This window comes from Cervus canadensis, chromosome 16 (genome assembly GCF_019320065.1).
Source record: "Cervus canadensis isolate Bull #8, Minnesota chromosome 16, ASM1932006v1, whole genome shotgun sequence".
NCBI classification, from domain to species: Eukaryota; Metazoa; Chordata; class Mammalia; order Artiodactyla; family Cervidae; genus Cervus; species Cervus canadensis.
In genome coordinates this window covers 22,438,802-22,582,980 of record NC_057401.1, presented here as the reverse complement: position 1 = coordinate 22,582,980, position 144,179 = coordinate 22,438,802, and the positions used below count along the sequence as shown (strand labels likewise).

Here is a 144,179-nt window from a genome sequence, read left to right as displayed (position 1 = left end):
AACCCCAGAAGAAGAACTGAGCAAAGTGGAGATAAGAACTGACGAAGAGTTCAAGGCAATTATCATACAGATGATCAATGAACTCAGGAGAAGAATGAATGAACACAGTGAGAAGTTTAACAAAGTATTACAAGATATAAAAAGAACCAGAGTTGAAGAATAAAATACTGAAGTTGTTTTCTTTAAAATTTAAAAATAGTATTTTTTAACAGCCCAGCAGGAATCAACAGTAGATTAGATGATAAAGAGGAATGGATCAGTGAACTGGGAGACAAAGTAGTGGAACTCACCCAAGTTAAACAAAATACAAGAAAAAAAATTTTAATGAGCATAGTTTAAGAGATCTCTAAGATCACATCAAGCATACTAAAATTTGCATTATAGGGGTCTTAGAAGGAGGCAAGAGACAAAGGAGTAGAAAACTTATCATAAAAAATAATAGCTGAAATAACGTTCCTAATCTGGGAAAGGAAACAGACCTCTAGGACCAAGAAGCACAGAGAGTCCTAAACAAGGTCAAGCCAAAGAGATCTACATCAAGACACACTAAAATTAAAATGGCAAAAATTAAATATAAAGAGAGAATCTTAAAACAAGCAAAGAAAAAGCAATAGTTAAATACAGGGGAATTCCCGTAAGATTATGAGCTTACTTTTTTCTTTTTCCAGTTGCCCTGCACAGCTTGAGGGATTTAACTCCTCAACCAGGGATCAAACCTGTGGCCCCTGCCGTGGAAGCTCAAAGTTCTAATTTCTGGACAACTAGGGAACTTCCAAGACTATGAGCTTACTTTTCAGCAGAAATTTTGCAGGCCAGAGGGAGTGACTCAGTATATTTAAAGTGATGAAGAGAGAGTTGGGGGAATAATGCTCTAACTGGTAAGGTATCATGCAGAGACAAAAGTTTTACAGACAAACAAAAGATGAAAGAGTTTAGCACCAAACTGGCTTTATACCGCCAAACTGGCTTTACATTAAAACATTACAGGGACTTCTCTAAGTGGAAAAGAAAAGACCAAAACTACAAATAAGAAAATTATGAAAGGAAAAAAGAAATCTCAGTGATAAAGGCAGATATATGGTAAAGGTAGATCAACCAAGCACTTATAAAACTAGTAGGAAGGTCAAAAGACAAAAGTAGTAAAATCATATGATCATCTCAGCAGATGCAGAAAAATCTTCTGACAAATTTTTACATTCATTTATGATAAAAAAAAAAGAACTCCACAAAGTGGGTACACATGGAATATATCTCAACATAATAAAGCCCACAGATGACAAACCCATACCTAACATCATTGTTAGTGGTGAAAAGCTGAAAGCATTCCCTCCAAGATCAGGAATAAGACAAGGATGTCCACTCTTGCCACTTTTATTCAACATGGTATTGGAAGTCCTAGCCATGGCAATTAGAGAAGAAAAGGAAATAAAGAAATCCAAATTGGAAAAGAAGAAGTAAAACTTTCACTGTTTGCAGATGACATGGTACTATACACAGAAAATCCTAAAGATATCACCGAAAAACTATTGGAACTAATAAATGAATTCAATAAGGTTGCACAAAACAAAATTAATATACAGAAATTTGTTGCATTTATATACACTAATAACTATCAGAAAGAGAAAATAAGAAAAACAGCCCCATTTACAAATTGCATCAAAAAGAATAAAATACTTAGGACTAAATCTAACCAAGGAGGTAAAAGACATGTACTCAGAAAACTATAAGGCATTTATGAAGAAATTGAATATGATACAAGCAAATGGAAAGATATATTGTGCTCATAGATTAGAAAAATTAGAAAAATATTGTTGAAATGACCATGCTACCCAAGGCAATCTACAGATTCAATGCAATTCCTATCAAAATCCCTACCAGATCTTCCCAGTGCGTCAGGCCCGAGAACTTGTCTCATGCATCCAACCTGAGCTGGTGATCTGTTTCACCCGAGATAATATACATGTTTCAATGCTGTTCTCCCAAAACATCCCACCCTCCCCTTCTCCCACAGAGTCCAAAAGTCTGTTCTGTACATCTGTGTCTCTTTTTCTGTTTTGCATATAGGGTTATCCCAGAGGGATCGGGTAGAGAGGGAGGTGCGAGGGGGGATCAGGATGGGGAATACATGTAAATCCATGGCTGATTCATGTTGATGTATGACAAAAACCACTACAATATTGTAAAGTAATTAGCCTCCAACTAAAAAAAAAAAAAAAAAAGCTTAAGAAATAAAAAAAAAAGCTTAAGAATTAAAAAAAAATCCCTAACAGATTTTTTTTTTTTTTTTTTTAGTTTTTATGACTTTTATTACATCCTTATGAAACAGAATACAAAATTCTGGCAATGACAGCTGGTGTAAAGGAAAATTTCTGTGCTGTATCAGTTCACTTGGTACAGTGGAGTTAAAGTGCTTGGGTGTTTTTTCCCACACTTTGAAACAATTAGAGCTCTTTTTTTTCTGCTTCTTCTTTACACATCTTTACATTGAAGCATTCCAGTGCCCTCTTCTCCCCGTGCCCCAGTCACAGTAATAGTTCTGACCAGTCCTCCAGCCCTCATTGCTGATGTGATGTGGGAAGGAAGTGGTTGTCCCACCTTTGGAGGAAAAAAAAACAAAAAACACTGCTCATAGCTCAGCTTTCCCAAATAAAATGGTCAGGTGCCTGAAGCCATGGTATGTTTCTCTCTATCCGAAGTTCTGTCCTCCTGCCCAGCAGAAACACAGCCTGCACAGGAGATAAGAAAGATGCATTCACAGGTGGGGCTCAGGCTTAGCCAGATCCAAAGCTTCAAGGAAGTGAGGTGCAGGCCACAGAGGTCAGCAGATGGGAGATTGCAGGATGTTACATGTTATTTTCCTTCTCATGAAGCAGCACCATCTTCCCAGCAGGGGTTTCCCAGCCCAAGGGCCACATTCACAGAAAAAGAACAGATTATTATAGAATTTATATGGAAATACAAAAGACTTCAAATGGCAAAATGATCTTGAGAAAGAAGAAGAAAGCTGGAGATATGATACTGGCACACACACACACACAAAAACCAGACATATGGGTCAATGGAACAGAATAGAGAGCCTAGAAATAAATCCATGTTTATATGGTCAATTAATCTACAACAAAGGAAGTAAGACTATACAATGGGAAAAAGACAGCCTCTTCAGCAAGTGGTGTTGGAAAAACGGGACCATTACATGCAAAAGACTCAAACTGGACTTTTTCACATTGAGTACATTGAGTACAAAAATAAGTTCAAATGAATTAAAGACTTAAATGTAAGACCTGAAGTCATAAAACTTCTAGAAGAAAACCAGACACCAGGCTTAGAGAGTTTTTTGGATTTGTCTCTCTAGGCAAGGGAAACAAAAACAAAAATAAGTAAATGGTATAACATCAAACTAAAAAGCTTTTGGCACAGCAAAGGAAAACTATCAACAAAACAAAAAAAGCAGCCTGCTCAGTGGGAAAAGACACTTGCAAAGGACAAATCTGATAACAAATCTATACAAAAAACTAGTAAAACTCAACATCAAAAAAGCAAAGAGTCCAATGAAAAAATGGGCAGAGGGCCTGAATAGACATTTTTTCAAAGACATGCAGAGGGCCAGCAGACATGTGAAAAGATGCTCAACATCTCTAGTCATTACAGGACTGCAGATCAAAACCACAATGAGATACTGCTTCACATCTGTTATCAAAAAGAAAGCAAAGAAGTGTTGATAGGATGTAGAGAAAAGAGAACCCTCACACCCTGTTGGTAGGATTGTAAGTTGGTATAGCTACTAAGGAACAGTATGAAAGTTCCTCAAAAAATTAAAAGTAGAACTATCACATGATTCAGCAATCTCACTTCTGGGTATTTACCCAAAGGAAAAAAAGACACTAATTCTAAAAGATATATGCACCAATGTTCATTGCAGCATTATTAAAAACAGCCAAGATAGAGAAACAACCTGAATGTCCACTAATAGATGAATGATAAAGAAAATGTGGTGTATATACATATATATATATATATATATACACACAATTTTTTTTGTAGAGTTCCAGAGAATACCAAAGAGGGGTAAGAAAGTCTTCTTAGTGAATTCTGAATAGATATAGAGGAAAACAATAGAACAGAAAAGACTAGAGATGTCTTCAAGAAAATTGGAGATACCAAGGGAGCATTTCATGCAAGGATGGGCACTATAAAAGACAGAAATGGTAACGACCAAACATAAACAGAAGAGATTAAGAAGAGGTGGCAAGAATACACACAAGAATACACTATACAAAAAGTTCTTAATGACTCCTATAACCATGATGGTGTGGTCGTTTACCTAGAGCCAGACATTCTGGAGTGTGAAGTCAAGTGGGCCTTAAGAAGCATTACTATGAACAAAGTTAGGTGAGGTGATGGAATTCCAGCTGAGCTATTTCAAATTCTAAAAGATGATGCTGTGAAAGTGCTGCACTCAATATGCCAACAAATTTGGAAAATTCAGCAATGGCCACAGGACTGGAAAAGGTCAGTGTTCATTCCAATCCCAAAGAATGTTCACACCACCGTACAGTTGTGCTTATTTCACATGTTAGCAAGGTAATGCTCAAAATCCTTCAAGCTAGGACTCAGCAGGATATGAACCAAGAAATTCCAGATGTTCAAATTGGATTTAGAAAAGGCAGAGGAACCAAAGATCAAATTGCCAACATTCGTTGAATCATAGAGAAAGCAAGGGAATTCCAGAAAAACACCTACGTCTGCTTCATTAACTATGATACAGCCTTTGAATGTGTGGATCACAACAAAATGTAAAATTCTTAAAGAAATGGGAATGCTAGACCACCTTACCTGCCTCCTGAGAAATCTGTATGCTGGTCAAGAAGCAACAGTTAGAACGGGACATGAAACAACAGACTGGCTCCAAATTGGGAAAGGAGTGCATCAAGGCTGTATATTGTCACCCTGTTTGTTTAACTTATATGCAGAGTACATCATGCAAAATGCTGGGCTGGATGAAGCACAAGCTGAGAGAAATATCAACAACCTCAGATAGGCAGATGATACCATCTAATGCCAGAAAGCAAAGAGGAATTAAAGAACCTCTTGATGAGGGTGAAAGAGAAGATTGAAAAAACTGGCTTAAAGCTTAACATCCATTTGTGTATATTTCTATTTTTGTGCCAGTACCATACTGTCTTGATGACTGTAGCTTTGTAATATAATCTCAAGTAGGAAGGTTTATTCCTTCAGCTCCATTCCTCTTTCTCAAGACTGCTTTGGCTATTTGGGGTCTTCTGTATTTCCATATGAATTGTGAAATTTTTTGTTCTAGTTCTGTGAAAAATGCCATTGGTAATTTAATAGGGATCACATTGAATCTGTAGATTGCATTTGGTAGTATAATCACTTTCATAATATCTTCCTACCCAGGAACATGGACTATCTCTCGATCCTATGTCATCTTTGATTGCTTTCATTGGTGTCTTATAATTTTCTGTATATAGTTCTTTTGTCTCTGAGGGTAGGTTTATTCCTAGATATTTTATTCTTTTTGTTGTAATGGTGAATGGGATTGATTCCTTAATTTCTCTTTCTAATTTTCCACTGTTAGTATATAGGAATGCAAATTATTTCTGTGTATTGATTTTGTATCCTGCGACTTTGCTAAATTCACTGATTAGCACTAGAAATTCTGATAGTATCTTTAGGGTTTTCTATGTATAGTATCAAGTCATCTGCAAACAGTGAGAGCTTGACTTCTTTTCTGATCTGGATTCCTTTTATTTCTTTTTCTTCTCTGATTGCTGTAGCTAGGACTTCAAAAACTATGTTACATAATTGTGGTGAGAGTGGATACCCTTGTCTTGTTCCTGATCTTAGGGGAAATGCTTTCAGTTGTTCATCATTGAGAATAATGTTTGCTGTGGGCTTATCATATATGGCCTTTACTATGTTGAAGTAGGTTCCTTCTATGCCTATTTTTTGAAGAGTTTTAATCATAAATGGGTGCTGAATTTTATCAAAGGCTTTTCCTGCATCTATTATCATATGGTTTTTATCTTTCAATTTGTTAATATGGTGTATCACATTGATTGATTTATGTATATTAAAGAACCCTTGCATCAACTTGATCATGGTGTATGAGCTTTTTAATGTCTTATTGAATTCTGTTAGAATTCTGTTGAGCATTTTTGCATCTATGTTCATCAGTGATATTGGTCTGTAGTTTTATTTTTGTTGTTCTTTTTGTTGTCTTTGTCTGATTTTGGTATCAGGGTGATGGTGGCCTTCTAGAATGGAAGAAGAGAGAAAGCCCAGAAGTAAACCCACACACCTATGGGTACTTTATTTTTGACAAAGGAGGCAAGAATATACAATGGGGCAAAGATAGCCTCTTCAGTAAGTGGTGCTGGGAAAACTGGACAGCTACATGTAAAAGAATGAAATTGGAAACTTCCTAATACCATACACAAAAATAAACTCAAAATGGATTAAAGACCTAAATGTAATTACCAGAAACTATAAAAGTCTTAGAGGAAAACATAGGCAGAACACTCGATGACATAAATCAAAGCAAGATCCTCTATGATCCACCTTCTAGAGTAACGGAAATAGAAACAAAAGTAAACAAGTGGGACCTAATTAAACAAAAAACTTTTGCACAGCAAAGGAAACTATAAGCAAGGTGAAAAGACAATCCTCAGAATAGGAGAATATAATAGCAAATGAAACAACTGACACAAGATTAATTTCTAAAATATACAAGCAGCTCATACAACTCAATACCAGAAAAACAAACAACCCAATCAAAAAGTGGGAAAATGACCTAAATAGACATTCTCCAAAGAAGACATACAGATGGCTAACAAACACATGAAAGGCTACTCAACATCATTCATTATTCAGTTCAGTTCAATTGCTCAGTTGTGTCCAACTCTTGGCAACCCCGTGAACTGCAGCATGCCAGGCCTCCCTCTCCATCACCAACTCCTGGAGTCTACCTAAACCCATGTCCATTGAGTCGGTGATGCCATCCAACCATCTCATCCACTGTCATCCCCCTCTCCTCCTGCTCCCAATCTTTCCCAGCATCAGGGTCTTTTCCTATGAGTCAGCTCTTCGCATCAGGTGTCCAAAGTATTAGAGTTTCAGCTTCAACATCAGTCCTTCCAATGAACACCCAGCACTGATTTCCTTTAGGATGGACTGGTTGGATCTCCTTGCAGTCCAAGGGACTCTCAAGAGTCTTCTCCAACACCACAGTTCAAAAGCATCAATTCTTCGGCACTCAACTTTATAGTCTAACTCTCACATCCATACATGACCACTGTAAAAACCATAGCCTTGACTAGACGGACCTTTGTTGGCAAAGTAATATCTCTGGTTTTTAATATGCTGTCTAGGTTGGTCATAACTTTCCTTCCAAGGAGTAAGTGTCTTTTAATTTCATGACTGCAGTCACCATCTGCAGTGATTTTGGAGCCCCCCCAAAACAAAGTCAGCCACTGTTTCCACTGTTTCCCCATCTATTTACCATGACGTGATGGGACCGGATGCCATGATCTTAGTTTTCTGAATGTTGAGCTTTAAGCCAACTTTTTCACTCTCCTCTTTCACTTTCATCAAGAGGCCTTTTAGTTCTTCTTCACTTTCTGCCATAAGGGTGGTGTAATCTGCATTTCTGAGGTTATTGATGTTTCTCCGAGCAATCTTGATTCCAGCTTGTGCTTTGTCCAGCCCAGTTTCTCATGATGTACTCTGCATATAAGTTAAATAAGCAGAGTGACAATATACAGCCTTGATGTAATCCTTTTCCTATTTGGAACCAGTCTGTTGTTCCATGTCCAGTTCTTACTGTTGCTTCCTGACCTGCATACAGGTTTCTCAAGAGGCAGGTCAGGTGGTCTGGTATTCCCATCTCTTAGAGCCATGCAAATCAAAATTACAATGAGATATCATGTCACACCAGTCAGAATATCTATCATCAAAAAGTCTACAAACAATAAATGCTGGAGAGGGTGTGAAAGAAGGGAACCCTCTTGCCTTGTTGATAGGAATGTAAATTGATACAGCCACTATGGAAGATGGTATGGAGATTCCTTAAAAAACTAGGAATAAAACCACCATATGACCCAGAAATCCCACTCCTAGGCATATACCCCTAGGCAACCAAAACTGAAAAAGACACATGCACCCCAATGTTCATTGCATCACTATTTACAATAGCTAGAACATGGAAACAACCTGGATGTCATCAACAGATGAATGGATAAAGAAGTTGTAGTGCATATACACAATGGAATATTACTCAGTCTTAAAAAGAAACACCTTTGAGTCAGTTATAATGAGATGGATGAACCTAGAGCCTATTATACAGAGTGAAGTAAATCAGAAAGAGAAAGATAGATATTATATACTAATGCATATATATATGGAATCTAGAAAGATGGTACCAATGAATTTATTTGCAAGACAGCAATGGAGAAACAGACATAGAGAACAGATATATGAACATGGGGAGAGGGGAGGAGAGGGTGAGATATATGGAGAGAGTAACATGGAAACTTACATTACCATATGTAAAATGGATAGCCAATAGGAATTTGCTATATGTCTCAGGGAACTCAAACAGGGCCTCTGTATCAACCTGGAAGGGTGGGATGGGGAGGGAGATGGGAGGGAGTTTCAAGAGGCAGGGAACATTTGTACACCTATGGCTGATTCATGTTGATGTTTAACAGAAAACAACAAAATTCTGTAAAGCAATTATCCTTCAATTAAAAAGTAAATAAATTTAAAAAACCTCAACATTCAAAAAACTAAGATCACAGCATCTGGTCCCATCACTTCATGGCAAACACAAGGGGGAAAACTGGAAACCGTGACATTTTATTTTCTTGGGCTCCAAAGTCACTGTAGATGGTGATGGCAGCCATAAAATTAAAAGACACTTGCTCCTTGGAAGAAAAACTATGACAAACCTAGACAGCATATTAAAAAGCAGAGATATCACTTTGCTGACAAATGTCCATATAGTCAAAGCTATTTTTTTCCAGTAGTCATGTATAGATGTGAGAGTTGGACCATAAAGAAGGCTGAGCCCCAAAGAACTGCTGCTTTAGAATTATGGTGCTGTAGAAGACTCTTGAGAATTCCTTAAATTGCAAGGAGATCAAACCAGTCAATCTTAAAGGAAATCAATCCTGAATATTCTCTAGAAGGACTGATGCTAAAGCTGAATCTCCAATACTTTGACCACCTGATGTGAAGAGCTGACTCTTTTGAAAAGATCCCTATGTTGGGAAAGATTGAGGGCAGAAGGATTAGGGAGCGACAGAAGATGAGTTGGTTGGATAGCATCACTGACTCAACAGACATGAGTTTGAGCAAGCTCGGAGATAGTGAAGGACAGGGAAGCCTGGTGTGCTGCAGTCCAAGGGGTCACAAAAAGTTGGATGTGACTTAGAGACTAAACAACAACAAATACATACAATGGAACATTACTCGGCCATTACAAAATGAAAACTTTCCATTTGCCACAACATGGATGGATATAGTGTTGTTATGGTAAGTGAAATAAGTCAGATAAAGACAAATACCATATGATCTCTCTTATATGTGGAATCTAAATAACATAACAAGCAAAACAATGAAAAGACTCAAAGAGAACTGGTGGTTGCCAGAGGGGAGGAGTGTGTTTGAAGGAGATTAAGGGATAAAAATCTCCAGTTATAAAATATATAAACCACAGGGATGTAGTACACAACATAAGCAGTATGACTGATAATATTGTAATAACTTTGCATGGGGAAAGATGGTTACTAGACTTATTGTGGTGATCTTTTCATAACATATGCAAATATCAAATCCCTATGTAGCACACCTGAAACTAACATAATATATAGTACACCAATAGTTTAAAAAAATGAGAAATGAGATCCCAAAAGATAGGGTAGGGAATGGTTTAGGGGGTCTAACATTAGTTAAATTCCAGTTGTTAGATAATAAATGACCTCTGATTATACTTGAACTCAAGATTTGGGTTTTAAAAAATGTATCTATCTATATGTTTTTGTATAAGAAGAACTTTTAGTACAGTAAGAATGAAAAATTATTATATTCTAAACCTTAATTAATAACCCAAGAAAGCCTAAGTGAAGGGAGTATTAAAATTGTACTGGATTGTGTTCATTTCAAATTTGTTAGAAACTTAAAATATAATACTAAGTACAAGCTGCATATTTGAAATGGTGATGTGATTGGCAGTGCTAGAAAATTTAGTTAAAATTAGCCTAATAAAGAAAACAGAACATTTGCTGAAAACCACACAGGAAATGGTGTACTCTGATTGAAGCTTGTCAGTTTATGAGAAAACGGTTGGACTTTCTAAGAAAAAGGTTGGACCCCTTCTTGATTATATTCAAGTTAAGGAGCAAACCAGACTATCCCTTCCACAAAGAGTTCACAGATGTTCTGTTAGATTCTAAAATGTTCTATTAGATTCTGCTAATATCTATTGGCCAGAAATGGGTCGTATTGCCACCTTAGCTGCAAAGAGTCTAGGAAAGCAGTATTATTAATTAAAAGTACTACTTCTCTGAAGGGTGGTGGTGAAATGGAGCTCTATTTTTAAGAAAGAAGGAGAGAAACTATCTGGTAACTGTACTACTGTTTTTAACAATGTTACAAAATGTTTACCATATGTTAGAGTATCTATCAGAATATGTCTGTAGTGTTAATCCAGCTGTTTGAGTGAGCCTAATATGTGCATTCACCGACTCAATGGGCGTGAGTTTGAGTGAACTCCGGGAGTTGGTGATGGACAGGGAGGCCTGGTGTGCTGTGATTCATGTGGTCGCAAAGAGTCGGACAAGACTGAGCGACTGAACTGAACTGAATATGTGCATTAAAGTCAATAAAATTAGTTATAAATTCCCTTAATAAATATTGTTTCTTGGGAAAAAAGAGAATTCTTTTTTTTTTTTTTGCAGATTTGGCCCTTCTCCTTATCAATATCTCATCTATTACTCTGTTCCATTTATTGCTTATTTCAGACCCAACTGTTGTCTAAGACTACCTCGAGGACCATAGTACTGGGGAAAAGAGAGGGCTGAAGAAGTAGAACTCTGAGCCTGGATCTAGCTTGGGCCTAAGCAGATTTTTTCTTTAATGTTTTACATATTAGGTTTCTGTACAAACTTTTATTTGAAAAAAGTGTTCCATTTACTCATTTTTAAAAATCCTGGATTATGGACAGTGCTTTACAAAGAGCAGATTAATAAAAGTTTCCAGAATTGCATGGTCTAATACATTTGATGTTTCTGGGAATCAGGCTCTTGAAAGAGGTGTGTTTAAGGCAACTTGGACACATAGGTTTGAACAGGCTCATTAGTCTTTTCACTGTTGTGTTCATTAATGACCATGGTAGGAAACTATCTGATACCTGTTAGCCAGAGACACTGCATGTACAAGCCAGGGGATGAGGAACCAGGGCAGCAAAGATTACGATCAGGAAACACCGTGGTTTCCTAGGTCAACTACTAAAGAACTGTTTTAGTTAGAATCTTCCTCTGGCTCTGACATGATTATTTTAAAGATTATTTTATTGAAGTATTAGTACATGCAGACTAGTATATATAGTATATATATTATGACTATATTTTAAAGAGACTTTTGCTAAGATCTTAGGTGGCTTAGATTTTCTGTCAATAAATATTTTTTCATCTTTGAAATATTGGCTTATTCCCTTAGTAAAATTATGGAATGTGACTTTTTATATCTTTTTTCCTATCTTTACAGGTATAGAGAAGTTTTTAAAGTTGCTTATGTATTTTTTGGCCTCAAATAAAGTATGTTTTATAGCCATATTGAGTCTTACACAGGATGTGGTTAAAGTCAGTCACTAGAATTAGAAGTTAAAAACAGTGAGGGGTAAGTGTCCCATGTATACAGTATTCATATGGTTAGAAGTAAGAATTCACTTGGTAAGAGATTTTGCAGCCATTGAAATGATATTTACAAAGTTAATGTGGGATCAAGAAATGATACAATCTTTAATGGAAGTGAAGGACGTAATTATATATGATGTAATTATTATTTTTCTTTAAAATATATGTTCAATGTCCCTTGATCCAACAATTCTATTTCCTAAATAGATGTGCAAAGATAAATAGACAAGGATGTTTATTCTATTTTTTACAATATCAAAAAATTGGAAACAAATCTTTATCAGTAGAGATTACATAAAAAATACCATGGTACATCCATTCAAAGGGATACTATATAGTCATTTTTTAAATGGAGTAGATACATATATCTGGACTTTGATATTGTTGTCTGGATAGTGTTTGTGAAAAAAAGCAAATTATAGAACAGAATACGTAGTATAAGTCATTTGTAAAAAATTGTCATTATATATAATAAATGATATGTAGTAGATATATATTAGACACTGTATGTCAATATATTGTATATATTAATTTATGAATTATAGGTCTACATAATGTATATATAGTCTTGATATATACTAGATATTAAAAACTATTGTGGATTGGGATTTTAGGAAATGCTAGTTTCTCCTTTATTTCTTATTTCAATTAATTAATTAATCAGTTTGCCTGTGCTGGGTCTTCGTTGCTGCATGGGCTTTTCTTCCAGTTGCAACGAGTGGGGGCTACTCTCTAGCTGCTGTGTGCGGGCTTCTCATTGCGGTGGCTTCTCTTGTCGTGGAGTGTTGGTTACTAAGTTGCTTGAGCTTTAGTAACTGCAGCACATGACCTCAGTGGTTGCGACTCCCCGGCTCCAGAGCACAGGCTCAGTAGTTGTGGGGCCCAGGCTTGGTTGCTCCATGGCACGTGTGATCTTCCCAGACCAGAGACTGAACCCACACCTCCTGCATTGACAGGTGGATTCCTTACCAGTGAACCATCAGGGAAGCCCTCTCCCTTACTTTTTATGTTAATTGTTTGTAGAAAGTATGATGATTGATAATACAATGTAATGCTATACATATGATTTATAATACAAAATACATATAATTTCTGCATAGAAAAAGATGTTACAATAATTGTTTCTAGTTTGGGAACCATGAAAAGTTTTTTAAATTGTTTTGTGCTCAGGGCTGGTGCACTAGGATGACCCAGAGGGATGGGATGGGGAGGGAGGTGGGAGAGGGGTTCAGGATGGGGAACACATGTAAATCCATGGCTAATTCATATCAATGTAAGGCAAAAACCACTACAGTATTGTAAAGTAATTAGCCTCCAACTAATATAAATAAATGAAAAAAAATTGTTTTGTGCTCTAATAAATTCTGTTCCATGTGAATATGTATACTTTTTCTTCCTTTTTGTTTTTTGGCCGTGCTGGGCAGATTGTGGGATCTTAGTTCCCAGACTAGGGATCAAACTTGTGCCCCCTGCAGTGGAAGTGTGGAGTCTTACCCACTGGACTGCCAGGGAATCCCCTGACCTTTTAATTTTTTAAAAAGGAAGAAAGTAGGGAGGCAGGGAAGGAGTTGTTAGGGATTAGATTAGGTCATTTAAACACCTAAACATCTTCTATCTTCAATTTATTCTCTTTCATCACTGACAATGTTGTGTTTTCAGAATGCAAATGCAAAATGTGCAGTTAGATGGATTAAGCTATTTAAGAAGGCCAAAGTGGCAGGGTTGGGGGGGGGCAGGGTAGGGGTGGTGGTGGTGTGGAGTGGACAGCATCAGGGATAGATACACTGATTGCTTTTGCTGGAGGCTTTCCACCACATGTGTTCTTACCACTGTATTAATCATACAAGCTGCTGACAGTGGAGTTCCTCATAGCAGAGGACACTGCTCCAGGGGCACAAATTCTCCATTTGCTGGTAAGGCAGCATCAATGCATCTGACTCCAAGCTAGAGTCAATTTTAAACAAACAGTGGCTTTAAGTTTTCTAGAGCATTAGAGTCTTGAGACAATAAGTTCTTCAACCATATGACATCAGCTTATTTCTCAGAAGAACTCCCAGCTGAGTTTTTCTCAGAAATGTTGACCATCTGAGGCAAAGATGAAGACACCAGTTCCTCCCCTCAGAAATTCCTTTTCTGGTAAACTCTCTTGCGGGCAGATTTTAATATGCCCAGAGTATGGAGCAGACTTCATATGTCCCAGAATGTGAATTCCATAGGTCATGGTTCATAAACGGACTATGGTACCACTCAGGGAAACTGCAACCGGGATCTCCATTTTTCCAGTACCTGCAGCTCTGCTGACTTCCCCCCTTTCTAAGAAACGAAGGATGGGGGCCAGGGATCAATAAACAGCAGCCAGATCAAAATTCCGAGTCACCAACCAAAACCACAGCAGGTGGGGTTTGCCTCAAAACCAGAAGCACAACCAGATTTATGGCATGGGAGTCACCAAGCAGCAGTGTCGTTTTGCAAGGAGCTTGCTGATGGAAATAATTTCATCGATGGAAAATCATCGCATTGCTTCACTTCTTTGCAGTTGTGTTTTTAATTGACGTGCCCTAAGGCTTTGTGGCAGGACTTGCAGAATGCATAAATAAGGTCATTTCATGACATAAAACCTTTTCAAACGCCAAAAGTCAGAAAGGAAAGAAGATTCAAATGCCACAGAGACAAAAAATGTGTTTTTCTGGGACAAAGCAAAATGAATGATTTAAGTTTGTGGCAAATTTTAGTCTCCTTCCTGCACACACACAGACAATCTTTTTAAAAAATTCTATTCAGCTTGGGTACAAGCACAGGGTGTACCCGGGAAGTTCAAATGTTGATGATCGTTATTAATACCCTTGTTTTCCTCACTTGCTCATTGCCAAGTAAAACAAGGAATTAAGCACAAGCTGCAGCAGCAAGCCGACCCCGAGTATCCTAGATAGGAAAGGCCCCATCAGCTTTTCCGTTTCCTACAGGGCAGGGTTCCTGCTCTTGTAAGGATGGCGCCTTGGAGAAGATTACCAAGTGTGTCGTACTGGCTACTGTCTCATTTCTCCGGGTAAAAGGGTTTCCTACACTTCCCTGGATATGATGGAAACAGAAACAAGTGCTCCCCAGAAGATGGTTCCTTGCTCAGCAGTCAGAATGAAAAGAGATCCTGAAGGATGCTCTTATCTCAGTGGCTGTGTTTTCTCTCTGGAAATGCAACTGCCATCTGGGCCAGGTGTGGTTTTGTGTTGTTTTCTCTGGTGGGAAGGGGGTTGGGGGAGTTGCAGACTTCTCCTATCTTTGTAGACAGTTCACAGTCAGTTTTGAGACTGGAGGCTAAAGCAGAGATGCTGTGCTTCCAGAGGCATGCAGTTTTCAGTTAAAGTGGCCAAAGGAATGTCCCAGCCAGGCGTTTCTACCAACGAGGCAAGCTAAGGGATTCTTTCTACTTTTTGGAACTTCACTGAACTGTGGAAGGAAGAAATGAGTATGGTTTCATTTTTTCCCTCCTTCTTTTTTTAAAAGCTGAAACAGGAGCAGAATTGTAGCTGTCACAGGCTAAGTTGTTTTTTTTTTTTTTTAACAGTACCAAAGTCTTTAAAATCCTTGGAACATTGGTGAGAACTAATGTTTATGTTGGGACCTTTACATTTGTGTGCAAGTTACATGTGCACACTGCCAGCCGCTGCCAGGGGCTCCACATCTGAGGAGAGTGGGGAGAGCGAACCATTCTAGCCATGGTCTGGAATAACTTAAAACTGCAGCGAAAAAGTCTTCAGCTCAACAGTCTGAAAGTGGATGAATCAGAATGAGGTTTGCAGCAAGCCCAAGAATGCCCTTGACATTCAAACCATGCACTCTAGCCTCCCTGACTGCGACATGTAATTCTACTCTTTCTACCCCCGCTGTGGACCGTCTATGCAATGTCAGAATTCAGCTCGTAGGCCTCAAAACCCTGTGAGGATTCTATTTCTTGGAGATAAGCCTAAGACCCAGTTGCAGAGGATAGATTTTCACCCTCTCCCTAACAGAAGCCACCAAATTTTAAAATACATAGAAAAAAGGAGACCATATGACTTGAAACGTTTACTTTAATCAGATTAATGCCAGGATGACTTAGCATTTATCCAGTAATTGGTTCCCAAACTGAAGCTTTTTTTTTTTTTTTTAATGAATCTATGGATCAGTTTACTGGAATGTTCACTAGGTGCTCTTTTGCATTTGTAAAATATTAACTTTTCATAGGGCAGTTGAGCAAATTTACATAAGAGGTGACTCTTGGGAAAGTCAATTGGAGTGTGACTGTAAAGGTCATTACCTGACTTAGAAAAATAGCAAAAGGTGAATCAGCAAGGTCATCTTTCATGTGGGAATTATGGTTGGCTGTCATTGTCAAACTGTAATATTTAGAAAGTGAAAAACATGGCCCTCAATACAAATATTTAAGTGAGCATGTGCCAAATGTTTATTTACCTTATTGGTTGGGGAGCCATCAAGATGGTAAAACTACTTCATAAGAGAATTCAAGAAGCTAAGTATATGTAGTTTAGGAAAGAAAGAATCTAGGAATAAGATTGCCAGACTTTTTTTTTTAAATGGGGATGTAAAATGATGCAACCACTTTGGAAGACAGTTTAGCAGTTTTTCATAAAGCTAAATATACCCTCACCATATGTCGACTGAAAAAAAATGCACAACCTAAAAGCTGAGAGTTATGTTTTATTTGGTGAACATACTGAAAACCTAAAACTTAGGAAACAGCCTCTCAGAGAGCTCTGGAGGACTGTTTCAAAGGAAGGAACCAGGATATAGGTATCTTTGAAAAAACAAACACAGGTAGTCTAACATCAAAAGTTTACTGATAAAGAAAAAACAGACATCTCAAGATAATGAATTTAGTTCTTTTCTGTGTATGGGAAGAATGCAAGAGTCTGGGCTTAATGAAAGTATTCCTTTGATATGTGCCTCAACAAGATAGTTATCAGGGCAAGTATCTTGTTTTTCTCTTTCCTGAATCCCCTCAGGGTGCGCCGTCAAGAGCGGCTACAGTGGCGGATAGCTTGATGTGTGCAACATCATTTGTTTAATGTTTAATGCAGGTACCATTCTTTGTCCACATATATGATTCAGCAGTCGCAGATGAGTTGAGAACTTACGTCCACATAAAAATCTTCATGCAAATATTTATAGAAACTTTATTCATAAATGCTAAAAGCAGGAAGCAACCAAGATATCCCCCAATAGGTAAATGGACAAATGAACTGTGATATATCCATGCAATAGGTATTATTTGGCAATAAAAGAAATGACCTCAAATGACATGGAAGAACCTTGAGATCATAGCACTAAGTGAAATAAGCCAGGCTGGAAATACTACACAGTGTATGATTCCAGCTACATGACATTCTGGAAAAGGTAAAACTGTAGAGACAGTAGATAGATCAGTGGTTGCCAGGGGTTTGGTGGGGGGTTGGTGGTGGTGGTCAGGGTTGAATAGGTGAAGCAGGGGAGATTTTTAGAGAAGCAAAACTTTTCTTTATGAAACTGTAATGGTGGGTATATAACATCATGCATTTGTTAAATCTCATAGAACTGTACAACACAAAGAGTAATAATGTAAACTATAGACTTTAGTTAATAATATATCAACATTGGTTCATCAGTTATAACAAATATTCCACACTAATGCAAAATGTTATGAATAGGAAAAACAATGGAAGTGAGGTGAAGAGGGAAGGACAGTATGTTGAACTGTCTGTATTATCTGTTTAATTTATCCGTGAACCTGAAATTTCTAAGAAAAAACATCTATTTTTTCTTTAAAATTTGTCTAATGCCCTTAGGGTAATAAAACCATAACTTATGAGATTCCTTTTTCTATCCAACAGAAATTATTTATGATTCTACTCTAGAAAAATCATTTGACACAATCTTCTACAAGTTTATGTCTAATTTCACAGAGTGAAGGCCCTTAGCAATAATAAATAATAAGTTCAATAAAAGTGCATTTCTCTGGAGAATTATGTAGTATGTGGGTAGGTCTGTTAGACAATGCCAGTGTGACTCTTAAGGGACAGACATACAGTCATCATTTTGCCTTATTTTCAAAGTTTTGAATATTCTTTCTTAACATTATAACATGTCCTATTTGTTAGAGGAAAAATTTTGCACATTTTTGGTCAATCTTGCAAATAAATTTCCAAATTATGAGTTAGTTAGTAGTCAGGGTCCAGTCAGGAATCAGAACAATTATTTTAACAGAGAGAATTTAATCTAAAGAATTGTTTATCAAGTGCTGAACAAAAAGAGAGCATTAAGATATTACAGAAGTAAGTAACTTCAGGACATGATTATCATGCCTAGGACTGGAGGGACAAAGTATAGAGGCTGGACTATTAAAAGGTGACACCGTGGAGGTGGCACCTGAAGATCGAAGATGCCTTCAGAACTCAGAGGAGGGATCCAGAGGAGTCAGGAGCCAGATTTCCGGGAGGGGATGTGGATGGACCGTATGGCATCCCTGAGTGGGTGCAATGTCTCTGGTGCTAGGAATGCAAACAACTTGTAAACCAGAATCCACTAGAAGGAACTGCCACTGCCAAGATGAAAAGCTGTTTCCAGGGTTATGCTGATAGGAAGAGGAAACAATAAGGAGCCAGTAACTTGTCTGTCCCCTTAGAGCTTCCATTGGCAAAACCAATCAGGGACCCCACTGGCAAGGGAGAATTGTCGTTTGTGTCACCAAGCAGTGAACAAAAGGGTGAGTTTGAGGCTGAGACAATAGTTTAACAAGCAACACACTGCTCTAACTGTGCTCAGTTGTATCCGACTCTTTACAACTCCGTGGACTAGAGACGGACAGGCTCCTCAGTCCATGGGATTTTCCAGGCAAGAATACTGGAGTGGGTTGCCATGCCCTCCTGCAGGAGATCTTCCTGACCCAGGGATCAACTTGTGTCTCCTGTCCCTGCTGCATTGCAGCAGGATTCTTTACTGCTTGATCCATAGGGGAAGTCTTACTCTAACTGGGACACTTGTAATCAATATGACTGTTGTGAAAAAGCTTGAGTTTTGAGGTCAGATGGACTTGATTTTGAATCTTGCTAAAATGTCTACTAGTGTGTTAGTTTGGGCAAATTCTGTATTATATTTCTCTAAGACTTCATTTCCTCATATAAAAGTAGGGACACGAAAACTTATCTCAAGAGGCTTTGTGAGCATGAAGTAAGATCATGTATATAAATTACCTAGTGTAGGGGCAGAATCAGGATTCAGCCCCAGGCAATGGGGATTTCTGAGCCATTCTTAAACTATATATATATATATATATATATATATAGGCTTTCCAAAACTAAATGATAAATAAAAAAATAACAGTTTGGGGGATAGGAGGGAAGCCTGTGTGGTTATGAAAAGGCAGCATAAGGAATTCTTGTGTGATGCAACTGTGTGTGTATGGTGATGCAATTGTGTGTATTTTGACTGTGTGGTGGATATACAAAACTACATAGATGTCACCTTAAACACACATACACATGCTGGAGTCCAAGTAGAACTGGATTGTATCAATATCAGTATCCAGGTTGTTGTATTATAGTTTTAGAACATGTTACCATTGGGGGAAACTGGGCAAAGTGTACACAAGATCTCATTGTATTATTTCTTACAATTTCACATGGACCTACAATTACTTCAATTAAAATTTCAATAAATAATAATAACACAGATTGTCACTGATGCTGAGACCACCTTCTATGATGCCCTTATATTAACTGCAAAATGAGGACAATATCTCCTGGGGGTATATTCATGTTGTACTTAACATTTTAAATGATATTTCTAGGGACATGAGAATGAATAATTTGAGGTTTTGACCCCAATGGATTTAACTTTATTATCATAGGTAAAAGCTACAAAAGGAGATCAAAGTGGAGTTGGTATTGTCAAGAGAATGCTCTTAAATGGAGCTCTTAAGAAAATGTGACTTGGGCAACATCTCAGCTTGGTTGGAATCTGAAGTTTTGACATGAAGTTATCAAAAACACAGGTTAGAAGCTCAGGATACTTATCGGACCTTCATCCTAAAATGCCTTGGCCACCTGATGGAAAGAACTGACTCATTGGAAAAGACCCTGATGCTGGGAAAGATTAAAGGCGGGAGGAGAAGGAGATGATAGAGGATAAGATGGTTGGATGGCATCACCGACTCAATGGACATGAGTTTGAGCAAGCTCCAGGAGTTAGTGATGGACAGGGAAGCCTGGCGTGCTGCAGTCCATGGGGTCACAAAGAGTTGGATACAACTGAGTGACTGAACTGAAGTGACCCTAAAATACCTCTTGACATAAATAACTTATCAGACCCCTACTTTAAATTACCTAGCAATTCCCTAAAGGCAAATATTTTCTTGTCAAAGTTGATCATAATTCTCTCCAGGCAACTTTTAGCAACCTCGTGACTTTTTCTCTTTGTAAGTTCTGATTCTTTCTCTTCCTTGGAACATTCCTTCAGTGTTACCCAAATCTGTGTCTCCCAAGCTGCAATTCCTAAGATCCCAAACAAACTTTTTTCTTATTTGCAGCCTCCTGCATCATTATCATTATCATTACTTGGTTGGCAAATCTATATTACCTTCAAATGATATCTGGGCTCTACACAACTTAGTAAATTGGATACTTTGTAAGATTTGGTACAATATCCCAAAACTTAAATGCAAAACTTGGAGCAACACAAATTGTTTAGTCTCTGTCAAACAATTACTGCAAGTGAAACAACTGAAATGTGTTCCAAATTGCCAAAAAAAATGTTCTTTCTGGTCCAAATCATCCAGAAACTTTACTTAAATTCTCTTCTGTGTTTGGACACAGCCAGTAAACTAAGCTTAGTCATCATTTTGAATGTCAAGATGAAGTGACATTTCAAAGAACTCAACTGGTCCCACAGATAAGAAAGTTTTAAAAAGTATATGTCGAAAAGATCTTGCCAAACAGCTGAAGTAATAAATGAAATCCAGCTGGTTTCCTGCAGAGCTTTATCGTCTCTTTCTGTGGATTCGTTCTTATGCAAGTTGTGGGGAATTTATTTGGTTTGGGCTATTTTCCTGCTGTGTGCTTGTGGTTGAAATAATAAGTTGTTCTGAATCAGTTGCCACTTCTCTAAGGCTCTCCTGTGATTAAAGACATATCTGAATGGATTTCTTTGCTTATGTCAGGCTTACTGACCCAAGAAGTGACTGAGAAAAGTGGTAAATACACAGGGCAGGTTTTAATGGCCAGACAAATACAGAATTATTCTGAGAACTCATTACTTATCTCTACTGTGACAGATGCTGATGTTGTATCTGTCTTTCCTTCAGACTTGGAGCATCTCTCCCAAAACTATAAGTGTCAGAAGTCAAGAAGAGAGAAAAAAATAAAGATAAACCCCTTTCTTTTTGGCTTCATATCACAGTCCCATTCCATCCTGTGTGTGTGTGTGTATGTGTGTGTGTGTGCTCAGTCATGTCTGACTTTATGCCATCCCATGGACTGTAGCCCGTCAGGCTTCTCTGTCCATGAAATTCTCCAGGCAAGAATACTGGAGGGGGTTGCCATTCCCTTCTCCAGGGAATCTTCCCTGGCTCTGGGATTGAACCTGCATCTCCTGCATTGGCAGGTGGATTCTTTACTGCTGAGCTACCAGGGAAGCTGATCTCATTTCACAGTCAACTGCGAATTTATGATGAATCATGCTGCAGGATACCATATAATACTACCACTGAAATATAGTTAATTGCTCAGATTAAAATGGCTTTTCTAAAAAGGGGGGGGAAAAAACCCCACCAAACTCTTTCATTGGATTTATCAAATTAGCAACTTGTTTTGAACTCTAAACAATGGCATACTATTATTGTACTCTGAACAGAGTGGGTGTTCCACAAATCCTTGTTAATTATCAGAGATAAGAAGTGAGAAGAAAGATCTGCACATGAGACTATTCCAGTTGGAATTTGATGAAGACTTGCGGCTTAAACAGAATCCAACCCTCTTCTTTGAAAATATGTTTCTATTATTGCTATCATTTTAATTAAACATATTCTCTCTGTACAGCAAGAGCTATAAATTATATCTCAGATTTTCCCAAGATATCTTACAATTGTGACATGAGGTCAAACCACCGAAAAAGACAATGGAGTGAATTGATGAACAGAGGAGGAAATTGCATGCGTGTCTGGGCTTCTTCCTCTCAGGCTCCCACAAGCTCTACTGAGAAGAGGCTGCCAATGGTGCACAAAGGTTTGCCCTTTGCTGCAAATAACTGTGCTATTCTGAGGACATCAAGGACTCACAAGGCAATGAAGCAGTGTTTTTGTGAGCTGAATTCAGTCATAAGCAATTTAAGATTCCAGCAAGGAAGTTTCTAGTGGATCCTGCAAATCAGGATGAAATCAGTACTAGGTGAATGCTTTTATAGAACGATATGTGCTGAGGGTGGACAGAGAGCAGGAACTCACGATGGCATTTCTGGGTCTGAATCCCACAGAGACAAGCTAGTTTGGCCCAGAGACAAGCTAGTTTGGCCCTGATACAAGCATGCAGATTTCTATTTCTAGTCCACTGTGTCACCAAGGACAGTTGTTAGGAAAGGGAGAAAGGAGGAAGAAATCCACACACAGCCACCACCCCTGGAAAATCGTGTATAAGCCGAGCAGGTGTTTTTATAGTCAAAAGACAGAATGTTAATTAATAATCAGAAAGTTAATGCAAAATTATCTCAATTATCTTTTTTCTGCTACTGGGATCATGGCATTCTAGGCCATGCCAGGATATAAAGCTGGTGGGGACGATTGATGTTATGGTTGTTTTTCTAGTCGGCTCATTTCCTGACGCTCCTATTTTTGCTAATGGTACCATCACCAACTCAATGGACATGAGTTTGAGTAAGCTCCAGGAGTTGGTGATGGACAGGGAAGCCTGGTGTGCTGCAGCCCATGGGGTCGCTAAGAGTTGGACATGATTGAGTGACTGAGCAACTGAACTGAACCTGTCATCCTGCCTAAAACCTCAAAGACTCAGCTTAAACTCCTCCAATAATCACCACGTGTGTGTGTGTGTGTGTGTGTGTGTGTGTGTGTGTTCAGTCATGTCTGAGTCTTTGTGATCCCATGGATTGTAGCCTGCCAGGCTCCTCCTCCATGAAATTTTCCAGGCAAGAATATTGGAGTGGGTTCCATTTCCTACCCCAGGGGATCTTCTTGACCCAGGGATCGAACCTACGTCTCTTGTGTCTCCTGCATTGGCGGGTGGATTCTTTACCACTGTGCCACCTAGGACGCTCCCAGGTGCCACATGTAGTTAACCAATGCAGTCAGTCTATGATTTTTTGCTTCTGGATTGCTCAGACCTCTGACCAGAGTGTGGATTGCTCTGACCTCTCCAGCCAAATGTTATACTCAGTACTGGGTTGTTCTGGATTTTGAAGAACCTTTTTTATCACACTTACATTCTGTTTAAAGCTTCATTGTTTGACACTGTGGCAGAAAATTATGGAATTCAGGCTGTGGTCAGTTACTGATCATCATCCACTGATCTATACATTTTAGAACCTGTTGGGTTCTATATAGTAAACAGTTTCAGTACATGATGCGATTTGACTTTTAGGTGAAAAGTACTGAAATATTGAATATTTTGCAGAGAGGAGTTTAACAGACTGATTTGTACTTTGCTATTCAAAGTGCAGTCCACAGTAGCATTGTTTCATCCAGAGCTTGTCAGGAATGTACACTCTTGGGTACTCCCCTGGCCTCCTTATTAGAATTGGCATGATAACAAGGTTCCCCTCAGAATATGTGTACAGTAAAGGCTGGGAAGCTCTAGGACAACCCTTATCTTGAGATGCAGAATGACTGTACGACAAAATGAAAAGAAAGAGGCAGGGTGCGATAGTAGAAATCATGCTGAAACAGGAACCAGAAGTTGTGTGTTCCATATCTGTCTACCAGTTGGGATCCTGGAAAAAAAAAATCACTTAACCATCCTGGGCCTCACTTTCTGATCTTTCAAGTGGTAATGATATCTCCGTGCTATTTCATGGTGGTTGGGAGGTTTGGGGGAAAATATCAAAGTGGTTTAAAAATCATGTAAGTTTTTAAAAATTTATATATTTTAAAATTACTTTTCTTGGGATCACACAGCTGATTTTAGCTCTCCTGAAATTCTAGTCCAGTTACTACAGAATCTAGAAGGCCCTTGGCACTGCAAGAAGCAGTGCTGGAATAATCTTTTAAGAAAAGAATTTGATAATTCATCTCAAGAGTGTTTAAATGTGTTAAAACCCCCACAACCCTGTTGTTTCTCTACTGGGAAACTAGCTTATGGAAATAATTGAAAACAGATGAAGAATTTTAAGTAATTATGTTCACTACAAATTTACTTATTATAGAAAAAACCCCCTGCAAATCTAAATGTCCAACCATAGGGAATGGTCAAATACACTGTAAGATATCACAGGACAGTATGTCATGAAGCTATTAAAATTTTTGTCTGAAAAGAGTTTTCAAGAATGTGAAAAATGTTTGATATAATATTGAAACAAAAAGGAGGTAGATCATAAAGTTTATAAGTATGATCTCAACTATGTTAAAAAAACATGTGTGTAGGGAAAAGGCTACAAGGAAACAGGAAAATATTAATTGTACTTTTTTCTGAGCTGCAGCATGTTTTGTTCTGCCCTTCATTTTGAGGGACTTCCCTAGTGGCTCAGATAGTAAAGAATACCCCTGCAATTGTGGGAGACTTGGGTTCGATCCCTGAGTTGAGAAGATCTCCTGGAGAAGGGAAAAGGCTACGCACTCCAGTGCTCTGGTCTGGAGAATTCTATGGACAGAGAAGCCTGGCAGGCTACAGCCCGTGTGTCGGAAAGAGTTGGACATGACTGAGTGACTTTCATACTTTCATTTTTTAAGAATGATATTGAGTGATTTTGATCAGTGTACATGGACATGCCTAAAATGGATTAGGAAAAGTGAGTTTCTCTAATGATTTTGCAATGGAAGTGAAGTTTTCTTTTGTTGGTTAGTAACTGTGGCTACGTTTAAAACAACTTTTTCTGTCTTTGTCTCTGTCTCTCTCTCTCTCTTCCTTTCTCTTTGAATAGAGCATGTGTGCACAAGTTTAAAAAATTTGAGCTGGTTCCAGCAGTACAATTAGAGAAACTATATAGCAAATCTCTCTCCTATGCCATCCTTCAAGCCAATTCTCCTCCCCAGATACAACCACTAGTATCAGCTGCTTCTGTTTCCTTCCAGAGCTCATGTACACATTTTTCCCCAAAGTAGTAAACTATAGATTGCTCTGCACCTCTTCTTTTGAAACTTTTTCCTTTAAAAAAAATTTGAACCTTCAGAAGAGTTACAAGACTAGTAAGATGAACTCTTGTATGCCTTCCACCTAGACTCATCAATTAACATTTTGCCACAATTGTATTCTCTTTATATATATGTATATATAATTTTGATTATTTGTTACTGTTATTATTGCTGAACCATTTCAGAGTGAATGACAGACATCTTCATCTCTAAATAGATGTTTGTGTATCTCCTAAGAAGCAGACCACCTGACCTGCCTCTTGAGAAACCTGTATGCATGTCAGGAAGCAACAGTTAGAACTGGACATGGAACAACAGACTTGTTCCAAATAGGGAAAGGAGTACGTCAAGGCTGTATATTGTCACCCTGCTTATTTAACTTATATGCAGAGTACATCATGAGAAATGCTGGGCTGAAGGAAGCACAAGCTGGAATCTAGATTGCCGGGAGAAATATCAATAACCTCAGATATGCAGTTGACACCACCCTTATGGTAGAAAATGAAGAAGAACTAAAGAGCCTCTTGATGAAAGTGAAAGAGGAGAGTGAAAAAGTTGGCTTAAAGCTCAACATTCAGAAAACTAAAATCACGGCATCTGGTCCTATCACTTCATGGCAGATAGATGGGGAAACAGTGTCAGACTTTATTTTTCTGGGCTCCAAAATCACTGCAGATGCTGATTGCAGCCATGAAATCAAAAGATACTTACTCCTTGGAAGGAAAGTTATGACCAACCTAGACAGCATATTAAAAAGCAGAGACATTACTTTGCCATCAAAGGTCCATCTAGTCAAGGCTATGGTTTTTCCAGTGGTCATGTATGGATGTGAGACTTGGACTATAAAGAAAGCTGAGCACCGAAGAATTGATGCTTTTGAACTGTGGTGTTGGAGAAGACTCTTGAGAGTCCCTTGGACTGCAAGGAGATCCAACCAGTCCATCCTGAAGGAGATCAGTCCTGGGTGTTCATTGGAAGGACTGATGTTGAAGCTAAAGCTCCAATACTTTGGCCACCTCATGTGAAGAGCTGACTCATTGGAAAAGACCCTGATGCTGGGAAAGATTGAGGGCAGGAGGAGAAGGGGACAACAGAGGATGAGATGGTTAGATGGCATCATCGACTCAATGGACATGGGTTTGGGTGAACTCCGGGAGTTGGTGATGGACAGGGAGGCCTGGAGTGCTGCGGTTCATGGGGTTGCAGAGTCGGACACAACTGAGCGACTGAACTGAACTGAACTAAGAATAAGGACAATTCAATTGTCCTTTATTATTAGTTTTGACTCTGCCTCCAAACTCATGCATAACCCCAAGCTGGGATTCCCAGGAAGCAGTACTTTTCTAGAAAGCTGTATAGGAAGTCAGTTTTGTTTTCTTTCTTCCCTCCAAATAAGTCTCAGTTATCTCCACAGCTTGTAGCCCAAATGCTTGGGGATCTTATTTGTCCACTCTTAGCAAGTACTTCACCTATCAATTGTTCTTTAATAAGCATTGCTTCCTCTGATGGACTGGGTATATACTAGTCCTTTCATCATTGGTTCTCTGCTTTACTTATTCACTAGAGTCTAGATGGTACCAGTGGATGTATTGGGAAACCATGGATGTCATCCAAGACAGATCTAGATCTATGTTGTCCATGAGGCTAGAGAGCACCATCTATGCTCTTCTGAAGACCCACTCATGTGATATGGGACTCCTCAGATGACAAACTGGTCTACTTGATTTTGTTCTCTGCCTCCAGACCCATCCTGACATTTGTGGAAACCAGGGCAAGAATACAAATGTAGGCCTACATACAATGTTTTCTAAATATTGAAAATTAGAAATCAAGGCAACATACTATACAAAGCATATTTTATCATCCTTCTTTTATAACCATATCTTTGTATTGACCTGGAAGGCTGGCTTCAAGTTTGGCATTATCAGAGTTCTTAGAGTTCCACACCAAAAAAACATGGAAAACCAGCCTCTGATCTGCTTACTATTCTTTGCACCTGTTTCCCAACTCAGGACCCATTCTTGGGATTCTTGCACAAACATGTGCAGACAACTCAATCACCCATCCCTTCCTAGATAAATATCACTTGGCTGTAGATAGTATTTATCTAATTCATAGATAAATACTGCTTGGACTCAAGAAGTGTACACCACCAGCTCAGTGATCTCTGGAGGTCATAGTTAGGGAAGAGGTCTGTGTAGGAAGCAAATACAAGGGCCTATTCCAGTTCCCAGATGCTTAGCACATGGTCTAGAAGTGGGTGAGCTTGGCTCTTTGGATTTCTGGCCCTGTGTGGAGGACGGTGGCCAGAAGAGGACCACAGCTCAGCCCCTAGATCTTGTGGGCCAGGAAATGCCCCTTGACCGGACCTAAGGCAGTGCCATCTGGATCCTTGCCTATCTAGTACCTCATCATGCATTGTGTTGCTGAAGAACTCCCTGAGACTTGACTTTGTGTATATTCTTTGAAAAAATTTTGACAATTTGTTGAGTTTTCCTTGGTGACAAGCTTCTACAAGGACTTTGCATCTTCAGCCTTTTCCAGCAAGATATGTAAAACTATGAAATAATTTATGCTTACTTTCATGTCTGTGTGTTTCAGTAACACATGGATTCATAGATGTTTGTTGTTGTTCTAGATAAATATATTTATTTCCTTTTTCTTATATAAAAGTAACATATGCTTACAGTTAAAAAAAATCCAGACATTTCTTAAAGGTAGAAAGAAGAATGCAAAAAAAAAAAAACAGTTATAATCTTACCATTTAGGAAGAACCACAACTTATATTTTGGTAGATAGCCTTCTAAAATTTTTTCTGTGGATACACACATATGCTTTTTTATGCAAAGATGAGATTATTCTATTCATGCAGTTCAGTGATGGGCTTTTCCTTTTACACTTCAATAAATATAAATTTGCTTCACCATTTGTAATGACTATAGAACATCTACTATATCTGTTTATTCAATAAATATTCATATATATATATATATCTGTCATTGAGCTAGAATCTTCAAATGCAGTCCTAGGTAAGTAAGTCTTTAAAAACACAAACTTACCATAATTCATTAAATTAACCTCCTATAGATGAACAGTAAAGTTCTTCTTTTGCCATTATAAAAAGAGCTATGATAAATATCCTGTACATACATTTTTGTGTCCTTGCCTGAATAGATCCTTAGAATAAATTCCTAAAAGTATTAATTGCTTAATCAAAAATAAATAATATTTTAAATATTGATACAAATGCAGATTGACTTACTTTCAGAGAAGTTGTTGCAGTCAACATCTCATCCACAGAACATACTGCTCCATAATCTTGCCAACACCAGGTATGAGTAATTTAAAAAATTTTTGCCAATCTAGTAGGCAAAAATTAAAATGAGTGTTATTTCTTTCTCTTTTGTAAACTAAAATTTCATATCCTTAACCTTGAGATGTTCATCTTTTTCTTAGCGATTTGTAAAAGCAATTATGTACATTCAGGGAATTGGCATGTATTTTACAAATATGTCTCAATTATTTTTTGTCTGTCTTTGAACATGGTTGTGGTATTTTAGCCATATTGAAGTTATTTTTTTTCCCAAACAGAACTAGCCATAACTTTTAATAGTCATTTTTAATAGTTTTAAGACTTTTAATAGTTTATTGAGTGAGAAGAGTTTGAAGTGATTAGGTTCCAGGACTTTGGGTGCAGAAACACCAATATAAGCATGCAGATCTCCTGTTGAATTTTTGGCAGAGTGAAGTGAAGCCCTCAGGAACACATAAAAGGAACAGTTGAATGACCTGAAATCTTCTTCTTTTGCATGGGGCAGCCGTAGTGTCTGTTGGGTGGGAAATGCAAGCTCAGTGGTTTAAAGAAAAGGTGTGGGAAAAGAGGTAACAACCATTTTGTCTACAAGAAGCCTGAGGAGGAAGATGGGGTGAGAGAGAGAAAGATGTGGTGGCTGTGGTGAGAAGTGGAAATTTGGGGAAAGAGAAAGGGGTTTACAGATAATTTTTAGCAAGTTTGTTGGTATGATAGCCAGTTCTCACAAAACCTGTAGAATACAAACCACATTACTCATCCTACTTTGAAGTTGCGCTTGGACATATTTTTGGATACCAAAGTGGAAGACGGACCCCAAGGCAGCTGTTGGTGAGCACAGTGCCAGCCCAAGGCACCCAATTATGTTTAGGGTCCCTGGTGTGGTCATACTGAGGTTGACTCCCCAACCCTCAGCCCACTGCTACATAATTAATTCAAGTCGCTCATGGTAACTGCTCCCTTACCCGGACTCTGTTAAGGAATTTGTGCCAATGAGATACCAGGGAAGGCTTGCTGGGGCTTTCAGAAAAGAGAAAAAAGTGTTTCTCTTCTTGAAAAGGAACAAGAAAACATGTTGTCCCAGGTTGTGTAGCCTCAAGGGGAATTTGCCTTAGAGAGAAGCTGAACAGGTAATTAGCAGAGAGACAGGGAGAATCTGGGGCCTAAAGACATTGTCAAGCCACTGAACCCATCAACCCTGAAGTCTGCCCACCCTGTCACATGAGGTAATAAATAATCTTCAAACCTATGGGAGTCAATCTCTGTTACTTGCATCTGAAAACATTTTAACTGACATAAAGAGTAAAGTGTGAACAAGCTAGAGCCCTGGCAAACTGCTGAATTCCTGAACAGATTACTAGTCTGGACTCAGAACAGACCAGATGTTTAGATTGGACCTGAACTATTTAGCTCCCAGAACTTGCTGTGTTCTCTTTCCATCTCAGGGTCCTTGCATATGCTCTTTCCTCTTTCTCCTCACTCTGCTTTTTGCGTCCCTGACTTGGGCTCAACTGCAGGCCTCTAGTAGGGAGCAGGGGCTCAGAAAGATTTCCCTGGCCTGTCACATTTGAGTGGTAGTTCCTTCCCTGTACTCCCACAGAGCCGTGTGCTGTATTGAATTGCCTGAATCTCTCAATGAAGGCAGGGATATATCTGTGTTGGTCACAGATTGGATGAAACTTGAAAACAGTACATTAAGCAGAAGAAGGCACGAAAGACCACATGTTGTATGATTTTATTTTCTTTATTTATAAGAAACCTCCAGAACAAGCAAATCCATAAAGGCAGAAAGTAGATTTGCTGTTGCCAGGGGCTGAAGGGAAGGGAAGTGGGGAGTGACTCTTGTTTGATATGAGGTTTCTTTTTGGGGTGATAAGAATGTTCTGGAATTAGATAGTGGTTATGGTGGCAGATATCTGTGAATATACTAAAAACCACTGAATTGTATGCTTTAAAGAGGGGGGAGGGGGGAATTCCCTGGCAGTCCAGTGGTTAGGGCTCCTTGATTTCACTGCAGGCGGCGTGAGTTTGATGTCTGGTTGGGCAACTAAGATCCCGCAGGGCTAAAATAAAGGGCAGGGGGAGGAGGTTATGCTATGTGAATTGTACCTCAGTTAAAAAAAAGAAAGCATCTCCCCACTATTTTCCTGTTTTAGATTATGAAAGCAGCTAAAAGAAGATGAAAAATATATACTCATTTGTTTAGGGAAATACTTAGAACTTTACAATAAAAAATGTCACCCTAATTGTAGTATGCCAGTACTTCATTCCTTTGTGTGTCTGAATAATATTCCATTGCATGCATATATCACATTTTATTTATCCTTTCATCAGTTGATGGGTAGTTGTGTTTCCACTTGGGGGTTATGCTGAATAATGCTGCTATGAACATTAGTGTACACATTGTTTTGTGAACATATGTTTTCAATTCTCATAGGTACACACCTAGAAGTGGAATTGTTGGGTCATATGGTAACTCTCTGTTCAGCTTCTTTGAGGAACTGCCAGGCTGACTTTCAAAGAGGTTGCATTGTTTTCCATTCCCACCAGCAATGTGTGAGGGTTCCAATTGCTCCACATCCTAGTAAAGATCCATCTGAGTAAATTTCGTTTAGGCAAACAGAATGCTGACCTGAAGAAATAGGAATGATACACTTCATACTCACGTAGCTAAAGTGCATGAGTCAAATAATCAGTAATGACCCCACCAATCTGCCTTTTAACATCCAAGAGTTCATGAAGAAAAGGCAAAAGAAAAGCAAATGACTAACTTGGGAATGAATGATTGATGTTATCTGTTAATTTTTTTTTAAAAAAAGCGTACATACTAGCTAAAGAGCCTGCAGTAAACTTGAAAGTTATCCAGCAGTGGCCTTGGCTTAAGCCTAAGCCATCCCCAGCTGGGGTTCAGATGTGTCTGGGCCTGTTTGGTGAACTGAGCTGCCAGAAACTGATTTTTAAGAGGAAGAATAAACTTGGGAGAGAGAACTAATTTAAGGGGAGAGAGACTTACACAGGAAAGCTTGCTAAGCTTTTGTTGGGAGGCACAGTTCCAAAAACATAGGACTCCCCAAACCCTGGTCTTGCCTCCGTGTACCCAGGACTGAGTCCCAGAAGAAAAAGGCCTGTATGTAAAATCTGAAAGCTTTATTTCCATGGTTTGACTTTTTGTGTCCTCTTAAAATTCATATGGAAATCCTAACTCCACCATGTGATGGTACTAGGAGGTGGGGATTTGAGGAGGTGATTAGATCATGAGGTTGGAGCCCATTAGGTCATGAATGGGCTTAGTGCTCTTATAAAAGACACCTCAGAGAGTTTCCTAGCCACCTGTGTCATGTGAGGACACAGCAAGAAGTCAGAAGTCTGTAGTGCTAAAGAGGGCCCTCCCCAGAACCCAACCAGGATGGCACTCTGATCTTGGACTCAAAGCCTCCAGAATTGTGACAAATTTTTGTTGTTTATAAGCCACCTTCCCAGGTGGCACTAGTAGTAAAGAACCCCCTTGCCAAAGCCAGAGATGTTAAGAGACGTGGATTTGATCCCTGGGTTGGGAAGATCCCCTGGAGGAGGGCACGGCAACCTACTCCAGTAGTCTTGCCTGGAGAATCCCATGGACAGAGGAGCCTGGTGGGCTATGGTCCATAGGATGGCAAAGAGTTGGACACCACTGAAGCGACTTAGCACACGTTAGCCATCTAGTCTGTGGTATTTCTGTTACAGCAACCTGAGTGGACTAAGATAATTATTCTCATCAAAAACTTTAAGACCCTGGATGAAAGGTGGTACTGCCTTAGTATTTCATTCATATAGATATATTACATAAAAGGGAGAGGACCTTCTCCCATTTTGTCCCCAAACTTCATGACATCCTGGTGGGGACTAGAGGTGAGGCTAGGAACAGGAGACATATGGATCATCACTATTTGTATTTTCAGAGTACACAGCAATCTGAGCAGTGTGGCCTAGGGAAATACAGGCTAACCGCTATTGAAAAAAAATAAAAAACAGGAAAAATAAGTGGGTAACAGAGGAATGAGCCAAATTTGAAATGAATGGCTAAAAACACATTGTTCTTTTGGGATGACTGGTAATCTTGTAAAATAATAATTTTTCCACCCCAAGAGTCTTTGCTATTGTGATAGCTGATGTAATAAAGCTGTTTAGTGGCCTTTCCCACCATAGGTTGCTGTGTTGTTCTCACATTTGGGAAATTTCCATTGCTTCAGAGTCAAACTTTCCCACAGTTTTCTATCTGTTGACGTCTGAGGTTATAGATGAAAATGTAACTAGCGGTCAATGGCAGGAAAAGTAAGTGGCTGATAGAGTGTGTAATAATAAAAAAATGAAGCAAGTTCAATTTGATCCAAGATGTTGAGTTAACACAAAGCCAGTGCAATAGAACCGGCAAGAGTAGCCACACCCTGGGTTTTCCCATCTCATGAGGGAGGTAAGTGAAACATGTGTTAATGCTGCCTTCTTGACATTAAGGGAATGAGACCTTGTGATCACACCTGTATGTTTCTAGGAGGATGATATACATTAAATTCAGGCCAGTGCTCTGTTTTGAAGATATCATGCATTATCATCAGACTCATTTTCCATCAAAGGACACTTTCTAACTTTTAAGAAAGAGATATTGGGTTGGCCAACAATTTGGTCAAATTTTTCCATAAGATGTTATGGAAAAATCCGAATGAACTTTTTGGCCACTGTACAGCTCTCACTCCATAAAGTTCTTGAACAAGTTTGGGGGAGGAGTGGGGAGGTGTTGTTGGAGTAATACCTGATGAGTCATGATCAGAGAACTTGCATATTCCCTCTGTGTGCGTGGGTCGGGGGTAATAGAGCCCAAGCACCCCTGGGGTTGACTGGGGAGGGGCCATATAGGTCCACAGTCCCCATAAAAAATCAGACAGGCTGAGTTTTGATCTCTTTTAGGTATTGGTTCTTGTCTAAAATGTATATTTGAACGTAGGGAGTTGCTACCAAAGAAAGGGAAAAGAGAGGGTGTGAGAGAGAGAGAGATTGAAAGAAGCCCCTTGCGCAAATGTTATAGTTTCTCAGGAGGGGCCTTCTCCTGGTTGAATCCTGGATATTAATCACAGTCACAGCAAACTCGGTTGCTGTTTTCCTTGCTCACACCGGGAATTCATCTGCTCCTGGCTCCCAGCACAGAGTCTTGGCAATACTCGTCATGGCTGCTTTGTTTCTGAGCTGCTTGGTGGAAACTGAGCAGAGCCCTTGGCTGGAGCCGTCACATCAACCCCTGGCTGACCTTCCAAACTGTACATCTCCACGGAAAGGGGAAGAAGGCTCAGGAGCCCCGGAGAGGAGAGGACTGTCTGGCTGGTCCCGTCCAGAACTGCGGAAGCTCTGCTCAGGACAGCGGAGTTTGCCAGAGTCAAGAAAGAGACACCGGCAATTCCTCTAGGGGTCAGAAAACTTATGGAAATGCCAAAAGATGACAAATCCAGAGGGCTTGGAAATTTGGTCACTTTTGCGCTCAGCTCCCTGACCTTTGGAAATGACGTATCACAGTATTGAGTCCAAAACCAGCTTTGATTGATTTTTGTGTTCATCTCTGCACTCAGGCATTTAAAGACACTGTAGAGAGGTCTCCTGTTTTCCACACATCATAATGGCATAAAACCAGGAGAGGAATAGTGACAGCCAGAAAGAATTACAAATAGAAATAGAAGACAAAAAAAAAAGTGTGTGTGTGTGTGTGTAGGGGTGGGGGGACTTACGGAGACATCTGTGGGCTTAATCAGTAACTTAATCTGACAATGCAAAACTTAACCAGTTCAGAGCAAACACAACCAGTTAGGCCCCTGCCTCTTAAGGAGCCCTTACCCCTTCCTCGGGCTTTTGGGCTCTTGAGCTAGCAACGGGCAGACATGGCAGTTCCTGCTGGCTTGAATCCTCTCTGGCCTCTGGAACAACGGCCAAGCACTTGATCATTCAGCATTCCCCCGTCCTGAGCTTCCAAAGGCTACACGTGGCATTATTGGGAGCTCTTTGTTATTAGTGGGCCTGGAATTGGCCTGCTGCATCCACATCTGGCCCCCAGATGGTAGGATTGACCCAGGTGTGCACTAAGCTGCAGGTTCCCTGTGATTATGGTCAGTCTGCCTGCCTAATCTTTTGCCTGGTCTCTGATTTTTTTTTTATTTGTTTTTTAATTTTTGCATTTAAAAAATTATTTTTAATTGAAGGATAATTACAATATTGTGTTGGTTTCTGTCATGCATCAACATGGATCAGTCGTAGGTATTATACATATGTCCCCTCCCTCTTGAGCCTCCTCAGCTTTTTCACTGGGACAAGATCTTGGTTCCGAGCTAGCTTGGCTGCCATGCCTGCCCTGGCTCCTGCCTGTCTGCTCATGCCATCTTCTCTCACTGCCTCTCCTCAACCCTACAAAAAAGTTGAGGCAACACTACAATGAATAGTTACGTATCTTTCATTTAGATTTACTGTTAGTACTTTGCCACACTTGTTTCTCTTTCTTCATCTTCCCATACACACAGACACACACAATTGTCTTTTTCTTTTGGCAGCACACCAATGGCTTGTGGGATCTTAGTTCCCCAACATCGGATGGAACTCACGCCCCCTGTAGTGGAAGTTCGGAATCTTAACTACTGGACGACCAAGGAAGTCCCACATAATTATCTCGATAATATCTTTTATGGCTATATATTTTTTTCAGTTCAAGATGCAATTAAGGATCACACATTGCATTTAGCTATCATATTTCTTTAATTTTCTTTAGTCTAGAACAACCCTCTTGTTTTTAAAATCTTTCTTTAAAAAAATTTTTTTTTTTGAGTATAGTTGATTTACATTGTGTCAGTTTCAGGTATGCAGCGAAATGAATCATTTACATATAAACATATATCTACTCTTTTTAAGATTCTTTTCCCATATAAGTCAGTACAGCGTGTTGAGAAGAGTTCCCTGTACTATATAGCAAGTTCTTCTTATTTATTTTTTACCTAATAGGGTGTCTTGACTTTGATATTTTTGAAGAGTTCAGGACAATTGTTTTGTTGAATGTCCACAGTCTGGATGGCTGAGTATCTCTTCCTGGTTAGATTTAGTGGGGCCACAAGGTCTTTTTTCCATCCTCTGCATTGCTGCACACGCAGCATTTTTGGCAGTAATACCTTCTAGGTCTGACTGCCTCTTAGGCGTAGGCTGTGCCCACTACATCACTACACAGAAACCGCCTCCCCACCGTCCCCACCAGAGATGTTGCAGCGAGAATGGCTGAGGAGCTAGTGTGCAGGGCAGACCTGGGCTCCCAAGGGCCTGGCAAGGTTGCTGCCACCAGATACCACTCTGACTACTCAGCCCAGTTGGATCGGTTCTAAAGGGAAGCAGCTTGAATCTTCTTTGGCTCCCACTTTCATTTGTCACAGATGAGTTATCGGATATGCTGGGCTCTTACAACTCTGTCATAGCCCAGTGGTACTCAGGCTGAGGAAACAAACGGGGCTGAGATCCCACAGAGGCAACATTTTAGAGGTCCCACAGGTCCAAAGGCTCTGGATCTAAACTTTGATATGTGGACAAAACTTCTGTACCCAAGTGGAAACTCCAGGCTGCTGTGATCAGCTTCAGAGACAAGAAGAACCAGGAGAAGTTGGGACCAGACGTCTGGCTGAGTTCAGGGATTTGGTAGGCTTCCCTTGTAGCTCAGTCAGTAAAGAATCTGCCTGCAGTGCAGGAGACCCGGGTTCGATCCCTGGGTTGGGAAGATCCCCTGGAGAAGGAAATGGCAACCCACTCCAGTATCCTTGCCTGGAAAATCTCATGGACAGAGGAGACTGGTGGGCTGCAGTCCATGGGGTCGCAAAGAGTCGGGCACGACTGAGCGATTAACATAACATAACAATAATATTCTGCCATTAGCAAGGAAACCAAGTTCCTCCTTGGAAAGGAAGCAGGGGTACGTAAGTTCAACAAGTCAAAGCCAAAACCCAAACCCCGAGCTCACATGGATTGGAGGAGACCTGGAACTAGGGGTTTCTCCAAGGCAGGTAACCTTTCCTATTATCCTATGCATCCTATGACTGAGCAACATGCTTGAAGGATGGGAGACACCCAACCTTTGCTATTGAATGAATGGATGAATAACTAAATTTAGATATAATTTCCAAAGAAGCATGGATGAATAACTAAATTTAGATATAATTTCCAAAGAAGCAAAGTCAAGTTCAGTATCCAAGAGTTCAATTTAATTGGGAGGATTTACAGAGGAACTAAAAAGCCTCTTGATGAAAGTGAAAGAGGAGAGTGAAAAAATTGGCTTAAAGCTCAACATTCAGAAAACTAAGATCATTGCATCTGGTCCCATCACTTCATGGGAAATAGATGGGGAAACAGTGGAAACAGTGTCAGACTTTATTTTTCTGGGCTCCAAAATAACTGCAGATGCTGATTGCAGCCATGAAATTAAAAGACACTTACTCCTTGGAAGGAAAGTTATGACCAACCTAGACAGCATATTGAAAAGCAGAGACATTACTTTGTCAAGAAAGGTCCATCTAGTCAAAACTATGGTTTTTCCAGTGGTCATGTATGGATGTGAGAGTTGGACTGTGAAGAAAGCTGAGCACTGAAGAATTGATGCTTTTGAACTGTGGTGTTGGAGAAGACTCTTGAGAGTCCCTTGGACTACAAGGAGATCCAACCAGTCCATCCTAAAGGAGATCAGTCCTGGGTGTTCATTGGAGGGACTGATGCTGAGGCTGAAACTCCAATACTTTGGCCACCTCATGCGAAGAGTTGACTCATTGGGAAAGACCCTGATGCTGGGAGGGATTGGGGGCAGGAGGAGAAGGGGACGACAGAGGATGAGATGGCTGGATGGCATCACTGACTTGTTGGACATGTGTTTGAGTAAACTCCAGGAGTTAGTGATGGACAGGGAGGCCTGGTGTGCTGCGATTCACGGGGTCGTGAAGAGTCGGACACGACTGAGCGACTGAACTGAACTGAAGAGTCGGTATCTGAGGGTATAGACGGGGAGGGATGGCAGAACATAGAATTTTGAGAGACATACATTGAGGGTAACTGAGTTGGAAAATGGAGTTGAGCCATAGTAAGTTGTTGAAATGTGTTATAATTCACCCTCGATTCACCTAACTCCAGATTTTTCTTTTATGATGAGCTCATCGGTGTCCTGGTTTTGTTCAGCTACTGTGTAGCCAGAAACGTGCCTATCCCATCAGGCACATGATCTGCCTCTGAGAAGCTGGGAAGTGGGGCCACAAAGATGATTTTTTCCCCCTTCCCTGCCCTGTTACACGTGGCAGAAACAGAAGGCGAGATGTGGACACACTCATACAATATCCAGGCTTTTCAAACAATATAAAGTGGCATGCAAGCTCACTCTCTAATATCATAAAACTGGGAGGGAAGCCCAGAAGTGGGAACAGAGAAATTCCATGGAAAGAAAGCTCAGGAAGCTCTTAATAAAACATAGCTTAAACATAAAAATTTGGCACTTTATTAAAAAAGGAAAATAGTGAGGGGTCGGTGACTGAGCCATGGACTGCGTTCAGCATCTGGAGAGCTGGAAGCTTCCAACGAGACCTGCTAGACTGATACAGGGGCTCTGGAAGATCCTTTAATGGATGTAAGTGCTGTGTAGGGGAAAAAAAAGACTTGTCAGGTGATTCAGAAGAAAAGTATTTTTAAGTTGAGAAGAGTGCAATTGTATTACCATCACCACATTTAGAGATGAATAAAAAAGGCACAGAGAAAGGAAGTGGGCTGTTACTGGGCCTCCCATAACTACAGTTCAGCTCAACATCCTTATATAGGTTTCTTTTTTGCACACATGCTCCTAGTTTAGGTTTCTAAAATCCATGGTTTTTATTTATAGGTTAAGCACACCCCAATTTTTCTAAATACTGAAGACGATGCTGGCCAGACCTTAATTTGGGTTATCACCATGCCTAGTGTCCCCTCCCTCCTGCTTTCCTGTCTGTGTCCCTTGAGGAACCTAGGTGGCCTCTTCGTTTTCTAAACTTTTGCAACTTTCTTATCCCCTTCTATCCTTTCTTTCTTCTCTCCTTCCTTCTTTCTATCTTTTTTTTTGTTTTGTTTTCGCCAACGTGTCAGTACAGCTGAGCCCTCCTGATCCCTGCTGGCTGCACAGACCCAGCTCCGGCTCCGTCCTTTTACTGGGGAACTGATGTCAGCCAGGTTGGATTACAGCCCGGCAGCCGTTCTGCTGCTAATGAACTGGCATGGAGAACAAAACACTGCAACTCTCCTGGAACAGTTTTGTCATCTATAGTTGGAGCACAGAAAACCTCGGGGTTTGGAAAAGAACAAATGTCACTGGAGTTTGCTTATTTGCCTTTGGGATGTCAAGACCCCCAGTTCACCACACCCTGAAAGTTTATCTGATTACAGAACTCCTGTAAATAACAAAAGGTTAAAGGAAAACCCCACCCTAGTAGCATTTCCCTACTCATTTCCCACCCTCCAGGCCTGGCTGGCAGGCTTGGGTCAGGAAAATTTTTATATTTATAGTCCTGTGAATAAGGGGACCAGACTTGGCCACGTCAAAAGGGCTGAGCGAATCTTGGAAAGCTGGGATTGAAAGAATGCTTCAGGAGCATTAAGGCCAACAGTTTCCTCTGGGTATGAGAAACTGAAGCCAGAGAGGTTGCTGGATGTTGAGGGTTGAATTGTGTCTCCTCAAAGTTCATGTATTGAAGTCCTAACACCCAGGATCTCAGAAAGTGACCTTATTTGCAGATAAAATCTTTACAGACATACAAGTTAAAGTGAGGCAATTGGGGTGCGTATAATCCAATATGAATGGTGTCCTTATAAGGAGGAGAAGTCTGATGTACACAGGGAGAACTCTCTGTGAACATGAAGTCTGCAAGCCAAGGAGAGGGGCAGGGAACAGATCCTCATCTCACAGCTTTCAGAAGGCAACAGCCTGGCCAACACTTTGATTTTTGGATTTCTAGCCTCCAGAACCGCGAGACAAAAACTTTTTGTTCTTTAAGCTCAGTTTGTGTTCCTCTTTTAGAGCAGCCCTAGCAAACTATTGTGTCTGAAATCTCAGTTCGAGAATGGCCACACAGGTTTGGTCTTCTAACTCCCTTGTCTAAGGATTCTTTCATCACATTGCCACCTGGATTAGATACATACTCTCAAAGGACTACATCAGAGAAAACAAGAATAGTTTTCAAGAGGGACAGTTTGTCTAAGAATTTGAGGAGCAATGTCTCTGATTATCCATGCTAGAATCTAGCTGGCAAATCCCTGCTAGAATCTTTATATGTAAATGTGTAAATCATAGGTCACGGTGAAACAATATTTATTTATTCAACCAAAGTGACAATAAGAGGTTTTTAAGGCCTTTCCATTGGTTCTAGTGGTAAAGAACCTGCTTGCCAATGCAGGAGATGTAAGAGACTCAGGTTCGATCCCTGGGTCAGAAAGATCCCCTGGAGAAGGGCACAGCAACCTACTCTGGTATTCTTGCCCGGAGAATCCCATGGACAGAAGAGCCTGGCAGTATACAGTCCATGGGATCACAGAGAGTCGGACACGACTGAATTGACTAAGCATGCATGCATACACAGCAAATACAGATCATTTAGAAGGCAAATGAATTTACAATTTGTTATCAAAAGTAGCTCAGCAGTCCAAGAAAACTTTGTGCTCTTAACAGAGGGAAAGTGAACCAAAATCCAGTCCTGCGCTGGCCCACTCTCAATAACAAAATTTATTTACCTATTTAAGTTTAATCCAATCCCAGGCTGCAATGTACAAAATTATTTTCTCAGGGCTCCCTTTCCACAAAGCTTCCACAATTTTCTGTGTCTATTTTAGTTTATCACTTATTTTTCTGTTCCATTTAGAAAACCAGCTCTAAGACAAAGTCACTCTTTCCCTTTAAGAAAATGTATTTCCATCTCTCATACCTTCTCTTGTTGAAAACACACATCCTACTTACCTTGCATACTGACATGTTTCCTTTATTGTTTCTAGTAGCTTTAATCACATATTACAACTTTAACCATTAAAAACTCTCTAGTGAAAACCAACAAGCAGCAAGTAACTGTAAACTGTTTGTCATACCAACATTTCCTGGTTGGCAAAATAACCTCTAGAAACTTGCATTGTCTGGTAGCAGAGTTTCTTTTCTCAGTGTGATGCCAGACACATGTCTAATAAACCCCGAACATATTTAGTTTTCCTCTTGTAAGAACACAAAAGTAGACCTGTTTAGCAATTAGTGTTCCAGTATTCTACCTTGTTTGAAATCACCTGGCTATCCCATGAATTCTCTTCATTTAATTTAATTTTAGCAAAACTCTAAACTTTCAAATTACCTGAAATCTGGAGAAACTATTTTAGATAGACATATCTAAAACATAATTACTTCTAAAGAAGTCACCTGAAAACTCTTATCTCATTTACCTTTATTTTATCATATGGAAATAACATACCAAGTTATCGTACCAGTGGAAATGGCTGATGCCTTGATGACTGAAACAACCCTTATTTGCTGATATGGCAAGTGACATTCTTTGTCCACAATGAAAAGATTGTCACTGTTCTTAGGTTTTGTCTTTTTAATTTAAAAAATTCTTTAAAAAATAAATAAATAAAATAAAATTTTAAAAAAATGAAATAAAATGTTTAAATGCTCATGCTTTTACAAAATAGGATTGATAGAAGATACTATGTTTTAAATAATATGCTTATTTCCCAGAATTAAAAGCTGCCAATCATTTGCTAGTGTCTCTCTTTTACTGGGCAGGGGGTGAGGGGAGAGTGTCATGAAATCCTAAATTCTGGGAGCCACTGATCACAAGCCCACAAGGGTTCTCTTTCCCTCTGTTAAGAGCACAAAGTTTTCTTGGACTGCTGAGCTACTTTTGATAACAAATTGTAAATTCATTTGCCTTCTGAATGATCTGTATTTGCTGTGTGTGCATTCGTGCTAAGTCAGTTCATTTGTGTCCAACTCTCTGTGATCCCATGGACTGTATACTGCCAGGCTCTTCTGTCCATGGGATTCTCTGGGCAAGAATACCGGAGTGGGTTGCTTTGCCCTTCTCCAGGGGATCTTTCTGACCCAGGGATTGAACCTGAGTCTCTTACATCTGGCAGGTGGGTTCTTTACCACTAGCACCAATGGAAAGGCCTTAAAAACCTTTTATTGTCACTTTAGTTGAATAAATAAATATTGTTTCACAGTGACGTGTGATCCTGTTTAACCAGGTATTTTAAAACCTTTTGATATCTTTGACAAACTTCCTCTAGTAAAATTCTAAATAAAGTTCTTTTGACCTCCAGCTAACTTTGGGATAGTCCAAAGGGCTCCTGAAACATCTCAAGAGACATATTAAATTAACTAGGATTATTTTTGTTAAATTACATGAAAACATTGTCAAATAAGTTGTGATAAAAAAAAACTCTTAGGTTAGATGTCTTTAATATATTACAAAATTTAGAAGGCATTCCTAAAATCTGATATGTCCTGGTATAATGTTATCAGGCATAGTTCTACTTATTACCTTAAAATGTTGTGCGTCATAGAAATATCCAAATTCCTTGTCAATTGCATTGTAATCAAATCTTTAATCATGCAACTTTAAGTCTTGTTGTTTATAATCATTGTTTTATTCTGATGCTTTCATAAAATGGAGATCTTCAAGAAGATTCATAAAAAGGACTTTTTGACAATTATGTTTCTGATAACTTTTTAGATCATACCACTGAACTGAGTAAGAAATTACAAAACTCTAATGGTGGGACTTCTCTGGTGGTGCAGAGGCTAAGACACTGAGCTCTCTATGCTGGGGGCCTGGATTCAATCCCTGGTCAGGGAACTAGACTCCCCATGCTGCAACTAAACGATCCTGCATGCTGCAACTAAGACCCGATGCAGCCAAATAATAAAATAAATAAATATTTTTTAAAAAACTCTAATGGAAAATCTGATGACTTCATCCAGATCAATAGGAACTAATTACTTAGGACTGAATGAACTGATAAATATGGTTTATAATTTTATGACTTTTTTTCTGAAATATACTGACTTTTAATTTTTGTTTCCTAGAAAACCTTTCCTCTTACACAAATTATGACCAACAAAAAAATTGATGAAGTATACCTTTACAAAAAAGATGATTTATCTTTTTATCTCTACCTGATCATTCCAGAACTTGGCTTCTCCAGCTGCCTGCCCTGTGGACTTAATGGCTTATTGTGACCAGGTTATAACTCATTATACTAATCGTTGTTTTAATGTGCTCTTTCTTGTTGTTTTCAAACTATTTATGCCATGTGCCTCTCTCTGCTGCTCTATGACTTTATTAATGTTGCTAGCTGTATTACTTATATCGTGTTTTATAAGATTGTTGCCTCCTGCATTATACAATGTGTAATCAGGTCTCCAATAAAATTAATGATGTCTCAAGACAGTTGATCATATATATAACTCTGCACAGAATAATTGTCATAGTGCAAGTCTAGGTATAAGAGGAAGCAACAAAGGGAAATATTTCTTGGATTATACTAAACTAGTAAGATCCAGAGAATTTTAGGTTGTTAGCACAGAGTGACCCATCGACAGAATTTTCATCTGGTGTAGAAAAAAGACTTCTAGTGCTGTGGGACAAAATTGCTCATGAAATGCCTCCCCAATGTTGTTTGATTTATGACCCAGATGAGGCCTTGTTGTTTGGTTTATGACCAAGGTGAGGCCCTGAGAACAAGAGTATTGCCTTATCAACAATAGGATGTTGCAACTATTATGTCATCAGCCACTGCCGCTGCACCCGGCAGTGTACCCTGAAGGGAGTCAGAATGGAGAAAAGCAAGATACTGGCCCTCGGTAGAGAAGATCGAAGGAATATCACAGGAGTAATTTCACTAAGCCCAGACTCTTACATCTTCTCATACATGCTAAGTCCATCAGTCTTGTCAAGACTCTTTGGGAACCCATGGACAGTAGCCCACCAGGCTCCTCTGTTCATGGAATTTTCCAGGCAAGAATACTGGAGTGGGTTGCCATTTTCTACTTTATCTTCTCATACGTAGTAAAGCACTAACTTCGTTAACTTGAATTGTCTGTTTTAAATTAACAGGAATCGTTTGCTGTTTGACTACCTGTTTTTTGTTTGTTTTGCCAAAGCTCCCGTGCACTCTGACTCCCCTCTCACTCGTCAGCACAGTCCCTCAGAACCGTCTGAGGCTTACGTCCTCAGTCAGCCTGCCCAATAAAACATAATTCTCAGCTTATACGTTGTGCTTTTTTTTCAGTCAACACCATCAAACTACATTTGATAATCCTGAAGTGAAATACTTTTTGAAACAAGGTTATATTTACCATTTCTTCAAGTGGAAAAATCACAACATAATATTTTATTTCTCACTGCTGCCTCTGGTACAGTTACTGGCACTTGAGCCAACCTGTCTGCCGCCCCAGGCTCTTTTAGCAAGCCCAGAACCCCATGACTTCAGCTAGATGATGTCAGATATGACAGGGATTTCGTGACCTGGGATTCACCTCTTCCCTTTATAGCTCCCTTGTCTCTACAAAAACAGAAGAATCTTTGCATCTTTTTAGCGAGTGAAGAATTAAAATTCATTATTGCTAATAGGAAGCTCCTTAAAATGCTTTGTTTGCTAGTATCAGTTCTCAGAAAGATATGTCCTCCCCCACTATGAAAGTGATGTCTTAGTTTGAGTTCTTCCAGAAGCAGATTCTGAGTCACGGATTGGCGTGCAAGAAGGTTTCTGGAAGGTGATCCTGGTTGGGGAAGGGGGATGTAAGACAGTTAGGAAGGGGATCTTGGTAGAGGAAGGGAGATGTGAAACAGAGGAGCAGTTCATAGGGAGGAAGCCTTAACAAATCCTCTGCCACTGGGCAGCTGGGAAGCTCTTGAAAACTGCAGAGTGCCCCTTGGAGTGTTGTAGCACAATTCCCACCTGTCACTTGGTAAGTGATGCTTCTGAGGGCATAAATCGCCCAGCACTTGTCACTTGCCCCATGCCCAAGCCACGTGAGTCTGCAGCCAGAGCAAAATCTTTAGGAAGAGTCACAGAAGTCGCCTGCTTTAAATAGAGCAGAGAATGTGGGTGGGAGACCAAAAGCATCTGCTATCTGCACTTATGTAACCTCTGAACTCTTGATATGAAATCATATCATGGACCCTGCCCTTTGACAGAGAAAGCAAGAAGAACTATGACTCATCTTAGCTGTAAAAGGAAAAAGGAAGGGCCTTCTTCCCCAAACAGCCACATCCTAATTTCCCATGGGTGGCCAGACCACCTTAGATAACTCTTGTCTCAAATCTGTGGGCAAGACCACTGATGCACATCATGATGATAAAATGCATATATCCAAGACACAAATCTTCCACTAATACCATGGGACTTTTACTAACAATGGCCTAGACCAGAGACGGCAAACTGATTACACCTGCATGTCAACCCTGATCCATTATTGGGGGCTACCCAGAGAACTGTGTTGCGAAGAACTCTGAAAGGGTTCGTCACTCAATCATTTCTGACTCTTTGAGACCCCGTGCACTGTAGCCCACCAGGCTCCTCTGTCCATGGAATTCTCCAGGCAAAAATACTGCAGGTATCCAGGCAAAAATACTGGACGTGGGTTTGCCACATCCTTCTCCAGGGGATCTTCCCTACTTAGGGATCGAAGCCAACTCTCCTGCATTGCAGGCAGATTCTTTACTGTCTGAGCCACCTGGGAAGCCCAGAGAATTCTGAAGCATGGAGAGAAAAAGTGGCTTGATCATGGATTAGGACAGCTGGATACCAATATATAAGGGTGCAAAAAAAAAAAAAATTACTGAAAAGCTTCAAAATTCCACATATAATGAGGCAGAGAAAGTTGTATTTTGCAGATCTTTTCAGGAACATTATATATGTACATATGCTACTGAAAGGAATATTTTCATAAGATCCTTGGAGGTTGTGTGTGGGTGAGACACACAATGAAACCCTCAGGAGGCAGTGTGCTCTAGTTAAATCATGAGTAGGAATCGGGTGGGTGGAGACAGTCTACTTTTGTGGGGTTTTTTTTTGGCTGCTTTGTGTCTTAGTGGCAGCACGTGGGCTCCTCTCTAGTTGTGGTGCCTGGGCTTAATTGGTCCACAGCATGTGGAATCTTAGTTCCCCCACCAGGGATCGAACCCATATCTCCTGCATTGGAAGATGAATCCTTAACTGCTTGACCACCAGGGAAGTTCCAAGTATAGATTTTATTGTTGACACAGTAGGCAAAATTACATTTAAAAGTCTTTTAAAATGTCCTAAAATCACTAGTATCTGGGCCCTCAAAAGCTTAAATACTGTACAGCTAAGCCCCCAAATGCATATATGATACAACTGTTCTACTGTAATACAGGATCTCTAACTAGCCTTCCAAGGTGTCCACAGGGGTCAGGTCTGGTAAGCTGAAGGCTTTTATTTTGCTGAGTGATTGTATAACCTGGTGGCTGCCCTTAGCTGCTTTTCTTACACTTCCCACACCTAGTGCTCTGTTCTTCCTCTCATTTTCAATATTCACAAAGTGAATAAGTTAGGTCCCCATCTCACATAGTACAGAAAATTACATTTCAGATAGATTAATGAGCTACATGAAACTGACCACAATTATTTTAAAAACTTAAATGGGGCAGGGGAGGGGCGTGTTTACCTGGTGGTCCAGTGATTACCATTTGGTATTTTCACTGCCATGGCCTGGGTTAAATCTTTGGTCAGGGAACTGAGATTCTTCAAGCCATGTGGCATGACCAAAATAAGAAAAAAAAAAAAAACAAACTTAAATTAAAAGTTTGAAAATATCCAGTGTTGGCAAAGATGTGCTGTCATGGGTACAATTTCCTAAGAGGACTATTTCAATGAAAATTTTTACTTAATTTCTGGTTATCTATTCTGAAAAATACTAAGTAAATACTAAGATACCTATATAAAGTTATTCTTTGCAGTATTGTTTATAATAGTGAAAAAAAAAAACTGGAAATAACCAAGATAGTTCTCAAAGAAATATGGCTAAATAAAGATGCCTCCTTATAGGATGTTACACAACTTTTAAAAAAATGAGGTAAATGTATACACATTGAGAGGGAAATAGTTCTAAGACACATCAAAACTTGCCTGAATTCAATGTCTTCATGTGTAAGATGGGGAACTTGGACTAAAAAAATCTCTTAGATTCCTTCGTTCTATAAAAGGGAAGTACATCATATCACTCAAGAATTTTGTGCTCCCCAAAATAGAACTGTGCCCTGTTCAACTTTTTCCCTTGGAAAATCTAAAATTCACAAAACCAATAACTCCCTCTCTACTTTTTCTCCTTTCTCAAGGTTAAATCTTTCTTTCTCAATTCAGATGATCAAACCATCTCAAAATCTAAACATCAATAATAGAACTCTGAGAGTAAATATGTTCAAACAGATTTACTAAGCGAGGGTTTCATATGCATGGGTTTGCATGGGTTTCACAGATAATACTCTAGAGCTAGGAATTCAGCTGTTCACTCTCTATACCTTCTGTGTGCTGTTGGTGACGTTGATCAACAATGACCTGCTTGGCCAGAAGAGGGCTGTGTTTATATGGGGAGGGGAGGTCTATAAAGATGTCACCAATGACTGGGATGTCCCAGAGAAAATTGGTTCCAGTTAGAGGGGATTCCAAATTTACATGTGTCAGAAACAATCTCCTAGAAACTGATAACATAGAAAGGATTTCATTTTAAACAAGCAGGAAAGATAGCCCAAGGAAGCAGAAGTTTCGTTTCCATTCTGACTAGATTTCCATAACCACTTGAGAACTCAGAGTTCCTTTGTTGCCCGGGTAGGAAATCTGCTTAACCTTTCTGGGCCCCAGCTTCCCCATATGGAAGGCAGGTATGGAACTTCTGACTCATCTTTCAGGATCATCTTGAAGAAAGGTGAATATTAGAAAAGCCTTCTGAAAACAGAAGAGAATACATCAATCACTGACGGAAAACGAGGACATAGAGCATAACAATAAATTATCTACTGCCTAAGAAAGTCCTGGATCCAATATAGACAATCATTTTTGTTCTTATTTACAGCCAGAGAGGCCTCTGAAGTTCATTAGAGTCTGGAATTACTTCATACACTGCGCTGGAAATTTCAAAGGAAAATTTCAAGAAATTTTAAAGGAAACTTCCAAATCCACTAGCTGGTCTGTTCTTCACTAGATGTTAGCTGGAGAATTTACTTTTAAAAATCGGGCTGTATTTTGCACTGGTTGAGCCAAATTCTGCCTCTATCTCTGAGCAGCTCTTGCTGTTGTCAGTGTAGTTCTGTGTGTGGACAGGAGAGAATATGGCCCATTGTCCTTCCAGATGCAAATTATGGTCCTGATTCAACAAAAAACATCTGTCTTCCACACAGGCAAAGAACAGACTGTGAAGCCAGACTGATCTTTTGTGACATGGCACCCCACTCTTGCAGGAATTCACATTGTGGTTGGTGATTAGCTTTAAAAAAAAAAAAGAAAAGAAAAAAGGATTCTGCGAGGCACATAATTTGTAATTTTTCTGTTTTGAGGACTGTGCCAATGCTAAAATCGCAATTCAATTTTACTTAGAATAAACATAGTTTTTTGAAAGAGAGAAAGGATTTTGAAAGAAGAAATTGTTATTGGTCTGACATGGCAGTACAGGACGAAAGTTCATGCTTCATTACGTCATTCTCTCTGGACCTTTGGGAAACCAATACCCAATAAAAAGCAGTCTAAGTAATATAACTGATTTCATAACTTCCTAGTTATGAAATTTCATAACTTTCTAGCTATCAGTAGTCACTGATCATTCTTTCATTGAAGGTATGAATGGCTGAAATTAAGTGTTGGTGGACTACATATAGATCACACTCTTCAAATTAATAAAATACATTTGATCCCTATCTACTTGTAGTAGAATAATACTATAACTTTTATCTTATAGTTCTCCATTCTTTGTGTTCCTACCCCTCTCCCAGCATTTCAGCAGCAGTGAGGTCTTTTGTTTTGTATTGCTCCTAATGTAGAGTCTAAGCAGCTAAAATGCAGAGAAAGAAACTGATTAAATGTCTAGCTTTGAGTTTTAAAAACTTGACTTTGATGATCAAGAGGAAATATGGAAGAGGGTGCCCAAGTCACTGCACCATAGTTAGTAACGAGTACTCTGATTTTTTTTTTTGTTGTTGTTGTTAATAGTAGTTGTTAGAAAATGTTTTCTGTCGTTTTATGACTGTTAGTCATTTATACTTCTTCTTTTGTGAGTTATCTATTTTTATGTTCTTCCCATTTTTGAACTGGAATTTTAGATTTTTCTCCATTATTTACTTCCACATTGATATGTCATTATATGTAGCCAATATTTTCCCAGTTTGATATTTCTTTTTAAATGTAGCTTATGATTTTTTTGATCTGTAGAGTTTAACAATTTATGTAATCAAGTATACAGCTTCTCCCCCCAACCCCCAACCACCATATGATTTCCTCTATGGCTCATAGTTCTTATTCAGTCACAGCTGAGATAAACATTCACTCATACTTTCTTTTGTTTGTTGCTTGATTTGTTACAACAAATTCTTTTTCTAGCAGGTATCTTATTCATTCCATTAACAAGTATCTCTTGAGTGTCCATCTATGTGTGACAAGGTAACACGATAAAAGAATCAACAAAACACCTAGAGAATAACAATAGGCAATTACCAAACAGCAGAGGAGGGATGGGGAAGGAGGTTTGGCTGCTCTTGGTACAGTTTTTTTCCTCTAATTGGAGGATAATTGCTTTACAATATTGTTCTGGTACAGTTTCGAGCCCAGTGAAATTAGTCAGGGTTGAAACCACTGAAACCTTTCTAAACCTTAGCTTTTTTTTTTTCTCAGAAAATTCTCTTGTGTTAACTTGATAAACTAAAACAACTTCTGTTGCAGGCTAGATCTGATTAGTTAAACCATAGAGCACGAACCATGTCCCAGGTACTAGGCAAAAAGTCATCAGAAACAAAGGATCTGAGAGAACTACTTGAGAAGGTCTTAGAGAGAAAACAAACAAAAAAATAACAAAACAACCTTCACCAAGATTTCAAGTCAGGATTCAGAGTGGCAGAGTTGTCTGAGATGATTTAGACTTGGCCTTTGCATAATAAACAATAAAGGAAACAGAACGATCAGTAAATGAGAAAAAAAGGAGAACAATCTTAACTGTAATTGAAGAGGCTCCGAGTGTTTCTTGAGAGTGTTGTCACCCAAATTTAGCCTGACACTGCCTTTGGGCTCAGCCTGTGGTCTGGGTCCAATGGGCAGGAATTAGAACTGCTTTGTGGGAGCACGATTTGCTGCTAGGCCTTGGGCAATGGCCTGACTGGAGGTCCCAGGGCTGACTTGTCCCTGGAAGCTGTCCCAGTTGGGCCTCATTGCTTAATGTTTCAGAGCTGCTGTGCGCTGGACTTTCTATCACATTTCATGCTGTCTCCTCCCATGGCACACCCAGAATCACCCTTGGACATTCAGTTGTAAGAAATTCCTGGAAAACTGACAAGGGAGGGATGGGGAAACTGCAACCTGCTGCTGTGACTTGTAAGTTGGTGAGTCTGCTTGTTAATTTTGTGTCATCTTGGCTAGGCTATGGTATCAGATATTTGGTCAAACACAGTTGGGTGTTTCTGTGAATATTCTTTTAAGATGAGATTAAATCAACAGACTGAATAAAGCAGATCACACTCCATAAGGTGGTGGTGTTGTTCAGTTACTAAGTCATGTCTGACTCTTTATGATCCCATGGACTGTAGCATGACAGTCTTCCCTGTCCTTCATTATCTCCTGGAGTTTGCTCAAACTCATGTCTATTGAGTTGGTGATGCCATCCAACCAAGGTGGATGGGCCTCATGGAATCAGCTGAAGGACTTAAGAAAAAGACTCACATCCCTTGAGGAAGAGGAAATTCTGCCAGCAGACTGCCTTCAGACTGGAGCTGTACAGTCAACTCTTTCCTGGGTCTCTAGCCTGCCAGACTGCCCTGCAGATTTTGGACTTGCCAGCCTCTACAATCATATGAATCAATTCTTTAAGATATCTTCTGACCTATCTGTCTCCTCTTGGTTCTATTTTTCTGAGAACCCTGACTACTATGGTGAGTAAAGAGCTCAATTAACCCTATTTTGGGCTTAGAGTGAGGAAAGAACTGAGGAGTAGTATATCTCCTTTACTTTTTATTTGTATGAGTCAGTGTTGGGTGCTGTTACATCAGACTTTTTGTGACCCCATGGACTGTAGCTTGCCAGGCTCCTCTGTCCATGGAATTCTCCAGGTAAGAATACTGGAGTGGGTTGCCATTTCCTTCTCCAGGGGATCTTCCCAACCCAAGGATCACACCCACATCTTCTGTGTCTCCTGCATTGTAGGCAGATTCTTTATCTCTGAGTCACCTGGTAAGCCCTTTTATTTGTATTGTATACATATTACATAATCATAGTTCATCAAAAGAGTCAGGACTAATGAGAACTAAATAGTCCTGATTTGTATGATGTAATTAAATGCATAAATATTTTGTGTTTCTATGATTTCCAGATGTTTTATCACCCACACTCACCTAAAAACCACTCATCTGACTGTATAAGCAAAACGAGAATTCTTTTCCCAACTTTCTGCCATGCTTTTCTCCTTAAGTTATACAGCCCCTCAGTAGGAGGAGTCTGGCCAAGTCCATCAAGTGGTTTCAGAAATGTAATGATATAATCCCCAAACTGAGCATTTTACAGTATTTCAGTTTCGTAAGGTGCTTTTATATAGTGTTATATATATTCTTCTATATAGTGTTATATATATTCTTCTAAATAACTATATTAATTAGGTTAAAGAGATAATTAATCTAATCACCTCCATTTTGCCAAAGAAGAAACTGAAAACCAAGAAGTATGAACGTGTCATAAAGCCAGTCTATTGAGCGAGACTATGGCAAAGCCAGGATTAGAAACCAGTTCTCCTATGCTTCACGTAACACTTTTTCTTACCACTCAAACATGCATATCATCAGGTACGCAAACTCTCTGCCAGACTAGAGTGCCAACTCTGCATTCTAAAAAGAAAATCTATTGTCAGTGATTTTTGACAATGAGATGAGAGGAAAGGGAAGCCAGGGCAGTGGGAACCATGCTTAGTTAGGACTGAGGATAACTAGAGAGCTGCAAGTTCAGGAAGTAACTGGTGAGTCATTTCCATTTTTCTATAGACTGAATTTCTAAAGTGTAACAAGGGACTCAAGGCTTTTATTCCTCCTTTCTTCTTCAGCATGTCAAAATAATTCAAATGGACCCTACTGTGGAAAGTAGTTCCTAATCACCCAGTCAAAATTAACCACTATCTCTTCTGTGTGGTCATTCACATCATCTATTATAGGACTAATATATATGGCAGAAAGTGAGGAAGAACTAAAGAACCTCTTGATGAGGGTCAAAGAGAAGAGTGAAAAAGTCGGCTTAAAACTAAATATTAAAAAAACTAAGGCCATGGCATCTGGTCCCATCACTTCATGGCAAACAGAAGGGGAAAGTGGAAAAGTGGAAGCAGTGACAGGTTTCATCTTCTTGGGCTCTAAAATCACTACTGATGGTGACAGCAGCGATGAAATTAGAAGACGATTGCTTCTTGGCAGGAAAGCTAGACAGTGTGGTAAAAAAGCAAAGATGTTACTTTGCCGACAAAGTTCAGTACAGTCAAGGCTACAGTTTTTCTGGTAGTTACATGTGGTTCTGAGAACTGGACCATAAAGTAGGCAGAGTGCAGAAGAACTGATTCTTTCGAACTGTGGTATTGGAGAAAACTCTTCCTGTCCAAGGGGATCAAACTGGTTAATCTTAAATGAAAAACAAAACAAAACAAAACATATATTGTTACACCAAAAATAAATAAATAAATAAATAAAGGAAATCAACCCTGAATACTCATTGGAAGGACTGATGCTGAAGCTGAAGCTCCAATACTTTGGCCGCCTGATGCTAACAAACAACTCATTGAAAAAGACCCTGATGCTGGGAAAGGTTGAAGGCAGAAGGAGGGCAACAGAGGATGAGATAGTTGGAGGGCATCACTGATGCAATGGACATGAACTTGAGCAAACTCCATAAGATGGTAAGGGACAGGGAATCCTGGCATGCTACAGTCAGTGGGGTTGTGAAGAGTCGGATACAACTTGGCAACTGAACAACAATAATATGAGACATGTATGTGTACCTAACTAGACTCCAACTGTCTTGAGGGCAAGACTGGGTCTTTCTCTGCACACTCATTCAACTGAGATTACAGGCCTTTCTTCTATTTCAGACAATGTGCCAGAAACAGTGGATACAAAGGTGAACTTACTTATCTGGATGGTGAAATATAAATGGCCAGTAATTACAATACAACATGATAAATGCTTCAATAAAAGTATGTGTACAGGATCCCAGCATCCATCTGTTTATGGCAGTGCACATATGTCAATCCCAATCTCCCAATTCATCCCATCCCTGCCCTGTGCCCACACATCTGCCCATTCTCTACATCTGTGTTGCTACTGCTGCCTGAGGACAGGTTCACCTGTACCATTTTTTTAGATTCCATATATATGGGTTGATATATGATGTTCATTTTTCTGACTAACTTCATTATAACACAACATTCTAAAGCAACTATACTCCAATTTAAAAAAAAATGTGCCAAGTGGAAAGTGCAGAAAAGGGGGCACCTAATCTATTTGGAAGGAAAGTTATGATCTAGATAGCATATTGAAAAGCAGAGACATTACTTTGCCAACAAAGGTCCGTCTGGTCAAGGCTATGGTTTTTCCAGTGGTCATGTATGGATGTGAGAGTTGGACTGTGAAGAAAGCTGAGCGCCGAAAAATTGATGCTTTTGAACTGTGGTGTTTGAGAAGACTCTTGAGAGTCCCTCGGACTGCAAGGAGATCCAACCAGTCCATTCCCAAGGAGATCAGTCCTGGGTGTTCATTGGAAGGACTGATGCTGAAGCTGAAACTCCAATACTTTGGCCACCTCATGCGAAGAGTTGACTTATTGGAAAAGACCCTGATGCTGGGAGGGGTTGGGGGCAGGAGGAGAAGGGGACGACAGAGGATGAGATGGCTGGACGGCATCACTGACTCAATGGACATGAGTTTGAGTAAACTCCAGGAGTTGGTGATGGACAGGGAGGCCTGGCGTGCTGCGATTCATGGTGTTGCAGAGTCAGACATGACTGAGCAACTGAACTGAACTGAATCTATTTGGGAGTTAAAAAGGGTGATTTCCAAGCGATGTCCTGTAAAATAAAAATCTGTGAAGTGTTCAAAAGAAATAGGGCATGTCAGGCCCAAGGCACAGAATGTACAAAAGCAGATGAAATAAGAGAGCATGACCAGTGAGAGAATTAGTAGCTTTGTATGAAGTGGTGTGAAGTTGGAAAGGTAGGAAGACTGTAATAAAAAGGACCTTCATTACCAAGCTACATTTCTACTTGATTCTCTAGGTTGGTCCTTCCCAAACTGCAGACCACAGACTGGTTTCAAAATTGGTAATGTAGACTATATAAGTCTAAAAGATGTGTGAGTGTGTGTGTGTGTGCAGGCAGTGGGGGGGTGTTGTTTGTAGATGCTTTAATAATATATTCAAATTTATATATGAGGTATTAGAGGTTATCATAGCTTTTCATATTAATCAATAAATACTAAAGGGACTTCCCTGGTGGGCCAGTGGTTGGGAACCTGGCTTGCAATGCAGGGAACGCAATGCGGGTTTGGTCCCTCGTTGGGGAACTAAGATCCCACATACTGCAGAGCAACCAAGCCCTGGCACACTAGAGAGACGGTGTGCCACAACAAAAGATCTTGCACAATGCAACAAAGATCCCACGTGCTGCAACAAAGATCCCATGTGCTGCAAGCAAGACCTGATGCAGCCCAATAAAAAACTAAAGTTAAAAAATTCTAAAAACTGAACTACTATTATGTGAGGGTCCAAAGGGTTTTGTTATTAATATCAAAATGGATCCTTAAAGTCATGATAAGTCAGTGAAAAGATATCCTTTTAAGAAAAAAAAAAAACTTTCTTTTTTTTCATAATACATGATACATTTAAAAGCTTTAGAAAATACACATAAACAAAACAGGAAGAAACACCCAGTAGTCCTAGTACTTGGAGGTACCTAATTCATATTTGTTATATAGACATCCAAAAATGTACACAAATGTTTTAGATTCTATACATATTTAATTGTAATCGCTTCACTTATATTTATAAACATGTTGACACATTGCATACGTGCATTTGCATTATCATTAAAATAGATACATAGTATTCTATTGATGGGTATTCCATAATTTTTCTCCTATTGTTGGATGTTTAGGTTGTTTCTAATTTTTCCATTACAAACAGTAAAGAGATGAATATCTCTGTGTTTATTCTCCAGTTAGGATACACAACTGGAAGGGAGTCAAAGTATAGCAGCATTTTGAGGATTAGATGAATGTTGTCAAATTACCTTCAGAAAATCTGCACCTAATTTTACACCTACCACTTGTGTATGAGTGTTCATTCTCATACCTTTGTCATGACATAATAATAATAAAAATAAAACAACAATAGTTAATATTATCTTAGTATTTGACAAATAGAAAATATTTTAAGCTACTTTTCTACTACCACTGTTGAACTTTAACAAAAAAAAAAACAAAAACTGCTTCAAGGGATAACTTACATTTCATAAAATTCAACCAATACAAGTTTACAATTCACTGATTTTTAGTAATTATACAATTGTGCAACTATTACCACAATCCTCTTCTAAAACATTTCTATAGCCCTAGAAAATCTCTTCCCCATGGCCATTTAGGGCTTCCCTGGTGGCTGAGTGGTAAAGAATTTGCCTTCCAGTACAGGAGATGTGGGTTTGATCCCTGGATTGGGAAGATCCCCTGGAGAAGGAAATGGCAACCCACTCCAGCATTCTTGCCTGGGATATCCCATGGACAGAGGAGCATGGTGGGGCCACAGTCCATGGGGTCGCAAAAGAGTTGGATATGACTTAGTGAATAAACCATCACCACTATATAGCCGCTTCTAGAGAACCCCTGCTCCCACCCCCAGTCTTAGGCAACTATGATTTTGCCTTCTGTTCCTATAAATTTGCTCTTACTAGACATGTCATATAAATGGAACCATACAATATGTAGTCTTTTGCATCTGGCTTTTTTCACTTTCATGGTTTTGAGGTTTATCCATTAGCACAGATCAATGTTTCGACCCTGAACTTTTTTCTTTTCATGTTTACTTGTAGTTATTCTTCTGAGTCGTCTGTTACAAAGGCCCTTGCCCATTTTTCTATGGGGACACTGAAGGTTTTTGCAGAAGAGGGACATAATCAGGGTCATGTTACATAAAGAGAATTCTGGCAGCACTGGGAAGGATGTCTCTATATTTGCATTTCCAAATCTGGGACAATCAATAGGCTTACTGCATTGAATAAGGCTTTATCATCTACAATAAAGAAGTATAATATGAGCTACAAAAAAGAACTATAAAACTATAAAAGTTTATTTGAATAGTTTCCTTAAAGAGTGTCATAAATTTCTAATTTAGTCTCTAAAAAAATGTTTCAAGTTAATTCTTCAAAGTTGATTTTACTTTATTGTAGTAGAAACAGTTCCTTTGTAGAACAAAGTGAAGGGTAAATAAATGTTGCCTTACCCTAGTGTTGCTCTTGGTAGCCTGTTTTCTGCATCAAGAGCCCTTAAATGTTTCTCATCTCTAAGATTCATCAACAATTAAGTCCACAATTTGACAAACAAACATTATCTTTGAACTCTATGATTTCTGTAAAGTTAGAAGGAACACTCCTCCCCCATTCTCCCCCACTCTTGTAAAACCCTCCCTCAAGTAAAAGCTCCCTGATCTAAAAAAGAAAAATGTCCCATTGTGATTCCAAATTAACCATTACTGAATTTGTACCCAATGCTATTTTGCTATATCCAATTAGACCCTCCCAGAAGCAAAGGTTCAGATCTGATAAAAGTTGTAATTCCTAAAGGTAACAGAGACACTCAAAACTTGACATATCAGAGCACTAAAGCTTTTCTTCATTCCATCTCCTTCAGTCTTCGAAATCCCATCTTCAGAGCTGTCTGAGGATGATTTACCTTAAAGCTAAAAAAGTTAAAGCAAGGGATCCTCATTTGTATGGGGTTCTCTGTAGTTTTTATGTTTTTCCTTAAGAGGTAACAACATATTATATAACCTTCAGGCCCCACAAAATCTGGATTTGCTCTATAACCAACAACCTCTATCCCCCATTCCAAAGGTTCTTTGTAAATTGGTCCTTTACTTCATGGGTTGAGTGTAGATATATTCCCACAAGCCTCTTCTGTGATTTGTAAAAGATATTCTTTTAGAAAGTTTGTCATGCAAATCATAAAGTAACAACATACATGATTAGAAACTCATCACTTCAGCAGGTCATGCACGTTTATTCTATGGTCCCTTCCAGTTTTTGTCCACAAAGTCCGCATGTTTACATGTCCACATGCCTACATAGTTCACTTCACAGAGTCACATTTATTGCACCACTGTTCTATATTCATCTCTTCCAAATGTGTATGATGTGGCTATGTCACAGTCTTCACCAGAAAGAGGGCAGCAGAAAAGGATCACAGCCTGGTACTTCATGGCACTGAGAAAAAAGGACCAGCTGCCACAGTTCAGACAGTGGGCAAGGATGCTGACTGTCAGGGCCACATTCGGCTTGTCACCACTGGATGCTCCATGCCTAGCAGGGCCCGGCATCCGGTTAGTATGTAAATATCGACCAAGGGACTAATTCTGAATCTGACTGATTCAATTTTGTTGATTTTTGGGGGGGTGGGGGTGGGTACGGGGGGTAATATAACTCCCAAGTAGAAACAAAAAACTTTTAAAAATAGCAATTACTGTTTTTCATTAAAGTGGAATCTGCATCACTAATTCACTGATTAATTAAACAAGTATATAAAGTATCTGTTGGGAACAAACACAACTGGATTACTTAGAATATCATCAGAGACCCAAAGGAGGAAAATTTTGCATAGTGTGCTCTTTCTAATCCCTATCCTAATCCTGTACTTTATGGCCTGAGATGAAAGAAGAGAAAGGAGAAAATTTTAATCTTTTAAAAAGACATAGCCTTATTTTATCTTTGCAGAAGAGTTGAGAAATAATGAAAAAAAAATTGGGAACAAAAGGAATTTTAACTTAAAGAAAACAGAGCTCTTTATTGCCTTTAATGGCTCGGTAAGATTATGCCAGAAACTGGGCTACCCTTATCTGAAGTGCCACATGCATTGTGAAATGCTCTTAGAGGGAGAAGTCATAACAGTTTATTGTTCGAAAAGGACCATTTTAGGTTTTGGTTAACAACAAGCAGCATATCACTTTTTCTAAGATCTAGAACATGAAGGAGGGGGCTATGTGGCCTGTTGTGAGACAAGCTCATCGGTCACTTGGATGACCTGATGACACTCACAGAGTCACTTGAGAAGTTTGACCCAGCAAAAGATGGACTCCTTCTGTCCTGGGGTCAGTGCTAGTAGGCAATAGCATTTCCCGGCAAAATTCAATTAAACAAAATCCCAGAGTTGTTTTTCGTCAAAATAATTTTGATTTAATTTCTTCTTTAATATAAAAGGACAACAAATTACATTTCAGAGAATACTGTTTAGGTTATGAGTTTCCCGTCAGAGCTATTTTGCAATACATGTTTATATAATCAGAAGTCAAGTCTGCAGTCGACTGTGAAACTGGGGCCAGCCAGGCTACATTGTGTGCGTTCCACTTTGGACAACAAACTCATGTACCATTCTATTGTTTAGGTATCAGTGAGGTTTGGATTTTGTTTTGGACATTTGAATTGGGATGAGAAAATGAACCAGCAGCAGCAGCAGCAGCAGCAGATTCTAAAATGCAATAGAGGATTGGAAGAATCAATATTGTCAAAATGACTATACTATCCAAAGCAATCTATAGATTCAATGCAATCCCTATCAAGCTACCAACGGTTTTTCACAGAACTAGAACAAATAATTTCACAGTTTGTATGGAAATACAAAAAACCTCGAGTAGCCAAAGTAATCTTGAGAAAGAAGAATGGAAATGGAGGAGTCAACCTGCCTGACTTCAGACTATACTACAAAGCCACAGTCATCAAGACAGTATGGTACTGGCACAAAGACAGAAATATAGATCAATGGAACAGAATAGAAAGCCCAGAGATAAATCCACGAACCTATGGACACCTTATCTTTGACAAAGGAGGCAAGGATATACAATGGAAAAAAGACAACCTCTTTAACAAGGGGTGCTGGGAAAACTGGTCAACCACTTGTAAAAGAATGAAACTAGAACACTTTCTAACACCATACACAAAAATAAACTCAAAATGGATTAAAGATCTAAATGTAAGACCAGAAACTATAAAACTCCTAGAGGAGAACATAGGCAAAACACTCTCCGACATAAATCACAGCAGGATCCTCTATGACCCACCTCCCAGAATATTGGAAATAAAAGCAAAAATAAACAAATGGGACCTAATGAAACTTAAAAGCTTTTGCACAACAAAGGAAACTGTAAGCAAGGTGAAAAGACAGCCCTCAGGTTGGGAGAAAATAATAGCAAACGAAGCAAAAGACAAAGGATTAATCTCAAAAATATACAAGCAACTCCTGCAGCTTTTCAATTCCAGAAAAATAAATGACCCAATCAAAAAATGGGCCAAAGAACTAAACAGACATTTTTCCAAAGAAGACATACAGATGGCTAACAAACACATGAAAAGATGCTCAACATCACTCATTATCAGAGAAATGCAAATCAAAACCACAATGAGGTACCATTATACACCAGTCGGGATGGTTGCTATCCAAAAGTCTACAAGCAATAAACGCTGGAGAGGGTGTGGAGAAAAGGGAACCCTCTTACACTGCTGGTGGGAATGCAAACTAGTACAGCCGTTATGGAGAACAGTGTGGAGATTTCTTAAAAAAACTGGGAATAGAACTGCCATGTGACCCAGCAATCCCACTTCTGGGCATACACACTGAGGAAACCAGATCTGAAAGAGACACGTGCACCCCAATGTTCATCGCAGCACTGTTAATAATAGCCAGGACATGGAAGCAACCTAGATGCCCATCAGCAAAAGAATGGATAAGGAAGCTGTGGTACATATACACCATGGAATATTACTCAGCCATTAAAAAGAATTCATTTGAATCACTTCTAATGAGATGGATGAAACTGGAGCCCCTTATACAGAGTGAAGTAAGCCAGAAAGATAAAGACCAATACAGTATACTAACGCATATACATGGAATTTAGAAAGACGGTAACGATAACCCTATATGCAAGACAGAAAAAGAGACACAGATGTACAGAACAGACTTTTGGACTCTGTGGGAGAAGGCGAGGGTGGGATGTTTTGAGAACAGCATTGAAACATGTCTATTATCTAGGGTGAAACAGATCATCAGCCCAGGTTGGATGCATGAGACAAGTGCTCGGGCCTGGTACACTGGGAAGACCCAGAGGGATCGGGTGGAGAGGGAGGTGGGAGGGGGGATCGGGATGGGGAACACATGTAAATCCATGGCTGATTCATGTCAATGTATGACAAAAACCACTACAATATTGTAAAGTAATTAGCCTCCAACTAATAAAAATAAATGGAAAAAAAATAAAATGCAATAGGTCAGTGCTTTGTAAAGAGAACAAGCAACATCAATATTTCCTGCTCTAATCAATGGGCCCAAACATTTGACATTTTGAATACTGATATTTAAATAAGTCAAGTTTTTGGAGAGAAAATTTTATATAATCTTTCTGTTCGTATTGCCCAGTGTATTACTGATTATTTCCCCTATTGATCAATTGTATTGTGCTGTCCAAGATTCACAGAAGTGAACAAGGCAGTGTGAAAACACAAAGAGAACAATAAATAGCACACAGAGCAGTTAAACCTCTCTTATTTAGAGGCAATTTGCCAAAAGCAATTACACTTTACAAGATCCCACTTGACGGTGAATGCATCAAAGATCTAAAATCTTGGACAGTTATCCTTGCAGCTTTACCACTCAGCTTCCTTACCTGCCCTCCCTGAGGATCCCAACTGGAAGGGATCTGTTTCTCTTGGTCTGACGGTACCCTGTGTCACAGTTAACTGTAGGGATAGCTCCTTTACTAGACTACAAGTTCCTTTAGGATATGAATGATGTCTTATACATATTTGCCTCCTCCAAAGTACTGAACGTTGCAGTGCTGAGGTTCAGGGCAGGCTGCCCCAAGATATGGCACAGTGGTATACTGATTATTCTGAAATGAAGTTACTTGAGAAACAGCTGGTAGAAAAAAAAGATATAAAAAACACTCATTTCCTCCTTCTTCATGAAAGCAAGAAGTAAATCTCAAGGTAAAGGAATCCTCCCTATACCAGGAGGTTAGAAAATATCCTTATCATCAGAGTTAGGGAATTCAAGGCTTAAACAGTTACCTAAACAAACCTGTTACTTCCTCATTAGTTTGCTATCCTAGCATACATTAAATCTTCACCAATTTCTTTCCTTGTCTAAAAATGATATATAAAGAACTTGCTTTGATCATTTGGGCAATCTTATTTCTATGAGAATTCCACACATGTGAATTAAATTGTTTTGTTTTTTTCTCCTGTTAATCTGTCTTGGGTCAATCTAATTATTAGATCAGCCAAAAGAACTAAGAAGGGTGCGGGGAAATTTCCCCTTCCCTGACAGTGTTATTCAATTATTTGTGGAGTAAGTCAAAATATAGATTAAAAAATTCTCCTAATAAACTTCAAGTAGAACCAAAAACTCTTCTGCCTCTCCATTTAGAGTTTGCATTGTATTTGCAAAGTATAAAAAAATAAAGTGATTATTTCCCTCTAAAACAGTCCCTTTTGTGGGTAAGTTTATTCTTTCCTCCACTGCATTTTTTGGGTGTGAAGATGAAACAGGTTTTGGATGAATACCCACAGATGTCAGATGTCAAAGCATATTTCTTTGTTTTTTCTGGCTTAGTATTAGGATACTACATATTCATCCAGAGCCTTTCCAAGGAAGAGCTCTCCAAACAAGCTATTTTAAATTTTAAAATGTCCTTGATCATGTGTTAACTAAGCTAAATTCAAAACTAAAATAAATCACATCAGAGCAAAAAGTAAAAGAAATTTAATTAGAAAATTCAAAGAGATGACAGTAGAAGAAGTCTAAAATTCACTGTAGAATGATTGGAATGGGACCTTATCTCATCATTCTAATGTGCGAGCCAGGACACACAGACTTGCACAAAGAGTGTTCCAACCAAGCTATCACTAGGCCAAAGGAGCTGGCTCTGTGAAGAAAAACCTAAGGAGGCAGTCACTCAGCATAAATCTAACATAGGATTTTGGAAGTTCTAAATTAGCAAATCTCTCAAAGAAAACAAAAAGCAAATATCCACATTGGTTTTTAGTTTAATAAATAATATATTCATTTTCATATTCACTTTATTAAATGGGAAAAACATATCAAATCATTTTTTCTATGTGTTAAAACATTACAGTGTTTTAACATCATTGAAAAAAGGCAATGCAACTTTGTCTCTCATGTTTTTAAAGACAAGGGAGGAAACTTGGGATAAACAGGGATCCCTCAAGGTCTGGCTTTTGATTCCTGTCTCCCAACTGAACAAAACTCTCAAGTCACAAAGATGCATAGGCACAAAGACACACTTTCTCCCATCTTATACTCCTGTTCTGAGAGAGGTTAACACAAAGATCCAGATATTTAACACAGATTTTTCTAATTACTTAAAATCTACCAGCAGTTTTTGCTAAAAACAAACAAAAACTTTAGCGAGACTGTCTCATTCAATAAACACAACTAAGTTCAAGAGGCTATTAGTGCATATTAAGGTTTATAGAGATGAAATGACATAACTTCCAAGACTGACTTTAGAAAGTTTCAGTGGAAAAGAAAAACTGGGGGATAGATGAGCAATGGCAAAGTCTTATAATTATTGTACTAAATGTAGGGGATGAGTATATGAGGAATTTGTCATTTTTTTTTCCTACTTTTGTGTATGTTGGAGAATTTTCATAAACAGACTTTTTAAAAAAGAGCTTAGGTAATATGTGGTGTATTAATGGCTCAGATGGTAAGGAATCTGCCTGCAATGCAGGAGACACAGGTTCGACATCTGAGTCAGGAAGTTTCCTTGGAGAAGGAAATGGCTACCCACTCCAGTATTCTTGCCAGGAGAATCCCATGGAGATTGGAGCCTGGCAGGCTATAGACCATGGGGTTGCAGAGTCAGACACTACTGAATGACTAATGTTTAGGCAATATAGGTCATCATTATAGGTATGGGTCTGTGGACTAGACAGAAACCTCTGCAGAAAGAAAGAATGGCTGGTCTTGAATCTGCGGCTCTTTACCAGGTATAAAAAACCATTTCACCTGTTTTTCTCATAGGAAGGAAATAACAAATTTATGTACTATTTTGGAATTGTGTATTAACACAAAACTGTTTAACGTGACCATAAAATAAGAGAAATCTACCTTTTCCAGCTGAACGTAGAGGTTTCATTACATGGAAGACATGGATTTGGATTTTGGTTTAACTTTTAGTTTGAAAGGAAAAGAGGAGAGTTTTAATTAGAAGAATTTAGATTCCCTAATACTTTTCTCAGATCCAAGTAGTTTTTCTTATGGGGATTTAACCTCTACCCTGTCAATTACTTCCATGGTGGCTCAGGTGGTAAAGAATCTGCTGGCAGTGCAGGAGACCCAGGTTCGATCCCTGGGTCAGGAAGATCCCCTGAAGAAGGGAATGGCAACCCACTCCAGTATTCTTGCCTGGAGAATTCCAAAGACAGAGGAGCCTGGCAGGCTACAGTCCACGGGGTTGCAAAGAGTCAGGCACAACTGAGCACCTAACAATTTCACATTGCCAATTACAGAAGTAAGCTGTGTGTGGCGGGGTGGTCTCCTTCTGGAGGTCATACTTTAAACAGAAGTAATCCTTTCCTGTGTTGAAGAAATCATTTTCACCCCCTGCAAAGAATATACTTTTAAGGAGGTCTCACTCCGTCTTGTTTCTCTCTATTCCCTTAACACCTTATACATCTCTCTCTTCCACGCTTCCTATACTCCTCCTCATTGGTCTAGTCATCACATCCTATGCAATCCTCAGGGATCCAAAAAGCAAAAGAGCCCCCTGGGTCTTGGAGGGCAACCATACTTGTTCCTATGCAAACTGGGGCTGGGGAACTAGAACTGGATCAGAAACAAAGAGGAGTCAGACTGCAACAAACTCTCCTAGTTCCTTTATTTTGTAAAAGTTTCACAACCATGGGATCTGTATTGACATTGTAGAATTTTTTTCCTGTTTTTAAAACAGATATTAAGGACTCACATAAGAATTCTCTCTACTAACACTGACGTCATGGACACTTTTTTAAAATGAGGTATTTGGTTTACTGTCCAAAACAGTAAAGGTTTGGGCAAACTGCAGAAATGATCTAGCAAGTAATAAAATGAAACTGAATCACTGAAACATAAAATAGAAATGGGATCTGGCAATACAGTTGCTGTGACACCCTGAGAATCTACTGTAGCCAAAATGAACCTACCCACCTTACATCTCTACAAGTAAAACCTAGCATGATTTTTCCTAGAGGCATATGTTTCCACTTGGAAAAAGACAGTGAGAATCAAGAGATGAGTGAACATGAGAACGGTAAAGAGATTAAGACCACTCTTACTGCCCTTTTCCCCACTCTAATAATAATTACTTACTAATGGACCCTTATTTCCTTGTTATCAAATGACCTTAGGAAAACATTTATAGTCATGGCAAGAATAGCATTTACAAGTGAATTTATGTGGGACTGTTGTCAAAGTTTAAAATACCATGAAAGATGTTGAGAAGGCAGTTGACTATGTCACATAAAAAACTGAACAATCAGGTTAGCCAGGCCCAAAATAATGATGAAAACGTGAAAGATTAATTTAGGCCACGTGAGACGGTCTGCTTGGTGGAGGGAAATTATATAGATGAGAGATGGGTATAAGAATACAAAGGCCAGGCCACATGCTGCTCCTGAATACCTGCAGAATAAAAAAGTTTTTAGGTTAATATTCATTCTGCATTTTTCTGATTTACAATTATGGTAAATATAGGATAATTTAAATCATCCTCAATCGGATGTTATAATAAAATTATTTTTGATTCAGTTTTTGTTGACATAAAGCATCTGAGTTTAAAACCTATTTTACTTGCTAAGTTAATATAAAATACTATTTCCTGTTCATCTTTATAGCATCTGCTTGACAGAGTTTTTTATTTCTCTCTCAAGTCTCCGTAGTTCCTCTGTATCTCAGTGATTATGGCTACTTCCTCAGAAACATCTGGAGATAGGCTTCCTATCTTTGATCTTTTATAAACTAATTATAAATTCTGAGTTGTTGAAGGACTGTAAGCATCTGCTTAAGACTGAGAACAGATGAGTGCCTTGTTGGTATTCAGCGTAATTATCATTAACAAAAATACCTAAACACATGACTGAGGAACCTACACTTACTTCTCTCCTTCCCTATCCTCAATTTCCTTGTAAACAGCTTAAAAGGAACTTGTAAATCCATTATATCTCAAAAGTGTCAGGCTAAAGGTCTCCTCTTTTGTCTTTTGCTATTTTTATAGGAAAGGGTCTTCAAAAAAAGTACCTCAGTCCTGCCTTCTACAAGGCTGAGGAAGAAAAATCGGATCATTCTAAATTTCAGTTTTCCATGAGCATCTGAGGTCACAACTTTAATCCCAATCTACTCAACCTATCACAATGTATTTGGAGAATGGATATTAAGGAAAGAGCCATCTGGGATCTAAACTTTCTGACTACAATTGACACTGAAATATGTTCTTGAGGAGAAATGGATTAAGAAAGTTAGGACATAGCCTTGACATATTAGAGACCTTCCAGGTCCCCCAAGAAGTTATATGTTATATATTAAAAATAACTTTATTTTGGATAAAGAGAAAGAAATACATTGGAAGATTTTGAGAAAAAGAGAAGGGGAAAGGTACCTAAGGCTAAGGAAAATGGTGCTTCTAGAGTAAGGAATAAGCAAAAGTGGAAGATAAAGATCCCCTTAACTGATACCAGTGAACTGTACTTGAATGTTATCAATTTTAAATACTCACTGGAATTTTAAACAACTATATCAAGACAACAACAATAAGAAAGCATAAAAATAAAGACCAATATGTAAAGGGGCAAAGTTCCCTTACAGGCAGTACCTTATGATTCCTCCTATGTTTGGGTAGAAACAGGCCATGATCACTCCAGCTCCCACAATGAACAGATTAAAAATCAACACGTGGAAAATGCTAAAAGTTGAGAAGACAGTTTGGAGAAAGAAAAAAATATAAAAACAGGCAAATTATAACAATTAATGTGAGAATGAAATTCATTACTATTATCTCTAAAATGAGAATGTCTTAAACTTGACAATAAAATTACAGCATAAATAGAAGGTAACAGGAGTACTCAATACTGGTGGTGGGACAGTGACATTCGCCCTTTCCTGCAATTATATAACCAAGCTAAATTCTGTAGGAGCAAACTGTTAGTGTATATCAGGGTTCACATTCTTTGATCTGTAATTCCATTTGGGTGGAATATCAAAAGAAAATTAAAAAACTATTAACATAAAGGTATTTGTAAAAAGAACTGATGCTTTTGAACTGTAAAAAGAATTGATGCTTTTGAACCATAGTGTTGGAGAAGATTCTTAAGAGTCCCTTGGACTGCAAAGAGATCAAACCAGTCACTCCTAAAGGAAATCAGTCCTGAATATTCATTAGAAGGACTGATGCTGAAGCTGAAGCACCAATACTTTGGCCGCTTGATGCGAAGAACTGACTCATTGGAAAAGACCCTGATGCTGGGAAAGACTGAAGGCGGGAGGAGAAGGGGACGACAGAGGATGAGATGGTTGGATGCATCACCAACTTGATGGACATGAATTTGAGCAAGTTCTGGGAGTTGGTGATGGTCAGGGAAGCCTGGCGTGTTGCAGTCCATGGGGTCTCAAAGAGTTGGACATGACTGAGCGACTGAACTGAACTGATTTGTACAAAGACAGCAGCATCCTAGATATATGGCAGGGTAACAATTTACTTGATGGAAGACATTTTAAAATATTAAAAATAAATATTCACTGTTACCTAGATGGTAAAAATCTATCTAGGCTAGTTAGATTTTTGAGGAAAAAGCTAGTTAGATTTTTACTACACAAGAACATCTTAAAACGTTAGAAAAAATATCAGAAGGAAATACACTAAAAGGAAGCAGTGATTGTGTTACAATTTGGGATTTGGGGTAGTTTTTCTTCATTTCTACACCTGATAAATTTCATATGTTTTATAGTATTCCTTTGTAAAGTATTATTTTACTTTTATAATTAGAAAAATAAATTTTATCAAGGGAAAGGCAAAATGGGCAGGTTTTTATTTTTCAGATTTAGTCACGTAAAGCTATTCAGTATTTACCATGAACAGAATATCAGCTAAGTAAATTGAACTAGATGTTAACAATTCAAGGCTTGGGAAATCAATTTTGGGACAGAAATAATCATATGGTAGATGGAATGTGATGCTTGAGAAATAACTCCATTTCCTCCCAAAATGATCCTTAAAAGTCAAAGTTACATATCAAAGCAATATTTTGAGCTGAAGTTATCAGAGGTTAATTAATCCCTGGGAAAGATTACAGAAAGAATTAAAAATAAGGAAAATTATTTATACAAATAAATGGTTAGTCATCTTTCTTGACAAATTACAAAGATATTCAGGCTTCCAGATCTTACTATTTATCTAAAAACTCCAACCTTAAAATTGCTTCAGAGGTTTGAGACATTGGCTGGGCCTCTGTTATTTCTGTATTGTAAAAGGAAACAATTTTGTGTATTTTTCCAAAGCAGTGGTTCTCAAAGTGTAACCGCGAACCTCAGGAAGTTTCCAATTCCCTTCCAGGAAGCTCTGAGGTAAAAATTATTTTCCAGTCAGACAAAACATTACTTGCTTTGCAAAAGCAATGGTGGGTCACCTGCAGCCCCCTTAGATTGGACAGAGGTAGCTGCAACGATCCCTGTATTCTATACTGTGTTCTTTACTGAATTCTCTCAAAAAAAAAAGTTTTATTAAAAATTGTCCTTGATAAAAGACTGAAAATTATTAGTTTTATTAAACCTCATATTTCGGTGTTGTTTTTTGTTTGTTTTTGGATGTGCTGGGTCTGCATCTGACTCGCGGGCTCTTCATTGCAGTGCATGAGCTCTCTCCAGTTGTGGCGCAAAATCTCATACTTTGTTTTGTTGTTTTTTTTTTTTAATTGAAGAAATATTTATTGAACCGCTTGCTAGATATTATTCTAGGGGTGGGAATACAATGATGAATAAGAACTCTAACTCCCAATTATTTGGCAATTTAAAACTTACTTAACATTTCATAAGGAAAAGTAGATAAGTAAATAACAGTTTCAACAGTGTAGTATATTGTAGTACAGAGGTGAACATAAGATTCTTTGGGCATAGAACTGGATAAGAACATTTCTAGAGCTGAACAATGAAAGAATTACAATGCCGTCAGCTGTGAAATCTAAATAATAATAGATTAATAAGGCAGACAACTCAACAGAAAATTGGGTAGATGACTTGAACTTGTTCACAGAAGAGGATATCTGAACTGCCAACAAATATATGAAAAGGTGCTTAACTTCAATAACCGTTGAAACCACAATGTGATTCATTTGTATACCCCTCCCTTCAGAATGTCTAAAATAAAAATGGATGTAGACAAACAGAACTCTTATATACTGCTGATGAGATTATGAATTGGTATGGTCACTGCAGGAAATGATTAGGCTGGTAAAATCTCATACTTTGAACAAACATCTTTTAAATACTCTGTATGATCAAATAGTAAGTATATAATAAAGCACATCTGCTGCATACTGAAGTACAGTGGCTGTCTTGAGGAAAAGCACTTGAGCAACTGAACTGGGGGACAACTGTGCTGTTTTTTCCAAAGACTATTTTTAATTGAAAGACAGACAAACTATGGTTCTTTAGATTTGGGTATGTGACAGACATTTTCTTGAAAATAAATGATATGATCTTATCATTTCAAGAGAAACAACTGGTAGTTTGTGTTGCCAAGCATAACATTTGAGCTTTCAAGTAAAAATTAGAATTTGGAGAGCTGGTATTTGCCACCATGAGAGCTGGACAGTATTCCAATATCTAAGACTTCTATAATGCAACTGGTGGTGATAATAGCAAAAGTGGGTTTTGATAATATATAATGAAATGGGTCAAGGGATATCTATAGAATTCAGTGAACCAATATTTTCCAAATGACTAAACCTAATGTTATAAAATCATACATGGGTAGAAGATCCAAATTGTAAGACAGACCAATGGCTTTTAATGTAACTGAGTTTCAGATTCAACTAACTTTTATAAAACTACCACCTGTCAAGGTTTGGCACAGTATCAAAGAAAAATATCCACAATGATCTGGAAAGGCTATTAAAAGTACTTCCTTCTTGCTCCAACTATGTGTCCATGGAAGGGTGTATCTTCTTCATATATTTAAACAAAAATTACATATTACAAGAGAATGAATGTAGAAAATAGGATAGTCCAATGATCTACTAGCAAATCAGACATTGAAGAGTTTTGAAATGTAAAAGAAAATTTTTTGGAAATTGTTAGTTTTCAAAATATAATTTATGTTAACAAGTAATGGTTTTATTACTGCTTTTTAAATAAATTAATAAACATTTTAAAAGTTTGGTTCTAATTTTTCATGTTAAATATTGATGGATATAACCCACATAAACTAAAGTTCCCTGGGGGTCCTTAAATAAACCTTAAGAGTGTTAAGGGGTCCTGAGATCAAAAAGTATGTTCCAAAGTATGCAGTGTGTAGGGTACTTGCAACTGTAGGATAAATGATAATGTGTTCTTGATGGTAGGGGAAGAAATGTAATGTGAATGCAAGAGGGAAATTCCAGACTTTTTCCAAGAAGAGAAAACATTCTAACAGCCAACATTATGCAAAATAACGGCAGAACACAGGAAAAATGCATTTACCTACAATTTTTTTTCATCTATGACTTAAGCTGTATTTATTATTTTGGTGAACGTAAATACAGCAGGGCGTATAAACACAATAGGATTCTTACATTTACTGAAATCCAGTGTGAGGACTGTAGCTGCTGCTGTGGTCAGGGCTAGAGGCTTGGTAACTCTTGATGTTCGCTTTTAAAAATTTTCTGTTTTTAAAACTACATACTTATAACCAATTATTTGTTAAATGAGGGGAAAGACTGCATTACTTCACTTCAAATAAACTGGTTAAGACCACTTGTTTAGTTGGTTACAGCACATGTAACTTTTTTCAAATTTTATCCCAAAGCTTTCTTCATTTAAGATAATTTATTCCCAATAAAATAGGTTAGGACTAGGTACTTTTTACTAGAATAATCTATAATAAAACTTAATGTAAGAGTGGGCGTTAACCAGGGGCCCACAAGGAAGTTTCAGTAAACGAAAACTTCTCTTGGATGAGGGTGACTAGCTTTGAACAGATTTTTCAAGAGGACTCAAACTCTTCCATCACCAATAAGAGATTAAAAATTACAGCCAATCGTGACAGAAGTAAATTATAATTTAAACTTGCTATGTATCTCACCTTCAATCCTAAACCATTATTGTTTATATAAAACTGCATGAATGGTAATAAATATACAAGTAAATACCAATAACCAAAACTAAATGAGTTGTTTCTCATTAGCCATACATTACTAACACAGGTACTACATACTACTAACTTCCTAGCAAAGAGTAGATAAATATCAACTAAATCACAAGATAAGTATAGCTGATATCAGAGCTAAAATATCTACACGGGCAGGAATTAACTTTAAATCATTCTGGACAAGGAAGCGGCTTCTATTTTTAAAGTTCTTCTGGGAAAAGAACACCAAAGGTCTATCCTTAGTAACCATTTTCATCAGGCAAAGTTTCATAGCAAAAGGATCAGTCACATTTTAAACTGACCTGTTTGCACAGTCATTTGTTGCTTGGCACATCTTGCTGGTCAAGAGAAGAGCCCTTACCTAGGATAAATGTCACCGAAGACATGACCCAATAGCTGAACACGAGCCAAGTAGCCTAGGAGTGGATACACAGTCATCATCTGGAACAGCAGGAATATCCTTGCAATGAAGGACAGGATGTCACTGCTAGGGAAGTTGTCTAAAAAATTCTAATCCAAGAAAGATAATAACGTTACAAATAAAATTCAGTAAGTACAAATTTATAAAATGGAATTTTCTGCTTATTTTGAACACAGGTGCCACTCAAATTGTGTGGTTTTGTGGGATGGCGCCCGTTCACAAACTATTTGCTAACTATTACTCTTCAATAGCTAAGTACAGAAATTAAAAGTAAGTATTTAGAAACTTAAAGAAATTTGACATTGGCACATTTTTATTTTACAAAAACGTCAATCTGCAATTGATTTGACATTGAAACAACAACAAAGAAGACATTATTTACCACTGATAGCTTGAGAAGTACTGCTCTGTAAGTAAATGAGGTATAATTGTTTCAATAAATTTAAATAGCTAATTCAATGCTATTTCATTCTCAATAATTCTCTTACTTTTTCTCCTCTGATGCACTGTAGCACTTTTAAAGATTATAGAATAAGGTGAGAGTATATCTATTACCAACTATCACTATTATCTATAATCTATCAATAAAAGAAAAGAAAAGAAATTTTTTCTACTTCCTTTCATGATTCTGTTCTCCATTTTCATTTGGCATCTAAGAAAAAGAAAGCCAATCACTCAGATTTTTTTTTTCCTTTCAAATACAAATACCACAGATATTCTTATTCCCAAGGGAGTGGGCTTTATATGGGATTGTTCATATCAGGGGAATTTTCAGCAAACATTTGGCTGCCAAAGAACTTTTGGAATCAAGGAAATCAAGAGAGCATTTCAAACTATCAAAAGAACAACAAGTCAAACCTATTTATCTTGAAAAGATGAGAACATTATTATCACTATTATGCTGAAATAACTTTTATAATTCATAGGTAATAAATCATATTTTGTACTCCACTACACTTTTTTAGAGGAATTTCTTCTGACTTGAATGAAAATCACCCGTGAATGCTACTTTCTGTGAGAACTTTGTCTTCAGTTATATAAAACTAGAGATTATGCTATTTCCAGGTTTACGATGGGTCAAATCAAATAATAAACATTATTTATGGCAGCCTTTTAGTAAAAGAATGTTTCTTTTATTCTTTCTGTCTCTTCCTCTGTTTTTTTAAGAAATAGTCTTTCTTTGCTTTTATGCTTGCCACCTAGTACCAAAATGAGTGTTAAATCTATTATCAGGGACTGATGAATTAAGAAACCAGTTTATTCAGGACATTTCCAGATCTGGACTTTAGAAAATCAGGGAACTGAATATAGTCTCTGTGAGGGTTTATAAATTCAAGACTGCTACTAGCATAAGTATCCACACACAGAGAAATATGAAGCAAATAACAGGAATCATTTATTTGAGTACCACAGGTGTCAGCATACAGAAGGTTTCTGAGAGTCCTTCTAAAATCTATGGAGTATCTGTTGTGATATTTAATGGAAGAGGAAGCTGAAGCTCACAAAGAATGGGGAAGGTGCCTGAATTCCCACATGGATGGTAAACAGAAGAGACTGGATTCAAACCCAGGCCTGTCTGGTATTATACATTGCTAGTGTATCACACTGTTTGCCTTGCAGATATGAAGGTGTAAACAATCACACAGAGAGGGAACACGGTGCCTTACCTGCTCTATACAATCTTTGGATAATGGTGGTGAAGGAAATGAAGCAAAAACCAGGACTCCAATATAGAGATAAGTTAATGTCACCAGCATATAAGCAATAGACAAATCCCTCACCTGTAAAGAGAGAATAAAACTCCCACAATGATGAATAAATTTTTAGTAAGTATGTCTGAATAGGCTAAATAATAAGACTAACAAATAAATATAATATTTATCTTTTTGCTCTCTCTGTGTAAATATATATCTTCTAGGTATCCAGGTTGTTCAGAGACATTTGTTAAAACAAAAGTCACATACAACTAGTCTGACAACTTTTTAAAAACCATCTGGAGTATGTAGACTAAGTTACCTGTTGGCAGGCTTAGAAAGTTAACATAAGTGGTGGTTTATCATGATTGAAATTTGGACTTAATTTTGAAATGCAATTTATTTACCAAATTATAAAATATTTAACTAAAATAATAAAGCTAAAGGACAATAAGAAATCAAGAATGGGCTGCTTTCTGTATGACCTATGGAATTAAAAACTTTTTTTTTCTTTTAGTGAATTAACTTCATAGATCATCAAAGCATGCCTAGCCCAAAAGAGACTGGTATATATTAAAATATATTTAATAAAGTACGAAAGCTAGTTAAAAAGCAGACAGTAAGCAGGTATTAACGGCAAGCTTAATAAACCTAAACAGTAAACAAAAGGAAATCAAAAGGCAGCTGTTCAAACAGCTGCACCATGTTATGATTGGAGCCAGTAAACAAATGCAGAACATTAAATAAAGTGGATTGCTTTCGTCCACTGCTGTTCCCACCCTCCCAACCATCCCCGTGCAAAGTAAAAAGCTCCAAGATATTTAATGGAGCCAGCTGTCAGATCCAAAAAGAACAGATCCCACAGCTCATAAATCTGGTCTCCATCACCACAAAAGTTATGGCCAAACAATTCAGCACAACTAAATTATGGCAATAAGCCTATTCATTTTTCATTTTAAACACAAATTACTTTGAAAGCTAAAAAAACAGATAAGAAAAAAAATTATATACAATTTTGCTTTAGTTTGATACCACAGTAAGAAAACTGGACATGTATTAGGGAACGTTTCTGATTTTGGGGAAGACGTTTCTCCTTAAATGGGCTAAAGCAATAGTAGAGAGTTCTAAACTTAAATGTTGATAAATTCACTTCAAAAGCAAGTAAACAAACCAACTATGAGAAACCCAAAAGTCAAGTCTAAGTTGACAATCAGCTTGAAAACAAAACAGGGATTTCAATCCCTAAATTAGATGGTAGAGGCTTCCCTGATGGCTCAGATGGCAAAGAATGTGCCTACAACACGGGAGATTTGGGTTCGATCCCTGGGTTGGGAAGATCCCCTAGAGAAAAGAATGGCTACCTAGTCCAGTATTCTTGCCTGAAGAATCCCACGGACAAAGGAGCCTGGCATGCTACAGACCATGAGGTTGTAAAGAGCCAGACACGACTCGGTGACTAGTGCTTTCACTAACACTTTCATAAGGCTATGGAACTACAGGAACCTGGACTATGGAGACTGCTTCCAGCATTTTAAGAGTTTCTAACCGTGTAGGGGTGAACAAGGGGAGGCCGAAAAACCTCCAGAGAAGTTTCAAAGTCTCTTCTCTAGTTCTTGAAGCTCTAGGGCCCATCCCAGGCTAGACTTCAGTCACCCTTTGAGTTGCCTGATGGTCTTGTGAGGTATGAACAGAAATGGACCAGGCAATCCCCATATTCATAACAATGGGTAGGTGTCTCACAGAGTGATGTTTGAAAGTCATTCCACCCTTAGCTTACTCAATATTACTCAAGAACAAAGAAGTTTTGCAAAACACAAAATCTTGGAAGGCCAAAATGGTTGTGTCAGAGAGCTATGTATCCATATAGAGGGACAGCTACCATTTCATGGATAGTCTTTAGCCTGTATACCACCTGATCAGCATATTATTTTGGGCAGGCTTTCTGCAAAGATGTATACCTTAGCAAACTGGGGAAAATCTGACTATGATAAAAAGGCGAAGATGCAAGGGCTTCCTGATGAGAGAGTTTCCCCCTTCTGCTTCCCTGTTCTTATAGCACTGCATACACATCTGAAATATGGCATCTCCTACCCTATATTGTAATCATCATTAATTTTTATTATAAAGGAATCTATATTTATGATATGAGGATATCAACTGGAAAGAAAATATTCTTTCACACCCCAAAGTAGTCAAAGTTAATAGTTCTTCTATTATGTTGGTCTTTAAATTTTTCTACATCCAAGTTGGTCCATACTAATAGACTATGACATCCCTGAGACAAGGACTGTGTCTTCATCTTTATATCCCCAATGCGTGCACACGTGCAAAGCCACTTCAGTTGAGTCTGACTCTGTGTGATCCTATGGACTGCAGCCTGCCAGGCTCCTCTGTCTGGGGGATTCTCCAGGCAAGAATACTGGACTGGATTCCCATGCCCTCTTCCAGGGGCTCTTCCCGACCTAGGGATCAAACCTGCATCTCTTATTGCCCTAACAGGTAGGTTCTTTGCCACTAGCGCCACCTGGGAAGCCCTATATCCCCAATACCCAGGACAATGCCTGGCACACGGCAGGAACTCAGTAAATGTAGATAAAAATAATCATGTTGTCTACAATTATTAAGTGCTTCTAGGTACTAGGCTCTGTACAAAACACAGTACATAATCTCTATATTTAAAGTAGGTATTATCCTTTTCTTCATTTTATAGAGAAATAAATTAGTGCAGAGAGGTTACAACACTTGTTCATGGTTACAACGTGAATAGTTGATGAAGTCAATATTCAAACCAAAGACTTTTCGGCTCCAAACTGCATGCCCTTAGCTACTACAATGGAGAGTTAACCAGTTTAATAATACATTTGTGTCACAGTTAATAAACAATAGTAAAGAAAACAGTGAAAGAGAGGTACCAAGTAATGAGTAACAAAAGATAACAATAAAATACACATACAGATGCAAGAGAAATAACAATGATTAGAAAAGTTCTATTTCTCAGTAGTTTAAATGTACATTCAGTAGAACTATGTCAAGAGTTGTAAAGTAACTGTTTTCATCTGAAAATACTCTAATGAACAGAAATGATGTTTTAATATAAAAGCAGCTGAGGTTTAGCATGATCCTGGGAAACATGCCACCTATGAATAGCATGCACACATGTGGTCTTTGAACCCAAGCCGTCACTGTTCTAGGCCTGGAGATATGGCCTCTTAAGAGCCTCTTTAATGGAAAACGGCAGAAAAAAACCATCTTTTAGAAAATGAGGCTCAAAGTAAAAAATATATTTAAAAATCAGCACAAGTGACCATAAGAACTGGTAAATGTGTCAAGAACCCTGTACATTAATAAAGTAACTTACTCTGCCTCACAAATAAGCAGCAGCTGGCAGGGCTGGCAGTACAGAAGTAATGACAGGAAGGATGCCAAGTGGGGCACAGTGGGCCTGGGAGCACATTCTGTTTCTCAAAAATGGTTTATAATCTTTCTGTTCCACATACTTTTCATAGTGACTATCCAGTGGAACATTTACTGAAAAAGAGACAGGCCTACCCCAAACATTTACATAAACACTACTGCAGACATATATAGTTGAGTAAACTACAAAGATTCATAAGAAGAAAAAAGTAAATAACAAATTAAGTTATGAGCACCTCAAATAGTTTTTAAAGAAGTAAGCAGGGAACAAAACTAAATAAAGATAGGCAAAACAAAACAAGCATGGTATAGCTTCTGATTCAAACATGATGAGGAAATAGGAAGAGGGTGGTCCACAGACTCAGGATGGTTATATAGCAAATGTATTCTGATGATGAGGAATGAGTTGGATGATCTTCAACTCTACAACTTTCTCTGGGGTAAGGTATGTCTTACTAAGGAACAGAAACTATATCTCATTTAGTTACATTGGAAGATACCTCTAACACCTCACCGAGGGAGAATTACTCCAACCAGCCACAATATAAAATCTCTGGAGAAGGGGTGTGCGGACTAGATCAGAGGCACAAAGGAAAATAATCTAAAAGGGAAGGACCAGTTCAGATGCCAATCAAGACTCTGGGAGTCACTAGAAAAAAAACTGCTTGAGGTGAAGTTTTCTAAGGTGCTAAGATTTTCTGCAGTTGATTCCAGATGAAGATCTGTAAGTGATTCATTGACTTATACAGTCCTTCCTGCATTGGCAGGTGGATTCTTTATCACTGCACCACCTAGCAAGCTCCCAGTTACTACTTTATGCATGTTCAAACCCTGTGGTAACCTAAATTTGAACCATGTTGTTAGGGGGAACGGATATAATCTAACTAAGCCACAGTAACTGAAATTCATGCATATGGGAACTGTGCAAAGAGAAGTCTGCCTGTAACTTAAACAACTGTTGTAAGACTGTTTTATAGTAAGACAAACTAATTATGAGCACAATAAAAATATGCATGAGTGTTTAGGATAAAACATGAGATTCCACTGAAATTGTTTTCTTCACCCCCAGACTCTCAGGTGTACCAGGTGTTCTCTCTCATTAAGGGGACTTTGGTGGTGAAGTTTGAGAAACACAGCCTTATGGATAGAATGACCCAAAACATGAGAATCCAACTTCACAAAATTGGTTTCTGTGGTACTTGGTTTAAATTAGCATTAGAGATCAGTTGAGTAGGATAGAAAGGTTACCTGGCTGAAACCAAAGTATACACTGTTAACTACATACACTATTCCTGTGATGATAAAAAAGATATCTTCCACATATCTCTAAACTTCCTAAAATTTGTGATTGGCAGCTTAGTTCAAGTGGCAAGGAGTCAGGAAATTTGTGAAGAAGGAGAGAGGGATTTAAAAGTAAAAGCCATAAAGTATATTCTCAATTTTTCCTTTATACTCCAAAGTTCCAAATGTTCATTTAGGATAGTAAGATTTTCTTCCCATTCCCTCCAAAGATTTAAAACTGTTTATGACAGAAGTACAATAAGATTAAACATTTCCAAAATAAAAACTGTATCTAAAGTGTGAGGGTAACAGAAAAAGGAAAAAACTATAAAAATACATTTGCCTAGGAAAAGTTATAGAATATGGTAAGAGAACTTAATCCTTAAGTTTTCCAAAAGTCAAAGCAAAAATAGAAACAAGAATAGTTATATGACCCTTATTATCAAATAATGAGTTCATTAAGGAAATGTTTTCCTAGCCTTTAACAGAGAAAATTTTCTCTCTAGTCTTTGCATAAAGGATGCTGAGCAATTTAACAAAGAATATCTCAATTACAGTTCTTATAAAACAATGAAGCAACATTATACACATGGCTTTCTTGTATTACCATGAACCCTTGATAAAAGCCACTTTTAATATTAAAATCTAGTACAGTGATGAGAGAAGACAGAAAGAAAGAACTGATGTGGTTGAATTACTTATTTTTCAGAGAGTCTAACTTATCAATATCATACAAAGAAATTTTGGAGAAGACTTAATATGTTCTCATTGCAAGACAAATTTAAAGGCACTAGAAAAAACACGAAGGATATTCTTTCCTGTTAGCAGAAAGATCCACAGTTGCAAAGGGTCAGACATGACTGAGTGACTAACACTTTCACTTTTCAATAACTGTATAGACTCCTATTAGAATTTCATCATGATTTTTGTTTATATGGTTAGAAGCTATCAAGCTGAATTAAAATTTTACAAACAAGGCCACAGGTAACTGGTTAAATTCTGCTTTCTTTGGGTTTAGTTTGCTCTTTTCTCCCCCAGTGTCTTAAGGTAGAAGGTTAGGTTATTGATTTGAGATTTTTTTTAAATGTAGGTGTTTACTGCCATAAATTTCTCTCTAAGCATAGTTTTACTGCATCCCATATATTTTGATATGTTTTATCTTCATTTTCAGTAATCTCAAAGTACTTCCCTAATTTTTCTTGTAATTTTTTTCCTTGAGTTCATTAGTTACTTAAGAGTATGTTGTTTAGTTTCCACATATTTGTCAATTTCTCAGATTTCTTTCTGGTACTGACTTCTAATTTCATTGTGGTCAAAGAACATACTTGGTATGATTTCAGTCCTTTCAAGTGTATTGTGACTCATTCTTTGACTCGGCGTATGGTTGATCTTGGTAAATGTTTCATGTGTTTTTGAAAAGAACGTGAATTCTGCTGTTGTTTAAGACTTTGTAAATGCCAGGCAGGCTGATAGTGTTTTTCATGCTTTCGATATCTTTACTTACTTTCCACTTGCTCCATCAATTATTAAGGGAGGGTTGATGAAATCACTAATTATTAACATAATTGTGGATTTCTCTACTTCTTACAATTTAGACAGTTGCTGTTTCCTTTACTTGGAAGCTCTGTTACTGGGAGCATACATTATGTCTTCTTGATGAACTGGTCCTTAAAGATCATCATATAATGTTCCTCTTTATCTTTGGCAATACTCCTTGTTCTGAAGTCTGCTTTGTCTGATATTAAAATAGCCTCTCCATCTCTCTTACGCTTAGTGTCTGCATGATCTCTTTATATGTAAAGTAAGTTTCTTGTAGACAGTATATAATTAGGTTTTGTTTTTAATCAAACTGACAATCTCTTTTAATTGTAGTATTTAGGCCATTTTTAATGTAAGTATCAACATAACTGGATTTGAATCTATTATATTTCTACTTGTTTTCTACCCAGTAGTCATTTATGGCTGTGAGAGCCAGACCACAAAAAAAGCTGAGTGCTGAAGAAGTGACTCTTTCAAATTGTGGTGCTGGAGAAGACTCTTGAGAGACTCTTGGATTGCAAGGAGATCAAACCAGTCAATCCTAAAGGAAATCAACCCTGAATATTAATTGGAAGGACTGATGTGAAACTGAAGCTCTGATACTTTGGCCACCTGATGCAAACAGCTGACTCATTGGGAAAGACCCTGATACTAGGAAAGATTGAAGACAACAGAAGATGGCGGCAGAGGATGAGTTGATTAGATAGCATCATAACTCAACGGACATGAATTTGAGCAAACTCCGGGAGATAGAGAAGGATAGGGGAGTCTGGCATGCTGCAGTCCATGGGGTTGCAAAGAGTCAGACACGACTTAGTAACTGAACAACAACTCTCTTACACTTAATGTCTGCATGGTATATCTTTATATTTAAAGTAAGTTTCTTGTAGACAGTACATAGTTTTTTTTCTTTTTAGTCAGACTGACAATCTCTTTTAATTGTAGTATTTAGACCATTTTAAATGTAATTATTAATATGACTGAGTTTGAATCTATTATCTTTCTATTTGTTTTCTATCTGTACCATATATTCTTTGTTTCCTTTTTCCTGTTTTCTTTTACGTCACTTGGGTATTTTTAAAGATCTCACGGCTACTGGCTATCAGCTATACATCTTTTCTTTTTCCTTTTTTAAGTGACTGCTCTAGAGCAAAATATTACGGCCCATGGATGAAATATGGCCAACTGTCTGTTTTTGTAAATACAATTTTCTTGCAACACAGGCACTACCCATTTACTTACATATTGTTTATAGTTACTTTTCATGCCACAATAGTAGAGTTGGGTAGTTGCAAACCCATGGCCCATAAGGTTTAAGATATTTACCACCCGAAACTTTACAGAAGTTTGCTGACCACTGTTTTGTGGTTTACATTTAAAAGTTAAGGTTTAGTAACAAAAGTCAATTTCTCAGGTAATTACTCACATTGTTTTCTTGGTTCTTGTTGTTCTTCAAGAGTGTGATAATACAATTATGAATAAAGAAAGCAAGGGTAAGCACCCCAGTCAGTTGTGGAAACTGAAATCTTATCTCTAGGAGAAAAAGAGAGAGGAAAAAACATGCATTAAAGCTGACAACTGGAAAATGAGTACTAGTAGCCGAATAAAATGTCTTTATAAAGTTCTTCAAGGCTAACATTATACTTGAACAAATACTTGAAAAGGGAAAGAAGAGGAATCAAGAAATCATGCCTGTGGGGATGTTTTATTATTATTATCATTTTTGGCCATGCTTCGCAGCATGTGGGATCGAACCCATGCCCGCTGTGTTGGAAGCACGGAGTCGAAACCAGTGGACCACCAGGAAAGTCCATGTGAGGGTACTTTATATTAGTTATTTCTGTTTGAGGTTATACAACTAGTATGTTGCAGAGCAAGATGAAATTCAGGGTCTGAATGAAAAATGGGTAGAAGACCTCAATATACATTTTTCAGAAAGATACACAGATAGTCAAAAGGTACATGAAAAAATGATCTACACTGCTGATCATCAGAGAAATTCAAATTAAAACCAAATGAGATACTACCTTGCATCTCATACAAAATGGCTATCATCAAAACAGAACTACCATATTGACCCAGTAATTCCACTACTGGGTATTTATCTGGAGAAAATGAAAACACTACTTTGAAAAGATAATGCATTCCAGTGTTCATAGCAGTTACTCTATGAGGTGTTTCAACAATACAGGTTAAAAAAAAAAAGCCCTATTGAGACAGACATCAACAGAGGGATACCTTCTAACAAGAAAAAGAATGATCAACAGCATTATACTTACATAATTATAACAAAGCTCCAATATTTGAGAAGATGATAAAATTATCATTTACACATGATAGGCTTACCTCAAGAAATAAGAAAAATCTCAAATAAACAATCTAATTTTGTACCTAAAGAAACTAGAAAAAGAACAAATAAATCCCAAAGTTAAAAGGAAGAGAAATAACAAAGGTCAGCAAGAAATAAATGAAATAGGGACTAAAGAGATAATAGAAAAGATCAACAAAACTAAGAGCTGGCTTTTTTTTGAAAGATAAAATAGATAAAACTTCAGCTAGATTAACCAAGAAAAAAAAGAAAGGATTCATATAAATGAAAGAGAAGATGCCAAAACTGATACAACAGAAATGCAAAAGATCATAAGACACTACATGAACAATCATACACCAAGACACCAACAAACTGGACAATCTAGAAGAAATGAATAAATTCCTAAAAACATGCAAACTACCAAGACTGAATCATGAAAAAACAGAAAATTTGAACAGACCAGAGATTGAACCAACAATTAAAACCCTCTCAACAGACAAAAGTCTAAGACCAGATAGCTTCACTGTGAATTCTACCAATCAAGAATTAATACCATCCTTCTCAAGCTCTTCCAAAAAATAAAAGAGAAAGATACTTTCAAACTCATTTTACAAAGCCAGAATTACCCTGATACCAAAGCTAGACAAAGATACTACAAAAAAAGAAAATTACAGGCCAATGTCCCTGATGAACACAGATACAAAAATTCTCAATATTAGCAATCCAAGTTAAACAATTCATTAAAAGGATTACACACTATTATCAAGTGAGATTTATTCCAGGGATGCAAGTATGGTTCAACATGTACAAATCAATCAGTGTGATACACCACATTAACAAATTGAAGAATAAGAATCATATGATCATTTCAATAGATGCAGAAAAAGCATTTTACAATAAGTTTAAGTCACTCAGTCACACCCAACTCTTTGTGATCCGATAGACTGTAGCCTCCCAGGCTCCTCTGTCCATGAGATTCTCCAGGCAAGACTACTGGAGTGGGTTGCCATTTCCTTCTCCCAGGCTCCTGTAGGGGAAATTAAAATTGGATGCCACAAGTCCAAGGGAGCCTCCTGGGCATGTTCATTATCAGAATGTTCCTCTCCTTTGTAAAGCACTTCTGACTGTTTAATTGTGAACCATTCAGGGGCCATTGTCCTTCTGATCTTAACGTATCTAATATGCACCCCAAAGATCTTTCCCCTGGTACACATGAAATAATTCCCATTTTTATAAGCTTTATTAACACCAAAACACAAAAGATGCAGACAAATTCCAAGAAAAACGGCACAGATTTCAGCATTGATGAATATAGATGAACTGATTCCCTGATAGGGTAAATAAATTTACCCTATAAAACAAATTTACCCTATAAAATAAATTTACCCTATATAACAAATGAACTCATTCCAACTAGGCTACCCACCCCCTCAAGAACTAGCTCCCAAATGAACCAGTTCCAACTGGACCAGTTCCCAAATCAGGTAAATAAATGTACCCTACAAATGAGCTAATTTCAACTAGGGTGGGCCTGCCCCACGAGAACTAGTTCTAAATGAATCAGTTCAGAGTAGAATCCAACAACACCTCTCCTCTGCAAATGGGTACCCAACCAAATTGGCTTGTCCTATAAAGGAAAAGCCCAGATTGATTGGAAAAAAATGTTCCCAGTGTGCACACTGGAGGGACTTACCCTCCAAAATCGAGCCTGAACACCAATTTATGATATTAATTCTCAAATAACTGGGTATGGAGGGAAAGTACCTCAACATAATAAAGGCCATATATAGGAAAAACCCAGAACGAATGTCATATTCAATGACGATAAACTGAAAACTTTTCCTCCAAGAACAGGAACAACACAAGGATGCCTACCTACTCTTGCCATTTTTATCCAACACAATATTGAAAGTCTTAGTCAGAGCAAGAAAAGAAATAAAAGGCATCAAAATTGGAAAGGAAGAAATGAAACTGACTCCGTCTGTCAAGGATATAATACTATATACAGAAAACTCTAAGAATGCCACCAAAAAACTTTTAGAACCAATACATAAAATCAGAAAACTTGGGGAGCACTATTTCAACATACAAAATCTGTTGTGTTTCTATACACTAATAACAAACTATCAGAAAAAGAAATTAAGAAAACAATCCCATTTATAGTAGCATCAAAAAGAATAAAATACCAAGGAAAAATTTAACCAAGGAGTTCAAAGACCTATGAACTAAAATCTGTAAGACATGATGAAAGAAACTTAAGACACAAATAAATGGAAAGTGACTCCAAGTTCATGAATTGGAAGAATCAATATTGTTAAAATGTCCATACTACTCAAAACAATCTACACATTCAATGCAATCTCCATCAAAATTTCAATGACATTTTCCACAGAAATAGAACAAACATTCCTGAAATGTGTATAGAAACATAAAAGACTCCAAACAGCCAAAGTGATCTTGGGAAAGAAGCATGAAGCTGGTGGCATCACACTTCCTGGTTTTCAACTTTATTACAAGATATAGTAATCAAAACAGCATGGTATTGACAAAGAACAGACACGTAGATCAGTGGAACAGAGAGCTCAGAAATAAATCCACACATATACAGTTAATTAATTTATGACAAAGAAGTCAAGAATATACAATGGGGAAAGAACAGTCTCTTAAATAAATGGTGTTGGAAAAACTGGGAGACACATGCAAAAGAATGAAACTGGGCCCCCCTATCTTAAACCATATACAAAGATCAACTCTAAATGGATTAAAAACTTGAAGGTAAGACCTGAAACCATAAAATCCCTAGAAGAAAACATGGGCAGGAGGGTAAGCTCCTTGATATTGATCTTGGCAGTGATTTTTTTTATTTGACACCAAAAGCAAAGGCAACAAAAACAAAAATAAACAAATGGAGTCACATCAACCTAACAAGCTTCTGTACAGCAAAGTAATCCATTGATGAAATGAACAGGCAACCTACAAAATGGGAGAAAGTGTTTGCAAATCATGTATTGGATAAACAACTAATAATCAAACTATATAAATAACTCATATAACTCAATAGCAAGAAAATAAACAATCCAATTAAAAACATGGGCAGAGGACTAAATACAGATATAACCAACTATAGTCAGTCAAAAAACAGACAAAATTAATCTTTGGGGTTAAAAGTTAGAACAGTGGTTATCTCTGCAGGGCAATACCAACTGGTAGGGAGAATGAGACGGACTTCTGCGGTGTTATTCATAGTAATTTCTGGTTTTAAACAGGGTGCTGGTTATCTGGTTTGTTCAGTTTGTGAAAATTAATAAAGTTGTACACTTAGGAACTATGCACTTTTATTATAAATGCATGCTATACTTTAATAAAAAGTTCAAAAGCAAAAACAACAAAAAATGTGGGCTATATACATACTATTTAAAGTACATGTGGTTAGAAAATTATGTTTTTCTGGTTACAGATTAACACAATGCTGCTATCAAATGGCAAATCACTCCATAATCCTTGAAAATCAGTGTCTGAGTCTCTTTTTGAAGTCAGTTTCAAAGCATTTAACAGCTTTTCATTTTAAAAATGTAATCTTAATTGCAGTCTTGCTGTTGCTGCTGCTGCTGCTGCTAAGTCGCTTCAGTCATGTGTGCGACCCCACAGACGGCAGCCCACCAGGCTCCGCCGTCCCTGGGATTCTCCAGGCAAGAACACTGGAGTGGGTTGCCATTTCCTTCTCCAATGCATGAAAGTGAAAAGTGAAAGTGAAGTCGCTCAGTCGTGTCTGGCTCTTAGCAACCCCATGGACTGCAGCCTACCAGGCTCCTCTATCCATGGGGTTTTCCAAATTGTAGTCTTAAATGTATACTAATTGTTAAAAGTTAAATAGTATCACAAGGTTGCTAACAAAAACCAGTTTCATATCTTTCACATCTCCCATCCTGAATCCTGTTTCCCAGAGGCAACTAATTATAACTCTTGTAACTATTTAGCATATCTTAAATTTATAATCTATTTTTAAGTAATATGCTTATATTCCTTTTGCTTTACTTTAAAATGTTAGACATGATCCATTAATTTTCCACCAGAAGGCTTTAGGACTTTTATATCACTATCACCCTTCACTTCCCATGTCCTATACCCCTAATAGAATCATAATTCTGATTTTGTAAAATCAAAGTTTTCATTTTTATGATTATTATCTATTATTCATAGTTAAGCCATGGAATCTATTACTATTATTACATTCTTCTTTCTTATATAAAATACTTATGCTGTTTTATTGGAAGTAATAGTTGACTTTTTTCCTTTTTGGTTGCCTAATTTTCTAGTTAAAGCTAATTCTTCCCTAAACTCTCCAAAAGAATGGAAGAACTCCACTCTATCTATATAACACATCAAATAACCTTTTGCATTTTATGATTTTTGTCTTTGAAAAAATGCCTCTTGGAGCCATCTGTCTACCTGCTGTAATCTGGGCTGGCTGCTCCCTAGGCCTGCTGCACAGCTGTTTCCTAGGATTTCCCTTCACCATCATTCTGAGAATTTCTTGATATTCTACTTCTTTTTGGTGAAGCACATTTTGCAGTATTGTCCTGAGAAAGAGTGCATGGAAGGTAAAATTTTGTGAGACTTTCCGAAAATACCTTTATTATATACTCTAACAGTTGGATGACAGTATGGTGGGCTTTAGGATTTTAGGTCAAAATAATTTATTCTGAGACCTTTGTTGACCTTCTATTGTCTTTTTCTTTCAGAGCTGTTGTTAAAAAGTCTGATACTATTCTGATTCCAGATCTTTTGTACAGGCTTGTTCTTAGTCCCTGAAAGCTCTTTTCTTTATCCCTGGTGTTGTGAAATTTCATAATGATATGCTTTGGTGTGGGTCTTATTCACAATGTTTTGGGCCCTTATGTCTACAAACACATGTTCTTCAGTTCTGAGGAAATTTCTTACATAATTTCTTTGATAACATATAAAGCTAGGTGATTATAGATGACATTATTTAGGGAATAAAGGTAGAGAGAAGCGGGGTTTGTGTCTAAACTGTGGATGACTATCATTTAGAAGTCAGAGATAAGAAAAGGAACAGTTATGTAGAAGAATCAAGAGAATAGGGTTTTAGAAGTTAAGCAAATAAAGTGTTTTAAGATGGAAGACGTGGCCAAATGTGCCCCATGTTGCTTATAGGTTGAGTAAGAAGAGGTATGGGATTTGGTCATGGGGTTTGGAAAGATGAAGTCATTGGTCATCAGTCTTGGAGTGACTGGAGCAAAAGCCTAACCAAAGTGAGGCAAAATGGAAGAAGTGGAGACAGCACAGACAACTCATACAAAGTTTTTCTTTAAAAGGAAATAACAGTTACAGGGAATGGGGTCATACGAGTTTTTGTTTTTAGACTGGGAAACATGTTTGTATACTAGTAGGAATAGTTTAGTAGGAAAAATCTGATAATGCATGATTAAAAAAGAAAAGATAACTGCAAAAAGTAAAGTCCCCGAGTAGGCAGGAAAGGATAGAATGAAATACATTAGCAAGTTTTTCTTGTTATTTTTCCAATTATCTGGGAAGAAGGGTGATGGGATATACTTACTGAACTGAAAAGTGAATTTTTAGAAACAAGAGTACATAAAGGTTCAATTAGACTCAGAAGTTTATGAGAATTTCTTCACCAGGACAGTAAAGATTCACACCCTCCAAGTTTTCTTGTTTTTAATTAGCCTTTACTAAGAAAGATTTATGACATATTTTCTTTATTGAAAAATTATTCAATCACAGTAAGTCTCAGAGCCATAAATATTTATAAAAACTCCTTTCAGTCTTCATGATTCTCCTTTCACATCATTTAGAAATGAAGCAAAGTGAAATAAATGGCTTGATAACTACTTAAACATGTTTCTCTTTTCCATCTTCTAAATAACTATTAATACTCTCCCTTTCTTTCATATTTATCTCTAATGTTCTATCATTAGCAGGAACTTTAATCACTAAGTCTAAATATAAATCATTATGAAACTACTTTTAGAAAATAGACTATTTTTATTAATCAGTGGAAAAAGTAGCTTAAAGTTGCCATTTTTATCACTATTCAATTTTAAATACAATCTGTGAGAGAAGGATGCCTTTCAAGCCCCAGTGCTTCCTTTATCCTGAATTTAAACTGACTTTTTATTCTTTGTGGGCGTCTAATAGAAATTTAAAAAATTAAAGTTGATGCAGCCAGATGAACTAAAAATAAGTAACCATGGTAACACAAACAATGACTTCCAACGATCACCAACTCAGTACACCTGGAAAACTCAAGAATGTTGTAATAAATGAAACAAAGACAACTATAATTGTAGGCTGTAGAGACAAACCTGAGAAATTGAATAAAGACTTGAAATCTACATTGCCAGAATCAACAGTTGAAGAATGGAAGGAAACCAGTCTTTCTAAATCAACAACAGGATTTTGTACTACTTTCTTTCTCCTTATTAGTTCTTAAGGTACAAGCATAATAGCCACTTCTATTTTCTAGTCTGTCTCCTCATTTAGCATTATCCATTCATTGCTTTGGACTTCCCTGGTAGCTCAGCTGACAAAGAACCTGCCTGCAATGAAGGTGACCCCAGTTCGATTCCTAGGTTGGGAAGATTCCGTGGAGAAGGGTTAAGCTACCCACTCCAGTATTCTTGGGCTTCCCCGGTGGCTCAGATGGTAAAAAATCCTGCCTGCAATTCGGGGCACCTGGGTTTGATCCCCTGGTTGGAAAGATGCCCTTCTGTCATGTTCAAAATACTCTAAATTTGGGTGAAACAAAAAATTGCTATGGGGGGAAAAAAGGAGGAAAAAAACACTTAATAATCACCATCTTAATTAGTCTGAAAAACATCAACATTAAAAGAAAAAACCCATAAGGGGAACAATGATAATTACCAGCATTTAGTTCAGTTCAGTGACTCAGTCACGTCCGACTCTTTGCGAGCCCATGGAATACAATACACCAGGCTTCCCTGTCCATCACCAACTTCTGGAGCTTGCTCAAACTCATGTCAGTCGAGTCGGTGATGCCATGCAACCACCTCATCCTTTGTCATCCCTTTCTCCTCCTGCCTTCAATCTCTCCCAGGATCAAGGCCTTTTCAGATGAGTCAGCTCATCACATCAGGTGGCCAAAGTACTGGAGCTTCAGCTTCAGCATCAGTCCTTCCAATGAATATTCAGGTTTGAGTTCCTTCAGGATGGACTGGTTGGATCTCCTTGCAGTCCAAGGGACTCTCAAGAGTCTTCTCCAACACCACAGTTCAAAAGCATCAATTCTTCAGCACACAGCTTTCTTTATGGTCCAACACTCACATCCATACATGACCACTGGAAAAACCATAGCCTTGACTAGATGGTCCTTTGTTGGCAAAGTAATGTCTCTGCTATTTAATATGCTGTCTAGGTTGGTCATGGCTTTTCTTCCAAGGAGCAAGTGTCTTTTGATTTCATGGCTGCAATCACCATCTGCAGTGATTTTGGAGCCCCCAAAATAAAATCTGTCACTGTTTCCATTGTTTCCCCATCTATTTGCCATGAAGTGATGGGACTGGATTCCATGATCTTAGTTTTCTGAATGTTGAGTTTTAAGCCAACTTTTTCACTCTTCTCTTTCACCTTCATCAAGAGGCTCTTTAGTTCCTCTTTGCTTTCTGCCATGAGGGTGATGTTATCTGCGTATCTGAGGTTATTAATATTTCTTCCGGCAATCTTGATTCCAGCTTGTGCTTATCCAGCCCAGCATTTTGCATGATGTACTCTACATATAAGTTAAATAAGCAGAGTGATAATACATAGCCTTGACATATTCCTTTCCCAATATGAAACTAGTCCATTGTACCATGTCCAGTTCTAACTGTTGTTTCTTGACCTGCATACAGATTTCTCAGGAGGCAGGTCAGGGGGCCTGGTATTCCCATCTCTTGAAGAATTTTCCACAGTCTGTTGTGATCTAAGGAGTCAAAGGCTTTGGTGTAGTCAATAAAGCAGAAGTAAATGCTTTCTGGAACTCTCTTGCTTTTTTGATGATCCAGCGAATGTTGGCCATTTCATTTCTGGCTCCTCTGCCCTTTCTAAAATCAGCTTGAACATCTGGAAGCTCTCGGTTCACATGCTGTTGAAGCCTGGCTTGGAGAATTTTGAGCATTACTTTGCTAGCATGTGAGATGAGTGCAATTGTGTGGTAGTTTGAGCATCCTTTGGCATTGCCTTCCTTTGGGATCGGAATGAAAACTGACCTTTTCCAGTCCTGTGGCCACTGCTGAGTTTTCCAAATGTGCTGGCATATTGAGTGCAGCACTTTCACAGCATCATCTTTTAGGATTTGAAACAGTTCAACTAGAATTCCATCACCTCCACTAGCTTTGTTCCTAGTGATGCTCCCCAAGGCCCACTTGACTTCATATTCCAGGATGTCTGGCTCTAGGTGAGTGATCACACCATTGTGATTATCTGGGTCATTAAGACCTTTTTTATATTTTTGTACAGTTCTTCTGTGCATTCTTGCCACCTCTTCTTAATATCCTCTGCTTCTGTTAGGTCCATACTGTTTCTGTCCTTTATTGTGCCCATCTTTGCATAAAATGTTCCCTTGGTATCTCTAATTTTCCTGAAGAGATCTCCAGTGTTCCCATTCTTTGTTTTCCTATATTTCTTTGCATTGAATCACTGAGGAAGGCTTTCTTATTTCTTCTTGCTACTCTTTGGAACTCTGCATTCAGATGGGTATATCTTTCCTTTTCCCCTTTGCTTTTAGCGTCTCTTCTTTTCTCAGCTACTTGTAAGGCCTCTTCAGCTAACCATTTTGCATTTTTGCATTTCTTTTTCATGGGGATGGTCTTGGTCACCAAGTTCTTCAGGTACTGTGTCTATCAGATCTAATTCCTTGAATTTATTTGTCACTTTCACTGTATAATCATAAGGGATTTGATTTTAGGTCATGCCTGAATGGGCTTGGGATTTTCCCTACTTTCTTCAATTTAACTCTGAATTTTGCAATAAGGAGTTCATTATCTGAGCCACAGTCTGCTCCTGGTCTTGTTTTTGCTGACTGTATAGAGCTTCTCCATCTTCGGCTGCAAAGAATATAATCTGATTTCGGTAATGACCATCTGGTGATGTCCATTTGTAGAATTGTCTCTTGTGTTGTTGGAAGAGAGTGTCTGCTATGACCAGTGAGTTCTCTTGGCAAAACTCTGTTAGCCTTTGCCCTGCTTCATTTTGTATTCCAAGGCCAAACTTGCCTGTTATTCCAGGTATCTCCTGACTTCCTACTTTTGCATTTCAGTCCCCTATGATAAAGAGGACATCCTTTTTTGGTGTTAGTTCTGGAAGGTCTTGTAGGTCTTCATAGAACCATTCAACTTCAGCTTCTTCAGCATTAGTGGTTGAGGCATAGACTTGGATTACTATGATATTAAATTGTTTACCTTGGAATTGAACAGAGATCATTCTGTCATTTTGAGATGGCACCCAAGTACTGCATTTTGGACTCTTTTGTTGACCATGAGGGCTACTCCATTTCTTCTAAGGGATTCTTGCCCACAATAGTAGATATAATGGTCATCTGAGTTAAATTCTCCCATTCCGGTCCATTTTAGTTCACTGATTCCTAAAATGTTGATGTTCACTCTTGCCATCTCCTGTTTGACCACTTCTAATCCACCTGATTCATGGACCTAACATTCTGGGTTCCCATGTTATATTGTTCTTTACAGCATCAGACTTTACTTCCATCCGTAGTCACATCCACAACTGGGTGTTGTTTTTGCTTTGGCTCCGTCTCTTCATTCTTTCTGGAGTTATTTCTCCACTGATCTCCAGTAGCATATTGGGCACCTACTGACCTGGAGAGTTCATCTTTCAGCGTCGTATCTTTTTGCCTTTTCATACTGTTCATGGGGTTCTCAAGGCAAGAATACTGAAGTGGTTTGCCATTCCCTTCTCCAGTGGACCACTTTTGTCAGAACTCTCCACCATGACCCATCCATCTTGGGTGGCCCTACAAGGCATGGCTCATAGTTTCATTGAGTTAGACAAGGCTGGGGTCCATGTGATCAGTTTGGTTAGTTTTCTGTGACTGTGGTTTTCATTCGGTCTGCCCTCTGATAAAAAAGGATAAGACACTTATGGAAGCTTCCTGATGGGAGAGACTGACTGTGGGGGAAACTGGGTCTTATTCTAATGGGTGGGGCCATGCTCAGGAAATCTTTAATCCAATTTTCTGCTGATGGATGGGGCTGTGTTCCATCTCTGTTGTTTTGCCTGACACTCAAAGGCAAGTCTCACTCAGTCTCTTGTGGGCACAATGCTCCTTTCTCCTGGTCCTGGTGTTCACAAGGTTTTGTTTGTGCCCTCCAAGAATCTGTTTCCCCAGCCCTGTGGAAGTTCTGTAATCAAATCCCACTGTCTCCAAAGTCAAATTGCCTGGGGGTTCTGAGTCCCTTTGCCGGATCCCCAAGTTGAGAAATCTGTTGTGGGTCCTAGAACTTTCTTAACACTGTGGGAATTTCTTTGGTATAATCATTCTGCAACTAGATGGAGGAATAGAAGAATGTGTACTCATCTCTTGCGAGAACTCCAAAATTGTAACTTGCTGCTGGACAACTGTTCACAGGAGAATGTTGGATCTCACCAAAAAAAGATGTCCCATGTCCAAGGGCAAAGGAAAAGTCCTAACAAAATGGCAGAAGGGGAGAAATCGCATTTAGAATCAAACCCCCCTACCCACCAGAGATGCTCGGAAGGCTCAAACAAAACCGTGCGCACCAGGACCCAGAGGTCCCACAGAGACTGAGCCAGACCTGCCTTTGAGTGTTTGAGTGTCTCCTGTGGAGGTACAAGTCAGCAGTGGCCTGCCCCGGGGACAGGGGCTCTGCCTGCAGCAGACCTGGGTCACGTGGCATTACCTACCATAGAACCACCAAGCAGATGACCTACAATTACTAGTATTATCCATATATATTTATTACTTACTATGTTCTAAGTCTCTAAAATTCTAGGGTTATGCCTTCTCAGAGATGTCTAGAGAATGAGTTATTGATTTTTCAATTGCATTGTGACTTTGAACTCCCAAGTAGAAATGACAAAGGGTCCTGGTTATCCCCAACTGCAAGAAAACCATAGTAATTTCAACTGTATTCCTGGTTTTAGCTTAACAGCATTAATAAAAAGTGCTCATCATAAAAACTATGATTATTTGTTTTATAGTAACAATAGCTAAGAATAGTTAACTAAAGATCACATTACTGTAATTTATTAATTCTTTACTTGGCTGAAATAGCTCACCTGGGACAAAAAATTCTGTTGGTGTAAACCAATGAAACTCCAAATGAAATCCCAAGCGAATAGCCTTCCAAGTGACGAGAAAAATCAAGTAGAGAACAGACACTGTGCCTGCAAGGAAAAATTCAGAAACCATTAATCATCTTTGTTTTACAGACTATTTATTTATTTATTTATTTTTACAGACTATTTAAAAATCAAATTTTGTTTCTACACTTTCAGCAAAGTTTGGAAAATTAGCATTAGTATTTATGCGCAGGTGAGATCTAAAGAACAGAAACAAACCCCGGAAGATATCAGAAAACAAAGCACAAAACTATGTAGTAGGCCTAAGAAGTTATGAGCTGAATTTAGGTTCTGATACATGCAGAGAGTTTATTATAAGATTGTAAGGTTACTTAGGAAAAAACAAAACACAAAACTGACTTTTTTCTAATTTGTCTGTGCAGCATGTGGGATCTTCATTCCCCAACCAGGGGTAGAACCTGCACTCCCCGAATTAGAAGCACGAAGTCTTAACCACTGGACCCCTGGGAAGTCCCTGACTCTTATTCTCCATATTAAAAGTTAGAGACAGCCAACAAGTTGGGAAAATCTGTCAAAATATTTAGTGTAAGACAGTAGAAAGTAAAGAAAGAAAAGTAGTAAATGTGGATCATAAACTTATTTGAGAAAGGCAATAAGTCAAATAGTCCATGAACAACCTGATCTAGTATCTAGATGAAGTTTTGGTTGTTTAGTACTACTTGCTCCATGGAAAGATTTCAGATTTCATTCACTGTGTGTACACTGAACACTTACTTTATGTAGGGTAAAGTGGGCATTCAGAATTTCAGGATTTTTTAGTAGTCTGGAAGTTAGAGGATTTAAGGAATTAAGTCCAGTCACTATTGAGCAGAGTCAAGAGATCCATGATGGTATTTAGAGGAATTAGGTTCTGATTTCTCTAAAGAAGTTATATGTAGTTTTAAAAGGGAAAGTGACAAGAGAAAGGACAAAACCAAAATATCTTAAGGAGGTAGAGAAGAATTTAACCTGGTTAGAAGCCTAGTGATTGTTTTGCCCGATTGAGCAAGTTCTTCTGTAAATTCACAAGCTAACTTTTAAAGATCTGTTCCATAGGAAAGTTGGCCAGCAAATCAGGAAACCACAAATGAGCTCTATAAGCTCTACTGTGGGTTTGGAGGTTAGCTGATTCAGAAAGGATGCATACAAGAGGTTGAAGCTTATATAACCACCACTCTTCATTTTCTGTGTGTGTCTGTTGTAGTCTCATGGTGAATTCTGCTATGAAGCTAAGGTATAGAGAAATATCCTTACCTCCTTCTTTGGTCTTTTGAAAAAAAACCCAAAAGTCATCTCTTTGATGTAATCTAATTTTTTCATACTCTAGTCTGCCTACCAAGAGACCATATCTACAGGGAAAAGGTGAAATCCTATTATCTATTTGAGTTATCAGTTCTTTATGAATGATACCCTTGTCTTTAGTTAACCAGACCTGAGCTTTCATACAGGGTCCTTTTCTGAAATTTCTTCAGTGATTTCAGAAATTTCTGAAAAACAGGTCTCACAAAAAGAAGTCTGTTCCTTTAAAGAGGCAATAGTGTTGAAAAGAAAGAAAAAGCACTGAGGAACAGAGCAAAAACAGAATAAGCCTAAGGCCCTTCAGTTAGATAACAATATTCCAGGTTCAAAGTCAAGGGATAATTCTGTGCTTATACTCTTAAATAGAAACTGTAGGGAAAAAATATTCCATAATTTCCCTTAGTAAGTTCTAATATTTCCAAACTTTAGAACTGAGAAGTTCTATAATATTCACTTTGGATTTCTCCTGCTGAAATCTTAGTCTACTGCCACTAGTTGTAGAGGAAATGAGGAATAGTTGTTCAGTAAGGATCGAATGGAAAACCCAGTAACTCATCTTAAACAGGGACTTGGGCTTGAGATGGCCATCTCTATTTTTTTCTGTGCCAAACTTCATCAAGAAAAGCAAAAAGTAGGGCAATATTGCGTGAACAAATTGAACACAGATGAACAGGCCTGGAAGGTGACTGTTTTGCTGGTCAGACCATATTCCCACAGAATCCAGCATGTATTATACCATACAGAGGCTCTATAACACAGTGCCTTGGCTTACCTAGGATGTTAAATTTTGAAAAAAATGAAGGAGATTTGAAATTAAGCAGTGGCAGAAGGAGCCCTATGAGGTAAAAGGGCACTGTCTTGGACTTATTCCACCACTTTTCAAACTGCTGGAGTCCCGAGTCACTGGCATAGAAAATCATGGAGCCGTTGTCAGGATGGCCACCGCTCCCGGCACTTGGACAAATCACTGTAACAAGGAAGCAACAGATCAGAGGAGGCAACAAAGAAGAACAATGAGACTTACACTTGCTCTACCAACCTTAAGTTTTACCATGAATATTAGGTTTCTCCTTTTGGGGGCAAAAAAATAGAGGGTTATGTTTAGATATATGTGGAGCCTTTTCAATTTTTTTTTTTATTATTTAACTTTGAAGTATAATTGATTTATAATGTTGTGTTAGTTTCAGGTATATAGCATAGTGATTCAGATATTATTTTTCAGACTCTTTTCCACTATAGGTTATTATAAGATATTGAATATACTTTCCTGCGCTATATAGGAGGTCCTTGTGGTTTATCTATTTTGTACGTAGTTATATCAGAAAACTTTTACCTATAAATAATTAAAGGTGGAATGTTAGAAAATTTTGAGGTATAGCCTTGATTTCTACTTTCTACTGGAAACTATAAAATTATTCTACCAATTATCCTTCTGTCCCACTACCAGAGAGAAAATATTGGGTTGGATGATATTTGATCTTATTATTACAATCATATAAGACACATCATTCAAGGTAATTGTTCATTTTGCTAATAACCCACACAAAGTCCAGAGAACAGGCTTCTTCTAACAATAAGCAAAATCGATGGGTTTGGAATAAAAAGCAGACACCATTGAAACATTGCCATGGTACTGCCAAAATCTAATAATTGCTTATAATTTAAGAATCTTGAATACCAGCAATCCAGAGTAACTGTCCTGGATGTTTCTCAGGCCTTAGAGCAGCTGAAAGCCCAGATGTTATCCAGAGAACTGGGAAGTGAATGAACTGTATTTTTCCTAACACTGATCTACAAGTGGCAGTTTCTTCTGTTTGCAGAGAGAATACAAATCATTCTCACTGTGCTTCTAAGTTCATAATAGTACTTTTGCTAATAATCAGCTCTTTGTAAAGAATGTTTAATGCTGTAAAAAAATGCTGAGCAACAATTTTATTCTCTATCTGTTATTTGGCATGCCACAAAGCCAAATAGTTTTCTTAGTCAGCACTTTTAACCTGTATTTTTTTCCTTCTATGCTTTGGACAAAAGCAAGTTAACTTGAATTTTTCCTGTGCTAATAACTAGAGTGGTAAAGAACATAGGTTATGGAAGTAAACTGATTGAATAAAGAATCTTCACTCTGTCACTCAACACACAAAGTCACTAAATTTTCTATGCTTTGGGAAGCCCAAGAATGTGGAATGGGTAGCCTATCCCTTTTCTGGGGGATTGTCCCAATTCATGAATTGAACCAGGGTCTCCTGTACTATAGGCAGATTCTTTATCAGCTGAGCTACCAGGGAAGCCCTATAGAAAATGAAGAGAACAGTACTACCTTATGAAGGTGCTGTAAAACATTCAGAACAATGCTTGCACACAGTGAGTATCCAGTAAATGTCTGCTGTCATTTCTAATACTTACTGAAATGGATTGCTTGATACTCTGTTCAATACTTTGTTTAAAATAAACCAAAAAATCAAGAAGTGATACTATCAACATATCACTATGCAAAGTAAACTGACTTTGCTGATAATGCTCTCCAAATTATTAGTGCAATTGTAATATTCATGAACTCAACAATGAACTGACTCTCTACTCAAGGAATCCTGCTAGATAGTAATACACTAGTTTCATCAATTGATATCAGAGTAGCTATAGTAAATGAATTTCTATTTTAAAACCAGTATGTTTCTTGGGCTTTTGAAAATTCTGAGGTAAGGAACAGGGTTCAAGAGGTATGTGTTTAAATTATATGAATATATTTTCAGTATAATTAATGAAAAGTATGTGTGTGTGTATGTGCATTCACAGAAATAATGCTGGTACTTCACTCATTTTCTAGTGTTAACAAATGACAGATTAATTAATTTAATTAAGGGGTAAAGTAAGACACTGAACAGCAAACACTGGAATGTACACTTCACAAGAGAAACTCTTGTCTGTCCATTATATCCCAGAGCCTAGAACAGTTTCTGACACATAACAGATTTAATAAATATGCATTGAGTGAATTGTCCTCTTAGTGATCAATGTGTACCTCCATCAAAATATCAATTCAGTATCTCTAAAACCTAAACACATAAAAGCTTTAGGTGATGTTAGTTATGCTGTTACTCAGGTTATATTAGCTTTTCTATCCATTTTTCCTATGACTGCCATACTGGATAAACACAGACTACAAACATTTATTATTTTTTAATTATTTTTTAATTCTCTTTATTTATTTAATGTATTTATTTGGCCACACTAGGTCTTAGTTGCAGCATATGGGATCTTAGTTCCCTGCCCAGGGATCAAACCCAGGCCCCCTGCACAGGGAACATGGAGTCTTAGCCACTGGACCACCAGGAAAGTCCCCAAATGTTTATTTTTAATAAATTAATTAAAATAAACTTTCTAAGAAATTGATTTTTTTGGGGGGGGGTACAAATCTTCAATTTATTTTTCCATGTTTCCTAGCCTTGGATCATTAGGAAATTTAGGACACACATTTATATATCTTAAATATTACTAACTAAAGTGATAAATGTTTAAAACTAAATTAATAAACTGAGAACAAAGGTTCCAGACTTCTAAAACAATCAGCAGTGATAGAGGTACTTGAAAATATTTATTGATCATAAGCAAATATGGATACGGTCGATGTGAGCTATAACTGTGAACTGTATAACATGAACTAAATATTGTTTAGCTTACATTAACACAAACTTTTGTGGAACTGTTCTTTTTTTAACCTTTACTGGTTATCAACAATTTAACAGTGGCTTAGTTAACCTAAAGATAATGATTTTATGCTGGTCATTTACCTAAAATAAAGTTATAGATTCTACCTTATATCTTTTTTGAAAAAAGGTGATGAATAAAGAAACAAGGCAAACTTTCAACTTCAAACTACTTACCAGGGTTGCTGTCGTTGGTACTCGGTATAGGGTCTGTGTCATTAATGTGATGAATAAAATCTAAAAATTATGAGGAAAGCATAATTTAATACTCAGTGGAAGATGTTAAATCAATCACCCTCTAAATTTTCTTTATCTATAAAAATCTTTTAAGATCTACTCTGTGGTAATATTATTTAGTACCCTGAACAAAGACTACTTCATTATTAACATAACTTCACCTTCTTCAGCTTTCTCTGCTGTATAGGAACGACATCATTGGTGTCACAGTCTCATGGTGGAAAATTTTTATGAGTGAAGATTTTAAAAACAAAACAAAACAAAAAAACCACCCAGAAGGCTGAAGTTAAAAGTCCTGGAATAAAGATAATGTGCACAATTTCTTATCCTACACTCACACTGATTTATATAAGTATAGTTATATCTTATAAAGTTCTAAAACCTGCAAAAGGTGGAAAGCCACTACTCAAGACACTTGAATTTATCTGAAAAAATCACTTAAAGTTTTGACAAAATATAGAACAGCTTTTATAAAGTGAAAGCTATATAGTAATTATTGATCACAGGTCCCACTAAGTTTTACTAAAAGTAGCAGCAAAATAAAAAGCTAATGTAGATACCTGGCATTCATATCATTGTATAGTAAATGAGAGAATGGGTAAAAAATATGTTTTTTATTTGCCTGAGGGAATTTACTTTATTCTGTTTGATGTTAGCCTTTCATAACCTTAGTAAGCATTAATGAAAGTGATGTAAAACTTAAATAAGATGACAGAAAAAGCTAGATTAGATTTTAAGGTCATAAAGTAAGTTATATATGTGAATTATTCATCTCCACTATATGCTTCTCAAGACAGAATAAAAGAAGTAATCTATGCTCTAGGTTTTTATAATGTCTCCACGGGTTATTAGTGATTCAAGAAAGGAAGTTATGGATCTTTACATAATTACATAATTCTTGATGCCAAAGATTTACATAAGGCAAGTAAAAACCCTGACACACCAAGTATACTAGGTTGAATAGAATTCTACCCAAATCCATGTCCACCAGGAAACATAGAATGGACCTTATCTGGAAACAGAGTCTGTGCAGACATCATCAAGCTAAGGTTAGGTTGTACTGGGTTAGGGTACACCCTAAATTCAGTGATGGGTGTCTTTAACAAGAACAGGAGATTTCTGGATATAGAGACACTGGGGGAAGATGGCCATATGAAGGCAGAGGATGAAACTGGAGAAATATTACTAAAGTTAAGGAATGCCAAGCACTGCTAGCGGTTGATCACCAGAAACTAGGAAGAAAAAGGAAGAGTTCTTCCCTAAAGGCTTCAGAGGAAGGAGAGGGCCCTATAGACACTTTGATTTCAGGCTTCTAGTTTCTATGACTGTGAGAGAACAAATTTCTCTGATTCTAAGCCAATTATGGTCATCTCTTGTTGTTATTTCCTTGCCAAGGAAATCAAGAAACACCTGGAGTAACAGGCAAATATGGCCTTGGAGTACAGAATGAAGCAGGACAAAGGATAATAGAGTTTTGCCACGAGAACACACTGGTCATAGCAAACACCCTCTTCCAACAACACGAGAAGACTCCACACATGGACATCACCAGATGGCCAATACTGAAATCAGATTGATTATATTCTCTGCAGCCAAACATGGAGAAGCTCTATACAGTCAGCAAAAACAAGACCAGGAGCTGACTGAGGCTCAGATCATGAACTCCTTATTGTCAAATTCAGACTTAAATTGAAGAAAGTAGGGAAAACCACTAGACCATTCAGGTGTGAGCTAAATCAAATTCCTTACAATAATACAGTAGAAGTGAGAAATAGATTTAAGGGACTCGATCTGATAGACAGAGTGCGTGATGAACTATGGACAGTGGTTTGTGACATTGTACAGGAGACAGGGATCAAGACCATCCCAAGAAAAAGAAATGCAAAGCAGCAAAATGGTTAGCTGAGGAGGCCTTACAAATAGCCATGAAAAGAAGAGAAGCAAAAAGCAAAGGAGAAAAGGAAAGATATACCCATTTGAATGGAGAGTTCCAAAGACTAGCAAGGAGAGATAAGAAAGCCTTCCTCAGTGATCAGTGCAAAGAAATAGAGGAAAACAATAGAATGGGAAAGTCTAGAGATCTCTTCAATAAAATTAGAGATACCAAGGGGACATTTCATGCAAAGATGGGCACAATAAAGGCCAGAAATGGTATGGACCTAACAGAAGCAGAGGATATTAAGAAGAGGTGGCAAGAATACACAGAAGAACTGTACCAAAAAGATCTTCACGACTCAGATAATTATGATGGTGTGATCACTCACCTAGAACCAGAGAATGTGAAGTCAAGTGGGCTTTAGGAAGCATCACTATGAACAAAGCTAGTGGAGATGATGGAATTCCAGTTGAGCTATTTAAAATCCTAACAGATGATGCTGTGAAAGTGCTGCACTCAATATGCCAGTAAATTTGGAAAACTCAGCAGTGGCCACAGGACTGGAAAAGGTCAGTTTTCATTCCGATCCCAAAGGAAGGCAATGCCAAAGGATGCTCAAACTACCACACAATTGCACTCATCTCACATGCTAGCAAAGTAATGCTCAAAATTCTCCAAGCCAGGCTTCAGCAATACGTGAACCAGATGTTCAAGCTGGGTTTAGAAAAAGCAGAGGAAACGAGATCAAATTGCCAACATTTGCTGGATCACCGAAAAAGCAAGAGAGTTCCAGAAAAACATCTATTTCTGCTTTATTGACTATGCCAAAACCTTTGACTGTGTGGATCACAATAAACTGTGGAAAAGTCTTCAAGAGATGGGAATACCAGACCACCTGACCTGCCTCTTGAGAAATCTGTATGCAGGTCAGGAAGCAACAATTAGAACTGGACATGGAACAACAGACTGGTTCCAAATAGGAAAAGGAGTACATCAAGCCTGTATATTGTCACCCTGCTTATTTAACTTATATGCAGAGTACATTGTGATAAAAGCTGGGCTGGATGAAGCACAAGCTGGAATTAAGATTGCTGGGAGAAATATCAATAACCTCAGATAGGCAGATGACACCATCTTTATGGCAAAAAATGAAGAAGAACTAAAGAGCCTCTTGATGAAAGTGAAAGAGGAGAGTGAAAAAGTTGGCTTAAAGCTCAACATTCAGAAAACTAAGATCATGGCATCTCGTCCCATCACTTCATGGCAAATAGATGGGGAAACAGTGGAAACAGTGAGAGACTTTATTTTGGCGGGCTCCAAAATTACTGCAGATGGTGATTGCAGCCATGAAATTAAAAGATGCTTACTCCTTGGAAGGAAGGCCATGACCAACCTAGACAACATATTAAATAGCAGGGTTGTAAACCTGCTTTATCTTTTAGGATTATTCCTAAATGCATCTTCTTTATAAACTTGACTTGCTGTCTCAGCAAGATAAATTATATTAAATAAATAAGAATCAAAAAAAAAAAAAAATAGCAGAGACATCATTTTGCCAACAAAGGTCCATCTAGTCAAGTTTATGGTTTTTCCAGTGGTCATGTATGGATGTGAGAGTTGGGCTATAAAGAAAGCTGAGTGCCGAAGAATTGATGCTTTTGAACTTCTGACGACTCTTGATAGTTTCTTGGACTGCAAGGAGATCCAACCAGTCCATCCTAAAGGAGATCAGTCTTGAGTATTTATTGGAAGGACTGATGTTGAAGCTGAAACTCCAATACTTTGGCCACCTGATGCGAAGAGCTGACTCATTTGAAAAGACCTTGATGCTGGGAAAGATTGAAGGCAGGAGAAGGGGACGACAGAGGATGAGATGGTTGGATGGCATCGCTGACTCAATGGACATGAGTTTGAGTAAACTCTGGGAGTTGGTGATGAACTGGGAGGCTTGGTGTGCTGCAGTCCATGGGGTTGCAAACAGTCGGACACGACTGAGCAACTGAACTGAACTGAACTGAAAACTGAACTGAAGCCATGTGTGACTCTTTTGTAACATAATGGACTGTAGGCCGCCAGCTTCCACTGTCCATAGGCATTGTCCAAGCAAGAGTACTGGAGTGGCTTGCCATGCCCTACTCCAGCGTATGTTCCTGACCCAAGGATTGAACTCATATCTCTTATGTCTCCTGCATTGGCAGATAGGTTCTTTACCACTAGTGTCACCTGGGAAGTCCTATATATGTTTGAATGTATATACTAAATATAAATGTATGCATATATACATGAATCATTCAAAAAATAATAACTACTTAGGATGAAGTTTTCACATTCATGAATGACACAACTATCTAAATAGAAAATCCAAAGTGAATCTACAAAATTATAAGCAATAAGAATTCAACACATTTGTAAGATTCAAGATAAATATTAAAAAATGAACTAGGTTCTCTTATAATGGCAACAAACAATCTGAAAGTTTTATAATTAAAAAACATATCACTACTCTGGGAAGATGGAAATGTTTCATGAAGGAGGTGTGATTTAATGGATGTATCCATTTGTCAAAATTATATGGCCAAGATGTGTATATTTTAATGAATGCAAATTCCATATAAAAAAGAGAATTGTATTTATTATGATAAAATAATAGTATATATACTATTATATATAATAACTATATTAGTGAACTAATATAGTTATTATATATAATAGTGAGGTGAAGAGTGAGTACAGGTTGAGATCATGTTTTCTAAATGGATATCATTACTTAAGCAGGAAAAAAATTCATTCCTAGGAGATGCAAACAATGCTTAAAACATCTTTTGGAAATTAGAAATATTTTATGTTAATTAGAGAATCTGAAGGAATATATTCACCCAAAAATAAGGTTTTGGAAATTAACATACATTTTATATTTGTGATCAACATAGAAACCATAGAAAACAAATTGAATCAAACATATCTCCTAGAATCACAAATATTACTTTTTATGTCATTAATTCCAAGTCCAGAATTTAAGACTGAAACCAAAACAGTATAGTAGTTATTTGAAAATAATTATGCTAAAGCATATGATATGGATACTTACTAAAAATAAATTTTCCAGTATTAAAAAGAAAATTGGACATCAGCACCCAATACACTATCATTGCTCCAATGAGAGATACCAAGGAGAAAAGGAGACTTGACCACTGCCCAAAGGAGCCAAAATAGTATCTGCAGACATCTGGATATTCCCAGGTAGTGGTATCCACTGATGCTAGATAAAATACAAAAGGGGAGAATAAAATTAGATGTCAATTATATACTCCATATTCATAATTTGTGTTCTCTAAATTGACTCAAAATATTTAGCAAAAGATTATGGGTATTTCACCACCAGGTATTAGACCATCCTATGAAATCACAGTAATTAAAACATTAGATACAGCAGATTAACACAACATTGTAAATCAACTATATGTCAATAAAAAAACAAAACAAAGCAAGAAGTTATAGCACAAACATATAAAAAGAAGTATAGGCCAATGAAATAGTAATAATCTGAGAAGTGGCGGTGGCGGTGGTTCAGTCACTAAGTCGTGTCTGACTCCCGCGACCCCTTGGACAGAGGAGCCTGGCAGGCTACAGTCCACGGGATTCTCCAGCCAAGAACCATTTCCTTCTCCAGGGGATCTTCCCAACCCAGGAACTGAACCCAGATCTGCATCATAGACAGATTCTGAGAAGTAGATTAGGGTAACTAGTAACAGCAAGTGATAAACCAAGGCTAGAAAAAAAATCATCAATAAGGGATAGAAGACAATATCCAATATTTGGCATACTTAATATGGAGAAATGTTTTCTTGAGTCATACTTTATATAACATGCCAATTAAAATTTCAGACAATGAGGGAAGTGGGGAAGGGCAATAGTGGAGTGAAAGATTAAGAGGAATGAATTATTATGTATAAAATAAGCTACAAGGATCTACTGTATAACATGAGGAATATGGAAAATATTTTATAATAACTATAAATGGAATATAATCTTTAAAAATTGTGAATCACTGTATTGTACACCTGTAACATTTAATATTGTACATTGACTATACTTCAATTAATAATTTCAGAAAATTGTTAAAGAATTTAAGAAACAACTGAAAATTTAATGACAATATAAAAATAGAAACTGAAAGATTGTCCTTTTCTATCAACTGAAGAAATAGAAACTACAATGGCAAAGATAGCCAGATATAAACAAACTGATATGATACAAAAGCCATTTCAAATAATGAATATGAGAGAAACTGACAAGACATAATAAAGGGTTAACTGCCTACTTCATATAAAGAATTTAGGAGATCTATAAGAGCACCAAGGGGCTTATGGATAAATGGGAAAGGGATATGATGAAATAATACAATTAAGAAAAACATACCACTGCTTAGTAGAGACAAAAAAACTGGAGGCAGAGCCTGGTTTGTTGATTCTCATTTGCTGAGACTGACTGAAATAATGTACATCTATTTAGGTCCTAAACTACTTTAAAACAATCTAAAAAGGTATATCCCTGGTCTAGAACTTATAGAAATGAGTGGACATGCTGGTACAACTTTGAGAATTGCTTATAAAGGACACATTGCTCACATTTTCATATGTACAATTTTCACTTTTAGGAGATGCCAATATATCTAGATCTCTTGGTAGGGATAGGTCAGAACGAGTCACAATTAACTGGTAAGAATCATAAAATTCTCAATTTAGTTCTGGCAAACATCTTATTTTTAAAATACGACTTTTAAATTATTCTTCTGAGGAAATTAGCACCGAAGTAAATGTATTCTGCAAAGAACTAGCCTCTCAGAATTTCAAAGGAAGCCACTAAATTTATTAACATATCCGCTCTGCCAAATGCTATGAATTACAAGAAATAAACCTTTAGGCAGAAAGTAGTTAACACACTTGTGAAATGTGTGTTATCACACATCAGTGATCCACCTCAACATCAGTTCTTATTAATATCCACATCATTCATTTATTTTTACAATGATAAATTCTTACATATCATAGATCTTGATTTCACTACTCTGTAGCAGCAGTAAAGTGTTAGAAGGCCCATCAGCATGATGACACACATTCCAGTAGTAAACCCAGCCTGTTTAAAAAAATAAAAATATACAACAACATATAGCATGTCAGAATAAATTAATATGCAACCATATTAAGTTACCCTAAACAATTATCATAAAAATTTGACAGCTAATGTAAAACTAAATAATCTATTTCTTTAATAATTTTATGTAGACTTATTAAAACTTATTGTAAAACTTACAATACAAAGAGAAAAAAATTCTAATACAAAGTGTTCTGAAAATTATATTACCTGTTTTATGCCCCAAGGAATACTTAGTATAGATGTTCCCAGCATGGTATTCCAAATCATAAAACTGAAAGCAGAGTAATAGTAGTAAAACATAAAGTTTGACTCTTCAAATATTTTAATTAAGACAAAAATTAAAATAATCAGTAATTTTTATTTACACATAATTTAAGTTATGCTCCAAAAAGTAGTTTAACTCACATGGTTACTAAACTGGTGTTTTTACCATATCCTTCAGTGTAACTTTGAAGTTTATAAGCAGAACCCAACGGGCTATACACATAGCACTCTTCTGGACCTGGAACTACATGATCTGGGGCAATCTGGTTAAAAAAAAAGTAAGGAAATGTTAGAACCAGTAAATGTTCAACACAGGATATTTTCTATACAATAAAGTACCTGAATATAGACACATTTCCAACTATCAGGAACAAATAAACAGTGTGTATCCCTGATTAAAACATAAAAATTACTTTTTAAATATAGTAAGATCTAAAGGAGTAAGAGTTTAAATACTATAAATAATAAACTGTTCATCCTAAATGAGAATGAATTCTTAGAATATGCAATCGTCAAAATATTTTTCTCTTTACTTTTAAGAGACAGGAGGAAGAAGAGCCACAAAGACTGAAATTAAGAATTCTAGATGGAAGGGAATGGGCTTTAAGTGAGAATTTTAAGAATCAAGTGGTCATTGAATTCCTATGTGAATGTGGTTTTAGCAAAGAGGCAGGTTGGGAACTCAAACTATAAGAAATTGAGGAGTCAAAAGAAGGGAAAGAAAAGAATAAAAAAATATAGACTATTCTTTTAAACGCTTTGGTAGTAGAAGAAAAAGGTAAGCTAAAGTGGCTTAAGGTAAAGGCAAGACAAAGATTTTTAAAGACAGGAGATGTAAATAGTAGGGATGGAACCAATAGAGACAGGTTGAAGACACACAGGAAAAGAACGATTAAATATGTATATATTTCTTATACACATAACACTCACTTGACCCCGATATATTTCTTTCTACCTCCCTATTCTGGGGGGAAAAAAAATACAGTTTCCTGATGGAATTCTGACCATCTCACTGAGAATTGTCCTTTGAGAATATGTAGCCCTTACAAATAATATTAAAGATATAAGAAATGACTGGTATAAAGCAAGAATCTTTTGTATCAGTACTTACTACATAAATCTACATCTTTGTGCTAGGTACAATGCTAAGTTTAGTGTTCAAGAAAAAAATAATATAGGCTCCTAACTTCAAGAAGTTTAATTCCAGTTAGAAAATATATAAAACAATTATACAAGGCTATAAGAATAAAAATTAAGTGTTCAATTCTGGAACACAGAAATGACAACAATAATAACAACAATAATGGGGACTGGAATAGTTGGGAAAGACCTCAAGAAAGTGACAGAATATTAGGCCTCAGTAGGTAGACAGGATACGAACTGGTGCAAAAAGAAAGAATATCAAATCCTTCTCTTTTTATGCATATAATTTTTGGTGCCTTGTGGGAAAAGAATGTCTTGAATGCCATGCCTGTGGCTTTGTAAACAATTATTTCTTAGAGCTACAAAAGCATATATAGAAATAAATAGGTCTGCTGCTTTCTCTTTACCCTCAGTCCTCTAGGGTCCGAGTTCTGCTGTCTTCTACTATGGAGTAGAAGAAAAAAGGGGCAGGACCATGTCTGTATCAGGCAGGAGATAAACTATGGTATCTACCAGAGCAAGTTCAGAAAAAGTGAAAATCTAAAGTTATCAGGGATAGGATTAAAAAGCTAGAGGATAAGAAATTATTAGGAGATACAGAAAAACTGGGAGATTGGATCCCACACTCTGTCAGTGGGTCTAGGACAGTGCTTTTCAAACTTGAATATTTTTGTGATTCACACAGAGAATTTGTTAAAATACAGATTTTGATTCAGTAGATCTGGACTAAGGGCTGAGAGTCTGCCTTTTTAACAAGCTCTCAGTGATGCTGGCCTGTGCAGGCCACACATTTATTAGCAAGCATCTAGGAGATGCTGGCAGTCAAATGATTTACTACCCTTCTCCAATTTAGAATAAAAATATTAAGGTAAGTGGGGAAATTTTCAGAAATAAAAAGTTATAACTCTCCAAAGACCTAACACTTATGGTTTCATATTTCTCTTCCTTTAAAAATCTTTTAAGAAAAATAATTTTGGGATTCTCAGAAAATGAGCATGGTGTATACACACAATCATTAAAAATGGTCATATCATATTCACTTTAGATCACTGTTTATATACTTTGATTAACTAGACGCAACTCACTGTCAGTTAACAAAAGGGATTCAACTTGGTGTACAATGCTGACAATTTCCAGGCAAACAACATACACTCAGACTTAGACTGGCTCAGCTGGTATCTCTGAAGTTTGCTTCTGAGAATACAGCCTCTAGGAGGTCTGAACTAGGCCTGGAGATACTGGATTACTTCTACTCCCCAGAGAGCTTAGATAATTCTGATACAGCGCGAAGACTTTACCATAACTGCTGACGCAAAGACCTAGAGTAAGAAAAAGTGAAAAAATTGGGGGAAACAAATGATCCCACCCAGACTATTTTGAAAGTCCCTACTTTGACTATGCAAAAGGATATCTTAGGAATTCACAAGGCCTAATATGAGATATCTGTGTTCAAGTGACTAGCCCAGTTCTCGCCCCTTGTAAACATCTAGAATGTTGACTTCCCTTTTCCCTTTTTATTATTACCTATAAAAATCATTTTTTTCTCAGAATGTTTCATTCTTCTTTAAACTTTCAAATTTCTGAACATCTCATATGTGGTAATTCTTATAAGCATGAAATTTCTTATATAGTTTTGAACCTAAGATAATAATACAGATTTAATAAGAAGATCTAGCCTTCAATCTGATTTTTTATAGTCTCTTTCTATGGGCAGTTTTTACATTTTTTTTTTTCAGTTTTTACATTTTAAATGATTCAAAAACAAAAGCAGAAAAGAATATGCAACAGTAGGTGGACTGCAAAGCTTAAAATCTTTAGTATCTGCTCTTTGACTTGTTTTTAATCTATAATATATATATTTTATATATATATATATGTATAAGTTTCAGTTTCTCATTTCTGTAGAAAATTCCTCAAAACATTTTTCCCTTATAGCTACAAACTTAAAAATTGAATAGACTAAGCAGAACTTATTATTTATTTTATTAATCAATGACCTAAACTACTTCAACAGTTCATCCTTCTCAAAGATTTTAGGATTATGGATTAGCAGAATTCAATCTAACAAATCTCTAGGCTGTTGTAAACATAAAAAGATTGTTTCAAATTTCTCTATGCCAGGCTAATAAGAATGAACTAGTCTGAGATGTAAGATGTATTAATTAGTATCTTTGACTTTCCATGATGCCATCCCTGGAATATGGCCAGCAAAAAGTTCAACCACTGGGAGTTGCCCTGGCTTATGTGCACTGTTCATTTCAACTTAACCTTAGACAATCAGCAATGCTCTGCCCCTTACCAGTGCCTTGTCTGCAGGAGCGGTGAGCCGGCTGTAGTAATGAATCCTCTTGTTCATGGCAGAGGCATGGTCGCTAACCCTCTGAATGACATCATTCACACTGACGATGTTTGTGGGCTCTATATAGAAAGGCCTAGAGAAGGGAATATACACTTGACAAAGAACGTTCAGGCAGAAATTCTGGAAGTCAGCCATTGAAGAAAATGACTTCTTGTCCTCCATTAGAAATGGGATGTACCAAGGCAAGGCATTCACTTCTCACTTTTGGTGGGAAAAGAAAATGTCACAAAAGAAGTATTATCCAATCTACAGAATAAAGCTTTAGTTTCATAAAGTTCTTACTTTAAACACACTTATTTAAACTTAAGGAATTTAGCAACAGAGAAGGCATAACAGAAAGAGCTTCAATCAGTTATCAAAAAGAAACATAGCAGCTGTCAGTTTTCAACAATGAAACTTAGGCACAGCTTTGAATATTCTCTGAAAAATATTTGGCATCGGATCAGAGAGATTACAGACAAAAACATTCCTCTGTTAAAGAGTCTCTACTACTTTATGGGCCAAAATTACTTCCTATGATAAACACAATTCCTATTTCTTGGTTCATGCACTAAGGATTAGTGATCTCAACCATCTCCCTTATGAAACTTATCCAAAGTACTATCAAATGGAACATTAAGACACTAGACATATTTTGTCTCATCCTACTTTTCTTAGATTTCAGTAACATACCATTACATTACTATTTATATGTAATGCTTTCTTCTCATAACTGTGTCCCAATCAACCATAGATGCTTGTTTTCAATCATCATGTTCAATCATTAACCCATTCAGTTCCTTACTGAAACTCCCTCCATTCACTTTCTTTCCAGCAATAAACTACTTTAAATGGAAAGATCTGCAGGGGTGCATGAAGTGACTGTATTCCTCAGATCTGCTGAAGTTACAAATGAACTGTCTCCCAAACTGTATGTCATTTGCTATTTCACATTGTACACAGATCCAAAATAATAAAGGGGAAAACAAGCCAAGAGATTTATCACTAGTTCCCTGTAAGTCTTCTACATTTATAGTTCTGAAATAAGCTTAAAATTTCTTAAAGTATGGTAACCATTTTTGGAGACACTGTTAATCTAATCTTGCGGGAAGCACTTGAAAAACCAAGTGACTGGAATTTTAGTTTATGCAATTTTTCCAAATAACTCTGTAATATTAGAGAAGGTAAATTTAGCTTAGTCTCTCTAGTTGGCATACAGTATCTTTGAGTCTTTTGTTTATTATTTACTCTTTACCATAGCACCTAAATGTGGTGGGTACTTTCTAGTTCAATTAAAAAAATATCTAAGAGCATTCCCTAGAGCAAATAAGTAGGTATAGAGATCAATATGCCATATTATCTATAGTAAGCACATACTTGCTAAATGAAATCAGTGATGTCACTAAATCTCAAGGGGATACACTGAAAACATGAGTCAGAGGCCAAATAAACTATCCCTATTTATAAACTTGGTAGCCTGAGATAATTACCACTCTTTTGAAGGCATTAGCTGTTCTAAATAATTTACATCTCTACTGTAGCACTCAGTAGTACTATTAAAAAAGCAATATAAAAATATATATGTCTGGGGGACAGTGAGGGGTCACATTCTACAGGACATTCCCTTCTTCTTTTGTAAGAATGACATCCCACAAAATTAAAAAACAAACTACAGCTTTAATGCCAACATAAAGTAGAGCTTTAAGCTAATCAATGATAACTAATAGAGACTAACAAGTATGACATTGATAGAAAGAGATGAGGATATTCTACTCGTAGCTTATTACTCTGAAAATTCAATGGTATTAATATTTAATATCAAGCACTAAGTTGGCGCGAAGGCCTGTTGAAAAGCAGTCCAGGAAGTGTTCCAATTTCCTGGCTCCTGGCCTCTTACAGAAGTGTTAACTGTACCAGTTTAGTTGGCTTGGGTACTCAGAGAGCAGAATAACTCTGAAAGTTTTTCTTTTTCAACAGTTCTCATCAAGATGCTGAGTGCCTGTTCAAACAAACATTTTGGAATCTTTTCAATGCAGATTCTCTTTAAAAACATACAACTCAGCATATTTTAATTGAATTATTAGAAACATATGCTAAAGCTTCATCTGAGAAAGCAAAAATTTTGAATTATATTTCTAAATTGAACTTTTGTTGGAATTGAAAACACTTTTAAAATTGAAACTATACAGAGAATATTCAGAATAAAACATTTTTGAAACTTTTTCTTTTGAACAGTTTCACATGAATGCTCCCTATCAATGGTACTTCTCATTTGAAATGCAGCTCAACTGTGTCACACTGAAAAGAAATTGTAATATTTCATGCACAAGTTATGTTTATCTCACCTTAAAAATATTTGTGGTCATGCTACAGAAAAAAATTGCTTTTAACATTCAGCAAAATTTTAAAAATATTTAAAAATATTTTAAAATGTGACTCAAAACCCTGTATTTTCATTTAATAAACAAAGAAACCTTATTTCTACCTAACACATTTTCTAGGTTCCACTCCTTAAATTCCTTAAAAATTTTTGGCTTTTAAATCTGTCTCCACCCTTCTACTGACCAGTTACGCTTCTCTGAAATTTACTAACAATTCCATGACTCTTAAGAAGGTTCATTCTCAAAATGAAGACTCTTGATTTAAAACTACTTCTTTATTCACATCTCTAAGGAAGATGAAACTCTCAAACACCTACCAAATTGGAACTGTTTGTTAGAAAATGAAAAGAGAATCAAGTATTCACAAAAATCTCATGCAAATAAATATTCAAAATAATGAACCCACTGTACTTGTTTCTACCTGTTTGGTAAAACACTATGTCTGCTGGGCAGCTTTTCAATAAAGAAGACAGAAAAGAAGTTAATCAAGCCATTGTACCAGATATTTACTGCTACAAGAAAAATATTGGTAATTTCTGGCTTGCTGACACATTTCTTGCTTCCTCTGAGGCCTAAATAACATTCTCTTTCACAAAAACCCTGCTCTATGCTCCAACTTTACTCAATGTCTCCTATTAGGGAAATTAAAATGGAGGAAGTCTTGTTCAGACTTCAGAAGCAGGACAGCAGGCCTGTGACCTGCTTCTGACCTGCCGGGGTACTGCCCGGATTCCATACCTGCCTGCAAGCACAGCAAGTCAGGCAGTACCTTAGATAAGAGAGCAGGTTTCGAAATTTTTGAGCCCCTGGAGGTCTGGCCAACACCCTTGGGTCTAGCAAAATTCTGTGACTCACGAGGTGAAACAAACAGCATTGTAAACGTTAAAAAAAAAAGTCAGAGCTGCATTTTTGTGTCTGGAATTATAAGTGGGAGCCCTTGAAACTGCAATCTGAAGTCTCACTCGTGGTTGGACGCACTGCCTGGGACCCTTTCCCACTGGGACTCCAGATTGCTGTTAATGAGGGACTTCCCAGCACTGTTTAAGTCTGCAGGTTGGCTGGCCTAATTTGGGGCTGTATATGCTGTTACTTTTCTCTATTGTTTCTATTTCTCTTCTTTTAATGACTGTATGTTGAAATTAAGTCAAATAATTCTCTATTAACTATAGAAATTGTTGTGTGTGATGAGTGGTTTCTTTGTTAACAAATCCTTTGAACCAAGGAAAGTAAAATTTTTGGCAAAACATCTCCAAAGGTTGAGCCTATATAAGCTCTTCTCTTTTTATTAGGGTTAATTACTTTATTGGTTCTCTAGTTTATGAAATATTGTTTAAGTGCCAACAAAGTATTAAGCACTGTGTTAAATATTAAATGATCAGCAGGACATAGAACCTCAAGGATCATAGTCCACTGGAGAAGACAGGCAAGTAAGCAATTTCAGTTCAGAGAGAAAAATAGAAAAAGAGAGAAGGTGATTATGAGCAATAATAGGAGCAAGAAGGTTGTGCGATGTTGGGTACGTGCAGAATACATAGAAGGGGAAACTAAATCATGTCTGGCAGACCACAAGAAAACTATTGTTGAGGTGAATCTGAAAAGATACCAAGGAGTTAATCAAGGATGAGGAAAAGAAAAAAAACTGTGCTTTAAAGAATGGAAAAGTATGCAGAAAGAACCCAGAAAGGGAGCAGGATAAATGTTTTAAAACTACAAGTACTAAGAAGAGGAGTAGTAAGAGATGAGGGAAACCTCATCAGGGTTAGTACCTGGAGGACTTCACATGCCAATAGACATAATCCTAAAGGGACAAATTCTCAGTCTTTTTAGTTGATTCCTTCTCAAACCCCCAATCCTTAAATGTCAGGGTAATCCAGAGTTTAATCCATTTTCTCTTCTCTATCTACACTCAGTCTCTTGGTGGACTCATTTAGTTCCATAACTTTAAATATAAAATGTGCATGCTGATGGCACTGCAACTATTATCTCCAGCCTGAACTCCCGATTCACGTATCGTAACTGCTCCCTGCTACCCCTCCCCACCCCATCTCTCGGATTTGTATCCCACACTAACCCCAGCACCTTCCTCACCATTCCTGACATACTGAAAGCATGTATCCACTTTAGGACCTTCGCTATTACTTTAAACAAAGGCTCTGAAGGCCTTTCTCCTAAATATCTTCATGGCTTGCTTCTTTACTTCTTTCAAGTCCTTCCTCAAGGTCCCCTTTCTCAATGAGACATTTGGTTATCCTTGTCACCATACCTAAAATTTCAACCTCTCTTCTCCATCCCTGTCATTTCTTATACACCATCTCTGCTTTTCTGCCTTACATTTTCTCTCTAGCATTTATACTATCTAGCATAATATGTACTTTTTATTTACTACTGATTACCTCTAAAAAATAAAAGCTTCACAAGAACAGGGATTTTTGTCAATTTGGTCACTACTCTATTCCCAGGGCCTAGAACAGTACCTGGCATATCATAGGAGCCCAATAAAATACAGTGAATAAATGCATTTTGAAATCACTTTAGAAATATAGAAGTTGGAAAAAATACTACAAAGATTTCCCATACTTTACGCAGGTTAACCCCCAGTGATGACATCTTATATAACCACAGTATGATCATCAAAACCTATATTGCTTTTATAATCAGGAAAAAAGTTAATAAAAAATCATGAAGATAACGTTTTTAACTTTTCTTTAGTTTTAAAATTTTTAAAATAAATACCTGGGGGAGAAATGATGGAGGGAATAATCAAAGTATCAAAAACTATAAAAAATGTGAAGCAGCAACCTAAAAGAAAATCAATTTAGTATGGTATCCTCAAGCAAATTAAAGACTTTTCAGGGTTAGAGAATGATTGTGTCAAATACTACTGCTAAGTCAAATGAGATGAGGACTAGTCTATGAAATGACCACTGGTAACCTGCATGTGAGCAGTTGTGGCAGAGTAGTTAGAGCAAAATCCTGAATGAACTGGGCTCAAGAGAAAAATTTGGTATGGTGAGTACAAATAATCCTTGCAAGGAGTTTTCTGTAAAGAGAAATGAGAGCAATGAAGTGGTAGCTGAAGAGGTAAGTGTAAATACTATAGGGAAATGCTTTAAAAGCATAAAAAATATAAAAATCACCTATAATCCCACAACTGGCTATCATTAATAACATTTTACCAACTTCAATCTCATGGAAAAAATATAATGACACAGCATTATATGTTCATCAGAATGGTGAAAATTTAACAATCTCACAATATCAAATACTAGTAGGAGGTAGAACAATGGAAACTCTGCTGGGCATATATGCTGGTATAACCCCTGTGGAAGATAGTCTGGCACTATCTAGTGAAGTTGAATATACATATACACTACTACCCATCATATTTACTCCCAGGGATATATCCTAGAAGAGTTCTCGTATACGTATACCAGGAGACACATACAATAACGTTATTCTTTGTAAAAGTCCCACAATGGGAATATCCCAAATGTTCAAAAGTAGAATGAATAAATAAACTGCAGACAGCTACAGAATAAAATGCTAGAAAGCACTGGCAATGAAAGTAGTTATGTACCACTGGGATGAAAACTGTAACTCAGCAAAAGTCACAGAAGAATATACACCGCAGGATCCCATTTACATGAGATGCAAAAACAGGTAAAACTGAATTCAGTATTTAGGGATGCATAGATAATAAATAATAAAGAAAAGCAGGAAAATGATCACACAAATGTCATGAGAGTGATTACCTATAGGAAGACAGAGGGATGTGTTTGGTGAAGGACGCACACCTTCAAAATAGCTTCAAAAGAGCTGCAGTGCAGCTAATTTCTAGACTTCGCTGTTGGATGGGTGTGGGCTTTATGAATTTTTAAATTGTACATATGTACCATACACTCTTTTGTATACTGTATATAACATATGATAAAAAGAACTTTAAAAACAGATCTTAAAGTAACATATTCTTTCAAAATTCAGTAGTGAGATCAAGAGGGACCCAAAAATTCTTGTGTACTACACAGAAATTTGCTGGCAAAATATCTTAAATATTTGTTAAACTTAAGTATGAATTAGCTACCTTTTTCCTGTAACAAGACAATTGTTCCAAATTTGTTGACCTCTTATATGATGACTTGTGGCTGTCAACAGTATGCTACATAGGTACCCAGAAGGTATCCAAAACTAAAATAACTCCCCACATACCTAATCTGTCTCCCTTCAAAGTAAAGATATTGTAACAATGACTGACAAAGAAGTTGCTTTTTGAAAATTAATTTATTGCCATTCTGAGTGACATTTGGGATTCTGGTTCCCTGACCAGGGATCAAACCTGTGTACCCTGTATTGAAAGCTTGGAGTTTTAACCACTGGTCTGTCAGGGAAGTCCCTGAAAAAGCAGTTGCTTTTTAAAAAACTCACATTATACAGAAACTATTCTGATAATGGATGTTTAAAAATGTTTCCATTGTTACATGATTTTATTGTTGAAAATAATGTCTGTCACCAATAAAACTCAAAACTGCAATTTTATAGACATGGATTAAAATTTTTTTAATGTTTAAGAACTTCCAAAGAATGTAAATGGTCTTTGAACATGTTATTAACCACACACAAAAATCAAAGTAAAAATTGTAATAATGAAGCAAATGACAACACCAGTATCTACGTATTTATTTTATAGAATACTAAATATTAATACTAATATCTTCACTAAAAAGTATTCAGAGTATAAAATGGTTAAAAGTCAGTGACATTAAACATTCAATTTATTTCAAACATGAAAATTTACATTTTGCATAAAAAGTATAAAAAACATTGTTAAGTTGTAATTCCAATGTAAATTATTAGATCTGAGTGTATCTAATGATTCTTTCTCCTTTGTATCCTTCTCATCAGAGTACTTTCCAAATGGATACCCCTGAAGTATTTAGCTCCCCTCCAATGGTGCTTTCAGACCAGTGAGGTAGCTCCTCCATTCTGGCCAAGGAGCTACTGGCTTATAACAGTTTTGATTTTAATTCCAGTTAACCTGAGAAGGATGATTCTGTTAATTTCTCCCTCCCCTCAGGAAAGAGATTAGTTGCTTTCTGAAGGCTCTCTCTAAATCAGTGTGGTTTTGTTTTGTTTTGTTTTTTTTTGACGGAGAGGAGAGGTGGGAGGATAGACTGGAGAGAGAACCAAGAAAGGTGAACAACGCTACCGGTTGTTTCCAAGTTAACAGTATTAAACCAATAAAAATAGGAGTATTTGGGGCTTTAAAAATATTAATAACAAGGAATACCAGAATACACAAAACTAGCACAGCAGTCACTAAATGTGATTGAGTCATATTGGGAAGGATAAAAATTTACCAGACAAATTTCAATAAAAACTACCATATGTTGTAGGATGAGCAGAAATGAATTTCAAATTATCTTGAATTACTATTGTGGCAGTGTGATAAGATTTTCAAAAATAATAAAGCATATTCTATTGTTATGGTTAATATTATAAAGTAAAAATAAAAGTTTTAATGTACTGTTAAATAAAATTTAAAGTTAATTCTACTGGGATTCCCTGATAGCTCAGTTGGTAAAGAATCTGCCTGCAATGCAGGAGACCCCGGTTTGATTCCTGGGTTGAAAAGATCCACTGGAGAAGGGAGAGGCTACCCACTCCAGTATCTTGGGCTTCTCTTGTGGCTCAGCTGGTAAAGAATCCACCTGCAATGCAGAAGAGCTGAGTTCGATCCCTGGGTTGGGAAGATCCCCTGGAGAAGGGAAAGGCTACCCACTCAGTATTCTGGCCTGGAGAATTCCATGGACTGTATATTCATGGGGTCACAAAGAGTCAGATACAACTGAGTGAGTTTCACTTCTTCAAAGTTAATTCTATCAAGATCATTACATAATTTTTAAATTTCTATTTTTGTGTTTTATAATATACATAATACAGAAGTACACATACAAAAAAAATAAAATGAAACAAAAAGAAAAAAAAGAAGTACATATACACACATATAAATATACACAGTTCCAATTTTTCAGCTTATTATTTTTTTTAAGTGATAAGGATGATATGATGAAAAAAGTAAATGCTGATAAACACCTGGCTGAAGGTTATGAGTTCTTTATTTTAAAATTCTAGGCTGTTACTTAGCCACAAGTAAAATCTCCCTTAATGACACATGGACAAAGAACTTGACCTGAATATTAATTCTCAGGACTATACAGTTTAATTAAATGCAGATGCTGCTAAGAATGAATTTACAAATTCTTTCAGTGCAATTCATGCTTTCAAATTTTGGTTTTCAGAAACCCATAAATTGTTTTAATTCAACTATGCTAAAAACAAACAATCTCTTCTTTCATGGCTACAAAATTATCAGTAACATAAATGTAAGGTTTTTTTTGTTTGTTTTGATTTTAGTATCAGCACTGGAATGAGGCCAAAAGAATTCTATAAATAAATGGTAGGAGCTTTCAACAAAGTTAAGATGCTAGAAGTACCTGTAAGTATATACAAACCTAACAGTTTTTTAGTTTTTCTCTAGGTTGATATAAAACAGTAACACCACCACCACCACCCCATCCTATTTTCTACCTAGAAAAAGCAGTTCCAACACCGTGAGTGACATTCTACAAAGTAAGATTAGGAATGTGGGAAAAATTCCCAAGAGGGCACACTCTCCAAGCAGTTCTTCCTTTCACTCATTTTATAAGAATGCCAAAATAAGTTACAAATTGTCTCAATGTCTTTAACTGCAATAAAGTAGGAGTATTATTAATTTTTTGAAGAAAAGAATTTGTCTTAATTATAAATTATAACTAAGATATACTTAATTATATAGTTATAATTATTTATATTAATTATAAATAAGTAATAATATAAATTATAGACATTGTAGGCTTCAACCCTCAATGTCACACCCATTATTACTCTCCTTCTTACACAAATCTACCAAAAGAATTTCTGAAAGAGAAATGAAATTTCTAGTTTCAAAGCCTAATTACTCCCCATTAAAAAAGAAAAAAAGCAGGGGAAAAGAAAATTGCCAAGCCAGCATTTTAACTAACATTTCCTCAAAAGCTGGAAATGTAATGAAATACTTCAGTAAGTATATATATTGAGATAAGTCTTATTATTGATATATACTTATGATTCTTCAGATGAACATTAGAATTGCTTTCTTCATTACCTTGTTACCTAGAAATTGAAAACACAAAAAATTCATCTACTCTTTAAACAGATTACCAGAGAAAAAGAGCCTTGCTCTTATTCCTCTCCCATAACTTAAGAAAGGAATACTAAGGAGATCAAACCAGTCAATCCTAAAAGAAATCAACCCTGAATATTCATTGGAAGGACTGATGCTAAAGTTCCAATACTTTGACCACCTGGTACAAAGAGACGACTCATTGGAAAAGACCCTGATGCTGGGAAAGATTGAAGGCAGAGGAGAAGAAGGCGACAGAGGATGAGATGGTTGGAAGGCATCACCGACTCAATGGACATGAATTTAAACAAACTCCAGGACATAGTGAAGGACAGGGAAGCCTGGTGTACACAGTTCATGGTGTCCCAAAGAGTCAGACACAACTTAGCAAATGAACAAAAACAACAACAATTTATCAAGCTTTAGAAATCTTTATCATGACCCTCAAGAAAGGTAAATGGGGGACTTCCCTGGGGATCCAGTGGCTAAGGACTGCACGCTCCCAATGCAGGGGGTTTGATCTCTGATCAGGGAACTACATGTGTGGGATCCCACACACCTGCAACTACAAGTTTGGATGCCACAACTGAAGATCTTGCATGATTCAACTAAAACCTGGTGGAGCCAAATGAGATTTAAAAAAAAAAAAAGGTAAAGCAGCTAAGAGAACTTCTGCTTTGCCACTAGAAAGACACTAGCAACAAATGGTCTACACAAATCAGCCTTCAACCCAAATGGCAAACACTGAACCTGACCAGAATCCACTGTTGGTTGTATGCCATGTTACTTAGCAAACCACTCCCAAAATAACCAAACAGTCTGACAAAGGCAACAGTCCAACATGAAATCTGCTGCCAACTGGCTCTTATCAACTAATTTTATATACAGGAAAGTTTTATAAACAATTTAGTGAAAAAGAAACAGTGCTAGAAAGGGGATTCTGACACAGGAACTTCCACACATAGATGGCAGGAGTACAAAGTCGCACAACTGTTCTAGATAACAATTTGGCTATATAGTAATATATAAAAAAAACCTTAATTGTGCTTTACATCCTTTTATTCTAATAATTATACTTTTGAGACTCTACTAGAAGAAATCAAAATATGGTATAAATATGGCATATAGAAAGCTGCTAATTAAAGCATTATTTAAAATAATTAAAATTGTGAACAGCTTAATAGTTAAACACTGTTAAATTATGATATATTTAAATAATATGCATTTATATAAAATGATATTTAGAAGTAAGTCTTAATATGGAAAAATGATCATAGCTTTTTGGGGCATTTCAATGATCCTTAAGGATAATTTTTATTGTAAAACTTTTTACAATTCCTTGAAACCTGGTACTTTCTCCTTATCATTCTTAGCCTCAGTCATAATCCCTAGAATTTATGGCAGCTAAACCCTTAGGTGACCTTGCCAAAGAACTCTAGATTTGCTGCAGAGGCCTGAGGTTCAGGGAGAGGCTGGAGACTCTTTTATTATCCAAAAGGCTCTTTTGATTAGAACAACTATTAGAAACAACTGTGAGGGTGGAGAGAAATTAAGGTGAGTGGACCTTATTTTTTTTTAACTTCTCCAGAAGCAAGGCAAGAAGTACCCTAGGGGTCAGAAGTACCAGTCCCTACAGTTGCTTACACCTAAGTCCAGTCCCTCCTTGCAGACCAGAGGTTGGTAGTTACAGTCAGATAGGACAAGTCTGGCCCATGGTCTGTTTTTATCAATAAAGTTTCATCAGAACACAGCAAGGCCCATGCAGTTACGTGTTGTCTATGGCTGTTTTCATTCCACAATGGCAAAACTGAGTGCATGTGCCCACAAACCCTAAAATATTTACTATCTGGCCCCTTACAGAAAAAAAGTTTGCTGACCTCTGCACTTGACCACTGAAAGTTCTTAAAGAAACGCCTGCACAGAAACCTCCAAAGCACCTATCCATTAGTACCACAGATGACCTCATTCTACTCTTTGCTGAACTTAGCCAGACCCTATAGCATAGTTATTTGCTGGGATATGATCCCATGGGTTCTTGGTATTGCTGGATCAGGATGGGTTAAATCAGTACTTTTTTCTCATTAAAAATGAGTACTGAGTTGAAAAAACATACATATGTGTGTGTGTACATATACATATATGTGTATATACATATATATACATGTATATAAATACATACTAAATATTTATAACCTCTCTTATACTTTTGCTGAGTGTCTATCTCCTTCCCCAGAGTGTCTAGCACCAAAAGGAGCTTAGCGAATGTTTATTGACAAAAGGAAGGGATAGAAGAACAAAAGAAAGGGAGGAAGGAAATAGCAAGGGACAGAAGCAGAGAAGGAGAAAAAACAGGCAGACAACTAAGGAATATTTTGCAGAAGTAACAACAGCATGTAATAAAAATTTAAATTGAAAAAGTTAAAAAAATTAAAACTGTATATAGTATATGATCTCATTAAAAAATCATAGAAAAGGATAGGAGAAAATATACTAAAATGCTTTAACGACACTTGCCTCTGTGTGATGGGAATATGTTTCTTTATGCTTTTGTCTTTTTCCAGAACCTTCTCTATACAAGAACAAAACAAGATCTACCCTTAGAGAAAAAAGATAAATTTATCATCCTACAGAAGTACAGTTGATTTAAACACTGTTTGTAAGAAAATGGGTTTTCCATTTTGTATATACTATTTTTATCCTAAATTATGGGAATGCTATATTTTCTGGATAAGCTTTTTTTTAATAAAAGTAGTACACTGTTTATATTGAGGATAATACAGATACCACATAATAAAATAAAAATCACCCATTAGAAATAATCAGTTAATATTCTAGTATATTTTCAGGTAAGCAGAGACCCACATACATACACTCTGCACTCAGGTGCGCAGAAACATGAAATTAGTTTTACTTGCTTTTAAACTTTATATAAAGTGTAATCACACAATATGTGTTTTTCTGTTTAGCTTCTTTTGCCAACATTATCTTTCTGAGGTTCATCCGTATTCTTGTTTGCAGCTGTAGATTGATCATTTTCATAAATGTTTAATATTCCATTACATGAAAATATGATTTATTTAACTGTAGCTGGTTGGTGGGTATCCAGGTTGTTTCCAGTTTGCCACCCTTATGAATAACTTATAATCTATATTTTTGTACATGTCTCTTGGTGAAATGTTTCCATTGGTTACAAATAGTGTATACTAAATGCTAGCAGACAATTACAACTCTCTTGCAAAGTGATCATACTAATTCAGACTCACTCTAGTACTGCATAATCACTCTTATTGTTCTACATCCTTGCCTTGATTTGTTTTCATCATTGACTGATTTCTTACTTTAGGTTACTGTTTTCTGTGTTTCGGTCCCAGATTTTCCATCTGGGCCCTTTTTTTAATTCAGCAAACATTTTCTATGAGTTTGGTTCTGTTTTATATTTTTAGCCAGTGCCAAAATTCTCAATCTTATTTCAGTTTCCTTGAACATATTAAACATAGTCTTTAAAAGTTTGTTTCTTATAACTCCATCATCTGGATCATCTGTCAGCCCTTATTGTGTATTAAGTCTCTAATTTTTAATCATGTTGGTTTATCTTCTCTGCCTAGCTATGTTTAAGTACCTGGCATTGTACTTAATGGAATTCTAGTATACAGAAAATAGTATAAGTAAGTTGAAGCCTTAGAATAATATTATTTTCTTTAGAAAGGATGTACATTTGCTTTGGGGAGCCAATTTAAGACACTTAGCCAACCTAGATTACCTTAATTCAATTTTAGGAACTGAGATGAGTTAAACTTGAGCTATAGTCTCTGAAAGAAGACCATTTTATTTCCAGTTCATTCATATTTCTAGGCTTTTCAACTTGAAGTTTGCACGGGGCCTGCTTACTTTTAGTGAGCACTGAATTCCAATTTTTCTCCCTGTAGCCTTGTAAAGCTGTCAAAAGCTCTGTCAATTTAATAGCTTCTCAGCCAATAAACTTACACTAGAATTGGCAGATACTCTTGAGGAAATGCTGCACTTCCCTTTCTTGGTGCCCTCCTTCTTCAAGATCTAGATTCTACTGTTCTTGTCTTATCAGTTCTCCTATGTCTGTAGGCACATTAAAAAAATTGCAGGGGCGGGTAAGTTTTTCTAGTTATTCTCAGCAGTTGGTTGGTCCAAATTCCTTAGTCTGCCCTTGTCATAAGCAAAAATTTCCCTTGCCTTCTTAATTAAAAAAAAGTAATAGATTAACAAGACTTCCGTGGCAGTGTGTCTAGTAGGTCTAGTACCTAAGACTCCATATTTCCATTGCAGGGAGCAAGGGTTCGATTCCTGGCTGGGAACTAAGATCCCACATGCTGCATGGCATGGCCAAAGAATTTAAAAAATAAATAAAATAAAAATACTTTATTAAAAATGATAGATTATTAAAATATTAATTCACATACCGTAAAATTTACCCATTTAAATGTGTGATTCAATAGTTTTTGGAACATTCATGGAGTTCTCCCTCAAGCACCAAAAGCAATTTTTTGTTTTTTGGCTATGCCATGTAGAATGTGGGATCTTAGTTCTCCCATTAGGGGCACCACTTGTGCCCCTGCAGTGGAAGTGTAGAGTCTTACCCACTGGACTGCCAGGGAAGTCCCATCATAATCAACTTTAGAACTTTTCATCACTCCAAAAAGAAATCTTAGGTTCCATTATTTCCTCTTGCCAGCATCTGCAACCATTAATCTGCTTTCTGTCTCTATTGTCTTTACCTAATTTAGATAGTTCATATAAATTGAATCATATATGTCTTTTTTTGTGTGGCCTCTTTTACATAACATGTTTTCAAGGTTCATACATATTGTAGCATATATTGACACTTTAATCCTTTTTTATGGTCAAATAATAATATGTTGTATGGATATACCACATTTGGTTTATATATATATCCACTGATGGATATTTGGATTGCTTCCACTTTTGGCTATTATAAATGTTATGGACATTTCTTTATATTTGTTTGGACATATGTTTCAATTCTCTTGAGTATATACCTAGGTGTAGAATTGTTAAGTCAAATGATAATCCTATATTTAACATTTCTAGGAATTATCACACTGTTTTCAAAAGTGGCTATACCAGTTGCAAAAGAAGTCATGGGTATGAAACGAATAGTATGGGAAACAAAGGCAGTGTAGTATCTTTGTATGGTGACAAATCATAACTAAGCTTACTGAAGTGATCATTTTAAAATGCACAGAAATGTCAAATCACTATGCTGTATAAGAGGAACGAACTGTGTTACAGGTCAATTATACTTCAAAAACAAACAAATTCATAGAAATAAAGACTGAATAGAAATAAAGACTCTACCAGAGGCAGGGTAGAGGTGAGGAATGGAAGAAGACAGGCAGTGAAAACGTATAAACTTTCAGTTACAAAATAAATAAGTATGAGGAATATAATGGACAACATGATAAATACAGTTAATACTGCTGTATGTTATATATGAAAGTTGTTAAGAGAGTAAATCCTAAGAGTTTTCATTATAAGGAAAAATATTTTTTTCTGTTTCTAAATTTTTGTATCTACATGAGATGATGGATGTATACTAAACTTATTGTGATAATCATTTCATGATGTAAGTCAAATCATTATGGTGTACAGCTTAAACTTATAAAGTGCTGGATGTCAATTATATCTCAATAAAACTGGAAGGAATAATGAGTGGCTATATCATGTTTCATTTCCACTAGCAATGTTTAAGGATCATGCCCTCTTTTCAAGCAATTATTTTTAACACTGAAATTTACTAGCCTTAATAAAACAGACCAATTATGCCTCAATAATGCTGAAATAAAACAGAAAATATTTATAAAAATAATTCTCTAACTATAATAAGTGAAGTGAAGTTGCTCAGTTGTGTCCAACTCTTTTCGACCTCATGGACTGTAGCCTACCAGGCTTCTCCGTCCATGGGATTTTTCAGGCAAGAGTACTGGAGTGGGGTGCCATTTCCTTCTCCAGGGGATCTTCCCGACCCAGGGATCGAAACCAGGTCTCCCACATTGTAGGCAGACGCTTTACCCTCTGAGCCAACTATAATAAAAGAGAAACAAAATGAAAGTAACATACTAAAGTAACAACAATTTTAATATATAAGAGCTAGGGCATAACAACACTCAAAGACAGGATGAAGACCAACAGCTACATCAATTTATAATGAATAAGCCAGGATTTAAGAGAAGATTAGAAGCCATTCTGTGGAAGAAGTATAATAAAAAAAAAAAATCAGAGGCATTGGTAGATATAAAAACTAGTGTTAGAATAAATAAGTCAGATATGAATTTGATAAAAGAGAAATAACCTTAATTGAAGTAGTGATACATGCCAAGTTAAATTATAAGCTAACTGAAATAGAAAAAATGAGGAAGTGTGATGTTGTTGCAAATTAATCAAACTTTTAAAAATAAGTATAGCACCAAAGTAATTTTCTATGTCACTTTATAGAAAAGTATTTCTTAGCTTGAAATGTTGAGGCATTCACTTATCTCTTAAAATTTAAAAGCCCTTAGAAACTACAATTGGGGAGAAAGGAATACAGAACAGATTACAAGATGAAATCTTAAAACAAGAAGCCATAGGAAAATTATACAGTAGACTTGGAGACAATTTGAGACTAAGACTAAAGCATAACAGGCAGGCCAAAGATATATAATCTCAGTATGTTACTTTTATATCAATTCCTTATCTTTGGGCTACAGTCATCCATTAGGCTTTTGACAAGATCCCTAAATTTCATGTGCCTCCAATTAAAAATATTTGATTTTGTCTGTTTGTTAAAAGGAGTTTTAATTTTCTTTAATAAGAAAATTGAATGGGTTTGCAATGGGTTTCATTGTTTTTGCAGTAATGATATAATTACTTATGAAAGGAAAATCCAAATGGAGTTGGTATTTTTGAGAGTTTTCTGAAAGGGAGCCAGGAAGCCATTAAGGAAGTATGAGTTATACATGTCTCAGCCTGGATGGAGTCTGACCTTTTGACCTGATAAGCAAGTTATTTAGAACATATGCCAGAAACTCAAGATACTTATCAGATCCTTACCCGAAAATAACCAGGTCCTATTTACTTCTAGGACCCCTATCCTAAAACAACTCGTGATTCCTTAAGGATGAATAACAATTTTTTCCAGACAATTTTTAACAATTTCATGGTTTTCTGTTTTTATAATAAGCCCTTGATTCTTTTCCTCAGAACACGCTTTCAGGATTACCCAAATCTGTGTCTCCTGAATTATAATTTTAAGACACCCCCCCACCATAAACTCTTTTCTTATTTGCAGCCCACTGCACTTTTTTGGGGGGCGGGGTTGATACACTAAAATCCTTTTTAACTATATGCTTGGAGGTGTTATAACACTAAGTAGAACTGAGTAGACAGAGAAAAATGCTAGGCCAACTCTTCATACCCTTTCCTCCCAACAAAACACACTTGATTGACTGGCCCTGATGAGCACCAGTCACACTCCATTATTAGGCTCCCTCTTTCTTCAGATTCGTCCAAATAATGTTAATGAGGGAGGAAGATAGGGAAGAAAATAAAGAACTAGTTTGCAGGTAAGGGAAGAAATAGTAAAATCAGATAGGACAGACAGATCTAGGGAAAGAAATGGAAGCACCTCAGGAAAGCAGATATAAATGCAAAAGGATAGTTAAGCAACAAAGACATCTGGAAAGACTGGCAGAAGTAAAAGAACCTATGAACCGGAGAGAATAAAAAGGTTCCAATGAAACTTGAAATAAGATCCCATTCTAACAAAGTCCATAGTTATCGATTTAAAGCATCTCGAAATCCATGGCATTTAGCAAAAAGAGCTCCACTGGAAAAAAATAATGGTGGAAAGTAGGGAGAAGAGAGGTGAGAGAAGACGACTAAAGAGGGAGAGAAAGAAGAGAGGCAAGAAGAAGGGAAAAAGGAGGAAGGAGAGGGAAGGGAACAAAAGATATAATACACAATCAGAAAATTGGTCCTCAGCTCCAGGGCACTGATACATGGTCAAGGGCCCTGGTCCTGCCTATTTAACATGGATGGCAAGTTCCTCAAAATTCAATTACACAGCTCTGGAAACCAACTCTCCTGGAACTACTTTTCTACTTTTTCTAGAAACTACTTTTCTAGATCTGTATAAATCCCCAACTATGAAACAACGCGAGCCTCAATAATCAAATAATCACTTCCGATCACTGTTGTTGGCCTAGGACACTTTAATAAACTCTTCACTTTGTTATGTGCTTGCTCGCTCTTGCTCACTTGCTCGTTCTCTCTCAGACCACAGATAACAAAAAGAGTCAATTCAGGCTGCTATCTAGTGACAGTATTAATGACAGATGAAAGTGAGAGAGACCACTTTGCACATGGGCAAACAAACAGACACTTTAAAGAAATAGGGGTCATAAGCATGCTTGGTATCTTTGACGGGCACCCAGAATACTGCCTATTTTAAATATCTACCTCTACCGTACTGGCTTACCAGAGTACTTGAAATGTTATTAGAAAAATCTAATCCTTAGGTTAGGCTTTTATATTTCTAGAATTCTCCTTATTAAAATACAAATAGTCATGAAAAAGTAATAGACTAGGTCTTTGACACATCAGCTTGCTTGCCATCATAACATTAAACAGACAACAGAACTGGCACCAACCGGATAGATAAGCATTAGTGAATAAGGGGAGGAAGAAAAAGTATAATTTACAAAGTACTGTCTAGAGGGAACTTTTGAGTGAATTCCTTGAGAAAAACTGGCACACAGAGATGAGTAAGAAAGCCCTAGGTCCTGGGAGAAGTGGAAGAGGAAACAGAGTTTGAGAAAACTGAAAAAGGGAAGTTCAAATCCCAATTTGGTTTCAGGCTGGCTGGGAGGGTCAACTCCCAAAGGTTATAATCCCAGAGCAGCAGCAGAGCATGAAGCAATCCTGAATACCAGCTCTAATATCTGGTTACCAGAAAGTCTGGGAAAAGCAGGAAAACAAACTCTAAGGCCAGTGATTGCCAAAGACATATATCAAGCACAGTATAGGAGATTTCTAAACCTTTCTGTCACCCTACCCACATTCTTCACCCCAAATCAGATGAAAAACTAATAGGGGAGGGGAGGGGAGGCATGCAGAGAGAAATGTGGATTTGTGTAATTTGTAAAAGTTCTCCAAATGATCCAGATGCTTGTGACATGTATGGTTCCTCTACAGTGACAAGGTCCTTCATCTACCTAAGTCTAATTAGACCCCCAGTCCACCAAAATGATAAGCAGGTCCAACACGCTTTCAGTCCCAAGCATTTCTTAAAATTTTTATATTTGAACTGGAACATGATTTTGATTGCCACCTAGTGGAAGAGACAGAGTCAACCACAAATTAAACTAAGAATAAGCAATCTAAAAGTATCAAATGTTATTTTTTGTATTCTAACAGTTGAAGACAGTTTCCCAAAGTGTGGCTATATGAAAGATGATTTTAGGTAGCACAAGGATAAATGCTATTTTAACTCCTTTGTATTTACTGCAATGTATACTAGAAAAAAGTATAAATGATACTTCATCATTTCACAAATATGTGAAGATAAGGCTATATTAACACTAATTTTCTCAAAGTTAATAAATTGAAAAATACAGTGTATCTGAGATTTATGTACATAAAATGAAATAACCCAAATTTTAGTGGAAATAACAATATTTTAAGATATTCCTGTTTTTTTCCCCTCATCAAATAAGTTCCTGAAATTATTTCACATGAAAATTAGCACTCACTACTGCTAAAGTCCTATAAAAATTTGCTTTTCTTAAGACATGCTTACCTAGACAGTTATCCTATGATTGAAAATAGTTGATTCCCTCTTATTTTGACAAATTTCATTATAGAAAATATACTTCCATTTAATCTAAATGGTTAAATACTCAGAGAACTGTTTGAACTCCTGCCAACCTATTGCAGTGGAATGCACTTTAATGACCTATGTTCTATTGTCACAGTGATCAATTATTTATCATAGAATTTAGAGGTTTCAAGAAAGTTCTGAGCATTTAATCAGCATTCATTAGTCCTTCTATTCACTGATACTAAACATACAAGTGAAAATTACAAGATTCATTTATTATCTTCTCTGATGGCCACTTTAAATGACAATGATACATTTCTCATGTGATAAACTTCATACTGCTCAAGCTGCTAAAAAAGACTAAAAATAAGTATCTGGAAAATGGAAGCGGGATTATCAAGAACAGTTTAAATCAATCCTCTTTCATCTCCTGGATTGGAAACTGCTTAGAGCCTTAACAAAATCAGAATTTTTTGGCCATCGTAACATTAAACAGACAACAAGCTTGTCCACAAATAGGATAGATAAGCAATAGTGAATAAGGGGAGGAAGAAAAAGTATAATTTACAAAGCATTGTCTAACAGAGGGAATTTTTGAGTGAATTCCCTGAGAAAAACTGGCACACAGAGATGAGTAAGAAAGCCCTAGGTCCTGGGAGAAATGGAAGAGGAAACAGAGAAAACTGAAAAACAGAAGTTCAAGGAATAGGTGGGGTTCTTGAATAGTTGGGTATTTACCTAACAGTAACTGCCACATGTCCCACCTCAAGCACTGTTTCTTTCTGAGGAGACAACACTCTGACAGTTTCCTATTTACTCCCCTGGACTCATTTATATATATATTTGCATTATATATAACTTTTTCATGTCTTTACCCAAACAGCAGTATGCTATATACACTGATTGCTCTGCACTTCACATTTTTTCATTTAACAAAATAAGTTGAAGACTTGTTCCATTTTGATATGTAATAAAGTCACTACTTTCTTTTTAATGGGTGAAAAATATTCCATTGTATCAAGGTGCCATAATTTATCCAGTCCTATAAGAAGACATTTTTGTTGTTTTCAACCTTTTGCTATTATTAAAAAACAGTGCATCAAACAACTTTGTACATATACTACTTGACACTGCAAATTAATATTTAGAAGTGAAACTGCTGGGCCATGTAAACTTTGGCATTGGTTGATGGCATTTTTTTTGGTGAGGGGCAGATCACATTAATTTTGTGGGGTTAAAATTTAAAGAGCATGACACTGTATTTTAGAGTCTTCTAGACTGAGAACAGAATATCCCTTTTTGTTACATGTAATATCTTATTAACTCTAGCATACACATTTAGTCCTTTCTAAAATATGGATGCATCTAATAATAATCCAGGACATCTTTTAATCACTGTCAGCCAGGTGGCAGTCATGAAGATAACTGCTCTTGGTGGCGTGACAGGTCATCTGTGGTCATTTCAATGATCAAACCATTTAGAGATCATTTAAGGAAGAAATCAGAGAAGGCAATGGCAACCCACTCCAGTACTCTCGCCTGGAAAATCCCATGGACAGAGGAGCGTGGTAGGCTGCAGTCCATGGGGTCACAAAGAGTCAGACACGACTGAGTGACTTCACTTTCACTTTTCACTTTCATGCACTGGAGAAGGAAATGGCAACCCACTCCAGCATTCTTGCCTGCCTGGAGAATCCCAGGGATGGGGGACCCTGGTGGGCTGCCGTCTATGGGGTTGCACAAAGTCGGACACGACTGAAGCCACTTAGCAGCAGCAGCAGTAAGGAAGAAATATGAGCCATAGTGTTGTTAGAAAGCTTTTTGTGACACCTTCTGGTAAGATCCGGAAAGTGCAAGCATCAAAACTAAAAAGTGCCAGTGATTTGGAAGAAAATTCTTTCAAGAAATACTATACTATCAATACTCTTAATGGTAATAAGGACAATTTTGTGTGAGCAGGAAAAAATAATGATTTTTGATGACTGCAAGTCAAAAAGTGAATCAGAAGAATCAGACTGTATGTGAAGAATCAGATTTGTAATATTTTAACCAATATATTTTGTTTATATTTTCGATTTTATAATCACACTAGAATTCTAGTAAGTACAAAAATAAAATTCTAAGTTCTAAGAAATTGTTGCATCAGAGGTATGGGCAGCAGTTTATGTTAGTTTTATATTTAAAAAAAAAGAACAACCAAAACTAGTACACCTTTTAATCAGCCGCTCAGATTTGAATAAACACTGTGCTGTTATTTTAGTATTTTAGAGTTTCTCTCATACAGATTTTGCACATTCTTAAGGCTATTCCTATGTATCTTATCTTTTCCTCCATTATATTTTCTTATTAGAATGCTATTGATTCTTGCCTATTTTGTAAACAACCACCTTACTGAATTGTTTTTTTATAAATTGTTATTATAAATTGCATTTATAATAATTTTTCAGTGGATTCTTTTGGATTTTCAAGGTAAGGAATGAAATAAATTTTAAACTCTAATTATCTTCAACTACCTGCTGGAATTTAAACTCAGAGAAGGTAAGGATCATGAATTATTTTCACTGTTCTATTCCCAGCACTTCCCATACTTGTGCTCAGCTGCCCAGTCGTGTCCAACTCTTCGCAACCCCATGGACTGTAGCCGGTCAGGATCCTCTGTCCATGGGATTCTCCAGGCAAGAATGCTTGAGTGGGTTGCCATTTCCTCCTCCAGGAGATCTTCCCGACCCAGGGATCGAACCTACATCTCCTACATTGGCAGGTGGATTCTTTAATACTGAGCCACCAGGGAAGCCTGACTTCATGTAATACGTTGCACAGATCAGACAATCAATAAGTATTTGTTACATGAGTCACATGCATATTACTTCATAAAACTTACCTCAGCCATCCCTGACAGAGATAACGGAGTTTAGTCTAAAAAGTCAAATACAAGTGAGAAAATGTATTCATATATATTCCCTTTTATATACAAACATACAGATCCTGTAAGAAATTAGATATTTTATAATAAAATCTCTATATATTTGGTTATAATGAGTTCTATTTTAATAACTAAAAGTCTTAATTTTGAAATAAATGTTTTATTTTGAACACTTACCTTTTAGATCTTATATCTGATGAATCAAACTGGATATTCATAGGTCCAGGATTTATTTCATGATCTCCCTCAGGGATGAGAAGATGCCTAGAATCACTATCCATATTTGCCATTTTCCTCAGACTCTAGGCACTAAAGAAGTCAGTCCTGTAATAAATCAGAAAAGAGAAATAATATAAAGTTTAATATAAGAATTATTTCACTACTGATAGGTAATACATTTGCATGTATAAGAAATAAAAAAACACAGGAATTTGAATATATCTTAATGAGATATGCCTAAAATACTCATATTATCAGAAACTTGCTAAGTTGAAAAGGAGTTACTACTTATTTTTCAGCTTAATAAAAAAAGAAGCAAGGCAATCCATTTCCAGTAATAAAACAGATTAGACTATCTGGGCTCATTTTCCGGCAGAAAACAACTGAAAATACTGGGTAAAATATAAAAAAATTTTTTTTGAAAATAGTAAGGAAAAGCAGGCCATTTGTAGGTGAATTTAAGGAACACAGAAAGTAAGTAGCTAGAACAAGTTGGTTCCATTCTGAAGGTATTCGCTGTGCCAGGAGAAACTGTGCTGGGGTTTTCAACATGTTTTGGAATAGCAGGGAAATAAAAGACAAACCCCAAAATTCATCCAAAGGAAGGAATGAGTGTAGTAAGAAATCACCCCCACCCCTACTTTCAATACAGTTGTGACTACAGAGCGCTTCACCATCAGATTAGGAGTTAACAGGAAGTAATTCCAAAGAAAGGTAATGCCAAAGAATGCTCAAAGTACTGAACAATTGCACTCAACTCACACGTTTGCAAAGTAATGCTCAAAATTCTCCAAGCCAGGCTTCAACAATATGTGAACCATAAACTTCCAGATATTCAAGCTGGTTTTAGAAAAGGCAGAGGAACCAGAGATCAAATTGCCAACATTCACTGGATTATCGAAAAAGCAAGAGAGTTCCAGAAAAACATATATTTCTGCTTTATTGACTACACCAAAGCCTTTGACTGTGTGGATCACAATAAACTGTGGAAAAGTCTTCAAGAGATGAGAATACCAGACCACCTGACCTGTCTCCTGAGAAACCTATATGCAGGTCAGGAAGCAACAGTTAGAACTGGACATGGAACAACAGACTGGTTCCAAATAGGAAAAGGAGTACATCAAGCCTGTATACTGTCACCCTGCTTATTTAACTTCTATTCAGAGTACATCATGAGAAACGCTGGGCTGGATGAAGCACAAGCTGGAATAAAGATTGCCGGGAGAAATATAAAAAACCTAAGATATGCAGATGACACCACCCTTATGGCAGAAAGTGAAGAAGAAATGAAGAGCCTCTTGATGAAAGTGAAAGAGGAGAGTAAAAAAGTTGGCTTAAAGCTCAACATTCAGAAAACTAAGATCATGGCATCTTGGTCCCATCACTCACGGCAAATAGATGGGGAAACAGTGAAAACAGTAGCTGACTTTATTTTCTTGGGCTCCAAAATCACTGCAGACGGTGACTGCAGTCATGAAATTAAAAGATGCTTACTCCTTGGAAGGAAAGTTACGACCAACCTAGATAGCATATTACAAAGCAGAGACATTACTTTGCCAACAAAGGTCCATCTAGTCAAGGCTATGGTTTTTCCAGTGGTCATGTATGGATGTGAGAGTTGGACTATAAAGAAAGCTGAGTGCTGAAGAATTGATGCTTTTGAACTGTGATGTTGCAGAAGACTCTTGAGAGTCCCTTGGACTGCAAGGAGATCCAACCAGTCCATCCTAAAGGAGATCAGTCCTGAGTGTTCATTAGAAGGACTGATGTTGAAGCTGAAACTCCAATATTTTGGCCACCTGATGCGACGAGCTAACTCATTTGAAAAGACCCTGATGCTGGGAAAGATTGAAGGCAGGAGGAGAAGGGGACGACAGAGGATGAGATGGTTGGATGGCATCACTGACTCAATGGACATGTGTTTGAGTAAACTCCAGGAGTTGGTGATGGACAGGGAGGCCTGGCATGCTGCAGTCCATGGTGTTGCAAAGAGTCGGACACAACTGAGTGACTGAACTGAACTGAAAAGTGCCTCACTCCATCACAAGAGAATTGCAAACAAGTTTTCTTGACACTGACCACAGCCTGTGTGTGTGTTTGTATGTTTCTGTGTGTGTGTCTGTGTAGAGGGAAATGTTATACACTACAAACTGCACCTCATAGATTTGCAAGGTGATCAAAGAACACTTAAAGCTATGAACATAATTTCAGGTTACTTGCTTGGTAGAGCTTATAGGTAACTGGCTGAAGCAAATGTAAATCTTTTCTTTGAGGATCCAGAAAACACTGATCCTAGGCCTCAAAAAAGGCTTGCAAACAATTTTTCAAGAACAATGAACAGTACACTGTCAACAATAAACCAACATATAAACAAACAAAATGCTATTAGTGAGAACCAGAAGAAATAGCAGAAATAGCTTCACAAAGGCTTCAACCACATTCTTATTATCAGAATAAGATTATAAAACAATTATGCTTCCTACCTTTAAACAAATAAAGGAAAAAGTGGATATTTTCAAAAAGTAAAAGCATGTTTGTAAAGGACTAGAGTGAACACTTAGGCCCAGATAAATAACAACAAAGAAAAAAAATAATAAAACAAAACATAATAGCCAAAATTTAAAACTCAATGGATGTATTTAAAAGCTGAAGAGAGGATGCTGGCAACATGGTAGAATAAAAAGCTCCCTTTATCTTTTCCTTTCAAAGGACGACCAGTAACACATCTATAACACAACAGAAGTGCCTCCACCCAGCACACTAGGATGCTGGAGAATTCCACACATCTGTACATCTAAGAGTGAGCAGACTAGATAGGATATTTAGAAGAGGGGGAAACTGAGGGAGGGAGAGACCGAGGGAAGGGTGATGGTGGTGCCTGTAGTCCTAGCCCTCCAGCTGAGCCGCTGAGACTGCAGCCCCGAAAGACTGGATAGCAGCAGGGAGGTGGGCACACGACTCCTGCCTCAGCAGCCGCCAGGAACACAGAGGCCAAGACGGAGAACCTTACGACACTTCACCCAGCATAGGTGCCTCTCTCTTCTCCCTCCCCCTGCAATGCCAGAGCCTGTAATTCAGGAGATCCTGGATCTGAGGTAACGGAGCACCATCCTGGCTATAGCAGAAGGCAAGGCACCAACAACCCTGGAGGCACAAGAAGCGGTACTGAGTGCCCAGGGTAACACTGCCGACAGAGGTGATGGAGGGTGGAGAGCGAAAAAGATAACTACAGGTAGTTCAGTTAAGAGAAGCCAAAAGATCGTGCACCACTTACTGGAAAACAGAAGAAAGGCCTCTAACTTCTAATCTATTGAATCTGTTATAATGAAGCAAAAAGGTGTTTGCCACTTGAAATTTGTCTGTGGAGAAACATCTCATTAGGCACCGTGAACCACAGTAACACTGCTGCTGCTGCTGCTGCTAAGTCGCTTCAGTCGTGTCTGACTCTGTGTGAACCCACAGACGGCAGCCCACCAGGCGCCACCGTCCCCGGGATTCTCCAGGCAAGAACAGTGCAGTGGGTTGCCATTTCCTTCTCCAATGCATGAAAGTGAAAAGTGAAAGTGAAGTCGCTCAGTCATGTCTGACTCTTCGCGACCCCATGGACTGCAGCCTACCAGGCTCCTCTGTCCGTGGGATTTTCCAGGCAAGGGTACTGGAGTGGGTTGCCATTGCCTTCTCCGAACACTGCACTACAAAATGACAATTCTCCAAAAACTAAATGTAAAGTAATGAAATATTGTGACCTAATTGAAACAGATTTAAAATATTTGTCATGAAGAAACTCAACAAACTACAAGAAAACTCAGAAAGGCAGATTCAATGAGCTCAGGAATAAAATTAATGAACAGAAGTAATACTTTAACAAAGTGATTTAAACTCTAAAATAGAACTAACTGAAAATTCTAGAGCTGAAGAATTCAATAAATGAAATGAAGAATGAATTACAAAGCAATGGAAATAGAGCTGACTGGATAAAAGACAGAATTGGCAAGCTTGAAGATAGAAATCTAGAAATAATACCAGTAGGAGAGGAGTAGAAATAAGATATTTTTTTAAATCAGAAAATTCTACAAGAGCTGACTGACTCTTTAAGGAAGGACAACATTAGGACATTGGGTATCCCAGAAAAGAGAGAAGGGGACAGAGTTTATTTAAAGAAATAATAGCTGAGAATTTCCCAAGCCTGTGGTAAGAACTGGATATACAAGTCTATGAAGCTAGGAGAACACCTAATTGCCTCAATGCAAAAAGATCTTCTCTAAGACACATCATATTAAAACTGTCAAAAGGGGTTTCCCTAGTGGCTCAGTGGTAAAGGACCGGTCTGCCGATGCACAGACATCCCTGATCCAGGAAGATCCTACATGCCAAAGAGCTACTAAGCCCATGCACCACAACTATTGAGACTGTGCTCTAAATCCTGGGAGCCACAACTACTGAAGCCCACGTGCCCAGGCATGCATGCCACAGTGATGAGAAGCCCTTGTACCACAACTAGAGAGCAGTTCATGCTCGCTGCAGCTAGAGAAAGCCCATACAGCAATGAAAACCCAATAAAGCCATAAAAAATAACAACAAAAAACTGTCAGAAGTGAATCATGAAGAAAAAATTTTAAAGGTAGCTAAGGGAAAAAGGATAACAACCTATAATGGAAACTCCATTACAGACAGAAAATCCTACACTGCCACCAGATGTCATTGATGAATTCAGTAAAGTTGCAGTATACAAAATTAATATACAGAAATCTGTTGTTAATTCTACACACTAATAATGAATTACTCAAAAGAGAAATTAAGAAAATAAGTCCATGTACCACTGCATCAAAAAAGAATAAAAAACCTAGAAATGAACTTATCTAAGGAGGCAAAAGATCTGTACTTGGAAAAATACAAGACACCGATGAAAGGAATTGAAAATGACACAAATAGATGAAAAGATATACCATGTTCATGGGTTAGAATTAATACTGCTAAAATGACCATACTACCCAAGGCAATCTACAGATTCAGTGCAATCACTACTAAAATACCAAGGGCCTTTCTCACAGAACTATAGAAAAATAATTTTAAAATTTGTATGGAAATACAAAAGACCCTGAATAGCTAAAATAATCTTGAGAAAGAGAACAAAGTTAAAAGAATAATATTCTTTGACTTCAGACTATGCTACAAAGCTACAAAAACAAATAATAATAAAAATCAAAACTATGACATAGGCACAAAAACAGACAAACAGATCAATTAAACAGGATAGAAAGCACAGAAATAAACCTATGCACTAATAGTCAATTAATCTATGACAAAGGAGGCAGGAATATACAGTGGAGAAGAGAATTTTTTTCAAAAAGTGGTGCTCAGAAAACTGGACAACTACATGTAAAAGAATGAAATTAGAACATTTTCTCACACCAAATACAAAAATAAACTCAACATGATTAAAGACCTAATATAAGACTGGAAACCATAAAACTCTTAGAGGAAAACATAAGCAGAACATGCTAACATAAATCACAGCAGTATTTTTTTTATCTGTATGCTAAAGCAAGGAGAAGGGGATGACAGAGGACAAGACAGCTGGATGGTATCACTGAATCAATGGACATGAGTTTGAGTAAACTCCGGGAGATGGTGAAGGACAGGGAAGCCTGGCGTGCTGCAGTCCATGGGGTCACAAAGAGTTGGACGTGGCTGAGCAACTGAACAACAAATGCTAAAGCAAAGGAAATAAAAGCAAAAATAAATATGACCTATTCAGACTTAAAAGCTTTTGCAGAACACGAAGGAAACCAGTGACAAAACAGACAGCATATTAAATGGGAGAAAATATTTGCTAATGGTATGACTGATAAGGGGTCCTGCATTGGCAGGTGGATTCTTAACCACTGAGCCACCAGGGAAACTCTAGATATTTCCTTAGTAAGTAAGTAGGTGGTAGTCACTCAATCATATCTGACTCTTTGTGACCCCGTGGACTATAGCTCACCAGGCTCCTCTGTCCATGGAATTCTCCAGGCAAGAATACTGGAGTGGGTAGCCATTCTCTTCTCCACGGGACCATCCTAATCCAGGGATTGAACCTGGGTCTCTTATGTTGAAGGCAGATTCTTTACTATCTGAGCTACCAGGGGAACCCTAGGCATTTCCTTACTATATCTGACTCTTTGTGATCCCATGGACATATCTTACTCTTTGTGATCCCATGGACATATCTGACTCTCTGTGACCCCATGTATTATAGCTCACCAGGTTCCTCTGCCCATGGAATTCTCCAGGCAAGAATACTAGAGTAGGTAGCCATTTTCTTCTCCAGGGGATCATCCCAATCCAGGATCCAACCTGAGTCTCCTGTGTTGCAGGCAGAATATTTACCATCTGAGTCACCAGGGAAGCCCTAGGTATTTGCTTAGACAGCAATAATCCTTCTAGCAGCAGTGAAACAGAGGAAAAAGTCAATAACCAAGTCACAGTAGGGAAAAAAGTTACCTGCTTAAACAATGGTGGCAATACATGGTTACACTTACATGGTTCTGACTTACTTTGCTAACCAATGCTCTCCATTGTATTGGTTCCTAAACTAAACTAGGATGTGGCTGAATTTACAAATAGGATTCTTTTAACTCCCAGAGATGATACTTTCACTGATTGTTGAATGTTAGGAAACCAGAAAAGAGGAAAATCTAGAAAGGTTCTTAAATTTCAGTCAGCCTTAATAAAAAGTAGTAATCCGGGTTGAGGAAAATATGAAGGATATTCAGGAACTGACATAAAAGTTCCAGTTGAATCACAAACATCTATTTTTTTTTCCTGAGCAAACCTGAAATTTGCATTGTCAAATTAGCCTTTTATTCCAAACAAGTAGAAAACTGATATTTCAGTGATTTAAAATAAATCATGAATGAGTTCAAAGTTCAAATCCAAAGTTCCCAGTGCCTTTCAGAGATTTAATAATATTCAAATAAATATGAAGAATTGTAAGAAAATGGATAATTTTCAGTTGCCTCAACTTTAAATTCCCCCAGAAAGCTGTCTCAAAGGAAATTTAACATCTTTTTTGAAAGTCTTGATGAGAACTATAAGATATCTTAAAATCTGATGAATTAGGTTGAGAGGTGAACTGGAGTTTCATAGCTAATATTACAGGATAGTGCTATCAATGATTGACTAAACTGTTAAATATTCCAAAGCATTATTTTTGTCATAGACTAACACTAATACAGGAAACTAAATACACAAAATGACATAAACAGACATACTCAACTTCTATTTCATTCAGTCCTCTGACCTTTAAAACAAAGTCCCAGATGCAAGATTAACGTCAAAGATAAGTCATTTAATAATGAGACCCTAATCATTTAAGATTGGTTTTAGTATGGGGTCTCAAGACAAAAACAGCTTATTAATAACTTGTTTGCTAATACCTATGCTGAAACATTATCTCCACAAAAAGAACATAGAGAACAACAAAAGGAAGTTCCTGTAACGTCTTTTAAAAGGTATTAACCGTGAGCATTATCATATTTCAAAGAATGTCAGTCCTTTCCACTCCAGGTTCAGAAACTTCGTTTCACAATTCTTTGAGAAAGCAAATTTATAGTACTGGGTTGGCCAAAAAGTTCCTGAGGTTTTAAAGCAAAAACAGAAGACACATTCTTCATCATTTTCACCAAGAACTTTATTGAACAACATATTCACCAATTGCAACATATCCACCAATATGCAGATGAAACTACTCTAATGACAGAAAGTGAAGAGGAACTGAAGAGTCTCTTGAGGAGAGTGAAAAGGAAATGAAAAAGCCAGTTTAAAACTCAACATTCAAAAAACAAAGATCATGGCATCCGGTTTCATCACTTCATGGCAAGTAGATGGGGGAAAAGTGGATGCAGTGGCAGATTTTATTTCCTTGGGCTGCAAAATCAATGTGGACTGTGACTGCAGCCACGAAATTAAGACGTTTACTCCTTGGAAGGAAAGCTATGACAAACCTAGAGAGCATATTAAAAAGCAGAGACATCATTTTGCCAACAAAGGTCCATATAGTCAAAGCTATGGTTTTTACAATAGTCAGGTACAGATGTGAGAGTTGGATCATAGATAAGCCAAAGAACTGATGCTTTCAACTGTGGTGCTGGAGAACACTCTTGAGAGTCCCTGGGACAGGAAGGCAATCAAACCAGTCAATCCTAAAGGAAATCAACCCTGAACATTCACTGAAAGGACTGATGCTGAAGCTGAAGCTCCAATACTCTGGCCACCTGATGCAAAGAGCTGACTCATCGCAGAAAAGACCCTGTTGCTGGGAAAGTCTGAAGGCAGGAGAAGGGGCAGCAGAGGATGAGATGGTTGGATGGCATCACAGACTTGATGGACATGAGGTTGAGAAAACTCTGGGAAATAGTGAAGAACAGGGATGCCTGGCATGCTGCTGTGCAGGGGTCCAGGGGGTTGCAAACAGTGGGACACAACTTAGTGACTGGATAACATTCACCATTTTGTTTCACTACCTTCTGACATTTTTCGGGCAATTTTATAACTCCATTGTCCCAAAGCTTTTTATCTTTTTGAGCAAGAAACTGTTTCAGGTGCTTCTTACAATCTTCCAGGGAACTGAAAATTTTCCATTAAGAGAATTTTGGAAGGACTGAAATAAATGGAAATCTGAAGATGCAGTGTCTGGTGAATACAGCGAATGAATCAGACCTTCCCAGCCAAGCTGTAACAGGTTTTGTCTGGTCATCAGAGAAATATGCAGTCTTGCGTTATCCTGATGGAAGACTATGTGTTTTCTGTTGACTAATACCAGATTCTTTTCTTTGAGTGCTGCTTTCAGTTGGTCAAATGGGGAGCAGTACTTGTTGGAATTAAGAGTTCTGTTTTCCAGAAGGAGTTCATAGTAGAGACCTCCCTTCCAATCCCACCATATACAAAACATCATGTTCTCTGAATGGAGATCAACCTTTGGTGTGGTTGGTGGTAGTCCATTTCACTTGCCCCATGATCTCTTTCATTCCACATTACTGTATGGTATCCAATTTTTATTGCCCATCACAATTTGTTTCAAAAATGGAATTTTCATTAAATAGAGAATTGAATGCAGAAATATGGTCAAGGTTTTTTTGCTTAACTTACATGGAACCCAAACATCAAAGCAATTAACACAACCAAGCTGGTGCAAATGATTTTCAAAGCTTGATTTGGATTTTCTGAGCATGTTGGCTATTTCCCTCATGATATAAAGTTGACTGTTCTCATTAGTGTCTCGATTTGATCACTCTCAACTTCAACTGGTCTACCTGAATGTGGAACATCACCCAGCAAGAAATCTCTAGTACTGTACTTCCTTGATGGCTCAATGATTACAGAGGCCACCTGCTAATGCAGGGGACACAGGTTTGACCCCTGGTCTGGGGAGAGTCCCCGTGCCACTGGGCAACTAAGTCCGTGTGCCACAATTACCAAGACTGTGCTCTAAAGGCTGGGAGGCACAACCACTGAGCCCATGTGCCGCAACTACTGAAGCCCGTGCACCCTAGAGCCTGTGCTCCACAACAAGAGAAGCCACTGCAATGAGAAGCCCATGCATTGCAACTAGACAGTAGCCCCTCCTCTCCGCAACTAGAGAAAAGCCCACACAGCAACAAAGACCTAGCATAGCCATAAATAAAGAAAGAAAGAAAAGAAAGAAAGAAATCTCCAGTACTAACCACAAACCATTTTGTCACATTTGATCAGTCATGCCACCTTCTCCACACACTGCACAAGTCTATTCTTGTGTTTCAGTTGCCTTTTTACCTTTCATGAAATAATAAAGCATAAAATGCCAAAAACGTTGCTTTTTTCCTCCATCTTCAATATTAAAATAGCTACACAAAAATTCACCAATTTTGATGAATTTTTTTTTTTTAATGCACACTGACATGACAGCTCTTACAATACAATCTAACAGAACTGTTTCAAATGAAGTTAAAGACAACAAAGCACTACTACAGCATCTCACAGAAAACAACCAAATGAAGTTTTTGGCCAACTCAATACATATGCCAAGATGCTAGCAACAATCTGCAATAACAGGCACTGGCTTTTGCCCAAAGAAATGGATTATGAACCCACCATATAAGTATTTATGAGTGAGAATTACTATTAACTAATACTTCTGCATATGGTAGAGCTTTAGATACTACATTTATATTCAGTTTACCAGGCTGGGGGTTGATAATTTTTTTTTTTTTCTGTAAATGGCCAGATAGTAAATATCTTAGGCTTTGCCAGCCATACGGTCTGTGCAACTACTCAACTTTGCCTTGTAGCACAAAAGACAATATATAAATGAGTAAGCATGGCTGTATTCCAGTAAAACTACATAAAAAGTAAATACATTTGGCAGTGGGCCAAGTTTGGTCATGGTTTACGCACCTATCCAGTATGCCAATATAAAAGTAAATAGGGGACTTTCCCGTTGGTCCAGTGGCTAAGAATCTGTGTTCCCAATGCAAGGGGCCTGGGTTCGATACCTGGTCATGGAATTAGTTTCCACATGCCACAACTAAAACATCCCACATGCTGCAATTAAGACCTGATGCAGTCAAATAAATAAATATTAAAAAAAAAAAGCAAATGGAATCATATCATTAAAAAGGCAGCCTGGTGAAAGCAGTTTTGTTATGTATATGTATGTTCTTCTATGTATTGTAAGTCTATAACTTCTATAAAGTCCAGTAATGGACTTATCCCAACCTCTTCCTTATGAATTGCTTAATGGTCAACCAATAGGAGCTATAATATTTAAATTCTGATGTGACAGTTGGATCAACAAATCCTTCAAGAGGTGTAAATTTGACAGTGCTGGAAGAGAATGTGGTTTAATAAAGAAATTACCAGTTAAAACAATGCAGTAGCACCAAAAAACCTATCCTCCCACACTGGGGAACTCGATTATAATGCTCTAAAGTTATGTTTAGGGAGGAAAAAAGAAAGAATACTGGTATACTGGTAAAGGACTTAAATTTAAGTGTATTATAAAATGCTGGCCTGGTAGATTTTTAACCTATTAACGATTTTTTTTTTTTTACTTTTATGGTCATATCTCCTTAAAAAAAAATACTACTATAAATCATTATTTTAATTTGTAATTCATGCATTCCCATCCTCCTATGCTGTTTGTCTTTTACTGTAACTATTCAGGGTATTATGAAAATCACAATAAACAGCAACTACTTTTACGTATGTAACTGAGATATGCAGCATTTAAGATTGAGAGAAGAAATCTAAGGCTAAAGGTTCTCAGAGCTCTAGTGGGCACACAGTGGGAAAGCTGAACTTTGTTTTCTTCCAGTCAAAAAATCTATAGGTGACATTTTAGTTTGCTACTGATCTGTCATCTTAACATGAAGTTTGTAGATGTTTGTGATGCAAGGAGATTTTTGTTCAAGTTAAAACAAGGTTTCTTTAACCTATTGGAAAGTTTAAGGGCTTCCCAGGTGGCCCCTGTGGTAAGGAATCCACCCGCCAGTGCAAGAGAGGGAAGAGACGCTGGTTCGATCCCTGGCGCAGAAAGAGTCCCTGGAGAAGGGCATGACAACCCACTCCAGCATTCTTGCCTGCAGAATCCCATGGAGAGAGGAGCCTGGAGGGTTACAGCCCCATAGGATCGCAAAGAATCTGAAAGGATTGAAGCGACTTTGCACCCACGCATTGAAAAGTTTAAAAGCCTTTCCCTTCAGGGGTTGCCTGGTTACCTTGCATATGACAGCAGTAAAAAGATAAAAGAAGGGGGAACAGGTTAGAGTTTGCTAATCTACTGATCGCAGCAATAGATTAAGGCAAGGCTTGAGAGTCACGAAAATTAGGTTTCAGTCAATAACTGGTGGTCTGGTGGTGAGCGAGTCAATTTCTTCATCTTGGTTGGCCTGACTTTTCTCATCTGGAAAGTCTCAACGCACTTGATAGCAACTCTCAAAGACCCCTTCAAGCTCTGCTATTTTAAGACAGGAAGATGTCAAGCCACCTACTATCAGGGCACTAGCTCTCACAATCGAGCCGGGGGTGGGGGTTGGGGAGAAGAGTGACAAGGACTTACTGGTCTGGCCCTCACTCCCCACCCTTCGCCCCCGCCATCTGCGGCCCGAGCTCAAGGCATCAAAGGGGATCCCCCGCCCCCACTTCCCCTCTCTAGCTCTCTCCTACTCCCATTACTATAATTCTCCCAATTCTCCACCTCCCTCCTCTCACCTGGGTCTTCACCCACTGTAACCTTGCCTTTTCCTTAAGGCTCCGGCAGACACGACTCCCACAGCCCCTCGAGTTCTCCCAGGCACGGACTGAGTCCCCTACTTTGCCGGCACCCGAACCCTGTAGGAGCGCGCGCCGCCCCTCCGGACAGGACTCCACAGGCCCCAGCTTTGGCCTCACCGCTCCCGCAAGAAGCCACCGTTCCGACGCGTTTCCCCAAAGAACTTCCCCGAGTGACAGCCCGCTCCGATGCAAGCTCAGTCGTTCAGGCCGCTTCTCCCCTCTTCCCTCCGCTCCTTCCCCGGAGGTGAGTTTGCAAAACCCGGAACGTGCTCTACCTGAGCAGGCCAAGCCCAGAAACTCAGAGCGTTTGGCGGGAAGAAGTACACCCCTTCCCCAATCTTCTCAACTTGCCACAGCGAGGCTTCTAAGTCCCCTGGACAGGAAAAGGCAAAGGCCTAGGTCGCGGGGGCCGGCGGGGGATGGAGTTCTGAGAGCACCAAGCCGGCAGCCGCAGTCAAACCTCCCGCCGTCGCGGACTACAACTCCCAGAGGGCTCTGCGACAACCAACACGCCTCCCGCCGCAGAGCCCAACCCACCCCCCGCCCCGCGCCTTCAGCCTCGGCTTTTGCTTCGGCTTCAGCTTCAGAAAGAGGGGCGGCCCGGGTGGACAAATCGCTCCCCCCAGCCGTGTGACGTCCGCGCTGGAGTCTGTTGTACGTCCGAGGCCCTTTAAGGCGTCGAAGTGAAGGGACGCGATCTCCTGCAGTCGGTACCACCCCCGAGGCCACTGAGAAAGGGCGGATGTGATATTTCCATCTAGGGCAGACTTCCCACTGTCTCTTATTTCAGGA

At 37.6% G+C, this 144,179-nt stretch overlaps 1 protein-coding gene and 1 long non-coding RNA gene across 7 annotated transcripts; both read right to left on the bottom strand.

Moving 5' to 3' along the window:
* Positions 1–38,085: 38,085 nt before the first annotated feature.
* LOC122454628 lies at positions 38,086–49,902 on the bottom strand. Its single transcript, XR_006273457.1, has 4 exons — positions 49,815–49,902; positions 47,462–47,560; positions 46,284–46,360; positions 38,086–38,220 (listed from the first exon to the last, which is right to left on the bottom strand). It is a non-coding gene; the product is annotated as an uncharacterized LOC122454628 (long non-coding RNA).
* A 14,072-nt stretch (positions 49,903–63,974) lies between these two features.
* Positions 63,975–143,920, bottom strand: SLC38A9 (solute carrier family 38 member 9). 6 transcript variants are annotated; one of them, XM_043488594.1, is made up of 15 exons: positions 143,505–143,905; positions 131,052–131,198; positions 108,484–108,616; positions 105,183–105,304; positions 104,985–105,048; positions 104,663–104,756; positions 102,709–102,879; positions 97,685–97,744; positions 94,576–94,770; positions 92,442–92,549; positions 80,262–80,368; positions 72,575–72,688; positions 70,848–70,996; positions 65,960–66,049; positions 63,975–64,773 (listed from the first exon to the last, which is right to left on the bottom strand). In XM_043488594.1, exons 2-15 carry the CDS (start codon positions 131,162–131,164, stop codon positions 64,608–64,610), a joined length of 1,686 nt encoding a protein of 561 aa, XP_043344529.1. In that variant the 5' UTR covers positions 131,165–131,198; positions 143,505–143,905; the 3' UTR covers positions 63,975–64,607. The 6 variants fall into 6 exon arrangements, 5 of the variants coding, with proteins under 5 accessions (XP_043344529.1, XP_043344528.1, XP_043344531.1 ...); XM_043488593.1 differs by having other exon boundaries at positions 143,663–143,904; XM_043488596.1 differs by lacking the exon at positions 143,505–143,905 and adding an exon at positions 143,325–143,498.
* Positions 143,921–144,179: the final 259 nt, after the last annotated feature.

What these genes read in the sequence shown, in the direction of transcription:
- SLC38A9 (XM_043488594.1), bottom strand. Translation starts at nt 131,164, where the DNA reads ATGGCAAATATGGATAGTGATTCTAGGCATCTTCTCATCCCTGAGGGA. An exon ending in AACAGAATTTTTTGTCCCAG is followed by an intron (nt 80,369 to 92,441) that starts GTGAGCTATTTC and finishes TTTTTCTCCTAG; the next exon opens with AGATAAGATTTCAGTTTCCA. An exon ending in AACATAGGAGGAATCATAAG is followed by an intron (nt 64,774 to 65,959) that starts GTACTGCCTGTA and finishes TTTATTCTGCAG; the next exon opens with GTATTCAGGAGCAGCATGTG.